Genomic DNA, 144,179 nt, shown 5'->3' on the forward strand with positions numbered 1-144,179 from the left:
AACATGAGTGAGATGTGACCTAAACACTATTGTATGGAACTGGTATGCAAAATGCATCAACAAATAGCACTGTGTCCAATGAGACTTCAAACCTACACTTTGAGTTTGGAATTTCAATTAGTCAAACTCTAATAAGGGGGAGGAATAACCGCCATTTCTACTTTGATACCAGTGTGCAAATTTCAAAGCATGTGCTCCTTCCTACTAGGAACAAAATACATTTACTTTCAAATATTCTTACCAATATATATTTTTTGAAAACAGTTTCAGCTCAAAGTGTTTCTCTTAAATAATCTAAAAAGGAATGCTTCCACTGACACTTCACACTCCAGCTTATGTGTTGTTTCCATGAAATGAAATATATCAAGTTTTTCAAAAGCTAAATATTCCGTTTGGACAAGGTGGTTTTATTTGTTTTTAATTGGAGCTCTTTCCCCTCAAGTATACCCTCATTAAAAGGAACACAATCTTAGAGAAAACATTTTAAAATTTCCACAAAAATATTTTTCAGTAGTGAACCTTCGCCAGATGTTTTCTATTCATCTACACCGAGATCATAGAACGAGCTCAGTCGGAAGGGACCTTAAAGACCTCCTGCCATTGCCAGGGTTGCCTCCCTCCAGATCAGGCCACCTAGAGACATCCACCCTGGCCTTGAATGATTCCAAGGATGGGGGCATCCACAACCTCTCCGGGTAGCCTGTACCAGCACCTCATCACCTCCCAAGTAAAAAATTTCCACCTAACATCCAACCTAAATCTCCCCTCTTTTAGCTTAAAACCATCTCCTCTTGTCCCATCACTATATACCTGCATTTAAAAAAAGAAAAAAAAAAAAAAAAAAAAAAAAATCGGTTGCCCTTCAGGTACTGGAAGACCACAGTGCTTCTCAGAGCCTTCTCTTCTCCAGGCTGAACAAGCCCAGATTCCTCAGTCCATTTTCACAGGAGGGGTTCTCCAGCCCTCTGATCATCCATCTTCACAGCCCTCCTCTGGACCTGCTGCAGCAGCTCCACATCTTTTTCATGCTGGGGGCCCTGAACCTAGATGGCTCCAGGTGGGGCCGCAAAGGGCAGAAGGGAACAATCCCCTCACGGTCCTGCTGCCAACCCCTCTTTTGATGGGGCCCAGGTTACCATTGGCATTCTGGGCTGCAGCTGGAAGTTCATGTTGCTGGCTCATGTCACTAGTAAAACATCGTTTTGCACCAAAAAAATACCTGATGTAAGCAACTGAAATCTTCTCTTAATTACATAAGAAGGTATAATTAGATGTGGAGCCATGACAAGTCCTCCCAGCTTTGGAAGACAGCGGTCTGATTCTGTCTGAAAGCAAAAGCAAGAATCAAGACAGGAGGCATGGTCCTCTAAATTCCTTTTTGGCACGTAAGTAACAATTTTACTGCATGTCTTTTAAACAGTGACTCAGTAAGAATGATAGGCTGAACATTTTTTTAGTATTCTTAGTATTTTAGTAGCAGGTTTGGTTGTTTTCATTTTATTTGGAAGGTATTCGTTCACTATGGTTCTGTGCACAAATCTCAATAGCTTTCATAGAAATTGGAAAATGCTGGCAGCCAGGTGCACAACTGAGGTGTTAACAGTAGTCAGAAGAACAAAGAGTAACAGAATGGGATGATCTCATTATTGTAAACTTGTCAAAAGAAATGGCACACTGTACAGAAAATCAGCATCCAAATCATGCCATTCAGCTATAAAACCTTCTTTCACTGGTCTCTCCAAACAATACTCCTGCATGAAATAATTCCATGTTAAAAACTTTTTCATGTGTCCATTTTTCAGTAGCTGCCATGTCAGTTAAGTGATATTAGTGCCCACTCCTGCAAGCTGTCAATATTTCCTAGTAACAACATCTAGCACTTTGCTAACCATCAGCTGTAGAGCATCCTGGCCAACCTGAAAGCAAAGACTCCAAAGTCACTGAGCCTATGAGTGCCTGGAATGAGAAACTGATTTTAACCAGAGGGTCCCCTAATACATTTTCCATTTAAAGCTTCTCATTTTTGACAGTGCTACAAAAAGCATGCAAGGACACCAGAGAACAACCATAGTTCAAGACTTATACAGAATTGGTTTGGGTTTTTTTTTTTGTTTTTTGTTTTTTTTTTTGTTTTTTTAAAGAAATATACAGACTCAAATTTAATATATGCACAAAATACTCCAAAAACCTGAGAAGGCATATTACACACCCTGTATTTCAATAAAATTCCATAGCTTAAATATTACTATGACCTATCAATTCTGAATTTCATGCAGTTCCTAATTTCATGTCCTTTTAAAGACTAAATGAATACTTGAATGAATACACCTTTTGAGGTGAAGTACTGAATGACAATGAACGCAGATTTATTCACATTATCCCTTATCACTGTTTAAAACACGCAATTTTGATGAGCATTCTTGCTACTTAATTTATTTTCCAAAAAAGGACCAAACAAAAGATCTCAGGGTCAAGTGCCATGAGACCTCTAAATTCACACAAGGAACACTGGGTTCCTAATAGTTTCCACATCAGTACAGAAATCTGTATGTAGCTTGAAAGACGTAGATGCTGTCATGCCATTTTATTAATATTGTTTGACTCGGATTTTTCCATCAGCAAAGCAGAATTACTGTATTTTATGTCAACTTGATAATCTTAGCTTTGTTTTTTATAATTACACTAACAGAGCACTAACAGGAATTGCTTTTACCCTTCAACATCACAAGCTATTCAGATGAGAACTTTGTATTGCATAATACATGATGCCCAGTTTTACATGCAATATGCTTTACAAAAATCTTAGTCTAATTGTGAAAGACTACTGTTACAAAACATTCTCATCTCTGGCATGTTTAATTGAGCTCCTGAGAGGCAGTATCAGTAAGACTTAGGGATAAATAACCAGAGTCCCATTGGTCTCACCAAGAATCCATTGATGTTTCATAAATCCTAGTCAGTACAAATCTAATTGAGTTACCATGCTGAATTAGCTTACATCTAAATGGCATTCATGTCTACAAATGGAATAATTAGAGTCTAGAAAATGGGATATATCAAGTGCTATCCCAAGTGACAACAGCAAGACATTTGTATTCATTCAATCAACTGCTTTAAAAAAGCAGATGTAATACTTGATTTGGGCTTGATGACGAGACAGTGTTATTGAGTCTAGCAATGATACTAGACAGAGAATGTTAACTATTTCTTCATATCTATCTATTTATATTTATTCTAAGAGACTTTCCACTTTGATTTTCAGATTTTGCTTTAGGATACAAAGTCATTATATGACTACATAATCCTTATTTTATATCTAGGGTAATGAAATCAGCTATACTCATTAGCACTCTTTCATTGCTAGAATTCTAAGATGAATAGCAAACAAGTCAGCAAATAACAGGGTTTGCAAAAGAGCTTTCAAAGCTACTATTTTTAGCCATTCAGGCAGAATAGAGTGAACAGGACCATTCATTTTGTCATCTTGCTTAACCACTTTCTTCTATGTGCTGAATTAAATAAGGTACCATTGCACTCTTGCTAGAATCCAGTGTCATCCTGCCTGTGGCATCATCCTGCCCCACAGACTGACAGCCACCAGATGCCACTACCTGGCTGGCTGGTTTAGTTAAATACCAGCTGCTTTTTTCAGAACGAATGTGAAACATCACCATCTCAAACCATATATAAAACCAGTATTAAATTGGAATGAACATTTTCAATGCTGGGTGACAGATTCCTTTAATTCAGAAAGTAGTCCAATTTGCATGCATATTTTATTTATTACACCAATTAAGTTTTGCAAATAGTTTGCAATGAGGTCCCTATGACCTAATAATTCACAATTACTCCAGGGATATCCTGCCCACTTTAGCACGTATTGAATAATATTGCTATCTCCTCAAGAAAAATAATGCATTTTTTACATGATGGATTTATTAAGAGCGTGCACATCTCTTCCTTAACCGATTTTACTCTAGTCAGGGTGTTACAGGAACTACTTCATAGGCCTTTGTTGTGTTGATTAACAAATGCTTTTCCTCAGCTTCCTGTCTTTTCAGAGACTTGGTTTCTAAGATCTGGTGGAAATCCCAGGAACATTCAGTCTAGATGAGCACTCTGGGTGGTAGCACAATATAAATGAATAATAACCATTTAAAACTGCCAGGATGAAATGTTTCTGCCATAACAGTAAATAATGGAGCACGGTTGAAAATGGACGTGGTGAAACAAACATTTCAGGCAAACCTACTCAAGTCTGCCAAACTTGCTGCTGATTTACTGTACAGAATTTAACTTTCATAGAGCCAAACTGAAAAAGTGTAATTTGAGAGTCACTGGGATACATTCAAATAATAAATTGTATTAATATATTTCAAAAGAATAAACAACCATATAGTTTGCTCTGCTTTCTTCAGAAATTCTTTATGAAGAATTTCAGATGATCTTAGAGTGTGGAAAAGAGCTTCATTTTGGTACACTGTTCAAACAAAACTGGCATTCTCTTGTATTTCACATTGTACTTTCCTCCCTCAAGGCAGCCAGCTAATCAACTGCATTTTTAAACTATATCTTACTTCCGCTACGAACAACAAACAGAATTCCCTGTTTACACGAATGAAAATTCCTCACTTGTGAAAGCAGTTAGGGAAAACATTTGCTAGAAATAATAATGAAAATACTGGAGAAAAAAAAAAAATCATCAAACATTTTGCATGACTTTCACACACAGACTCACAGACTTTAATTACCTGCCTATCTTTTTGGAGATAACTCTCATTTTGCAAATAGTAATTAAAACTAGAAGTGCTTACAATATTCCTAAGTACAATATGAAATAGTTATAAATTAAATTGTATTCCAGCTCTGTTTTAATACTGTGCAATTTATTAACCCCTTTGCAAGGAGACACACTTTAAAGAAGCCTATAGCATAGGTCATCATTAGCAGTTGCTTGTACACCACCATTAACTGGGATGCCCAGGACCCGTCCTGCAGGGAGCAGCTCGCACTGATAGCAAAGTGAGTTGGCCGCAAACCACTTTCTTTTCTAAAATCTGTTGGTGGCTCTACATTTCCAAGTAGGAGCACGAAACAGCAGATCACAAAATAAAACACACTCTGCTGTAGAGACAGCTAAGTGCCGTGCAGGGAAACCAAACCAGTCCTTCATTTCTGCTGCTCACCAAGCTCACAGTTGAAGGAGCTTAATACAGACAAAGACGTCAGTGTGGAAAATGCTGTAGTAACCATATGAAATAACCTTTTGTTATAATGGGGATAGGTCTAATCAGACTACATTTCCCACCATGCAACGTGCAGGAACCTGACTGACAGTTTTAGTAACTACATTTTCCTGACAAGACAGAACTGTGACTGGGGCTACAAGAAAAAAATGCTGTGTGAAATTGCTTGGCATTATTTAAAAGGACACCGACTAAATGATTGTTTATCAGTATACAAAATACTGAGTGAAATTTTCCCACAGGAGTAGCAGCCTGAATAGTATTAACAGTGCTTTAAACTGTAATGAATTCCCAGTCTAATTCACTATGAGGTTTCAATTTATACCACATTTAGAGTACTCCAGGTTCAAGTAATCACTGCAGTAATTAGCTTACTTCCAGTCCTCCAAAATAAACCCACTAATTTTTGCAATCAGCCTTCATTTGGTTAATCACCAGTTTAATTGATTTAATTAGTTTGATCTGCAAAATTAGTCAAGTGTAAATACTGTTTTGTAAACAGAGTTTAGCTCCAAGCTGTAACATAGGGAATTCTAATTCAAAGCTGGAGTTAATAATAAAACCAACACACATGATTTTGTTGCAGTATCCAGCGGTTCTAAGTCTGCAAGACACAAATTTACACTTTCAGAGATAATGCTATTTTATGTCAGTGACAAAACTAAGGACATTGCCTCTCAGTTTTATTCTTGAATAATGATTTTTCTACTATGAAAAGAGCAGTGGTTTTGCTTTCCTCTCAGTTCACAGCAGCTATTTTCCTACATGATTTTGCTTCTGTTTCGAAAGCTAACAGATATGTATTAATGAGTTATAATGAAGGGGGAAAAATATATAAAGAGAACTTTGATTACACTGGTTTACAAGGCACAAGATTAAAAGAAAGGCAAGATACAAATCTTGGCAGCAACGTGCAAGGCAGGGGGGATGTCTAAACAGAATGGATGCCCTGCAATTACAAGATGAAGAAAATTTGAAGTAGCATTAAAATCAAAGGTGATATTCTTGCACAGATTGTTTCTGTCTTCATCAGTTATTGATCAGTACAAACATACATGTGATACTCTGAAAACTGCTCAGTATCTCATAACAAATACTCAAATTCATCATGTATGCATTAAACTCCTCAAAGTAATCCCAACAGATACAGAGCACGTGTTCTTAAAGAAACATCTTCCTGGAGGACGGGCAACAAATACCCATGATGCCAGAAAAACAGGCAAACTGAAACCAACCTTCAAATGAATAGCATTCAGAGAAAGGAAATTACTAGGACTTATCGTGAAAACAAGAAAGACAACAAGAGTTTATGTGATAATAAGAAAAAGAGGGGGGAAAAAAAGAAAAATAATTGTCCAAAACTGTATGGAAAATCTCTTTGCAGAGAATGCAATTTAGTAAAAGGACAAGTCTAGGATGCAGGTGAGGGATCTGATCTTAGCTCTGCTGGGCCACTTTAAATCATGACCACATCATTTAGATTCTCTGAACATCAATTCAAACTGTAAATGTGAACAGCTCTTATTCCTATCTCATGCAGAGATTGCATTAATTCCTTACCAGGAACGTGAGGATGAGCCCACCACCTTTCTACTGAAGAATAAGATTCCACTGACAAAACATCAGGAAGTTCTCAGATTATTTTTCTCCCCACAAAAATAATAGTTTTCTATTACTTTAAACATAATTTGAGTTTTATTTTAGTCTAAGAGATTTTCCTTTTTTTAATGGTTTTGATATCTCCTACCTTTCTCTTGTCCCGGAATGCAAAAGTACAATTTCCTACTCCTTTCCCTTTTCCATTTTTCTTGCTTTTTCTCCTGCTTTTCCCCATCTGAGAGCCATTCTGCTCTCAGATCTCCCCAGAGCCTTCAGTTGCCATGACCCTGATGCAAGACCTTGCACTTGGCTTTGCTGAACTTCACGAGGCTCTTCTGGGCCCACTGCTTGAGCCTGTCCAGGTAACTCTGACTGGCATGCAGTCCCTTCAGATGTGTTGATCTCACCACACAGCCTGTCATCATCTGCAAACTTGCTGAAGGTGCTCACTGTCCCACCATCAATGTCACTGATGAAGATGTTAAAGAACACAGTCCCAGCACCATTGGGACACCACTTGTCACTCATCCCCATCCAGACAATGAGCCATTGACCACACTCTCTGGATGAAACCTCGCAAGCAGTTCCTCATCCTTCAAATAGTCCACCCATCAAATCCATATCCTTCCAATTTGGAGAGAAGAATTTTATGGGGGACTGTGCCAAAGGCCTTATTCAAGTCCATGAGTGGCTCTTCCCTTGTCCACTGATGCAGTTACATCATCATAAAAAGCAACAAGGTTTGTCAGGCAGGACCTGCCTTTGGTGAAGCCACGCTGGTCATCCTCTATCACCTCCCTCTCTTCCACATGCATAGCTTCCAGGAAGATCTGCTTCATGATATCTCCTGGCACTGAGATGAAGTTGAAAGGCCAGAAGTTCCCCAAGTCATCCTTTCTACCTTTTTTAAAAATAGGTGCTATGTTGCTTTTTCAGTCACCAGGGACTTCATCTGACTGCCATGGTTTCTCACATATCAAGAGTAGCTTGGCAACTACATCAGACAATTCCCTCAGAACACTGGATAAATCCCATTGGGACCCATAGAATTACAGGTGTTCAGGTTCCTCAAGCACTCACAAACCTGATCTTTGCTTACAGTGAGAGAGGCATCACTCCCCTAGTTCCCACCTTCCATGCCATCCACTCAAGGACCGTGTGCAGAGCAGTTGCTAGAGAAGACTGAAGCAAAGTTGTTGTTGAATACCTCAGCCTTCTCCTTTGTCCATTGTTCTCCAGTGCTCCATGTCTGGTCTCTACACAGGAGCAGCACAGCCCACCTGTGCCCCTCCACCTGAACTAATAGAGCGTTTAAATCTCTCATTCTCTCTGCAGGACTTGAACATGAATGAATAACATTTGCTGCCTAAAAATAAAACCTCTAGCCAGCGAGCACTAGAAGAGCCATGCACTGTGGAACAGATTACAGTATTTTGGCACTAGTTTTCACTAGTTCTCTTTTAACAATGCAACAAACTGCACATTGGTTACTCGTTAAACTGCACAGGAGAGAGTAGGATATCATGTAAATGGGCACTAAACTTCCTTCACTACATGCTGTGCCTGAGCTGAGGCATAAGCACATATACTTGAGAGCAATAGTTGGGGTGTATTCCTGGCATGCTGCCACTGTCAATGAAATATGTCCTTCTTACAGATGTTTCCTTATGCTACTGGGAACAAATTGCTCATTCACATACACAAAGACCTACATGTATAGACATAAGGTACTATGAAGCAAAAATTTATGTTTATTTAGCAAGGTGAAAATGAGCTTAAATTCAGTTTGGAGAGTACTAAACATGTACATCTTAATGCAATGAACAGCCTTCAGTTTTTATTAAACATGAGTCAAAGATTAGAAAAGCATGTCACATCACATAGGCGGCCTCAGAAATACAGAAGATAAGCAAACTAGATGCAAAGCATAATTTAAACTCACTAGCTTTGTTGGTAAACGTGAGCAATGTATTAACCAGCTTTACTGGTCAATAAACTGCAGTTTGTGTTTTTTGTATTGTACTGCTTCAAAATAGAACTGTGTCACAGAGTGACCTGAAGTGCTACGTATGCACGATACCTGACCTGGAAGAAGTGTTACTAGAACAGGGTGCATCATGAATGTCTTTAACAAATTCAAACCAGTAGAACGATTTTATTGGTTAAGCAATGAGCACCATGAAGAAGCAAAGTTTTTGCTTGCAATTAGAAGCCCTAGAAGCGTTTACTGTATCATTAAACTGTGGGCCAAGAAAACCATATACACACCTGTCACATTTTAGCTGTTTGCATACCTCAAGCAATTCCTATATTAAATAGGAACACCTCTTAGCTTTACTATCATAGGAACAAGAAAACAAGGGTCTGAAATATGTCCATTATTTTTATTCCTGTGCATCCAATTCATGTTTTGTTAGAGACCAATGGATAATTTATTTTCTGATTTATAAGATCTCTTAGGCAACCAAGAATAATGCTGAAACAACAACAAATGGATAATGGCCACACTTGCTATGTTTGATTTCATGCTTTTGTCTAGGATTAGCCTGTTTTTTTTTTTTTCTTTTGACCATATATAATGAAAGTTCCATCAAGATGAATATTCCTGCAAAGCATGCTACAAATTCTCACACAGCGTTTAGATCACGTCATTTCCTGTTTTGAAGGAGCAAACAACCTCAGGAGAAGCTTTAAAGCTTGTCTCACTCCTACCGCATTAGTTACGTGACATCTCTGCCCACAAATGCTCTGAGAACTATTCAAGATCCATCCATAAACACAATAATATTTTTTAAAAATGTATTTGAACAGGAATAACAGAGCTAAACTTAGTAAAAGTAAGTAATTACTTTTAAAGTTAGAGCAGATATCTTTTTCTCCCTCAATACTGGTTGCTCCCCCCCCACGCAGCACATGGCTTGCAATCAGAGGAAACAAGAACAAATTGCAGAAAACGCACAGCATTGTATGTCACACCTGTAAGAGAATAAAGCAAAAAGCATCAGTTACCTCACTAGTACTCTGTCAGTCCTTGGGATTCCTGGCAGCATCACCAGAATTTAAGTCACTGCAGGCACAACATATAAAACTGCACAGCAACAACTAAAATACATACCACTACTGCAGGCTTACTCTCAGATAAACGTACACTGCTTTGTCACATTAAATCCAAAATGAAGTTATGCACTCTCTGCCTCTGAGCAGAGCCTCTCAACTTCGCCCAACCAGAAGCCTCTCCTCAGAGATCAGGACGGTACCAACACAACACCTCCTTGTAGAGGCAAACTTCCTCACAAGCCTGGTTTATTTTGTTCCCAAACCACATGCGCCCTGTTGGTCAGACAGAGGCCTTCCCCAAGGAAGCCAGCAAACTGCCCATACTGCACACTGATTCAGAGCACGCAGACTCACAGCTGCCACTCAAACTGAGGTAGCCTCCCATCAGCTGCAGCCTACAGAGGTGACTGCACATTAAGACAATCTCCTTTTTCCCCCCTTATCACCATCATTAAATAGAAGGGCATTCCAAATCTTTCCACCAGTCAAGCAAGATAGCTCTAAGGTTTGTTTTCCTTTTTAAAAAAAAAGCTAATAAATAAAAAGTGGGAAGAAGAATACTGAAAAGAGAACAACTTATAAGAGAACAACTGGGGTCTGCTGGGCCCCAGAATGCTTTGGAATGACTGCTAATTAAGGCCGCCTTCCTCTTCTGAGTGCCTCACACAATACCATCACAGGTGCTGACAGTTTCTTACAGATGTGGTCTGCAGCCCTCTCTGTGGGCATTCTCTTGAGCATCCTGAGCATCCTTGTTTTTAAAATACTAAGGGCACAGCAGAAATTAGCATAGAACTTCTTAGCATGTAGATATATTTTTAACAAGTGTCTCTCACCTGACTTTGTAAGATCACCAGAACAGCTGTAGCACTTGTACATAACTGTCCTGATTTATTCCTTATATGTCATGTTTAACTGATCCATTTCTGTGGATAAAAGACTGTTAATGTGCTGTACAGCACATGGCTATATGGTGTAACAAAACAGCCAAATTAACAAAGAAATAATTCTGATGGTATTGGATGAGCCTTTGTATTATAGACTTTAGCAAAACGTAGATTCTAATGATGAATTTATTCCTGAGTGTTTCCCCTTAGGTTGTTTTGTTTTATTTTTCAATATCTCATGATTATCACAATCTTCAACTGGAGATCATTATGCTGAGGCCAACAAACTGCCAAGAGCAAACATTGATATTTTAAGGTAAATAATGGAATCAAGACCTGAAAGTTACAAAAGTTAGTTGTTCACACGGGGGCTTATGCAACTACATCTGCATATAGCCAGTGCTTGTGGAGAAAAACTTTGTCAGAATAAATCTATAAAAAGAAATAAGAATATTCCACTGAGATTGAGAAAGTAGAGTTCCATAAACTCCCAGACTTCATTTCCTTATTTTCCTTGAGTTCCCTTGCTTCCCTTCTGAGAAAACCAAAAACCAACCACTGAATGTGACTGATGATCAACAGAAAGCTGAAGTGCCCTGATGTCACCCTCGTTTTCTAACTGTTCAGAACTGAGCAATTAATCCCCAGGAAAAACTGTAAGAAACTCCATTATCGTTTCCGTACTGGGAGTCACCAGTTTGCCTCTACTTTCACTGCACAGAGGTGACACGCAGCAGGTGCCATAACTTTGTGATGGCCTGTCCACACCTCAGCATTTAGAAACCTGAGTCCTACTTTCAAAAATGACTTAAGTCTCTGCAATCTGAGCTGCAGATCGAGGCCGCAGGTATGGACCTGACAAAGAAAAAGACAGCCAATAGTTCATCCTTCTAGGTAAGCACAAAACTGTCCATCACAGTTGAGATGCTAAGTCCTAGTGAAACCAAAGGCACCAGGCCCCCAAGTGCAGTAAAAATCTTTCTGGAAGCATATGAACATTTTGAAGAGTTGCTGTGGCACTAAAACTAGACCAAAAACATCAGATGCAGATTCTACAAACAGCAGCCTGTTTAAGGAGAGACAATCTGGTTCTCCACGTAACACAATGAGCACGTATTCACACAGATACCTACAAGCACAGTACGCTGGTCACACATAAAAGAAGCTGTAAGAGCTTTCATGGATCCTGGCCCTCCCCATCAATCCTTCCTTGCCCTGCAGCAGAGTCCCAGGGTAACCAGGCAGATGCTGTCACTCACTTCCAACAGCTGCAGCTTTCAACCACCTATAAGCCCTGCTGTGGAGAGTGTGGTCAGCCCAGAAATGAGAAATACCATTAAACTGATCACAGATCACTGTGATCATGCCCCATTTGCACACACAGCAGTAAAACATTCATCACTCCGTGGCTTAGTGACTACTGCGCTTTTGCTGCTGCTTAACCCGCAGGAGCCTTCCTGACCACAGCAGCCTTCGTCGTCTCTGGAACAGCCCATTCTACAGCTCCAGCTCCTTAATCCCCCTAGTAAGCAGCTATCTCAAATGAGCGTGTTTTACAAAAACTGGTGTTCATTTAGGTACCACAACCGCTCCCAATACTAAACTCCAGTCAACCTTTATAATGCCTTTTCTTCCTTCCTTCTTTTTTTTTCCCCCTAGCAACATTAAGCATCCTCGTATAGCTACTGTGAATATTCAAATACTGTAATTGGAGATGATTTACTTTGTTTTGAATTAACTAAAATTCCTTTGTTAAGCACAAATACTGCTTCACTAAATCATCAAGCTTTTAATAGGTCCACATGAGCAGGTTACTGAGCGTGTTAGGATTTATAATGCTCCTGGGGAGCTGACCACTGTATTATGCTTCCTGCTGCTAGGTAATATGCATGACACATTTCTGGACACTAATTCATTTATTTAATAGTAACAGTATGCAAAAACAGAGTTCAAAATGAGGCTGACAAAGAAGGTATAAAAGTTTTATTAATCCATAGCTAATCAAAGGCCAGTGGAAGGCATATAATGGTGGCATTTACAGACCATATCGAATGTGAATAAATTAAATTTTTGTTTCCTAAAATCTTACTAATAGGATGCATTCGTCTTGAAACATTTATACTTTTAATTACAGCAGCAGCCAATTTACAGCAGGTATATGGTTGCACTGTACTTAAAACTTTGCATCAAGGATCTTTACAAATCCTCTCATCAGCTATTTTTTGATTCTGATTTGTTACTGTGTGCACTGTGTCCATGCTCAGAAATAATAACATTATTTACTTTCTCATTTAATTACACAGTGACTGATTACTTGTAGGGGAAAAGGGCACTGAAGGAAAGTAGCCTTTTTCTGTCAGAGAAATTCCCCCTCAAAGGCTTGGCATCATGTCCATGCAATATAACTTTATGGCTCCATCTTTCAGCTGCCTGTATACAGGAGTAAATCAGTAGACCTACTCATATGAAAACAGTCATTTCTCTGGGCAAAAGTTTTCACTTGTCCTCTCATTTCTAACAAGTTATCAATCACTCAGCTTACATGGAAAGTTCTGTTTGAACATCATCTAACAGTTACTTACTAATAAACACAGTAATAGCTGACCAGAATAGAAATATGAAGATGAAGGAAACTGAAGTAATTTGACATGCATTTTGAAGTACTCCTAAAACTCTGGATTTCACTTCCATCCTAACCATCCAGAAAAGAATCCAGAGAGATCATTCTCTCATTTAGAAAGGACTAAAAAATGGGTTTTTTCTTAAATCACAATGCTTCTACATAAAATCTTTTACACACCAGGACCAATTTCACCAATGCTGTCAGCAGCTTTCTTCCTGCCTCTTGCCACTCCTACCTGGAGTTGGGGAAAGATGTTATCTTGCTCTAAACACAAAATTATCTTATTTTCTTTAGTTGGGAGGCAAATACTCATGAGATGCTTGTACCTGTATTCCACTGACAAGTCCTTATCCAGCAAGGACCTCAAGCATTTCCAAAACAACAAAACAATTCTGCAGAAACCAAGGAAGCTATTTGGTGCTTAAGTGCTCTCCAGAATCATACACAGACTTGGAGTTTTCAGCCCACAGCAACCCTATTGCAGAGCCGGAAACTGAACTCACAGCCTTTAGTCATCGTCTTTACACTTGAGATGTGCCTCTTCTTTAGGACTTAAAGCTTTCCAGAGAAATAAGCCTCTACAAAATTATGACGTTTATTTTCTACTAGGAGCACCAAAGTGCATTTGGTTACTGCAGCAGAATAAGCACAACATACCGAGCATGATGGATAAGCTAGAGCCTAGCACAGCATGCAGATTTCTGTGGGTTCTGCATGGCCTGCAGTTCAGGCAGAAGAGCATGAATGTGCAGAACATGGCCTACACCATTCTACAGACCAGCTTCAAAGGACACACCTAAGGGATGGACGGATGGATGATCAGCCCATCTAATTAGGGCTAGAATCACAAAGCTGTCTGAATGCCTGAATCCCCGTTATTCTCCTTCAATACATTTGTCAGTCTGCATCCTGTTTCTTTCCCTGGTCAAGTCACATTCATTTGATACTATGTGTCATACCACAAATTTCTTCCTTTGCTCTACCTCACAGCTTCTACTTGTTATCAGGTTTTGATCCTTTAAGACGCCTCTCTCACTATGAGTAATTTGATCACACTTCAATAACAAAGTTATACAATGGCTAGGGACATCAAGTATGTGCAATAAAGAACTGAAACTGAGAAGACACCAAACTCAGGTGGCTGAACTTCCTGCAAGCTTTGCGCAGCTCCAAAGGAGTAAGAGGACAAGTAGATTCACACTTACCCACGGGCCAGCTCAGGTTCAGCCTTAAGATGGTCATTTATATTAGCCAGATCAGCTCTTCTTCAGTATCTGCACCAGCTGAAAAAAGACCTAGTAGACATGCATATTCTCCATCTCTAGATGACAGACACATTCACATATACTCCCCACTCCTGTCTTCCCCTAGTAGGAGTGGAAGCTGCTGGATAGGAACATAGCACACATCCAACAGTAAGAACACAAAACTGAAAAACACAGTGATGTTTGAAGAAGACTCTAGGCTTGTCTGTTTCTATTCTTAAGACTCTGGTTCATAGATCCTCAAATATGAGATGCTCTACTCCAGATGTAATCTTTTACTGACTTTTTTTTATAATGTTTGTCCCAAGGTGACGAAGGAATGACTGCTCTGTCTGTGATGATGGCTGACAGGTACTGTAACTTAAAAAGCAGCAGCTTGGAAAACAACACAAAAAGATTTCAGACATCATGCGGCAGGGGGGAAATAATCATTTGCTAAAACAATGGAAATATTTGCCTTGGATTTGCCTTTTAAAAAATAACCTAAAACAGAAAAAAAAACCCCTAAAAACATTGATAAGGGTATCAAAGAGCATTCCACAGTATCAAGAAAACACAGAAGTAAGACAACTTAATGCCTACACAAGACTTACTTTACTAAAAACAGACAACTTAAGCCTGCAGAAGTGTATTTTAGAAGCATATTCTAGATGGGTTAATGTGAAACGTGCAAATCACTTGAGCTTTGTTCTCATGACTTACAGTGCTCTAGAAGTCTAGAATGCAAATACTCTTACCCCAGCATAAAAAACTGCACCCACTAGAAATTCTATATGTCAATATGAGCCACATGAGCTCTGCATCACCAAGGATACTGGCTGAGCCCTGACATACTCAAAGAAAATGTTGATTTCTTTTTATATGTGTGCATATCATGTCCTGTACCAAAACTAGAGACAGCCCATGCTGCATGCGCCTACTGTAACTAACTGGCTGCATCACCTTCTTTCTCCACTGCCCATGAACAGGACAATTAAAGGCCGGGGATACATTTCTGCGAAGTTCTCAAGAAGGATTGTAGGGCAAGTGCTCCGGAGTGACAGTTCTTAAGGAAAGGCTTCAGCTCTACATCAGTTTCAGCTCTACATCAGTTTAATGAACTTGAAAGACTTAGGGTAATTGAGCATGTTAGTGTTCTTAGCCTGTGGTGACAGCAAGATAAGCTCTGTCACAGAAATATTAATTACAATTTAAGCAAACTAGTTTTACTTTGCATTAGAAACAGATGAAAAGAGTAAAAAACTAGTTACCTCAGCTCAGAGAACAGCTGTTTGTGGAACTGTGGTAATGCAGCTGGGGTTTATGTCCCAGAGCAGTAAAGCCCACATATGTCACGGAGGAGAGGGGAGGAGGAGTGCAGAGGATGCTCACTATTTGCTGCTGTGATAGAGGATGAGTGCTCTTAATTCTCCCACACTTCAACTCCTGTAATTTCAAGACGCAGTAACAAGAAGGATAAATTTGTCTGCTGAGCCTCCTCTCCTGAAGCAAAATCTAAAACGAAATCAGCTTTGAAGAATTTTGTTTTAGACTACTGCACTTTGTGTACTTACCTTCTGCAGACAAGTAAGAACCAACAATCAGAATGCCAGGGACATGCTAAGTTAGGGCATACCCTGAATTTATGCCGCTGATACTCTGGGATAACAGGACAGGTATAATCTTTCTGGATAAAATCAGATTACATTTTTTAGCCCACTTCAGAGGGACCGTCATTCTTTGAACTGGGACACATTTCTCATCCGCATACCAAAGCTGAATAAAAGTCAGATTTTAGCTTTCGTGAATGAAATTGCCAATTAAAAGGCTTAATTTCACTTCAGTGTCTATTATGGATCATTTTGTAGAAATTTTTAGTTTTCTCTTGTCTGAGGGACATGCTTGTTTCTAAAGGAAGCCATCTTCATTTTTATTTTGTTCTTTAAACTTAATAATCATTATTTGCAGCGTCAAAAAGAGCAGAATTCTGCTGACCAAGTAACCAGACACATATTAAGGTAAATACACCGGGCTAAAGGCCAAAATATTTGGATTTTAACACCATAACAATGGAGAAAGTGTAAAACTAGAATAAAAGAGCGATTTTAGTGTTCACATCACAAATGCAGCCGACTCGCATTCTGAGCAGCTTGGCAATGTATGACAAACAGCAGTCGCTGCAGGCTGTGCTGGGAAAACCTAGGCAGTATTCACAATGGATTTGTTCAACGTTTATGTGCAACAGCAGTGCATGTTTGAGAGATCAAGTTATCACTGCCTTAAATCCCCAATCATGTTAACATACACTCCATAAACCAACTGGACAAGCAGACAACATGGAAAGCCTAAAGGTTAAGTACACATTATTGACCTCAAGGAAGCTGTGTTCTACAGATCATTAAATATGTTGTGTGCTTCTGTTTCAGCTGGTCACGCTGAAAAGTGCCCTGGGAACATTAAATAATGCTTAGATGTTCTACCTACATTCATGTGACACAAAATCAATACCTTTCCCCTAACCTCACTTGCTGAGATTATTCTCAGCTATCAGCTGCTTTTTTAAACCATAATGAGATGAATCATTTGCATGCATGCGTAGGTGTCCACTCATACATTTTCATGACACATCAACATAGGGAACTCATTTTTACATACACTCTGTCTACACTGGGGTACAGACTATTTAACACATGAAGCAGTGTTGGGACAAGGTGGGTTGTTGTTGTTTGTCACTTCTTTGTTTTCTTCTTTATCACGCAGCAGCACTGATGCATTTTAGTATCAGTGGGCATCCCCCACAGCGAGGGCCTCCACGCAGGAGCAGCAAACCTCCTGGCCTGGCTGTGCTCCCTGCCCTGTGCCGTGGCAGCACTGGATTCCGTGCTAATACATGCACACACCATCCCTGTTTATTACAGCTGAGAAGCAAGACTCAGAACAAGAAGGCTGTGAAGTTCTGCTGAGTTGGACCTGAGGGCCCCACTGTTTGCTGCACCTCTGCCTATCTCCTAATGGATGCACTGAGACCCCAGAGAGCAGATCTCTCACAGGGGAAGGTGAAGAGCAGCCCTCCCTCAACCACACTCTCACAGGGCTTCTCAGATCCCTTATCCCACAAGGCTGGGATTTATCCTGTGACACCCACTGAATTCTTAGGAAGAACAGCTCATCTCCAACAATCTCAATTTTTGTCACATTTCATGTACATAACAGATTTGGAAATAACCAGAGGAAATGTACACACACCTCTGAAGTACTGGCATCCTCTAAGCTCAAAATCCCAAGCACTAAAAGATGCACGTGCTAGAAGGTTGGGTTTGCCCATTGAAATCTGAACATTTCTGATACTGCATCTATCCAGTAATCACACTTGTACAGTGTAGCACTCATATTGTACAGAATGGAAAACAAGTCCAGGTAAATGAGGGAAAGCAGTGATTTTGGCTTTACTGATCAGCTAACATCAACCAGTGGCCTGGGAAGCCCAAGAATATCAGGGTAAGCTTAGCACTAGCACAGTATTTACTACACTTAAATGTCCAATGACAGAGTATTTCAAGTCTAATTCTACCCCCATGAAAGTAATTCTGCTTTTCCTTGAGATGTATTATTTTGATGTCTTCAGAGTCTCTAAATAGGGAGATTTTCATTGATATTTGAAAAAAATATGCTGAAGCTGCTTATTTCTCAAATCCCTTCAGTTTCTCACTGTAAGAACATCACGTGGAAAATGGAGAACACTGATTTGATAACAAAAACAGGGATACATTGAGATTAGGACAGAAACTACTGTGTCATTTCATTGCTCTGGAGATTAACATACAAAATCAAAAGCTCCAGGTACAACTAACAGTGTGAATGGCATCACTTGAATTCACACTCTCAGATATATACAGCTGCCTTTGGTCTCCTCTTGAATGTAGGGCACAAAGGGAGGAGATGTGAAAGCAAAGCACACCTGAACAGCACCCAGCGAATGGGATTCCTGACTGTTGAAAACCTCTGTGAACAGGTTAGCCCTTATTACCATTTCCACTTCTCAAATGAAGAGCTGTAACTGCTATTTATTTATGGATTCCTCAGAACACCAGCAAAGCTCGGCCTTACTTTGAGTCCTAACTTGTGTTAACTCTCACTTGTTTGTAGATATTCTTCTGTTCACAGCGTCACATCAGATCTTGGCACAATAGGTGGACCCTAAACAGCAGTATTTTCAAACACATGAGCACATTTCAAAGTACAGACCTTATCTTAGATCTCCAGAGAGGATCAAGGTGATTGATAAATGTGCACTTGAAGCATCTGTCAGGTTCTAATGACCCAGGTTTGAACTGGAGCAAAGCTACTGTTGTAGCACTCAAGTAGAGGTGTTGAAAAGATTGTTTTCTATGTAACAGTTCCTCTTAAGGAAACTGCGTGTAACACAGCAAGTTTCAGGCTGATCCATGAAAGTCAAGCACCGTTACTGCAGCACCATACTACCAACCAGTATTGAGGGCACCATGGCAGATCTTTTCATACGTTGACTCAAAAGACTGCACTCCAAATGAAATAAAAGTGCATTACTTTACCATATACTAAGCTGCATTGCACAGCTGCAGTGAACCTATTCTAGGTAGCCAGAATAATTTAAAGTTCCAAAAGAACACGAAAATGATTTCTTTTGCCTACTGAGAGATTCTTGACTTTCATTAGTGTTAGAGGACATAGTGTTACCAGATACACCATTCCAGATCCTGCTTTGTTCCAGAGAACTTGAAAATCACATATATTTTGCAACAAACAAACCAGTATGGCTGTATCTGTTGCTATCTAATAGATTCAGAATGTCTATACTTAGTATTTCAATATCAGATGCCAGCAACAATTACAGGAAATACATTACCAAATGCAACAATCTCTAAACGACGAATATCCTACTTCAAATGGACTTAGATATTTGAAATAGCTCCAGTAGAGAGATTTGTGAAATAACAGTAATGGCCAAGACTCTACACATATCCATTTACATTGACAGATACACATACACACCTGTGCACAAACATAAATGCTTATATTAATTTATCACCAGCAGATCTGGTAAATAACTCTTCTATCTAGGTTGCCTAATACTTGCAATATTAAACAGTGCTTGTGATCTCGCTTTTGAAAAGTTCTCACACCTCTATTGTGTGCAGGAAGCATTTGATATTCAGCCCTCCAGGTGGTGGAGTGCCTTTTCTTTGTCTCACGAAATCCCACTCAGATTTGGCAGAGATATAAAGCGCAGAATCACAGTTTCCCCCTTTCCCCTTGCTTCTGCAAGTGAGTCTGTCAGCTTGCCCAAGCCCCTGCAGCTCCCAGCACAGGCCGCTTTTCACCACCAACAGAACTGCAGCAGTTGATACTGCATTAAATATACCTCCAAGCCTCAAAAAGCAGAAAGAAATGAGCATGCCCTATTCCCTAAACACAGCATTGACTTCTAGCAACCACTGCTTCCCTACTCGAGGCAGCACACAGGGCAGTAGAATCAAAGCTTGGGGGAAGAAGAAAGAACTAAGGTTTCTCTGCTTACCTTCTATCACCTCACCTCCCTAAGTAACCATCACTCCTCTTCCACTGCCATACACTGCTTCTTTCCAACTTTGTGTTCTCCTTTCATCTTTTCTGCTTTCTAGGCCTAGCTGCACCAGGAGGAATAGTTTGCTGGATCTCAGCTTGCTAGTAGAAGCACCAAAAGCAGGTGAAGTTCTGTTTAGCCCTGTGCCCATCTCACACACTCAGGGAAATAACCCAAGTTTCCACATTGTTTCTAGATTTGTTGTGCAATAATTTCAAGTAGGTGGCCAGCTCAAGAAAGCACGGACAAATCAGAAGGCCACCTTGGGAAATCTACAAGGTGAAAACAATGACATATCCAGGGAAGCCCAGAGGCCCACCAGCACAAGAGCCTGATGTCTTTGGAGAACATCTTCGCACAGCATCTGCATGCAGCTCAGAAAGAGTCCTCAGCCTCCACTTTCCTTTGCTGCACACAATTGCAATGTCTAAGGACAGTAATAATAAAGCATCTCTGTACAACAGGTTTTCTCATGTGGAAGATAAAGGACAACCACCCTTTTGCTAATATGAAAAATCAAGGTGTGCAGGTCCATTCAACACATTTCAAGGAATTGTTACTAACCAGATGAGTATCAGCTTAGTTTCACGCTATTTTTTTATTTTGACTTATTCTGATTTTTAATTGGGCAATGGCTTTAAAATCTTCAGAACAACTTAATTACAAAGTTAAGCACAGATAACCTGTCAGGATAACGTAATTCAGCCCCTTGTGGCTATGCACTGTGATGTAAAGAAACATGAGAGAGAAGCACAGAAATCACAACTGTATTTCAATGCTGAAACTTTGATTTCAGTAGATGTAACACCAGTGACAAGAAAGCAAAATAAAAATCAAATGAGTTGCCTTTTCTCAACCAAACTCCAGACATACTGTCTGCACCCACAAATATATCTGATCTACTTTGTCAGGGCTGCTTAAATTAGATCTGTAACTTCAGGAGCATCCCTGCTGTCCTACCTGGGGCCGAGTCAGGGGTGAGGAACAGCACATCCTCAGAACTTTGTGCAGAAGGTGAGGCTGCTGGAGCATTTGTACCTGGAGGTGAGAAGCCTTCATCTTCCTTTATCTTCCTTCTATCACAAGTAACAACATCACTCAAGTGTAAGGTTATTGCATACGCTTTTGTGGACTGATTTCTGTAGCATAGCAAGCTTTAGCTACTGAGGATGAAAAACAAAGTATATTAATATCTTAACATTTTTCATGTTGCAGTGGCACCAAAACAAAACAAAAAAGGCAGGCACCATTTCAGCCATAACCTACACAGATACTTAAATTTTCTCGTTACTTGACTCTGTGGATTTAACTCCAGGCACCTTCCTAAGAGCCTTTTAGTGAAGAGATTTTACATGTTTTTCGAACGGAGACCATGGAGAATGATGATAATATCGCCCCTTGAATAAAGGCTACAGTTTAATCACATGAAACATTTCTGGGGAAAAAAAAAATCGTTCATACCACAGCTTGTACATTACAGAATCACAAAAGAAAAGGAAACAAATATCAATCCACACCTCTTTGCTTCAGAAGGACTCAGGATCAGTCTGATCCTCAACGAATTCTGTAAAGACATTATCTAATTTCTTTATAGCCAGATGGAGTGGTGAGGGATAAGCAGATAGCTGAAACAGTTGCACACATACTGCAGAATAAACACAGACAAATGCCAATTACGGGGGTCTGTCATGGACTCCTGCTAAAATCCTTCTTTTTGCTTTTCTTCTCAGTTCTTCTTTTTCTTTTCTCAGTGTCTTCCCGTGGATATTCCTGACCTTTCAAAGAGCTGCCTTTTGTCGTCTTATGGACATAATCATCTGCTTCTAATCATCTCCCTCTCTGTGAGCGGTACCTTCGGTACTTTTGGCTGCTGCCTGCAGAAGTAAAGCAAAGTCTGCTGAGGACTCTTTGTGGAGTTTGGGGAAGGTGGTTAGTAGGGCAGGCAGTCCTTCACAGAGACATCACCCAACCACCATTTTGAAACAGCTGTCAATAAAAACATACCAGGATGTCCTGGTATCAGCTGGGACAGAGTTGCTTTTCTCTTCATAGTGCCGGGTATGATGCTAGGCTTTAGCTTTAGGAGAAAACCAGTGCTGATAACACTCTGATGTTTCAGCTGTTGCTGAGCAGAGCTGCACAGAGCCAAGGATGTTTCGGCTCCTCATACTGTACTGCCTAACCAGGCCAGGGGGCACAAGGAGCTGCGAGGAGACAGAGCCAGGACAGCTGACCTAACTAGCCAAGGGGACGTCCTATGCCATGGGACATCATGCAGAGAAAATACTGAAAAACCGTGGGGCAGCCACTGCTCAGGGACTGGCTGGGTATCCATCAGCAGGTGGGGAGCAACTGTAATACGCATCACTTGTTTGTGAGTATACATTATTATCATTACTGTTATTGTTTTCATTTGCTATTCCTTTTCTGTCTTAGTAAATAGTTTTTATCTCAACCCACCCCCAAGCTCAACTTGTTTTTTTTCCTCCAATTCTCACCCCCCATCCCACAAGGAAGGGGCAATGAGTAACTGAGTGGTGCTGAGCTGCTGCTGGATGAAACCACAAGGCAGGCAATGTCTGGATGAAGAACATCCCCAGAAGCATTGACACTATGTTGAAAACACTGTTATGGTAACCAGGCTTTCCTAAGGCATCCTTCCTTTTCTGGGAGAACTCCATGAAGGGTAGGCTGGGCAAGGTCACCAGAACAATTTGCCTGGCTAAACTAATGGGGCCACTGATGCAGTATTGGTTCCACAGCACCAGATTGAAATCTGTGCCCCCAGCACAATACCTGGACAATTCCAAGATCCACAACGCATGGATCTCCACAAAAGACCATAACCTCTAAACTGTAATTTTAAACCAGCTTTTTCTCCACCTGTTTTCTGTTTGTGCTGAAATTTCTCTCCATCAGCTATAGGCAGTGAATCTTCCTTTAGAACATGGCAATATTTATTGACTGTATTCTTCGTTCACATCTGTCAGACATGGGAAGTCACCACTGCTTTACAAGACTATCAGTTTTAAGTAACGCCATTCATCACAAAATGGAATAGTGTGAGCAACATTTCCTCAACTGCAATGAATTATACAAGGGTCAGCAAGCTGGAGTCGCGGTTGGCAACACAAACATTGGCCTCAGGTAGCAAACCCATCTTTCCAGCTGTTCTCATCCATATGGGCTCAATGAACTGCAGAGAGTACAGGCCTCTGCTTATTGAGAATATCTGCTGGAACTATTTCATCTAACCAGCATCATAAAACAACTATGAGGTAAGGTGAATGCCATTCATCTAAAGCTCATCTGGTAGCCAACTGCTGACAGAGGGAAAAATAGAGACGGCAAAGAAGCAGACAGATGTGACCAGGAAATGCAGGTGTTCCTGAATTTCAAATCCCAAAGATTAAAACCACAAGGAACAATACACCTGCAGTTCACAAACATCTGGTCACCCCAACAGTAGCTATACTTCCTGACAAACAGTTTTCAGGATTCCTCACTGTGTTCCCTCACTAACATAATGCCCTTTAATGCACGTGCTGTCAAGTGGATTTGTTTGGCAGCAACACAATTGCCCCCAGTTTTTTTTTTTTTGCCCATTTATGTACTTGGTCTTGTGCACAAAACTATTCCATGAATAAATAGATATTTCACCAGAGCCCTTACTGTCTGTACATGGCACACAGAAGGCTCTACAATTCTGCCTTTTGATACATGTCAGCACTCCAAGATTTTATTTCTACCAATGGGTTCTGAGATAGATTAGATTTAAAAATACATTTATCTAGACAGCATTGTTAACACCACAAGCCTTGCTTTCCTCCTCACTTTTGTTACTGTAATCAGACTCTTAGCAAAGTTTTCTATATAAAATAGTAATTGTGCAAACAATCAACCAAAAATGCCCGAAGTCCTACTGAATTGACAGATGCTGTCTACAAAAATGCTACAGATCTGGCACTCTCCCCCCTTTCCAACCCCCCAACCTTACCTCCGCCTCCCCCCTCACCCCTCTCCCCCCCCCCCCCAAAAAAAAGCCTGGCAATACAAATGTCAAAGCCTCAAAAGTCACTTGATCACAGTGATCATTTTTGAGCAACACTACTGACCCAGTTTGCTTTGCCCACCTGTAACACCATGAATTATTCAAAGATGGATCTTCCAGAGCCCTTATCCTTCCAGTTCAGGACTGGACTAAATAATGGAGCTAGGCAACTGTTCCATCTAATCACATTTCATTTGGAAACTAAATTACCTTGTTATTACATAAATCACACAAATACCCCCAAATACAAAGACACTGTACCAATAGATTTTAGCACAGAAACAAAAAATAAGATGCTGGTTTCACAACTGTAGATATATAATATTTCATTCCTTAAGATGTTTCCTAGGATGAATTAAAATATGTAAATATATGTTAACAATAACTCATAATATTTTAATAAAGTCTTTTTATTTCTCTTGCCTTCTTAGAAGTGCAGTCCCAGGTGTCCTTAGGGTTGTGGGTGTTTTGTTTTTACACTTTAAGGACACACAAGGTTATACACTTGATAAGCAAGGAAGCACAACTATTGATATATAATGCAGATAATGATGCCAGGCATCCTTTGTCTGGTATCATTCCCAGTTTTTGCTGGGAGCACTGTTCATCAACAAAGTGACTTGGTATCAAGAAGGGGATTCACATTTTTCAAGTTTTCTGCCAGCCAGCTATTCTGGGAAAGAAAAAAAGTATTTTGATTTTTTCTCTAGTGGAAGATTAAACAGCGAAGGAGTTCTTACTGTTGTCAAATTCTGCATTAGTAAATGGAATCGAATCACTCTACCCAAGACTCACGTCTCAAGTGAACATTCTCACTGAAAATGCATCCCCAGAGACATTTTCCTCCACATGGTCCTTATGCCTGTTCAGGCTGTGAAAGTTTGTCAAGCTTAAGGTGACCCTCTTTTGAAAATAAAGAACAGGGATACTTTTGTGATTGAAGTTCTATAGTGGTACTTCATAGTAGCTATATAAGAGGCATTTTTCAATGCTGCCAGTTTCATGAGGGGCAGGATTCTGGCACAGGTGGGAGGCAATCCTCCTTCCTGGAACAGAAAAAGCTTTCCCACAGCAAAGCAGCACAATGAAGTCACCACACATCCAGTGCTTCACATTTAGCTTTTAACCTGAGCAGATGTTTGCTACTCTCCCTACACAGTAGCTCACCCCATTACACTGCACAAAAAGTTCTGCCCTTTCTGCTCCTATTCAGGTGTCTCAAATGGTATCCTGAAGAGGCAGTGAGAAGGACAGAATAGCAGACATTAGAAGGTTGTGGATGCCCCATCTCTGGAGGCATTCAAGGCCAGGCTGGATGTGGCTCTGGGCAGCCTGGTCTGGTGGTTGGTGACCCTGCACACAGCAGGGGGGTTGAAACCAGATGAGCATTGTGGTGCTTTGCAACCCAGGCCATTCTGTGATTCTATGAAAACAAAAAAAATACCACGGTCACAAAGGCTAAGAGCTAGGTGGTAAGCACAACAAGCTCCGGGGTTGTGCTACACATCTCTTTCCCTTCCTTGGCTCCACACCCTGCAAACAGAAGCAGACAACTAAGGTTCAGTCTTTGACAGGCTCTGCCCAATCACCTGAACGTGGAGAGATGGACCCAAACATCATATTTGTTTTCTTTTTTGCTTCAAATCTCTCACTTTACTCCGTCAGAATCCCAAACCATACATTCTGAAATAACATAACAATGTTTTTCTACCCCTCCACCCTCTCTCTTTTTTTTTTTTTTTTTTTTTTTTTTTAAAGGATCCATCCCACAGTGGAAAATATTTACACTTAAACATAAGTGAGAGCATGTGAAAGATGCTATTACTGAACAGTGACATTTCATGCTTCCCCACCTTACAATTAAGCAAAAGTTTCAAAATGGTAGCATCTGTAGTAAGCACAACAAAACCCAGGAAAACTTTAAATAGGCATTCTAAGATTTGGTTTTCTTAAGCATGCCTATTACAATCATTATATGTGTATTTTGGTTTTGTTTTTACAAAATTCCCATAGATTAGTGTTCAGTGTGCCACATTCAATATGTATTCACAGTATGCATGCACCTACTGAACCTGCACAGCAGGATCAGGGTCCAAACCATAACTAGATTGGCTGCACGTTCATTGAAAAAACACCTAAAGCACAAAACACATACACATTTCCCCAAGCCACACTGTGTCACAGACTTCAAGGGCCATTCTACCTTTACTTTCTACAAGGAGCTTTCATTGAAGTCAGTAGGAGTGCTGCACACAGTGCTGCTGTCAGACCTGTGCCTGAACAGAAATAATGCCTTGAAAATATGCCCTGAAGTTGAACTCCAAGCTCCATGAGACAAATAGGTAGGGAATTAATCCCAGAGCCAAGCATTCCTTTCCTCACTGCAGTGTCTTGTCCCCAGCCTCCTTTCAGTAAGAGGGGTGGCAGTCAGCTGCACTGCCTGCTGCTATGCCATTTGAAACCATAGACTGGTTTAGGTTGAAGGGGACCTTAAAGCCCATCCAGTTGCAGCCCCCCTGCCGTGGCCAGGTTCCACCCACCAGATCAGCTGCCCAGGGCCCCATCCAGCCTGGCTTTGAATGCCTCCAGAGACAGGGCGTTCACAGCTTCTCTGGACAATCTATTCCAGTGCCTGCCTCACCACTTTCTGAATAAAGAATTTCTTCCTAACATCTCACCTGAACACAGGGAGAGTCACTGAATCCTATACGGTACCAAACATCTCCCAAGTCTGACTAACTGGCAAACACTGGTAGCCCAAAAGCCTTTACGTGAGCTGAGAGCATCATTGTTTAAGGCATGCAGGATCAGCTTGAATGAGGAAACAATACTGCTTTTTCTCCTATCTTCAAAGGATCTGGAGCTCTTTGGAGCAGTTACCTGTTTTAGACGAACTGACTCTTCCTCAACATACATGCTTTTTAAAGTTCTGGTAACATGCAAAATATTTTCCAACTATGCTGACAGTTGGGTAAGAATACTTTTGCTAATGAACAAAGTACAAAAAAAAAAAAATCACAAAAGAAGGACATAACATTTATGGAGGAATTCTTTCTGAGGTAAGCTTGTCTGATTTGTCCATTGGTACCAGATAGCCTGATTAAGCTACTACCCCGCCTACAAACCTTGTCTTCCCACAGCGCTCAGCTCACCACACTTACAGCTAAACTCCTGTATCCAATTTTATTTTTCTTGTTTTTCCCTTAGTGCAAAGGAAGCAAAACTCCTAAACAAAGTGAAAACGTACAAAGGCCAATTGGGAACATTACACCATTTAAGACAATGCTAACCAAACGTTTTCATCACTGGGATTAAATTTAAGCAAGTCATTTATCAGATGAACTGATCAAGAACAAGTCAAGTTGCCTTCATGACTTGGGGCTCAAATAAGCACTTCATGAAAATCTGTTTGTGTATTTCCATTCCTCCCTTTCTGTGGCCAACTTGGGTTACTTCTCTTGCAAATAGGGGTGACCTGCATGTGGCAGCCTGACAAATGCCAAGATAAAGGCCATCCAAGCGATGGGTTTGTAAAACAACCAAAGCTGTGCAGATGTGCAGGGATCCCTTCCTGAACACATCAGACTAGTTCTGCCTCACGCTCTCAGCACAGCGCAGATTTTGAGAGGTGCATTGATGCACAGGATCCATCATAACCTAGATATTTTGTCTGCATTCAGAAGCATTACTATAACACCAGACTGAAGTGCCTACATTTAATTAACAAAATGATCCTTTAAGCACCACAGAAGGCCTCGGAGATCAGTTTAAATAGCTTCATTCTACTTTCAGTCCCTCGGCTTTTTAGGGCTACATTATATCCTTGTCAACACGACGGTGGTCCCCCTTGCCGGATGAAGAAGGCATGTGCTGAAGCCCAGCCTGGCAGCTCTGTATAATAGGAACAGAATGTAGATGGCTGAGGTGAAGGCTGGAGGAGGAGGACAGGCAGCTTTTAATGTGCCGTGAAGCCCAGGCCACACATGCAGGTCTAGACAATGCCAGTGGGAAGACTGCAGCCTCTTCAGCCCTCTCAGCTAATCAGCTCCTGCCATTCAGGCCCTCCGGACTGCGCTGCCAATATAAAGGGGGCTGAGGATTGAAGGATTCAGGATTACTGAACAAGCCCAGCAGCCACAAAGCCTCGCCCAGCACAATCCTCAGACGGCTGCTTCCACACCCCAAAATGAAAAATCGCAGTGCTCAAAAACCTGACAATGAAGAAAATACGCTCAACTAGCATAATTCATTAATATCAAAACATGCTTAACAAAACTCATTTTAGTGCTGCTAAATGTTAATATCTCCCAAGGTCCTTTCTTTCCCTATTTACTTGCTCCTTTTCTCTTTTGCAGGAGGTTCTCACGGAAAAGCACTTTTCACTCTAACAAGGTCTCTCTTTGGAACAGCATCTTTAAATTATTTAAATACCCATCTGGTAAACAATGTGGTATTTTTAACAATAAGGTGAAAATCTTGTCACTTTCTGAACTAATCCCTAAGGAATTGTTGAAATCTGCAGTTGGGTTTATTGTTTAATTGATAACAAGGAGTGCTTGAGGAACTCTGTGCATTGCGACTCGATGATTAAAAACAAACTGGTAAGTATCAAATCCTACAGGGAAAATAAGGCCTGCATACTCCCCCCCTCCCCCCCCCCACTCACAGAGTAACTGTTAAATATACACAAAAGTGCTTTTTCCATTGACTAAATGTGAAAGGGGAAGAAAAAAAAAAAAGCTCATGTCAGAAATAAGACCACACCTGCATTTTAATAGTATCTGCATAATATTCCTTCACATTACAAAAACAAAACAAAAACAAACAAAAGAAAACCACTCACTCTTCACAAGAGCCACCCATAACAACCACCATTTTAACCATGTCTGTCAAGGCAAAACCTGGGAATATTCACACACACCCGTATCAATAGCTGAGTGCTCTTCCTGGAGCTCCTGGGATGCTGCAGCTTAGCATCCCACAAAGCAGTGATGGTGAAGAAGCACCTCCACCATAAATAATCCCCCTATGTAGATATATCTGCCAAAGGACTGCGCTCACAAATTATTGACACCCTTCAGCAGTGACCTCCTGGCAATGAGGCAATCTCTCTAGCAGTGGAGTGTTTCACTCCAGGTGAGACAGCTGTCTCTGCCATGCAGCAAGGAACTGCAGCTCCCTGCCCAACTGCTCTTACGATGCCCAGCACTGCCTGCATCTGCACATCCATAAGCAATCCATAAGCATCCCCTCCCTACCCTACTGAAGCCTGCAGCAACCTTTCGAAAGATGAAGAATCATTTTGCCCTCCCTTCCCAACAATATCTTTTAACTAGAAACACAGGTTGCCATAGAAGGCACAGAAATTTGACAAGAGACAGCAGGAAGAGCTGCAGAGACAGAATGGCTGTTTGCCAGCTTGGGTACCGCAATCACAAAGATGACAGCAACTTATTTCTGTAGGAAAGATGTCGGTTAGAGCTCTCAGAGACAATAGCTTTGCTCCTTCTCTGCGCAGGCATATGTTCACTTCTGACAGACCTGATTTAAAACTTCTCGCTGTCATGGCAGTGTTGGTAAAAGCCTTAACCATAGTTTTTATGACGCTATTAAGTTTTCGTCATTTGTGGGTTTTGCAGTATATGAATACTATAGATGCCACCTTAATTAAAAGGTCTTGTCATCCTGTGCAATTAAAAAGAGAAAATGTACTCTCCTATGAATAGCCAGGAACAAATTGAGCGAGCTGCATTATACATGCTAAATACACAGCAATTTTGTGCCTCTTCCTGTACCACATATATCCTCCAACATTTAGTACTTCCTAATAACCCTGTTACAATGTTTTATGTATAATTGACTTGCAGAGTACTAGTGCCACGACATCTCTGGCCATTAATGACAACTAACTTAAAGTTCTACTTTGCAAATACCTACAAACTTGACATACACAGAGCGCACAAGGAAAACTGTTTTCTCTTAAGATTTTCCATGTACAAATGCTTGGTAAAAAGGCTGGCCATTCTGTCTTGGTGGAAAGAATCTTTTAAAGACAGTCTCTTCCCACACGAAGGACACATAAGATGAAAACCACTAAAATCAACTTTAATACCAGGGCATCTATTTAATTGGAGAGCATATGCATATAAAGTAGACTGCATAGAGCACTCACAGTCTGTATGTAAAAATGTACTTGACCAGCTCACTGCAGTGAGTTCCAGCAGATGGTTATCAGCAGGTGTCCCCACTTGTGAAGGTGAATGTGTTTGCAGTCCACAAGTCTGGCTCATTCTTTCCATCTTGACTCCACCTCAAGGTCTTTCAGGACAACCAGGCAGCAGGTGACTGGCTGTCTGGGGGTCTGTGCCCAGAGAAGGACCGCCGTCAGGAGCCACTATCAACTTCCAACAGTGAGAAAAGGGTATCCTGCATCTGCTTTCCACTTATACCCTCAGTTCTCAGGGCTTTATATTGACAGGCAGCAAGAAAGTCAGACACAGCTCCTCAGGCCAGTTGGACTGCAGCACCCAGTTCAAGCTATCTTATCCACGCAAGTGGCATGTAGCCACTGACCAGTGCTGTGTGAAGTAGAAGGGCAACGGATCACGTTATCTTCTTCAGTGAAACCCACACTTCACTTAGACCTTTTTGCCATCCCTGCAATATAATCACAGGATAATTTGTATTTCTTGAGATGACAGAGACGAAACTTGCAGGAATTTTGATAGACACTGCTGTAGGTCTGAGAAGCACAGCTATTGTCCCTGGGTCATAAAGATCTGAACATATACCCACGCAGAGGTCCCATACAATTCATCAGTGAGTGACACAGACCATTACCATTTATAAAATATACCCGTCCCACTGATGTCAACAGCAGAACCTTCTGCTTTGGGACTTTCATTTAAGTGATAAATCTTCATTTGCACAGAGATCTTATTCACTGAAGTGCTGGGTAAATTAGGCTCATGGGTACAGGCAAGACATTTTATCTCAGAAGTCTTTCCCATCTGCAAAGGTGACAAAAGCATGGAAAACACTTTTTTCCCTTTGCCTTGCAGATAAATATAACCATCTGTTCAGAGAGCTGACACCCACCACCATCTAAACAAGTACCACGATGGATTTGAGGGTAGCATAAGACAGCCTGAGCTTGGGGGTTGGAAAGATTACCAGCAGCAGAACACACGATGCTCTCATCTCTCTGTCAGGGGATGTTTTTTTCCTTCCTTCCTTGGTGCTGTGACTCACCCAGGAGTTCCCCACACAGCTGCTCTAGCTTCTGGGGAGATCTTCACAACCTGCACAGAGGCTCCTGGCTTGCTGCCTTGTCCCTGAAGTGCCCAGTGCTCCCCTGCAGAAGGAAAATCTAAAGCTGCTCCTTGAAAGAAGCTTTTCCTCTTACATCCATGCCAGCAGCCGCCTTTGGGGCCTAGAGGACCCCAAGCACCTGTTTTCTGGCTTCGATGAGCCTGCAGCATCTGCTTTGAAGTGATGCAGGTTTGGGGAGTGTCCTGGGGCACTTCTAAGCTACACAGACAAGTAACAACTGCTGCAGCTTAGACAAGCATATGCTCCAGAGAAAGAGACACATTCCAGACAAGGAACAGGCCCAGCAAAGCAAAGGGGAAAGGTTTTGGAAGGAACTGAAGGAATGCTGAGGATGTGGAAAGCTACATAGCAAAAAGAAACAGTCGTAATGTCAGTGATAGCATTAACTATCCAACAGCAAGCTAATTAACATTCCTATTAACAAACTATTGGCCAATTAGAGTAAATATCATGAGACATGACTCTGAGACCCAGGGTCCTGCTTGAACCCAGCAGCCAGCAAGCAGCTGGAGCAATGCGGGGAGTGTCAGACCACTGCGTATGGGTGATGGATCCCCACTGCTGCCAGCACATGCCTGCTCCCCTGCACGCACTTTGTGTTACCCCTCCCTGGACACGCCTGCAGAAATCACCACCTCAGAATCGTTGCACATAACAGCAGAGCCCTCAGTGCCGCTGATAGCCTTGGACGGAAGGCTGATGGCATCACTGGTCCTCTGAATGCAAAGTAGTACTTTGTACATCTATCTTTTCAACATGCATCACCATGTAACTTCTTAGAAATCCCTGTCTGTCTTCCCCCCTTACAAAGCAGATAAGGCAGTAACACACCAGTAATGCCCAGCCACCCTCCAAAGATCCGTTGTAACACAGCCACCAGGTGCTACATCGTTATAAGCTGCGGGTCTGAGACTGAAAGCTGCTCTCAGATAGGTTTTCCCTGAGAGCTGGCCTTGAACTACTGTCAGCAGACTCTTTTCCCTCAAAGTCACTGGTAACAGATTAGAGTTAGTACAAAATAATAATAATCGCTGTATGCTGCAGTATCTTGTCCTGATCAGAAATACACAACAGTCATTGATAAGGGAACTGATCTCTCATTCAGCAGTGACAGAACTGCACATCCTTTGCATAGGCTGCTGGCACCTGTGATCCACTTGGAGTCACCCTAACGCTCAGTGGCCACAGGTACACACGTGGATGTGCCATTCTTAAATAATGCATCACCCAAGGACAGAGCTGAAGCAGAAAGTCTGAGCACTGATAAACAGGCTCACAGCTTTGCTGAGAGATGTGCTACACACCAGGAGGCCAAGCAGGCAGCTACCATTCTTAGCAGGGCTCCCATCCATGAAAGCAAGAATAATTCATAGGAAGTGGCTTCAGAGTAGATCAAAGTACACCAGAGAGAGGGGGAATCATATTTTGGGGAAATATATGCATAAACAGCACATTTGGGCAACTCTGCATTGGTAAAATGCTATTTCTTCCCTCCCTCCAGTTAAGCCGTAGCATCTGTCTGGTCTGAGCAGCTGAAGTATCACTCAGATACGAACTATGCCACCTTCTGTACAACTCTGGGTAAACATACACTGCTTCAGAAGTCAAATAAAAGCATACCTCAGATAACAAAAAAAAAAAAAAAAAAAAAAAAAAAAAAGAAGAAAAGGATCACTGCAGCCACACACTGGTTTACTGACCACCATCAGCACTAAGCTGTGCTGTTCACTGCAGTTACAAGGTACAATATACTTCCTAACAACAGTAGGTTTCAACACAGGAAGGAAAAAATGACTGAGTCACTCTGTATTTGACTGCTCATAGAGTATCTCAGATCACTGCTACACGCGCACACCCCCATTTGGCAACACCTTGATTGCTTCCAGCATTCAGGGCACAACTTTACTTTCTAAAATTAATCAGTGACCAGTGACACTCGGCATTCCACCCGTGACCCAGAATGCAAGCAAGAAAAAAACAAAACAGAGAAGAGAGGCTAAGCAAGCAGGAGGCCATGGAGCTCAGAACCTTGGGGCACCCGCACAGCCCCCCCTGAGCTCAGCCATCAGCCTCTACACAGGGCTCTCCCGTGGCAGCACAGGGGGCTCGGGTCCCCCTCACAACCTGCACAGCTGAGAGTTTCTGAACAGTGCCACGGTTTTATTTACTCTCAATTAATCATGCTCAACTGTAAACAAAGTGCCTGTTTTAGTTCTGCTGACAATTATCCACTTGTCAACATCTCCCTCAAGTACCTTCAGCATCTGGCAACGCCACGGCACCGCTACATCAAAACGAGCATTTTGCCTCCATAAAAACGCAGGCACGCGGCAGGTTTTCAGCTGTTTCCCGGCCATCAGCCGCCAGACCGCACTGCTCCTGGTGCCAACCAGGGTGCAGAGCGTGCGTTTCCTGGGGGGGGGGGGTGGAAGGAGTGCCAGCGGAGTACCGAGCCGCGAGGAGGTGCCGCGGGGTTGTGGGAGCTCCCCGCCCCGTGCCGGTCTCCACAAGAGGGCTGGTGCTCGTGCTCTGCAGCCTGAGTGCCAGCCACCGACACATCCCTACCTGCACGCTTCCAGAACACCGTGAAAACCCTTCCACTCTTTGTTCTAGGGCCTGCGCTCTCCTCACACCCCCGGAGTTCCCTTTCCGATTGAAGTTTTTAAGACATAATTAATCCCACCGGCTCAAAATGCTTCCTGTACCTTAACGCAGCCACCCCGTCCTCACGTGGCAGCGGCACAGCCCGCCCGGCACCTGGAGCCCCTGGAACCCAGCCGGAGCACCGCCCGGCCCGGAGGGGCCGCAGCCGCTCCCCCACCCAACCCCGCAGCTCACTAGAGCTTCCACGTGTTGGCACCGCGTGAAGCCCACGCTGTTTCCTCAGACGGAGCGGGCAAGGCTCGAAGCTGAGGGGGCGCACCTCGGACTGTGCCCTTCCTCGGGCCGTGCCCCAGGCTCGAGCAGCAGCGCGCTCCGGCTGGCCGGGCTCGAGCTGTGCGGATGGGAGCAGCAACCCAGGCCGAAGCTTTGCCCCACGCTTTCGCCTTTAACCCCCGCCGCCGCGTGCAATTAATTGAGATATCTTTTATACTTGATGTGTTGCAAAATTAACGCCTAATTTATGTAATTAGTCAATTAGCTCTAATTCTAGCATATGGTTCCCAATGCCCAGAAGGTGTTCTCGTTTCCCAGGTACTTATTTAGATGTCACGAAACGCAGCCAATTAACGCTACACGGCCGTAGTCCCGGCCCTGTTCTGCTCCCGCTGAGCGTGCGGCCTCTCCCGGCTGGGCGGGCTACGGCCCGTCGCGTCCGGCGGAGGGGTTTTGTGCCATTAATATTTGACGGCAAGTGCTTCCGAGGGAACGTTTGTTTGCTTTTGCGAAGTGCAATATCGCACGGACGGCTTTCTCAAATCGCTGCTCTCGGTACGAGGCGTCCTGGAAAGCCGAATCGCGCTCACGCCCGGCCCCGCCCGGCCCCCCGGCTCCGAGCGCGGTCGAACCGCGGCGATGACGGCCGCAGCCCCACGCGGGCGGGCGTCGGGCAGCGCGTGTCCCTCTTCCGGATAAATTAATGAGCGATTTAATTAATAAAACTAGAGAGCGGCGTAAATGCTATGATAATGAAGTTAAATGAGCGCGCAGTAAAATATTCACTAATCCGGCACATTGGCAAATGCCCCCTTAATTCTGCTGAGCACTAAAAGGGTTTTGAGCACCATAATGAGATTCCTCTGTCTGCTAATTAATTGACACCCTCCTGAATATTCATATGCGCCGGCACCGCGACGTTCCTAATTGCGGTACGGAATGGATCTCAGAGGAAAGTAAATCGCCATAGACTTAATTAAAATAATGTATGCCGGCTCCAGCCCGCTGCCGATGAGGCATTTGGCACCGCGCGGCCCGAGGAGGCGGCACCCGGACCGCGGCACAAACGGGCGGCGGAGCCGCGGCCCCGCACAGCCCGCAGGGCCCCCCCGCACCGCCGCGGGGCCCGGAGCCGTTCGGAGCGAGGAGAGGCGGCGGGGAGGAGGGGGTGCTGCTCTGCGGAGGCGTGCGGAAGAGCGGTGGGGGGATGATGGGGGGGGGAGGAGCAGCCACGTTTGTAAACTTTTCCTCGAGGGGAATCCGCTGCCTTTGAAGCTCGCGATCCGAACGCGCTGTTCTCTGCACCTCCACACCAACACGGCGAGCCGATGTCGGACACGGAGCCACGGAGCTCAGAAGCTCAAAGCGTGCCCAGCTGCACCCAGAGCGGAGCGCCCACCTCGGCCCCGCACCGCGGCTGCATCCGCCGGGCCCGGGACGGCCGAGGGGCGGGGCTGGGGGTGCCGCACCCCCCGGTGGGCAGCGGGGCGCTCGGCCTCCTCCCGCCCTACCGCTCAACAGAGGAAAAGGAAAATCGGTCTGTAGCAAAAGGAGGCTGTTAAACAAAAATCACCACAGGTTAGAAACTAAAAAGAGTTTATTTGAAGACATACAAATGCATATTTATTATACACATGTAGGCATTAACAATGTAAATTACACCGCCAGCGCTTGCTGGTTGTTTATTCATTAGATCTTTAGAAAATCTACATTGCCTGCAGACAGCGGGAGGATAATGCGACATACGCGCGCAGAGCCGCAGCCCGCGCCGTCCCGCCCGGCCCGGCGGCTCCCCGCTCCCGGGACAGCGGCCGTCCCGCAGCGCGGCGGAAGGGGGCGGGCGGCAGCCCGGGCGGACGAGGCTCTGCGGGCGCTGCCTCTCGGCTGCTGCGCGGCCGCGTCCGGGCCGAAGGGCAGCGCCTGTCGTTCCCATCTCCGTTCGCCAAAAGAAAATGAGACCGCTAAGTTCTTTCCCCTTCAGCTGATTAAACGTCGTACGGTTAGAGCGTCGCTCGGTAATAAAGACAGAGTGAAAAACAGGAGCGAAGAAATCGCTGCGGGTAAAGCTTTCCTAAACTTAGATCCGAAGAACCTCTCCCAGGAATAAAATATTAAAGCGGGTTAATGTGTTTTTTTGCTGCGGAGCTGCGGAGCTGAGGCTGACGGGAAGACGCGAGCAGCTCTGGCCTCGTGGCGGTGGCACCGGGGAAATGAGGCCGGCGGAGGGACGGAAGGGCTCCGGGAGCTCCGCGGCCTCAGCAACCGCGGCCGGTGCCCGGCCTCGCCGCAGGGCCGGCTGTGCCCCGCCCCGCCCGTCTCTTCCCCGCCTGGCTCTACCCTGCCCTTCCCGAGCGTGCGGCGGTGCGGTCGCAGCCCTCGGGCAGCCCCGGCGCTTCTCTGGGAACGCGCTGCAGCCAAGGCGCTGCCCCCCCCCTCTCCCCCGCCCCTACGTCCCTGCTCGGCCCGGCCGCGTGGGAGGGAGCTGCCGCACGGGAGATGCCGTGCCCTCGCGGGGCGGCTCCGTGGGTGGCGGTCGAGCGGGCGGCTCGGAGACGGAGGAAGGCAGGGAGAGAGGGAAGGGAGGGGGGCGGCGGGAGGCCGGGCGGAGCACCGCCCCCAGCCCGGGGCGGCCTTCCCGGCCGTGCCTGCACGGACGCGCTCGCAGCCGCGCCCCGCTGTCGTCGTGGCCCTCCGGAAAACGTAGCTCTGAAAGTTTGAGCGGGTTTGAGCTCCGCAAATGGTTATTGCCTTCGGTAATAGGGGAAGAGGGCAGTTCACTCTTGTGGCTGTGCAGTATTAAAGTCATTGTCAGTTGTCAGCTCAAAATGTTTGGCCGAGTCACATTGCAGGCGCTCACAGGTGTCTGTGCAGGAAGCCCAGCACGGTAGGCACTGTGTAGGTCCGCACAGCCCGGTACAGCACTGTGTAGGTCCGCACGGCGCTGCTCGGCACGCAGCCCCGGAACCGCATTCACCGCCTGCAGCGACACAGGAGCTCAGCCCCGGCTTTATCCTCCCCTCCCGGTTGTGTAAGGGACGGCAGCACAGGAGTAGACTGTGGGAGAAAGTGTAAGCGAGAGGCAGTCTGATAATTTAAATTAAGTTTATGAAACGGACCGAATTGGAAAGAAGAGCACATTAATTAAAAAGAAAAAAAAAAAAAAAAAGGCAAGAAAGGAAAAAAAAAAAAAAAAAAGGAAAAAGAAAGGAAAATCAAGTTTGCTCCACCCAGCTATTAACCAAAACACAATACCTTTTTCTGGGTGGTACTGCACAGAAGTTGATTCAGTTTTGACAATGTTGTTTAGCTATCATTTGCTATTTTGAATGAATGGGAGCAATCCCCCTTTTTACAACAGTTGTTTCCTATTATGGAGAGGTGCAGCAGTTGAGGGCAGACATGTGAAAGTGGCTGTTTGATTCCCTTTTTCATCCCCCTGACCCTGCCTTTGTCCCTCCTCACCCTGGGAATGTCACGCCTCACTACTTCACTTTGAGATGCTCTAGAAAGTGGCTTTGTTATTCCCTTTTAGACATACACGAAATTGTTCTCATTCCCCCTGCTGTAAAAGATACTTCAAATTGGGACTCGGTTCACAAGTGCAATGCAATTTGGCTTAGCTCAACCTTTGTTCTGCTTGTACAAATGACCAAACAGTGCACACATTATACAGTTGATCTACTGCTCCCTTTACACCAGAGTTAGGGGCTGGGAGAAAAGCAAGTTAATCCCTTCAATACTAAGGTGGCATTTTCAATATTTCCTACAATGCGAAAAAGAGAAGAGAGGGCAGCTTAAAATGCGACATTTATCTAAAAGAGAAGATTAAAAAAAAAAAAAAAAAAAAAAAGTTTTCGAGGCCTCCTCTGGTACTTCTCCAGAAACATAAATAAATAAACCATCACAATCCAAACGTGGAAATACTCCAGGGGGAAGGGAATGGAAAGGGAAAAAGAAGGCTAGGCTCTCAGGGCAATAACGGGGAGAAGCAAGTGGGACCCACTTAAAAAAAATCTGGTAAAATTTGGTGCTTGGCAAACGCCGGGGTGGAAAGAGGCGCTTGGAGAGATCTTGGCACACAGGCGGTGGCCCGGGGGAACGAGAGGGCCAGGCACTCCAGCAGGGCCCGGGCAGGGGCAATGTACCCGGCCACAAAAGGGGTGGCACGGCCGCCGGCGTGGAGAGGTCAGGCACCCGCTCTGTCTGCCCCCTAAAACCCTGGCATCCCTCAGAGTTATGCCAGGGAAGTCCCGGCGGGTCTGGGGGAGCGAAGCCCTGTGGGAAACGGGCTCCGGTCGGGGGCTTGTTGTCCCGGATCAGCACGGAACGAGTGCCTTGTCCCCGGCCTAGGGAAGCCGCAGCCGGGAGCGGGACCGACCCCTGCGCGGGGCCTGGAGCAGCCATCGGGGCTTTGGAGTTTAGGGAAAGTCCGCGTCGGACTTCCTTCGGGCCCACGTGGACACAAGAGGACGGCTCCCGGGCCGGGGAGCTCGGACCGCCGTGGCCGCCCCCCTCGGAGTTGGGTCGCGGTAGATCCCGGGAGGAGGAGGCCAAGCGGTGCCAGGGCATCCCTCCCGGCACAAAAGCCGAGAAGGGAGAGTGTTCTGGGACACGGGCACGGCCCGGCCCCAGCGGAGGAGCTCGCGGCGCCGACACCGCACCGGGAGGGCCGAGCCCCGCGTCCGCCCCTTCGCACAAAGCGCAGCGCAGATCCTCGGCGCGGTTACGTGGCGGCTCGGACGTGGGTTCGGGGAGACGCTCTCGGCTCAGCGCTGACAAGCGGGGGGAGTTTGTTTAGCGCTGAATGCGAAAGGAACAAAATCCTTTTGAAAGGGCGCTAAGTAGTTTCACGCCAAAGTGGCAGATTTGGTAAAGAATGTGCGGGGGGACAAAGCCCCGCCGCGCTCACTCGGCCGCAGTTCCCAGCGCGGCCGCAGCGCTCCGGGCCGCCTCCCCGGGAGCCGAAGCGGGCGGAGCAGCGGCACAGCCCCGCGCCCTTCGTTCCGCTCCCTCCTGGCCCCCCGGGCGGCACGGAGCAGAACCATTAAAAAAAAAAAAAAAAAAAAAAAAAAAAAAAAAGTAGCCCACAGAAAAGCCGTCGAGGCTTAGCCGAAGCGCAGCCTCAGCCCGCAGTTCTGCAGTTGACTTTCCAAAACGAGGAAAGCTTGCTCGGAGCCTGGCATTGTGTTCCGCAGCCTAGGAAACCCTAAGAAGCTGGTGCTTCCCCCTCCCCTCTCTTTCTCCCGACCGGTTTGTAAATATTAACAAGGTTGTGTGAGCCATTCTCTCACACAGAGTGGATTTCTTTTTTTCTTTTTTTATCCTCGGAAAAGTTCTCGGCTCCCCCCAGCCCCGCTCCCACCCCTCCCCTCCGCCGAGCACCGCACCTGCCCGCAGCCACAGGATTCAAAACCAATATTGTATTTGTCACTTCGCTGTCCCCTTTTCCTCTCCCAACAGCCCCGCTTGCCACTGAAGCGAATTGTGGATTTATGGAGGAAAATTAGCATAAATTATTACCAAATCGGTAACCGTGTGTGGTCCCGCTTGTGGGAAAGGGGCTGCCGCGAGCCCTCCGTGCGGGAAGGTGTCCGCGTGGGCTCCGTTCGGGGCTGAGCGGCTGCTGCACGAAATACCTTTCCGCCGGCTTTGCACGCCGACGTAATTGACTTACGCGTATTTTATACGGTTTTCCCAACGCTTCCCCTGAGCTGCCGGTCTGATTAGGCTACAGAAATACGTCGATTTGTTTTGGTGTTCCGCATAACGGACTTGGCTTCGCTTTCCTCGCACCCACACTTGCCCCTTTCCCCCCTCCCTATCTTCGGTTTTCAAAGGGAAAGGCGAACGCTTCGAGTTCCGCTGAAGTCCCGCACTGCGCGACTCCGACATTTGTTGCGCTCCGGGTGGCGGTTAGCGGCTCTGCGCGCCGACCCTCCGTGCCCACATCCATCGCACACATTCCTTCGCATTGGGAAAGCGGTCGTGCCGCTCCCGGCCGTACCTCATTTGCACTCGGAGCAGCAAATGACAACGGAAGTCGACTTTTCTTTAACTTTACAGCTTGCGGGCTCCCATTTGCGCCAGCGTTGTTTTTTTTTTTTTTTCCCTCCTTCGAAAATAAAAGGCACCGGCAACAACAATAAGAAAAGAATTTGTCAACCTGCGAATTTTATTTACTCTCGCGCTACTTGCGAGCTCTCTGTTTGACACCTCGGGAGCGATCTGGGGCTGAAACATCAGCTCGGCCCGGGATGTGGAAGCGCGGGGCTGGGGGCGGCGGGGCCCTCCCTGCGAAGCCGCGGATTTTGGACTCTCCGTTCTATGGCACGGCCTCCTGCCCCGTGCTAGGGCACGTCGGGAGGAATCTGCGCCGGCCGCACAGCGCTACCTCCCCCTTTCTTCCCCCCAGCCCCCCCGCCGCACCCCGCGGCAGGGCAGCCCCAAGCCCTCTGTGCGGGGCCGTGCGGAAGGTGTCCCCTCTATGCTCGGCTTCTCGCTTTCTTAAAAACGCGATTATTTGCCCATTACTCCCTAAACCACGTCCTGCACCGCGAGCTCGGGATCGGCCGGGCTCGAGGGTGGCGAGTTGGGACGACGGAGCCTGACCGCAGCCCCCGGCCCGGCCCGGCCCCACTGCAGGGCGAGGAGCTGAGTGCTGGCGCTCACACCTCCCCTGCCCTTCTTTCCACCCCTCCTCCCCCCGTTATTTTTGCTGAATTAAGAAGGTGACATTATTCTTTTCTTCAAGTACTTCTGTTAATATTGAAAAACGTGCGCTTGCATTTCAAGCGGCCGCTCTCAGCCTCAGCGGCCATTTCAATATTAATGAAATTGTTTAATCTCCTAAATTCATCGTGTTTAAGTTACGTTTTGGTGATTTATTGACCGACTCCGAAAACGCTGGTAATGGAGTGGATGTGCATTCACCGCAAAGCATCTCCCTCCCGGGGCTCGCAGCCCCCTCGCTCCCGCCGCGGGATGACGGCACGCAGCGCCCCGCACCATCCCGCACCGCGGGGGCTGCCCGGGGTGCCCGCACGGAGCAGAGGCGCGGAGCTCCCGGGCAGAGAGCGGCGGGGTGCGGGGACCCCACTGCGCCCCGCACCCCCGTAGGCCGAGCACCAACAGGTTCGCGAGCTGGGAGCCGGTGGGCCGGCTGGGGGAGGCACCTCCCCGGGACGGGCGCGGGGGGATCCCCCGCCTCCTCTGCCCCGCACGAAGCCCCCGGAACGGGGCAGAGCCCGCCTGGGCTCGGCGAGGGAAAGTCCCTCGTTCCGGGCAGAAAGCCTCGCCTTCGTTAGCCAACAGCACAAATCAGATAACAATGCAGAACAAACAGAATACCACCGCCAAGCGATTTCCATGTCAAACATCGCACCGCTCAGCAGCTCCATTTGTAAGTGTGAATTGCGGACCGAGCTTCCTGCAAAGTCCACAGAAAGGTTGGCGCGTACCTCCCCTCCCCACCCCCCCGCTACTGAGGACCATCACACCGCAATTCCGCTGGCGGAGCCTTTTCACCCCTCGCCTCGTCTTCAAATGGAAATGATTCCCATTGGCCCAAGGTGTCCATGTAAATAGGTGTAAATGAAACCAGATTATGCCTTTCTCTCCAACCCCCTCCTCCCGCCGCCCTCCCCCTCCTCCCAAGGCGATTGTCATATGATAGCGAAGAAGTGGCACATTAATGAAGCGCCTCTACAGGGGTCTTTTCTGCTCATGTCACCACATAAAACTATCAGATGCTTGGAGGAAGGACATGGAGGCAACTACTTAGCTCACCGCGGCTGCAGAGAAGCGGGCGAGCCGCTGCCGCAACCCAGCTGCCGCCAGTGTAAAAGGAGCTGATTCAGCCCGCGGAGGAGAAGGGAAGGCTACGCAAAAGGATTCCCCGAAGCGAGCCGGGACTACAGCGGAGAGGAGCGGTCGGGCAGGGGGGCGAGAAAGGCGCCGCGGCACCGCCCTGGGGAGCAGCCCCGACTCCCGGCAGCGTCCCGGATGCGGACTGTCAACTTCCAGCAACTTTAAGGTGGGCACGCTCGGGGCTGCCGGGGCGGGGGGACGGGAGACGAGGGGAGAGGAGGGGACGCGAGCGAGCGGGAGGAAGTCCCGTCCCCCGGCAGAGGCTGGAACGCACAGCGGCCGCCGCAGAAGTCGGGCGGGCTCGGGGCCGGAGCGGGAAGGCCGGTGCGGGGAGCAGGGCGCTGCGCTGCTCTCCGCCAGCCCCCGCCGGCGCCGCGCGGCTCTGGGCTGATCCCCCCGCCCGCATCGCCCCGAGGGCCGCGGTCCCCGCGCCCCTTGCCCGCTCTTCCCAGCCTCTCGGACTCACCCCTCCGCCCCCCCCCGCCCCCCATCCCTGTCGCTGCCCTTCCGCAGATCTCCGCGGGTCCCCAAGCGAAGATGCCTCGCCCGGGCAGAAACACTTACAGCGACCAGAAGCCCCCCTACTCCTACATCTCCCTGACCGCCATGGCGATCCAGAGCTCTCCCGAGAAGATGCTGCCCCTGAGCGAGATCTACAAGTTCATCATGGACCGCTTCCCCTACTATCGGGAGAACACGCAGCGCTGGCAGAACTCCCTGCGGCACAACCTCTCCTTCAACGACTGCTTCATCAAGATCCCGCGCCGGCCCGACCAACCGGGCAAGGGCAGCTTCTGGGCGCTGCATCCCAGCTGCGGGGACATGTTTGAGAACGGCAGCTTCCTGCGGCGACGCAAGCGCTTCAAAGTGCTGAAGTCGGAGCACCTGGCGCCCAGCAAGCCGGCCGACGCGGCGCAGTACCTGCAGCAGCAGGCAAAGCTGCGTCTCAGCGCGCTGGCGGCCACGGGCACGCACCTGCCCCAGATGTCCACCTACAATCTCGGCGTGTCGCAGCCGTCCAGCTTCAAGCACCCCTTCGCCATCGAGAACATAATCGCCCGAGAATACAAGATGCCCGGCGGGCTCGCCTTCTCCACCATGCAGCCCGTGCCGGCCGCCTACCCGCTCCCCAACCAGCTCACCACGGTGGGCAGCTCCATCGGCACGGGCTGGCCCCACGTGTACGGCTCCGGCGTGATCGACACGGCCACCCCCATCTCCATGGCCGGCGGCGAGTACGGCGCCTACGGCGTGCCCATCAAGCCGCTGTGCCACGGCGGGCAAACTTTGCCGGCCATCCCCGTGCCCATCAAGCCGACCCCCGCCGCCGTGCCGGCCCTCCCCGCGCTGCCCGCGCCCATCCCCACCATCCTCTCGAACTCGCCGCCCTCTCTCAGCCCCACGTCTTCGCAGACGGCCACCAGCCAGAGCAGCCCGGCCACCCCCAGCGAGACTCTGACGAGCCCGGCGCCCGCTCTGCACTCGGTGGCGGTGCACTGACCCCACGGTCCCTCCGCTCCGTCCCGCCGCACCTCCCTTCCCGCTCTCCGCTGTCGGCCGAGCGCACGGCGCAGAGCCGCCCCGCCGCGCTCCCCGTCTCGCCCTCGCCGCTCCTTAACTTTGTTTATCCGCTCCTCGGAGGCAAAGCGGAGCGGAGCCCCCCGCCCTCCCACCCGCCGCGCCCCGAAGCGCTCCGGATACCCTCGGCGTGCCGGGCACCGGACGAGCCTCGCCTCTTTCTTTTCCTTTGTCTGGGGAAAAGCAGGGTGTTACCTAGGACAGACCTTTAAAACCATAAACGGCACAAAACGGCCGCAGTCTCACCGCACGAAAGCGGCGGCGTCGCCGGTCTCCGAGCGGCAAACGCTCCGATTCCGGAAGCCCGGAACGCGCCCGTTCCCTCCGCGCGGTGCGAGTGCGGGTGCGCGGCTCAGGCGGCGGGGTCGGAGCCGCGCTGGGCGGGGTGCGGGGACACGGCGGAGCCGCCCGAGAAGAACCGGAGCGCCGCGGGGCGGAGGCGGCGGCGGCGGGCGGCCCGGGAGCGAAGAGCGGGGCGTCGGGAGCGGGGCCCGGTGCTGCGGGGAAGCAGCAGCTCCGCCCCCGCGCCCGCACTGTTTACAAAGCGCGTGTTTCCCTGTAAATAGCGGGCTCGTATCTGTACTGTACATCACACGAGGTCCCCCTCGCAGTACATGTTGTAAAGTGGATGTTGACCGTAGTTTTCCGGTGGAAGAGAAATCGAAGTTGATTTGTCTGATAACTTCCGATTCAGACGGAGGTTCGGGGTTTCTTTATTTTTTTAATTCTGTAGCTATTTCACGGCTCACAAACGAACCAAACCAGCCCTGCGCAGGCTCGGCGCCGGCGGAGCTGTGCCCCGGGTACGGCACGGCACAGGCAGGGGCTGGGGAAGCTGTACATGGTTGTGAATAGGAATGGTTATAAATGTGTAAAACGCACTTTTGTTTGAAACATTTTCTAGTTTTTAGGTAGTTTGCTGGAAACCGAACTGTTGTTCTGTCGTGAACTGCTTAAGTTAAGGAAAAAGAAAAAGCAAACCTCTACGAACAGCATTAGTGTCTATTGATACTGCAAAGAAATTTCTTTTTAACTCTTTTCTTCCTGTACAGAATGAGCATGGCATTTGAAATATCGGTGTTCTCATTCCCAGCATGTGTGTTTTAAAACAAAGGTTAAAAAAAAAAAAGTGTCTACGTTAAATTATGAACCTAGTCGTCCAAATAATATTTTCTCATTAAAATATGTAAATACAGACACAGCTTATTTGTCTTTTTGAAGAGTTTCCATACGAACAAGGGATGACATTCCCATCTCTGGATGCTCTTTCTCGGGAGATCGCTGCAAATGCAGTTATTATATCACGCCAGTGTTGGGGAAAAGTGGGGAAAATCGTCCTTACCGATGACTAAGTGAAGAGACAACACAGTGCGCGTGGTGTGTGTGTGTGTGTGTCTGTCTGTCTGTCTGCACACCAACCCACGCACACACTGACACGCAGAGCCACAAACGCCGCACTTACGGCCGCGTCCGTGTCCGTGTGTGTGCCATCCTCATAGCCGCAGCTAGTTTTTCTCTGCTAAGCAGAGATGTGTGAGCGTCCACAAGACAGCGAACATAAAAGAGTATTAAAACTCTTACAGGATTAATTAGTCTTTAAGTCAGCATACTGAATTGTGGCAGTTGCAGTGTTTCCTACAAAAGGGACAGCCGCATCTGTTCCGAGTAAAAGTAGAATATGGAAGCCTTTCACTTGGTAATTTCCTAAAGCTCTGTAACTACTTTCCATCCCCGCTAAGCACGCTGTGCAAGAAGCAAAGCCCGAAGCTCACAGCCCCCACCCCGCTGTCAGCGCGGTGCCCCTCAGACCGGGGCTTCAGCGGCCGCTGTGAGCGCCGTCCGGCACCGCCCGGCCGGGCCGGTCAGCCCTATGGGCATTTCGCAAGGATTCTGCAACTGTTGAACGTGACAGAAGTAATATGGAGAAATTAGGCAGTAGGTGTCTCGGGGAAGAGCCGGGTCCGCCAAGAACGCAGGTACACACAACTGAGTACTTCAACGCTTATAAATGACATTGTATTCTAATAAGCCGCCGGGATTCTTTGACTCCCCGTCCCCGATCTTATCGAGGTGAATCCCTGCCAGTGGTGCAGCCCTGAATTTCTGCACCAGGAGCAGCGTAAGTTCCCCAGTACCTACAACACGGTACTGCCGAACTTTTAAGATTAATACAAAGGGCATTTAATCCTGGTGCTACTTTTTTTCTTTCTTGCTTTCTTCTTTTTTTTTTTTCTTTTTTCTTTTTTTCCCCTCCAAGAGAACGGATCCCCCACACAGAAAAAGGTGGAAAATACATGAATCATTGGGCTGATTAAAATGCATGAAGCCGCTAAAGCTTGTCAGATGGGGGACAACTGAACTCATTCATCAAGTGCAGCCCACGATTATATCAACACGATCAGTAAAGAAAGCATTCAAAACTTATCACCAGATCAATGGACACAGAACTCGACAAACTTTTCCTAAACAAGCGCTGACCCACATTTTTAAACGACGAGGACTCTCTCTCTCTTTTTTTTTTTTTTCCGTCTCATTTTATGACCCAGCACTCACAGCAAATCCTCAGAGATCCTCAAAGACGAAATCCGAGCCGAGCTCAGAAGACGAGGATGCACTTTCAGGGTCCTTTTTAACCCACACTCTGAGCGGGCAGAGCCCCGTAGCCCGGCCCCGCAGCCCGGCGCTGCCCGGAGGCAGGTCGCAAACAAACACGCCGCTCGGTGCGTCGCTCGAATTTACTGCTTTGACTTGGTAAATCTCCCTAATGGCTCAAGTCCAATGTCAATAAACACAGATCTGAAGCACAGCAGTGAGAGACAACGGCGGGGAGGGAAGGGGCGAAGGGGGTGCGAATAATCAGCTCCGACCGAGCTCAGCAGCGTGCTCGGAGACCACGGTAGGGTCGCGGGGGAAGAGAGTGCTATCAAGTTCTTTTTTGGTTTATTTGCCGGTGAGACGCTACCGGCCAAGCGTTCTCGCTGCACAGACCGCTCCCCCCAGCCAGAAGGCTCTCCAGCGTCGGAAAGCTGCCGGGTGCACGAGGCAAGCGGCAGAGCCGGCCGCGCTCGGCGGCTCGGGCTTTCGCTGTGGGTCAGTGCACGGTACGTGAACCCTTTCTCGTCCGGACGGTTCTTTTTTTTTCCTTTCCAACCGCCCCCCTCGCTCCCTCGCCGTGTGACGGGACACCGCCCGCAGCACCGCGTGCTCTACTGAAGCGAGCCCGCAGGCAGCAGCTCTCGCTCGCCCCTTCGCTGCCCCTCGGCACGGCTCTCGGGGCCGGCCCGGGCCAGGTGCGGGGTCCCGGTGCGGGGTCCCGGTGCGTCCCGGCCCCGCCGCGCTCCTTGGGAAGAGGCACCGACCGCGGCGCTTCGGTGGCAGCAGGGCCGACTGATCTGCAGATCCTAATATAAATGTCACTCTGTGGGTTTTTGTTTTTGGTTTTGTTTTTATTAACAAAAAGAAACCGAGGCTGTGAAGCCTCGGAGGGGCTTTATTTGTTTCTTTTAAACTAACAACAAATTATCTAATTAATATGTTTCAATTACAGCATGAAAAAGAGAGGCTTTGGACCGCCTGCAGTGGGCTTACAATAGCCCCAGAGCCCACTATAAGAATTTACAATAACTTCACATCTGTTTCTTTATTTCCCACTTTTCGAGTCTAAAACTCCTCTCGAAATCACTTCAAACCGTGGCCCGAGTTATGAAATATGGTCTCCGTGCCAAGAAAAAAAACGGTGGAAAGAAGAAAAGGACAAAACTTTGCAGATCGAGGCTTCATTTGCAAGCTAGAAAGTGAAAGCCCCATTGAAGAGCATTAAACAAATATATTAGAATTCTGTCACTTTATGCAATTGAGTAGATCAAATAAAGGGTCCCAGGCCACTTCATTCACTCTCATTCACTTGAATAGAAAATGCAAAGAATAGCAAACCTAGACTGGGCCACCGATGTAGATTTAGCCCTTTTTTTCTAAGAGACAAAAAGGCTGAATTTTCACAAACACATTGCTGACTCGGGGACTAGGAAACCAGCGCTGAAACTCCTTTGGAATTTAAATTCATTTTATCTTCCTCTCTCCTTCTGGGTCCGTTTGCGCTAGGACGCGGGCTGCACCGGCACCCCCGTTTGCAAGAAACACAATATCGTACAACGCGACCCGCGGGTTCCACGTTTATCCCGCCGGGCCCCGCCGCGGTTCGGAAGATAACGTTTTTATTTAGCAGGGTGAGAGAAAAAGCAGAAAAGGCCGCCCGCAGCCCCTCCGTGGGAAGAGCGGGCAAAGGCCCCCGCCCGCCCCCCGCGCCCGCCGAACCGCGCCGTGCCGCCTCTCTCCGCGCCGGGCTGCCAGGGGAGACCTCGAAGCGGCGCCCCGGCCGTTGCAGCGAGAGCGAGGGGCGAGGGCCGAGGGCTGCGGCGTGCGGCGGAGCAGCGCTCGGAGCGACGCGGCCCCCGGGCGGCCCGGTCCCGGCGCAGCTCCCCTCCCGCCGTCCGCGGCCCCGTGCGGCTTCACCGCAGCCGAGCCCAGCGGCACCCGCCCCTGCCGCTGCCGGGAGCGGCTCGTGCCCCTTCTGCGGCCGCCGCCGCATAAAGGCCCTTCATTCTGCGCTATTTAGGAGGGCCTCGGCGTTTATTAAGTAGTAACTCGAGTGTTTTGCATTCATTAGCGCGGCTCCTCAGAGAGGCATTACGGCCAAGAATAATCTCACGCCACGGGAAAACTGCTTTTCCACTCCCTCAGCCTACGCGGCACTAACCACCCGCACGCACCAGGCTTATTTGTAAATATTTTTCCCAACGATGAAACCAGAGCACGCAGGGGCAGCACTTCCCCAGTGCTCGGGCCGTCCAGCTGGGCTGTGGCTGCGCCCCGAGCTGTGCCCTGCTGCCCAGCCTCATGTCACGAGTGGCTTCAGCTCCAGTCTTGGGGGCAGACTGGTGCCCGTTGGAGCATTCGGGACCTCTTGGTTCCAGCGCTGCTCCCATGAGCAGACCCACACATCTGCTCTAACAGCCCAGGCCAATAACCGCAGGGCCAATTTATTCCTACTACCGGCAGTGCCAATGGATCTCCAACCGAACACGGAACAAACGTGAGCTCAGCTGAAATAACCACAAAGGCTCCAAAGCCTCTGTTCAGAAATGTCCGGACATTGCCGCACACTCTTCCCAACCCTGGCCAAAAATATGTGCTGGAAATATCAGGTCAGCACTAGGCCAGATGGAAACACCCTTACATGCCCTGCAGTCTGCTGCAGGACATCAGGTTGGGAGCAAGGGAAGCAACCTCCACAGCCAGCCACACGCAGAGGACAACCATCTCTTCAAAAAACACAGCTCGTGGGCTTCCAAAGCACAGATCCGCATTTTCTATTCAGCAGAGCAATAGCTGCATCCCATTCCTTCCCACGTCTTCCTGTGTTTCTCTCCTGTTGTAGCCTTTGTGGATCTGATAGAAATTGCCAGATTTCTATCAGATTGCAACTCCTCAGCTCCACGATGAGATGCAGAGTGCTGGGGAGCTGAAAGGCGCAGTCAGCACTGTGTGCCTTCATGCAACACTCCTGCTAGGACCGGAGCTCACGGGGCTGCACAGTCACAGCCCTCCAGCCAGAGCCCTGGCCCGCTCCACTCGGGGCTCTGTGCTCTCCTTAGCTTTCTGCCATGTGGGGTTATTTACACCAGGAAAGACTGCTCAGAAGGATAGGATTAGGCTGATGTGGGCCTGCTGAGACAGCCCACAAACACACAGAAACACAAACAATTTGTATTTTCTCTTGGTTTGTGCTTGATGTACTTGAGCCCTGGCTGAAGACAGTTTCATAATTACATCTTTATATTTCTAGGCTAAGGAAGTTCTCTGGAGAATAGGGAAGATAATCAAGAGACTGATCCCTATCACATGTAAATGGGCTCCAAATTTACATTACATTGGTGGCAAGGAGAACGTTCTAACAGATTCTAATGGAGAACACTCTAATGAGACACTAACAAATACCAATTCATTCATTGAGCTGCAGCTTCCTCATCCTTCACCGATGTAGAAGGGCCAGATCTATCTGAAGGCTCTGAGAAACAGATCTACTCTCAGAAGTGGATGCATGCAGGCTGAACACCATGGAGGTGCTTCCCCTGATACCCAAAGGCACGTTTTCCAAGTCAGGCAATTTCAATCATTTGCGATTCGCACGACTGGTGCGGGTACGTTCTCTGAAATCGACACAACCCCTGTGATAAACAATTCTGCAGGGAGGGAAGAGCTTGTGCCTTGCTGCTTTCTTTATGCTCTGAGTTTTCACACCTCACCAGTCAGCCCGCTCCCACAGCAGAGCTCACCTGAGCCATATTTGTGAGCACTTTGTACATTAATAGGGGATTTCAGAGAACAATTTTAATTCCATTAAAATCAATTGAAACCATAAAGTAAATTAAATGGGGCCAGGATGTCACCCTCAAGTATTTTTTTTCAAAACATTCAAACACTTTTTTAAGTTGGCAAATATTCTGCCTTTCTCTCATTTGGGGTCACCATCAGCCAGCAGACAGGGTAGGTCAGGTAGAGTGCGACACAGGCACCGTAATGCTGCATAGTTATGGGTGCCTGAAAACTGTAAAACAAGTAAGTTCTTTTTCTGTTCTTCCTCAAATGTTAGCCTAGTGCTTTCGGACCATATGCCAGAAATGTTCTGTTGTTGTTTTTAGTCACATCTAGAGCACACACCAACAGAACTGCCCAAAGAAGGTTCAAACTCAGAATACTGGGTTCTAAGTTCCTCTTTTCTTTTACCAAAGTGCATTTGTTTTTTGAGTGTTTGGAGAAAAGAAGAGCAGCTCAGAATCCCCCTTTTTAATTGGATAGGATAACTTTCAGGCTGTGGACTAAGCATTCTGTGCATTAACAAAATCACAGTCCTAAATACTTAGAGATAAAACAAGAAAAACATGAGAGACTCTGTCTTTTCTGTGCTTGGGTTAAAACCACATTATCTGCTTTTTTGTATCCCTCAGTAAGATCTCAAATGTACTTCCTCCGTCTTTTTCAAATGACAAAACAGACATTTGAGACACTCTAATATTCAGTTCTCCAGGATTGCTAAGGAAAGCCACCAGGCGCTGTGAGACGTAACCATCAGAGCTACTCACACCGGATTTTCTTCGGAAATCATCACTGAAAGAGTGGGTGGATGAATTCCTGTGATGGAATTTCACTAATGACATTAAACCTGACAGTATTAGGCCATGTCTCCACTGTAGAAACGTTGGTTGGATTTGATCTAACAGGGTGAAGGACCCATTAATTTTCTGTAGCATTTCTATACTGGCAAACTCCTTAGTAAGTTTAGTTATGCTGGTATTAAAGCTGTTGGTGTTTTCTGGGAGAACTTAAGGCATAAGTCACATCAGTGAATGCACATTTGTCAGTGTAATCTATTTCCATAGGATGAGGCTTGCTGGCCCTGCTGCCATGGCAGACATCTACACAGCCACATTTCTTCCAATTGCTGCCCTGGTGATGGTGTAGGCATTCACTCATGGGTGCCAGCAGCCCCAGGCAATGCAGACAGGGATTAGCTCCATCAGACCATATGGCTGGTTATGCTCCCACAGGACAGACAGCAAGTCCAGAGACAGGCAGCAGTGCACAAGAGGGCTGAAAGTGCTGCTGTGCCCACACAGCTACAGTCTGCAAACCCAGAGGGGGGACACCTCCAACTGCAATCAAGCAAGGGTTGACTACTCCAGAAATTACCTTATTCTCTTCACCCACTGAGTGAACCCAGTGAGGGGCAATTAGCAATAAACTCCACTGTCTGTATATAGTTACAAGCCCTGTTACTGTTTCTATAGAGCTGCATATTATAAATCCCATTACTGTCTAAGACGGCTTGGGCCATGCCTTCCAAATCCACTTGCTTATCAAGCTCTGCTTCCAGAGCCTGGCTTTTGAGAGTTCTCCCTGACGCTTTTCTTTTTCCTTCTCTTTCTGAGGATATACAAGATATGCTGTCTTTTATTTTTGAGCCTGGAATTGTTCTGAAATGTTTCCATCAAGATCAGGCTGTTTTGAAGTCATCAAGCAGGAATCACCAGGGGCACCTCCTGCACATTCACATGAAGGTTCACCATTGGAAAACAAGCCCCATTCTGCCTGTAGCACTCAAATTCTATCCAACTGGTCAGCTCTTTCTACCTGCAATTGCTGTGTTGGAGTTGTGCATTGGAGAACAAGCTTTTTTTTTCCCTCACTGGTCACAGGCATGAATTATAAAACAAAGTGTATTTCAAAAACAACTTAAAAGCTTTGTCAGACCACAAAGTCCCTGACAGAACCGTCAGATCATACAACCAGCCAGAGCACCAGAAAAGGAAAAAAAACATGAGATATCAAATACTCTTGACCACTCACTAGCCTTTGCAGTAAGGGCTGTATATACATCCTAGTGCCACTGTTTCACTGTTTGTCCAAAATACTAAAAGTCTCTCAAAAATAGTCTCTGGTCCTGATCAGTCTGCATCGTCGGTTCCTACAACCAAAGAAAACAACCAAAATACTCAAACTGTTTCTCCATGACCAAGCTCTAGATGATCTTTTTTTTTCTTCTAAAGTAAAGAGACACTGCTTAAAAGGACAGTTTTGGGGTCAAATGCCGTTGCAAAGAAACTCAATGGGATGAATCTGAGTCATTAACAATGCGTCCTTATTTCTCAGTGCAAGTCAGGGAGGTTATGGTTCTGTGAATATGGATGTGGCACAGTTGGGTAGGAGGTCAGCAGCACAGAGTTAAATACTATTTTCAGCATTGTCTTCTCCTTCAGCTTCTGAGGATACAAAGCAGAAGCTGTCACTATTCATCCACTTTAGCTCTGAAAATACCTCTTATGAAGGCCAAGAACTATCTTATAGAGAACCAGCAAGCTTCACTATATAAGCCTGGATCCTTGGAGCATCCTGACATGAAGAATTCCCTAAACCTCTCAGCACAGCAATGGTAAAAGCCTTTCTCCTCTGAGGAGTGGGGGGATGTGAACCATGCCTGCATTCACAGCGACGGCTGAGAGGAAAGCCTCTGGCTCAGCAGAACTTGGGGCAGGAGTTTTGGTTATTTGTTTTTGTTAGCACAGGTAATTCATACATCTGAAAAGCTTGTGCCATAGCATCAGGACTTAAATTTGCCTAGCAGAAGCTCCACCACCCGGCCTCTCTGTGGGCCTTAGGAAACGTTTCACTCTTCCAAGCATGCTATATTCACTGTTCCTTTCTCTGCGATAGTAAATAGTGACTGTACATTTTAGGAGAGAAAACTTCTCTTATAAATATTTACCTATTCTGCATGGACTCTCTTTCTACATAGCCTTTGACTCTGAAGGCATTATGACTGATTCTTATTGTCTATATGGAAGGGAAAAACCTACTAAATTATTGTTTTAGCTGTACTAACTACAATGAGTTGCCTGAGCAAATCTAAATCTCTTCCAGAACTTCCTGATACCTCTTTTGCAGACTCCTTATTTCAAGCCAGCAGAACTGGTCTAATTTCAGTCACACAGAGAAAGACAGAAGTTTATATACAAAGTTCCTACGCTGCTGAACAATGTATGCAATTGTCTGCTATGTGCACAGAAGTCACCGTGCAAGTTACGATTAAGCTAACTGGCATGAAAAGGTGATGGACTTTGTTTTTTTTTTTCACAATATAAGCACATTTCTGAGTCTCTACAACAATTCAAAACCCTAGGCAATAAGGTTCCATCTACTCATCAATTCCCTGGGAGTCACCAAACTACTGACAATGAGAAGCAACATATTCAACTCTCTGAAACAAATGATTCAGACTACCCTTGGACGTTTCCATTTCTTCATTCACTTGCTGAAACTGTATGATTAACACACAATCACTGGAAAAATCAATAGCCAGAGAAAGAGCTGCAAAAGTATTGCTATTAAGTGTTTTCTCAAATACAATAACATCCAGGCCCCGACACAACAAAAACTTCAATCTGTTCTCATAAGCTGTCTCCCTGACCTTGGCAGGAGCAATACTAGGATTTCATTCTGTAAGTTCTGTAAGGAGCCATTAGTGAGAGCATTCAGGGAGCTCTCTCTGGACACAGAGGCTTTTCAAGATTGTATATCACTGTCCTTATGCTGTTATCCTTTCAACCCACAATACAACTCCCGTTGATATCAGTGGGGATGGCTAACACAGAACAGAACTGAAAAGCATATTGTAGTGTAAGCACCAGAATAGATTTACTTGGTTCCCTACAGATAATGTCCTTTGTTCCCTATACCATACCTGCTTTAGGAGCCCTCCCTTCCTATTTCCTAAGTGAGAGCTGTTTGCTGACTTGTCAGAGGATGCACCTGCTGACTGGTTCACAGCTGCCAACCAAAATGAAATAGTGATTGAATTCAGACTGTCTTTCCCACAAGAAGGGGTTAATTTGAACCTGGGTTTTCTATCCAGACAATGTTTTAGGAAAATATTTAAGAAAACACTATAAGAAATTAGAAACTCAGTAGAAAGAGAGCTTTAACTCCTCTCAGTTTCGACCCGGTACTGAAAAATGCTTCTACCCAGAAGCAGCCACTCATGTGCTTGCTGTCCAAAGCAGCGTGAGTGGCTAGCTGGAGATCTAAGCTGCATCCTCCAGTGCCACGAGTGCACAATGTGAAGGGGGAGAACTGCAAGGAAAACGGAGGTCTTTGTAGGAGATCACAGGGAACCTGGAGCCAGAGAAGAAACATGGCAGGGTTAATATATGTAGTCATCAGAGGTCTGACTGCACAGACAGCACGGCAGTCCTCTATAGGAATAGGAAGGACTTTTCCTTATATTCCTGTATTTATTCCTATAGCAATAGGAAGGACTGGGTTATAAGAACTAAGGTTGTGCTCCATCGTTTCTATACATCTTAGAAAAACAACTGGAATATGTCACCAGTAGAGTCTGTAACACAGCAACTGCGTTTTACTGCAGCAATAGTCAGCAAGCCATTGCCGAGCTTATTAAGAGCGAAGACTCAAAGGCAAAGGCAGAGCGAAATGTTGGTTTTGCACAGATTTTTTTTCTATAAACTTATTTACATGAAAGAAAGAAGTCCCCCAGAAACAAACATGCACAAATACACTGAGCAAGTTGTAATTCTTGAAAGAACAACTGTTTTCCTCACACTGGCACATTCCCTATTTATATTTAACACTCCTCAGGCAAAGAATCCTCTCTCCTTAGCACATGTATGGATCTTTTAACTTGGGTCCCAACCACAATATTAAAAACAGGTACGGCAATGTTACCTCTGGGAGACTCTGCTCTCTGCATCAAGAATTGTTCTACTGGTAATATTGGTCATTACTTACCAGACATCAAAAGAGTTTGTGATCTAAACAGGAGACTATACAGTCAAGGGAAGATATGGAGACATTCAGCTCAGAAAGAGGCATTTCCTATTTTTAAGGAAGACCAACACAGGGTTACTGAAACCACTCCTATTTGGAAATGCCAAGTTCTGTTCAGTACCTGTAGAGAAGTGCCCAAGAGATTGCATGCCAAGTGAGTGGCTGTGCGGTGCTGGTCCACAGACAGTGTGCTCTGTTCTGCTCTGGGAATCCCCACGTCAGCCCAGACAGCCAAACTGCTGGCTATCATACACTCATTTCTGATGCATGACCCTAGTGGTTGACTTTGCTGGGGTACAGATTAGCCACACGCTGCAAAGCACTCTGAACAAATCTTATTTCAAATAGTTTAAAAAGAGGTTTCAAAAGATGGAATCAGGCCTGCAGAACTTGATGGATTTTTTCACAGAGAAATGGAGGAAAATTCCTTCCAGTAGTTCAGTGTGAAAAAATAAATAACAGAGAATAATAAAAAAAAAATGTTTGGAATTGATTCTAAAGTATCTAAAGACATGTAAGCTATTAATATTTATGACATCAAATATTAGTTATATTTGATGTCTAACGAAGACTTGTCTGCTTCATCAGAAATAGCTTTCTTATTTTGTCATGCATATAGAGCCAGCCTTATTAATAAAACAAAATACCACAAAGGAAAACAAGTGGAGACTAAAGGTTCTGGTAGATTTGAAGGGTTTGTATACATGTTATGTACTTATTTTTGATGGTTTTCCCTGTAAACTACAAGCTTGGGGAAAAAGAAGATAACTTGAGTGTAAAGTTTAAACTGCTTACAAATAAGAGAGAGATGTTTGAAGCTGAACTGCCTTGTCTGGGAAAAAAAAGAGCTGCTACACAGCACACTTGAGAATTGTACATCAGCCTGCATTCGCAAGTGCCCAAGTCAACAAGTGGAGCAATGCCCAGTGTGGGCACAGGGCTGCACATGGCACCCACACAGAGCCAGACCCCGAAGCAGGATGGGCTGCATGGGTGCCTCATCCCCTCCTGGCCAGGACGCTGCCTGCCCTCTGCTCCCCTGTCTGACTGGCAGTTAAGAGACAGCATCGTTCAAGCAGCAGTGGGTATGCCTACAGCTTAGGAAAAAGAGGTTCATTTGCCAGCTCACTCACATACCCATATTGTGTCCTCAGAATCTTACAAAAGATGGAATTGCAGGCAAACATACAACCATTTTCCTGCACCCAGACCATATGACACAGGCCTCAACTGCCTTGAAAGCTTATGTATACCCTCCCCTCTAAAACTTGCATAGGCTTTCATAACAACCCACATTACCTGCTTCAGCCTCTGAGTATCTTTACAGTTAGTAGTCCTGACACATTAGTTACATACTCTTTGCCACAATAATTACATATAGAGCTCCTTTGTGCCCATAAAGAAACCAACAACACTTCCCAAAGTCAACACTTCCCAAAGCAGCACACAAGTGCTTGTGAAGAATTCAAATGTTATGGTAGGAGGTATTACAAGAGTACCTATGATTGAGAAAATAACTGCTGGGAAATATGAAGCTCAGCTGAAAGAAGCCTGTGCATCAGAAAAACAGCACAGCTGATAAGCTTTGGAGGGAATTAGCTTACTGCTGTGTGTCTGTGCAAAGCCAAGTGTCTGAAAAGTCCAGCAAGAGGCCAGACTCTCACACTGAGTACCTGACTGTACCTTAGAAAGATGAGCTTCAGAAGCTGTTAGTGTAGACAGTATAAAATCCCTGCACAGATGGTTTCAGTTCCTCAGTTCCATACTTAACCAGTGCAACCTCATAAAATGAGAAGATAAGCAAACTCAGTAGAACAACTCACTTCAGTTCAGTCTTTATGACCAGTGCTTACAGAGAACACCCAATACCAGGCTCCAAGCTACAGCACTACTGCCCTCACCAACCAGGACTGTTCTTTCCATGCTTCAGTTGACATTTAGGCTTATCTTTATGTCTTTTGTCTGTGTGAGTAGAGGTTTTGGGATGAGTTGGTACTCTGTGTGTTAGAATATGTGAAAAAACTGGAAAGCTTATGTAATTATCCATGGACAAAGGATGCATGACAGTTGTTTTGAACAGAAAAATCACTCTGTGAATGAAACAAATTCCAGTAAGAAAAGATGTCACACCCACAGTACAGTTAGTCTGATGACTTCACAAAGACAGCTAACCATTATCCACATTCTAATCTTTAAAATGTAATTAACTGGCATTACATAATTCTGGCAGCACAGTAAGAGCAAAAGAGGTCGAATGCAGTAAGTTCTAATTTCACCAGGCAGGGAATGCCACGCTGCCCAATGAAAGCAGTCCGTGTTGTAAAGCTTGAACTTGCATCTATGCTTCATAAACATGGGGTGGACCTGCATCACTGAGGAAGAATCCACAGAAGGCCTTTTTATCTGCTAGGCATTATGACAGGCATGTCCAGCCCGCAGTGCGTGGCCCACACACAGCCCCACAGCTTGCATTGCATCCTGCCTCCTGCCCCGTGCCATCATGTGTGGCTCTTCCCCACCAAACAGCCCAGCCCAGGCCTGTCATACAGCAACAACCAAACCATCGGTGTGCTATTAACAATGCTCAGCTGGAACCAGGACACAGGGAGAGCACAGTGCAGTGCCAACTCAAGTTATGGCAAATAATTTTATGTATTTTGATACACTAACTAAACACAAGCCTACAAACTGAAAAAATTCCAACCATGCTTTAGTTTTAATAGAGGAACTTGAGAACAAGTTTTCATCACTGCTGAAAAAATTAACAATCTTTTGGTGCATTTGCAACTCCATTTTCAGTCAGTATAGACAGATCATCTGTGAATTTTCAAATGGGATATACAGAGTTGCAATCACATATTCAGTCAAAAATTTGATCATGTCTCTTTATCAGTCTTCTGTAATATCTATCTTTTCAAGGAAAAATACCCCTAGCTTCACAATCACACCTGAACTCATGTCATAATTTTTTGACAGTACGTATATTTGTGAACGACAGCTTTCGAGGATTAAGTATAGGAAGAGTAAAATTTCATCAAAAATCTCTGGCAAACATATTGAGAACTCACTAAGAATTTCAACCACTTCCATTAAACCAAACTGATGCAACAGTTTCACAAGAAATGAACGCCAAATATCCCACTAGTTTTATGTCTTTGTTGGGTTGCCAGAAGTTTGGACAGCCATGCCTTAAGGGATTATGAAGAACTGAATTGGAACATAGCCCAGATGTAATGTCTCAGCGCAGGACCTTTTGCCTGCAGGTGAGTAACTAGGCTAGAATCTGTCCCACTTCTTTTTGTGGTGAAATGGCTTCTGGATACAACACTGATGGTCGTGCATGAGAGCACTTATTTTGTTGGTCCTGATGGAAATCCTGACGGGTACTTCAATCTCTTGGAAAATCCTGCACTACTTTTCCCTGTTGAAGCATGAATGTTCCCTGTTGAAGAAACAGGACCTCAATTCTACTGCTATATAAATCTGATATGGAGGAACCATTAGGATACATGTCCTTCCCTAACATAAATAATATGTGCATTATTAGAGATGTAATACATTAGCTATGAAAGATTCTGTAATTCAGCAACAGTCTTCATCTCTGTTTTGCTGAGGAGAGCAGATGGCTGTGAATGATTTCATTATTTCAGGACACATCTAAGTTATGTCTGCAGTGTTTATTATTTCTTTACTATTTCTTTGACTGTGTAGATCTCTTACCTGGTGCACATGCACACGTACACACAAAGGAAAAAAGAAAGCAGAGATGATTCGGCTCCTCAGCTTAGCCAACAGATGTTGCATTCAGTTGTTTCCCATTCAGTTTCTAGCGCTCAGCAGGTCTGAAACTGGGCCCTGAGTGAGAATTTTTCATTTGTTTGCACAACAAAATCTGCTGTTGCATTCACCAGTGGGGCAAGGTGAAGGAAATACATCCTTGACCTCCTGAAACTGGGAGGAAGCAACCATCTGTGGGAAAACTTGCAGAAGACAGGAAGACAGAGAGATGTAAGAACATAGCAAAAAGCAAAAAGCAACAACAAGATGACATCACTAGGATTTAGAGGGCTTGGACAAAACAACAAAAGGAGCAGGATACTTGTGTATTAGAAGGAACTAATCTTGAAGACTGGACTAACAAACCTCTTTCAGATTATATGATTACATGGTCAAAGGCACAAAACAGTTAACTATGTTCAAATAAAACAAAATGTAGCACTTTTTTTCTTCTTTTTTTCTTCTTTTTTTCTTTTTTTTTTCTTCTCTCCTAGAAAGAAAACACAACTCTAATTCCATCTTGATCCTTTCTTTTAAAATTTCAAAGCAAACAGGCCTGGAATGAATTAAGAGAAAGTATTAATTTAACTGTGACAACCAGCTTTCTAACTGAGGACAAGCTATGACCTGTACATTGCTACTGGCAATTCTGCTAGACATCTTCTAGCAATGGTAACAGTGACAGACATGCCCTTATGTGCACGGCACAGCTATAAGAAATCTGTCAGTGAATTCAGTAGGAGCAGCATCTTTCCCCTATGAAATCGCACCAAAGTGGTTCTAGATTACAGATTTATTTGAAGATTCATTACAGATTCACTGTGGGTTAATATCTTGTCCATAAGGATAAGTACAGCTAAATTTTTGGATTTGTTTCTACTCAGAATGCAGTTAGAGTTCACCTATCCACCCCACCATTCAAGACTGACCCTGAAGCCCCCCTTGCATTGCCCTGTTGTGGTAATGACAAGGCCCAGCTATGAGGTGAAAGGCTCCCTTGCATGTGTTTCTTTGAACCTTCTGAGCAGCAAGAAAGGACAGAATTGAATATGATCCTAAATCTACCCCAACTGGCATGAGAAAGGGCTTGCAGTTTGCACATGATGTTTCTGCTGCATGTAATTAATTGTGAAACCAGGTACTGGCTATATATTGTGTGCTAGTGTGTGCATATGCATGCAAGTGAATGCTGATGGGATTATGTATGTGGACATATTCCTGGATTTGGTTTTGTTTTTAGAATGTTCTGCAAATCTAACTAAACTGAATCAATTTACAATAAAAGACTCTGCGTGGCTCTATTTATATATCTTTCTTATGCATTTGTCCAATCAAAATGATAATATAGACAAACTGTGGACTGCAAAGTGCATTATCCAGCAATATCTCATTATTATGCAAAAAATCAGATATTCACAGCAACTGTCTCATCTATTTATTGTTTGGTTACTCATCTGGAAATTTTAATACTTTCTTCAGGGGCAGGGGCTGGCAATAAAAAAATAGATCTATATATCAAACCTTTAACTTCCAGCCATCATTGTGTGCCATAATACAGATGGAGTAGCTATCAGCTCTCTTTACTTTGTTGGTTTATTTACTTCAAGTAAGAATAAAGATTTAAAGAGAATAAAGTCACAAAATCCACTGTGACCTAAATTTCAATGTTCCAAAGTAGAAAAAAAAATCTTGACACACACAATAAAAAACTGAATGTAGTAATTAATATGCAGCTACAAGACTAATTAATTTATTAAAACTATGCACCCAATCTTAATCTTTGAACTCTTTTTTTTTTTTTTTTTTTTTTTCAAGCACGTGAGTGGTTCTATTGAAACACATCAACTCCCCCTTGCCAGGCTTGCATCTCTCTACATGTGGGTCACATCACAGCTAACAACACTGTAATCCAGAGATGCTGCCCCTTAGTCTAACAGAGCACTTCATTACAATGCTCTCTTCAAGCATTTCACTGGTCCTGCTGAACTTTATCTCTAAAAGGGACAGTGGCACCACGACTGAGTTTGATATGTAAGAAGACAAAACTCTTGGGAAATTTCTGTATAGCTTCCATTCTTCTAACCAAATTCAGCATCAGCAATCAGCATCAGTAAAGAAGTGGCTTACATAGAATGAGCTTGTGAAATTTTAACTGCCACTGTGCCATCACAGTTTCATCTACCACTTCCTAATAATACCAGGAGAAGATTCCATTTTCTCAAAATTAATAGAGCTTGATTTAACAGGCTCAGCAGCTCTCTTTCCAGCCACATACTTGTCTCCTGTCACATCTAAATTCTCCCCTATTACAATATTAACATCTTGCTACTGCCATTGGCACTTTTCAGAGCACACAGTGGAACTCAGAAGCTCCAGGTTCTATCTCTATGCATGTTCTAAATCTGATGACTCTCCCAGTGCATTAGCCAAATATCTTTGTTATACCATTCTGCACGTTCCTTAACTTCACGCCTCCCTCCCATGTTTAGTATCTCAATACTGCATGTGGCTCTGTGGGGACTGAGCCCTCTCATTCAAACTGAACTGATTCCTGCAGGAGCTCCATGCACTTGGAGCTCTTTTCAAGACCTTGATTTTGCTGGAAAAATAAAAAATACATCCCACGACCAGTTGTGTGCTTGGACAAGACAGTTTCACACAGCTCTGTGTGGTTTCTGCTCTCAATCTGCAGCCATAGTGAGGAGACAAGCCAGTTCTGTGCAGATCCCACTGGCCCCTGGTTCCTCGGTTGTCACCCAGTCCTCAGCAGGTTCTGGATGCCAGCCCCCGTCACGCACTCAGCTAGAGCAACTGCTTCTGGTTTCTCACTTTGATAGCAAGTCAGCCAAGCCAAGGTGCAGACAATTTCCTCACTAAAGGCCACCCGCAGGAAATCATCGCCATTTGCTACCCAACCACACCGACCAAAAAGCTGTTACAGATAGACAATAATCCCTTACGTGAGTCTAGAAAGGAGAATTTATCTCCTGGGTAACATACGCTCAGATAAGATTTTCATACTTTGTTTCAAATTTTAATTACATGAATTATAACTTAATCATTAAAAAAAAATATTGAGAAAAAGAAAAAAAAAGACTACAAGAACTGCATTATTCAGAAAGAACAGACAGATTAAAACAATGTGAGATGGGAAATTGCTACCACACACATTGCTTTTTAGCCACCTTGCCACAGATGCTCTCACCTGCAGTGGGACAAGCCTGAAGGAAAGCAAGAACACTTTCCAGTTGTTCCCCTAGCTACATGCACGCCGTTAAGATGACTGCGATTTAGCATCCACGTACCAGCCATTGCACATGCTGCCTTTATTATGCTGGCTGACTTGGAATGGCCAAACATCTACAGAAGATTAGGAATTCCAGGCAGAAGCGTGGAAGGATTTCAGGAAATAATTCCAGTGCAATTCAGATTTTTCCTGTTTACTCGCTGAAAAAGAAAATTTAGCTTCTACTGTTTTGTTATGTAAGTTACTGCAGAATTCAGAACCTGAATAAGTCAAAGTGAGCATTTAGCGCTCGCTCCCTGCACTTTGAGTAGTAGTAAATGAAGTGACCCAGGGCCTGTGCAGATCCCCGGTGAAATCAAACTGCTCTTTGCTACAGGCATTTGAACAAGTATAATAACTGGTAGGCTCCCAACTTACTAAAATCAGGCATGCTCCATATGTTCCTTTCTGTTTGGAAAGCTGCTAATAAATTTGGCAGGCTAGTACAACCTAAACAAAGCATACAATGTCACAGTCTTTGTTAACACCACTGATTGCAGACATGCTCATAGTTGCCAAGCACTGCTTTTTAAAAAACTTCCATTTTCTGTAGATTGTAATAAAAAATCAGCAGAGCTTTATTTTCCATGAACTACTTTTGGTTGGAACGTGAAAACAACAATCACTGAAATTGAGCAATTAAAAGTCGGTCCTTCCAGGATATTTCACAGCTATTTTGTTCATTCTTGACACTCTTCTACAGAAGTAATCAGGAAAGAGTGAACTAACCTGTCTTAGGAGTTACTTAGCTTGTCAGCTGAGGCTCTGGAAAAGTTGCTGTATGTCTTTAAAAAGAATCTAATGGCATTGCTTGAAATTGGTTGAGAAGTGATTGATGGGGTTATTATCATCTTCTGCTTCTGTTTACCCCAAATTAATCTAAAGCAGAGTTGTAAATTATTTAGGTGTTAATATTCACTACCCTTCGTCTCCATAGACTAAACTGAAATTGAGAATAAGTAGACCTCCTTTAGCCCACCTCCAAATAGGAAAAGTTGAATGTTCATGCAATAGATAACTGCTTCCTGCCTAGCTCATCACATCTGAATCACCAGACTTAGCCTATCCTTGGAGTATTACCTTTTATGAAAGAAGAGGTGCTGTTCAATTCAAACTAACGTTACATTATCTCACTTGTAGTGTCTTTCAATAGCAATTCTTGACCTTTAAATAAAGAATCTAGATGAATTTGAGAATAATTTGGTCCTCATTCAAACAAGCGTGTAAGCATTTTGTTAAATCAGTCCTGTAATTAGGAAACCACTATCACATTGTATTTTCAGCATTGATAAAAGATGCAAAAGGAGAAGTATAATTATTTGGGGGATTGCAGGTGCCCATTGTGCATACATATTTCTACCAGTGTCAGAAAGCTTGGGATAATTCTTTTCAATGCTGCAGACTTGTCAGAAGGCAGGCTGTATACTTCAGTTTGTGTTTGTTCTCATGACAAAGGAGAGAGAGTTTACAAGCACAGAGTTTGTAACCTCTTTTATGCAGATGAGATTACTTCTGGAGAATTCTTCAAATAACTCCTTTATCCACTGAGACTAAAAAGAGGAATCCTTTGATTTATAATCTGAATCCAAGATAGTAATCTCACAGCAAACTGCCCAGTTTCAAGTGATGGTAGCCAAATTATTCTTGAATTTTGCCACTGTAATGCCAATAAACCAAGAAAGAAACATTTTCTGCAGGAATCTGAGACTGAGCTTCCAGAGCAAATAAACCTTGAGAATCTGACACCTGAACAAGCCAGGTTTTAAAGCATCCAGTGTGCCAATTATTTTCAGTGAATTTACTGTCTGAAACAAGAGGCATAAAGCTATTACCAATATATCCTGGTAGATAAAAACTGTCAAACTAATTAACTAAAAAAATACAATAAATTATTTCTATATAGAATCCTAATTCTTATGTAACATTTGAACTGTAACTTCCAAGATAATTCTGAAGCTTTAATCTTTGGTTTTATTTCCTGCACAGGTAATTCCTGTTCTCAGATTCTCTCCAAAAAGGCATCCTGTTACAGGCTTTGACTGTCTCCCAGTTGCAGCTGTAATTATACTGCAGTTTCAGAGTTGAGGTTTATAAACAAATGGATGGATGACTCCTTTGCTCCTCAGTTAGGATTTCAAGGTCTGTATTAGAATTACTAGTATGACTGTTCTCAAAGCTGGAAAGACCATCAAGAAAGTGCAGGGAGCTGCTCTTTAGCATCACAGAACTAGAAAATGATCTGTTCAGAAGCCAAAGCATTAGGTTTGGCTACAGTATTCTCTGTTGTCATTTTATGAATCATAGAATGGCTTGGATTGGAAGCAGCCTTAAGGATTATCAAGTTCCAATCCCCCTGTCACAAGCAGGGCTGCCAGCTGCTAGATCAAGTACCAGATCAGGCTGCCCAGGGTCCCATCCAACTTGGCCTTAAACTCCTCCAGGGATGAGGCATCCACAACTGCTCTGGGCAGCCTGTTCCAGCACCTCACCACTCTTTCAGTAAAAAACTTGCCCCTGACATCTAATCTAAATCTCTGCTCCTTTAGTTTAAAACCAATCCCCCTTATCCTATCACTGTCTACCCTTTAAATACCGGAAGGTCACAATGAGGTCTCCCCACAGCTTTCTCTTTTCCAGGCTAAACAAGCCCAGCTCCTTCAGCCCTTTTTCATAGGAGAGGTGCTCCACCCATCGGATCATCTTAGTGGCCCTCTCTGGGCCCTCTCCAAAAGCTCCACATCTTTCCTGTGTTGGGAACCCCAGATGTGGTCACAGTACTCTAGATGGGGCCTCACGAGGGCAGAGTGGAGGGGAATAATTTTACCCCTCTGTCCCTGCTAGCCACCCCTCTTCTCATGGAACCCAGGACACCATTGGCTTTCCGAGCTGCAAGCACACTCTGCTGGCTTATGTTAAGTACTTCAGTACTTGAGTACTTGAGTACTGAGTACTTCAGCCTTCTCTGTATCTGTTGAAGCCAGTTCTCCTTTTTCATTATCAAAGGGGGTACCCACCCTTTGGTCTGTCTCTTCTGGTCTATGTACCTATAGAATACCTTCTTCTTGTTTTTAACATCCCTTGCCAAGTTCAGTTTCATCTGCACCTTGGCTTTTCTAATCCCATCTCTGTAAGTCTGGATAGCATTCCCATATTCTTCCCAGGTGATGTGCCCTTGCCTCCACTGTCTGTACATGCACTTTTTTTCCCTCAGTTTGCCCATCAGGTCATTGCCAAGCCACACTGGTTTCCTGCCTCCCTTGCCTGCATTCTTATTCTGAGGGATAGACAGCTCCTGCACTCTCAGAAAGGCATCCTTAAAGAGCAGCCAGTTTTGCTCAACTCCTTTGTCTCTAAGAACTTCTTCCCAGGAGATCTTGTCCAACAATTCTGTAAACAGCCTGAAGCTAGCTCTCCTGAAGTTCAGGGTCCTGACTGCACTCTTTGCCAGGTATGCATTCCTTGAAATCACAAACGCAACCAGAGCACAGTTGCTGCAGCCCAGGCTGCCTCCAGTCTTCATATCTTTAATGATCTCCTCCATATTGGTGAGCACCAGGTCCAGCAATGCTTCATCTCTGCTCGGTCTGTCGAATACTTGAACCTGAAAGTTATCATCAGTGGACTCCAGGAATCTCATGGATCCCTTCCAGCTTGTCACCCCTAATTTTAACTCACAGACTCTCTGTCTGTTTTTTCCTGGCTGTTTCTCAGAGGGAGCTGCTTGCAGTCAATCCACTCCTTAACATAGAGGGCAACTCCCCCATCCCTCCTGCTTGCCTATCCCTTCAAAAAAGCTTATAACCTCAATTGTATTGTCCCAGTAATGTGAATCACCTCACGTTTCTGTGATGGCAATATGATCAAAGTTTTCTGAGTGCACTATGGCTTATAACTCCCCTTGCTTATTTCCCATGCTGCGCATCTCAGTATAGAGGCACTTCAGCTGGGCTTTCAGACACGCTGCCTTCCTAGAGGAGCCCTCCCACAAACCCCTTGGGGCAAACCCGAGGATTTCCCCCACCACTGCCTAGAGTGACAGCATTCCCTGGCTCTTCTCTGTCACTTTCCCTCAGCAGCTTCCAGAAGTTGGAGTAACTTCTGAAGCTAACACTGGTACTATTTTTCTGCTGTGGATTTGGCAAAGCAGAAGTCATTTGTTCAATATGGAAGTTGGTCTCAGATTCACATTCATTTAATCACTGCATGTCAAAGGATAGGTCAAGTAATTTCTGGACAGCAGAAATTTAGAAATTGAAGAGTTTGAAAGAGAAAAAATGCACATGCACCTTTCCTAACCAGATGATAAGCTCAAGCGCATATTCAATTTCTGGGGTTTTGGAATACACTAAAGCTGGGAATTATGCCTATTTGGACAGGCAGTAATTTTATGTTAGATTTCTACTAGCTCACAAGTACCCCAAATAATCAAATTTTACAACATGATGGAGAAAGCAGAGAGAATTCTCTCTGTTCTATTCTCCAATCCAAAATGTTAAAGACATGCAATAATCACTGAAATTAGTCTTTCATTGCCACTAAGGAAATTAGTTCGTGAAAGTGTTTTGTTGTTGTTTATCATTTCTGCCTAAAGATGCTGATCTTTGTATTGGTTACTACCTGTTTTGTCACCTAACATGACAACCTTCGGGCTGATTCTCCATGGCGGCCTGAAGAAAGGATTTGGTTGCAATCCTTGCTCTGCTGCATGTGTTTTATGGGGGTTAAAAAAGCTACAGGAGTCACGACCAACTTCTTTGGCTATTAGATGTACAAGTGTAAGAAACAGAGCTGTTGAATCAGCTGAGTTCCATTCACCTGTGTCTGACATGGGCCCTCACAGAAACTGCACTGACTTCTTCAGTTTTAGTCCCATCCCTACACCAATAACGTTCCATAGGTTTTCTAACCTACTTTGTTCTTTACCACATTAACTCTTCCATCTGGAGATTCCAAGAATCTCTGACCCATGGAGAAAGCTAGACAGAGGGTTTGTGGGCATCTATGTCTGCCAATACGACAGGCTGTAAGATAGCAGACACTTGGGAAACCCAATAAAGCCAGATGGTTTGTTAAAACATATGTTATATAAGAGCACAGCCTGTAGGCACCCTGAAGAAGACAAGCCTATGGCTAATACTGGCATCAAGGAACAACTGAAATCACATAGGAATCACTTCAACTAAGAGCAAAACCTAACCTGCAGATTCACGCAGGGAAGTGCAGATGAGATTAAATCTGTTCGAAAGCACAAATTAAAATTAATTCCCTAAATCAGAGACAGAGATGCAAAATTTGCATGCCAGCAACTGTTTTCCAGCTTCCTAAAATCTGTCTCTCTACATGGAGTAATACGGATCACATATTATGAACACAACCTGCTTTTAACTCCTTTCAGTGACTGAAGTCCAGACTTTTGCTTCTGCTTACAAAGTGCTCAACTCTGTTGTTGCTAGCAGAAGTCCTCAGAGAACCTAAATATTTATGAGGCCTAAATATTTACACAAATCTTGAAAGCTAGATTGATACTACATATTTTCTGTATTAACCATTTATCTTTGTATCACATTTCAGATTAAATATAATTAAGTATACAAAAATAGTTTGGATGTACTGAGCACATAGGAGCATGATTGTTCCTTTCTTGTATGGCCTTCCACCAGGCAGCGTTCCACACGTTACTAAAAGTGCTCTCTGTGGTAGGAGGTAACTACATGAATGTAAATACATGAACTGTATGGGGCAGGTATTCCTTTCTAGAGGAAGCAAAAACGTATGAAACACTTTAATAAAGAGTACTGATAGGAGCAAAGGACAAGCATGAGAGTGAATCTAAAATAACAAATTCCCATTTGCTTCCACAGCTTTACACCTTGGCTGCTGCACAAATAGCAAAGCACCAAACTGAGACCCCAAAGGAAAGGACACAGTTCTGCACTAGATCTATGAGCAAAGAGGACGTGAATGTGTCAGCAGAATCGATCAAAAATACACCTTACCATTGTGGTTTATATGCACCCTAGAGCCAGGTGACCTGGACAGTCTGAACAGAATAGATGTCAAGACAGGCAGCCTTTACTGCTTTTCCTTATAAATGGACTACTAACAGCTACCACATTTCTCTTTAATTGAGCAAGCAGCTTGTTTGTCAGCTGATGTACATCTGCTGATCATTTTTATTCCTAGGACTCCGGGAAGCCACAGAAGTTCCAAAATTGCCAACAGCAGGTAAATAACAAGAACAAAATAAGGAACTCCAGCAGAAGGTAAAGAAAAGGCATTTTAAATTTCTGAATTTCACTGGATAAAATAACCGAGAGTGGGCAATTATGGTGTTTCTGCTGCTATTCCTGCTAGCAGGTTATTGGCATTGTCAATGGGAACAAATTCTTTCCGGGTAATAGCATAACTTTTACATTGAGTTGTTATGGCTCGATCATTTTCAAGAAAGCAAAGAACATACTAGGGACCAAGGCAATTTTGCTGGTTTATCACTAACATGAACAGTAAGTGGGAAGTCGTGTGAAATGACCTCTGTGTGTTTGTTTTGAAAGTTACAAATATTACACTATTCCTTAACTCAATTCCTTCAAGACTCCCTTCTTTTCCTGTGCCCTTCCTGTCCGAATCCTAACTTTTCATCAAGGAAGCTGATTTCTTAGCACTGCTATGGAACACAAACCGTTTCAAATTTCCTAGTGATAGCGAGGCTAGGATGCTCTTTGTATATGCTACTTAAATGAATTAAATCAACTCAAATGTGTGATCTCTCCAGACAAAGATGAAGGTTACATAGTTTAAGGATGAAATATAGACCATCCTCTACAAAAGCACTGTGTTGCAGTTTAATTAAAAGAATTCATTAAAGTCGTGCTCCATCCTAGGTAATTAGTATGCATAATTTATGCTTTGCCTAATACACAAGGGCAGTAGCCTGAATAATAAACTCAAGTTAACCTTAAGTGGAAGAAATTGAATGGTCAGATGTTTATTTAGCTCAGGTTTGCTCAAGAGCTAAGGTTAAAGAGGTGAAATTCTGTTATAGTTAATTAATTTCTTCAATTTTCTTCATAAAATGCTGCCTACCAAGTGGGATGAAAGGTTTTTTTCTTTTCTTAATGAAGGATATCTCTCGCCCACATCAGTTACCAGCTCTGTTGCACAGAATCTGTGATGATGTAGATGCAGTTTCTAGTAAGGACTTAACCTGAAAGTAGGTAGCCCTGGAAATTTTCAGTGAGACCCAAGTATAGCAAAAGGCTCCAACACCAACCCTCAAAGGAAGGGCTTTGTAATCTGAAGTCATTGGCTTTCACAGCACCCTGATCTACTGCCCTTCCTACCTCATCTTCCAGCTCCCGCCTCTCTTTGGATTGATGTAACTTCAGTCGCATTGCCTCACTGCAAACCAAACCAGGACACTGATGTGACCAACCAAAAGCAAAGTGATACAACACATTTTATTTTGATGAACTATTTTCCATAGGATTCAGTTCACAATATGCTTAAATATGCCATCACGTCATTTCTGAGTGCCCACAAAAGGATCAGCAGTGACTCGAGTTGGAACTGCTGCTGAATACCTTAGCAACCTTACATCCATCGAGCACTAAGCATCTGTTCCATAAAGCAGAGAATGATTACATACAAACTGTTGAAGTGCAGCTATACTACTGCTCTCCTTCATGAGCCCTCAGGCATCCTTCTAAGTTCTGCTCTCATACAAGTCTGTGAAAGCCAGGCCTATGACTTGCAGATCCTGTGAAAAGCTACAAGGATGTCAGGCAGATTTGTAATAGACAGATGGAAAGAAGGCCAGAAAGAGTTACATGTCTCAGAACAGATTTGTTGCTTTCCTAGAGGAATTCTGAAGTTCAGTGACAGAAGAGAAATCTTCCCCAAAGCCTTCTGGTAACAACACAGATCAGAAGACAGTTCTCTCCATCCTGTCAAAACTTTTGCCTTGTGCACTCTCACATTTCTCCCTATTTTATACCCACATTAGGAATTCACCATATTTCCAATCTTTAAAAAAGAAAATCTACGGTTGATTTGTTTTTTTCCTCTGTTGCCTGTGAGTAGGGAAACCCCCTGCAGTGTGTGGGGTTTGGATTAGGCCTAATGGAAGATGCTGAATGGGTTTTATCTTTCCTTCAAATTATTTGATTGCTGCTTCCTATTATTCTTTCATGTTCCAGCAACAGCATAAAAACTGGAGGCATTTGGTAACATGGGGAATCCACAGCCAGAAGCCAGGTCTTTGTGCATCCTCCTCCTGTGACAGTTGCTCTCCTAAGCAGACATGTGACACTTTGTAACTCTCAAATACAGAAGAAAGACTATCTAACCATCTCTGTACTTCTTTCGTTTGTCTGTTTTGTTTCAGCTGGAGAACAAAGTCATTCTGAGGTATTATCTGCAATAATTTTAGGAGTTTTGCTCCAAAATACATAGATGATGCTAAATCAAATGAGGTCTATTCCAAGATGCATCACTAAGGAGCCTTTCTTTGCTTTCTATTGTATTTAGGGTTGTGCAATGGCCAATAAGGAAACTTCTTCTAAGGGTTAGCTATCATTACTCCACAGCTTTCACTGATGATCCTGGTGTTGGCTTGAACATCTCCCACTACCACATTCACAGTAGAAAGAGATGAACAAATGAGAGTCATCCTGCAGAACCAATTGATACCGTATGGAGGGCCAGGACTCAATCTTACTGAAACTGATGGCAAAATGTGGGCTATATTTTGCTTTAAAGGAAGCTGAATTTATGCTGATTGAAATGGATTCAGCAGTCCCAACACAAATCTGCCTTTCTTTGGATAGGAATGCTTTGTTTGTATGGGCGTCCTTTGGCTTCAGCTGGTAGCACTCAGCTAAGGCTTGACCCCAGAACCTCTGAAGTCTGCACAAGTCTGCGAGTACACAGATTTGGTCGTGCCTCCTGGAATACATAGCAAGAGAGCAGTGCCAGCCATAGAAGCACAGTAACTTTAAAAACTAAGTGTTATTTGTGCTACACATTACTGGCTTTCTATGCTCTTTTCTAGGAACATTCAGATAACTCAGATTAAATTTTAATAAGTCAAAGTGGTGGATGAAAATCATTTTCAGTCACATGTGCACATGCTTTCAAAAATTCATGTGTATGAATTTTAACCATCCAAACATGAAACATAAATAACAGAAGTGTCCAATTTTAAGACCAGCTACAAACTTCTAACAAAACTCACATTTCTAGTACTAAGCAATGACTAGCAGATACAAATGTCTCTTATAATAATTAAACTGTATTTCTTTTTCCAAAATATAAATATTCTCTCGTTTTGAACAAGTATATTTGTGGAAACTCTTACTGACAAAGAAAACAGTGGGAGGACAAGCAAGTTTTACAAAGCAGAATCCACTCTTCCGCTCTTGAACTGGAGTCTCACTCAGAACATCCAAACATACACAAAGCTCGCTGCATTACAAAGAGAAACTCATTTTACTACAGCTAAGGTACGAAACACGGTCACTCAATTTCATACAGTTTCACAAAATGCTATTACAACTACTGCTAAATTTGAATATTTTTTCTCTTTTTTCCATATAATACCATAAAGTAAATTAGACCTTTTCATCATCTGTTACCCAGCAATATGTAAATGCAGAGTTACATTGTAATTACGGTCCAAATGATCAGGCAGTTCTAGACCTTGGAGAAGCAACTGAATTGGTCAACAAAATTATTTAACTGGAGAACAGAAGCAGAGCAATAGATTTTCTGAAATTAATCAGAATGAATTTCATAGTTATTATTAACTGTAGGACATAATACTGTGACAGATTTATTAATTTTATTATTAAGGCTTTTGAAATTGTTTCTAGATGCATGGCTAGATGCACTCCTGAGAAAATTGGACCAATTCCATTAACCTATCAGTTTTCCTATCTTTAAGCTATTTTTTGCTGGCACAGTTTCCCTGAGGTGTCTATGCCCTGTGGGAGCAGCAGGCTTCTTGCCACAGTTGGACCCCCTCCTCCCCATAATGCTACCATCTAGCTTGCTCCATTACTTTTCATAGTGTGGCATGTGTCCAAAGCTCTAACAGCATCACTTCACTGGGCACCTCAAAAGGTGTCAAAGGGTGTTCAGCATATTAAGCCAGATATTTATTTCTCTTGGAGTCTATTTTTAGGTTTATTGAAAATAAAATTTAAAAAAAAATTAAAAAAAAAAATTAAAAAAGAGGCACAAACAGAAGCCACTCTTAATACAACAAGTACTCAACAGCTACCTGCAAGGCTGAGGTGTAACACCAGCTACAGATTCATTATGCTCACTAAATTACACTCATCATTTGAGTTTCAGAACTCCAGCACTTACTTGAGTAACATCAAATAAGTATCAGAGCAAGTGAGTGTAATGCTCAGAGTGGAAGTGCTCTGTGTGGAATCTGGAGCAGCGTTATTTACGAATTCCATCCAGTGTGAATATGCAAGACATGGACATCAATCTTTATCCATTCCAATTACAAACAAAGGTAATCCCATAGTCAAGCATACATTTAGCATTAGATGGTGCATATTTGGGCAGACCTGAGAACCTGAAGGATAAATATTGATATATTGAAACAGAGTCTATTACTCACCTTCTGAATAAACCACTGATTTTAATTTACTTACAATTCTGCAGTAGCATATTTCCAAAGAGGAAATTAGATTTCTGCGTATCATAGCAAATCACAAAGCCAAAATGTCAACTTCATATATCAAGCAATTACTTGTAATGTTTATTTTTGGGGGAAAATTTTTACATATATTTACTTAGAAAGCCACATGGGTCCCTCCAAAATAAATAGGGGCTATAATTCTTGCCAAAAAAATCCACAGTTCCAGAGATCTAGTCATCAATTTCCTGCAGCATTAATGAGGAAAGGCGCTGAGACAGTCATTCATACTGTCTTTATGATAAGACTAACCTACAGGGCAAATCAAGATTAAGGACAAAGGGAAGACAAATGAATAGAATAAAGAAGTAGGTTTTTTAAATTCACCTCCTGATTTTTCTAAACATCTTAAATTTGTAAGTATTACACTCAAAGATCACATTAAAAATTATAAATGTTCTCCAGACAAGAAACTGCCTAAAAGATGAGGTAAAGAGGTTTGTTTTGGTTTTTTTTTCGCTTTTGCATTAAGCATTAAACTTACAGATTTATTAGGCTGGAAGTGGGTGGGAAAGCCAGTTCTTAAAAGTTCTGGAAATTGCTACAGGTCATCTTTCCAAGAAGAAAACAGTTGAAATTGAGACAGACAAGGTCAGAAGGCCACGGTAACTCGGTTCTTTAAGGCCGTACTTCAGCACTTCCACATCTCAGCTTTCACACCAACATATTTTTGTTTGGATATTTGCTTTTTTGGCTTCCACACTACTTGGCCAGGAATCAGGAACTTAGTCCACTTTAACCCACAGATAAGTCTGGAGGTGTCTTATCTTACGTACTCAAGAATAATGGATTAGAAAGGGTGGAGAAGCTCACCCCCAAGTATCCAAGACAGACACTCCCCTCATAAGCCATGAGCTGCTCAAGGTGGCCATGCCTAAAATAGTGTGTGATCATACTGTCATAAAGGACAGCATTAAATACAAGCCTCTGTCACACACCTGCTCTTTCTCTGCCATAACCAACACACCCATCATCCTGGTATCTGGACATCACTTGCTCAAACTTTGTGACACTTCAATGTTTGTAACACTACCTTTCTGCTTTTGCCAGGCTGAGCACTTCCATTTCTAACAGACATGTACTGTCATTATGAAATGACAACTTAATGGACGTGGGCTACAGACACTGGAGCTGATTCTGCCAGTGCCAGCCCCAAACCAGAAGTCTGGGGGTCACTCCACACTCAGCCTGGCTGCGCGGAACTCAGATGAAACCCAGAAATAGCACAGCAGTGTTGGTGCTGGCCAAGCCACAAGCCTGCCAAGGCTGCTTTCCATCACTGTGAATGTGTCCTCAGCAGCACGCAACTTTGCAATACATATAATATTCCTGCAAACAAGGCTTAGCTTCCATTAGCTAACAGGAGAGCTGTGCAGCTGCAGCTTTTCACTCACAGCACAACCTTTCCAGACAACAGCACACCCAGCAAGCCACTGAGACAGGTGATTATATTCTTACCCAGATTGTAAAAAAACAATGGAGGCAAATAGGTGTCATTCACACTGCTTTCATGAAGGATGAGCAAATACCATCAGCATATCCATTTATTCTCAGGTGTGTATTTCAACCCTCTCAGCCACCTTTTTTTCAGTACTTTCTGCTGCCTATCTCCTCCTCTATTTCACAGAGACCATCTCTGTTTCTCTCACAGTAGCTAGTGTGACTGCAATAGAAATCACAGACAAATTTACCACTAAGCCCCTTTAAATGTGCTACTAAGCCCTTCAACTCCTAATTGATTTAGGAGGTTGGCCCAGCTGATAATATTCTCTAATCCAGACACTGTATGTGTGACCTGATGGAATCCCATCAGCTCTCAGGTTATACTCACTGTTTCAAGGGCACTCTCTCAGGCAGGAATACAACACCTCAGTGCTCCACAGCCCACTGCAGGCTGCTCTATGTGAGCTCTTTTAGTGAGCTGCCCACTTGTGCTAACTCAGCACCATGCCTATGTGGCACAGTATTTTATCCCTTCTGTCCCTGTTTGCCTTATCTAAACATGCAGAAATGCTCCATGTTATGGCTTGGATTTATGAAAGAAATTTTCCTGTTTAAGTTCAGTATCTAAGCCTCACTCCTCACTGTTTTGGTTGCAGTTTGGTAAGACAGCAGCCTGCAGCAGGAACTTTCCTGCAGATTGCCAGCTGGTAAGGCTTCTTCTTGGGAGATGTTCATATAACCTCCCTGCCAGGTTTTCGTTGTTCAGAAACATCCAAACCAAGAAATCATCCCTTCTAGCCCTCTCCTTCTGGTCTAACCAGATGGACAAAAGCAACCCAGTAAATGAATAAAGCAGTGAGAAAGAAAAACAAAACAAAAATAATTTCTGATTAGTTTTTGCTTTGCAAAACATTGACGAGATCTCCTGCAAAGCAGGAGCAAGGTTAGGCACAGCCACCAGGACCTCCTGCCAGCCCTGATGGGCAAGAGAAGTGCAGCTCATCAGCATCCTCAGGAGTCCTGCCCACAGCTATGCCAGGGCAGAGGAGTGTGTCTTCTCCATAGCTTGTTTCTTTAGCTGGGAAAAGAAAGGCCCAAAGGCAAGCCAGAGAGCTGATTCAGAGCACGGAAGAGACGATGGGGAGCCTGAAAGAAAAATATCAATGTCTCTTGGGAGAAATGCAAATGTATTGGCACAGATGAAGCATGGCAGGCAGGTATGAGCAAATACAAGGGAAGTTTTAGGGTGCCACAAAAGCATTCCAGCAAGTGCAGAGCATGAAATAGAATAACTGAGCTATCAAATAATAAAACCCATCAGCCAGACCCACCGCACCAGCCCCCGTTAGCTTCCTTTTCCTGTCAAACAATAATTTTCTTCTAATTACTCATATTGAATATTGCCAGATTCTTGAAGCTCACTCAGAACAGGATCTGCTCAGAGCTTTAAGTGCTACAGAAGTTAAATAGTAGTACCCCATATAGTGCTTCTTGACTGCTTGATGATGCAAATGAGGAACTGAGCCCAGTTTAGGTAACCACAGCTGGGCAGAAACTGCATCACTGTGCACACTTAAAAACAAGCTCTCAAATGCCCTGCATGTTGATTATGTTGATGTAAAAGGAGAGAAGTTGTCATACAAATTAAGACAAAAAACAAGAACATTTTGCCTTGGAGTTTTAGTCCATAATTTTTTTACACAGAGACTTTTCTGCAGTATTGTGCAGTTACCCATAGATCTCAGACTGAGCCATATGAACATTAACAATGTAACTTGCAGAAGCTGTTCCCCACAAAAATGTCTGCATTTGGTGCCTTCCATTGAGTTTCCACTGATGGAAGGCAAAAATCTTTAGCTGAGGTTGGACCAAAGGAGCTCCGGGCATGCAAATAACATTCATCAAAATGAAGGAAAATAGACCTGTGAACTGCTGCAAAAACAGCGAAAGCAAAGCCAAGGCCTTCTGGCACACCGCTGCCTGAGCAGGAGCTGAGCTAAGAGCAGCTCTGCACATGAAGCTTCATTTGAAATCTTTGCACATCCTTGGAACAGCACATCTGATAGCAGCAGGGTTTACTCAGCGCTCCATCCTTCTGAGGGAGATAAATTCACTTCTGTAACAATTTACTGAGTGTCATTCTTTTGGACTGAAAAAAAAGAGATCATTTTTACTCTGAATGAACTTGAAAGATCTGGCATATCTCAAACACAAGCATCTTGATTAAAATCTATTCCCTTTCCACTCCTGCAGCACAGAACTGCATATGCCAGCTATATCCTGTCTTCCAGTCCAATGTAGAGAGCATTTCAGAGAGCTGCAGATATACTGTCTGAAGAAAACTGCCTGGAAGCTTTCCAGAGGACAGGCAAACTGTAAATGTATGTTACTACCTTTACACAGCTTGTGGCAGTCCTGCCTGATCCGTAGCTCAGTACCCTTCACTGACTAAGGGATGCTCAGGTGAAGCACCAGCCTTCAGCTACAGTCTGTTCTGGAGCACTGCAAACTGAAACTGCTGAGTTTCACATGGCTCAGACTGCCTGTTATTCCCAGCAGGATTCGATAACAACCCAGATTTTTCAGAGCTTCCAAACACACAAGTGGGAAACCAGCAAACAGATATTTTGATGTTTGACAGTTTGTGCTGTTCAGTGATCAGGTGCCACCAAGCCTCACTGCAACTGGCATCACTCTCAGTGATTCCACCACGAAGCTCTGGGAACGTTTCTGAGATGCAGCACTGTGGAGTGCCTCCAGATCTGTGAATAACTATTCAAAGCCATTCTTCTGGCTTTGCCGTGACTTTTGGGTGCCTTTCAGGAAAAACAAAAGACGTTCTCTAAAGCAAAATAAATCTCCTCTTCCACCACAAATAACTGCTCCTTTCAGAGAAATGGAAGAAAACCTCAAAACAGAGATGGAAAAATCCAAGGTTTTGGTGCTTGCAAGATTTTAACTGTATTTACAGTGGAAAAACTGCATTTCTGAGGCCACGATTATCCCATGAAAGGCTCAGAATTGTACTCGATACTTTCCAAAGTGGAAAGCAAGTCTTTTTGGAGCGAGCTGCAGGGAAAGCAAGCCATTCCCTGGCACAGCAGACAGCTAGGGCAGTCTCCAAGGCAGCCCACTGGCCATCCGAGAGCCCTGCGGAGCCAGGCTTTCTGCCGTGACAGAGGCGAGAGGCCACAGGAGGCAGCAGTCCTTGCCAGAAACGGCCGCTGCCTCCTCCACGCCCCAGCTCACCGCCAGCTCCCCAGCCCGGCTGCGCCTCTCCCTTTCCACAGCAAGGCGATACCGAACCCCGCCGGGTCACATCCTGTCCTCTTCACAACGGTCCTTGCACTGCTGCTGGGGACAGGGGCTAGCAGAGCAAAAAGACAACGGAGAAGAACGTTTAAACCCAGTTTCTGGAAGGTGGGAGTCAGAAGCTGGCTGCAGTTTTCTCCCTGCACAGAGTGCTCAGAGATAAGGTAAGGTGCACAGTGATCCTGAGCACTACTTCAGCCAGGCTGTGGCTCCTTGCAGTCAGAACTGAAGCACTGGGGTGAAACATCTTCAAAAACCATCATCAATGCCTTTGTCTCCTAGAGCAAAGCTGAGACAGCTTTTGCATTAAACCTACTTGGTTGGAAACAGTTACAAGAAAAAATTGCAAACAGTTTTGAGAATTAAATCATCGGTTCCACCCAGGAATTACAACAAACATCTACAGACACCAAATTAATTTATTTTATTTTAAGCAAAACTCTCTGTGTAAACGTGCCTGTCCTGGGGAAAAGAAAGGGCTGTCCAGCTTTTACCAGCCCTGCACTTTGCAAGAAGGTATCAACTTCCCTTCGGGTTGCCTTGAAAAGGCCTTGTCTCCCTGATTTACACAGGTATGGCGTGAATGGCTCAGCGGCTGAGGCCTGCTCAGCCAAACACCCATGTGTGCATGAAATTAGAATGTCAACATTTGATTCATGCTGCCAGGCTGTGACTGTGAAACAAATTATGTCAGTGGGTGGCAATTGCAATATTAGTCTAAGCAGATAACATTTAGCTAAAAGGAGGGGCTCAGTTCGCACTCTTCTCCTTACCATTTTAATATGTCAACATCATTAGAATTAGAAGGCCAGGAATTTTGTGAGAATGGAAAAAATACAGAGGCAAGCAAAGATATTAGAGGCTGAGAGCAAGTTTACGATAAAGCATAAGGTAGCACAACCCAAATAAAGGTTCGGCAAATTCCTTGCAGCTCCCCACTGCACACCTTCACTACACACAGTTCAGATTTATCAGCAATCTCCTGCCCTATTCGATGATTTTAAAATATCAAAGATCGATCGCCATGGAATGTAAGTGACAAACAGCATGTGACAAACCTACGGCATGCTGAAAGCTGCATCTTCAGGGCAGAAGTGCCATTTACTAATTAATTTTTTACAAATAAAGCCTTGGAAATGTTCGGCTTGAGCTATCAAACTTTAAAATGCATGGAAACAAGATCATAATCCAGCTTCTTCTCCATTAAAAAGAAATAAAATTAACTTTTAGAAGACTGAAAGAAAAACCAAGTTTTCCTAAGGTGCTCCTAGCATTTCTGAGTTGTTTCCCACGCGGTCAATCATTTTTGAGATGTGAAGTCAGTATTTTGTTGTACAGACTTTAAAAGAAAACACACTTGAAACGAACATACGATACTCAACGGTACCTATTTTTATTATAAAGAGTAAAGAAATAAATACACAAAACTAAATGTACTATAGAGATTTAAAAGACATAGTAAGACTAAGACACAGTATTGCTTTTTTTTCTTGCTTTCCCAATTAATTCCCAATAAGCCCTATGTACCACAAGGCAATTTTGCCACAGAATCCATCATACTTCTAGCTCCTTTTTATTTTCCCTCATTTTAACTAGCAAATGGCAAAACATCAATTTAAAGTTTTATTTCATAGCAAACACCCACGTTGTTAAAGTTAATGCTGTGAAAAATCCAACTTGTAACAGTGAAATGTTTATAGAAGCAACCATTCATTTAGTTGTAGAACTAGGCTTCAGCTATCAGCTTCATAGTTAATGCTCAGAAAGACAGAGTTTTTAGATGATTCCACTAAAAACTAATCTATCAACTTTATTTTCCAACATATAAAAACTAGCTTTAGCTGAAAGCCATTAAGAGGGAAACAGCTTGCATCCAACTCCTCTGCTCACCATGCTGTGCTGCCTGTATTCCAGGGTCATCCCACACCAGTAAGTTTGGCTCAACCCTTCCTCCTTTTGTTTAGTCACTATCAGTGAGCACATCATCAGGTTCAGCCTTACTCTCAAGTGAAGGCAACCAGAATTTCATCGTCAGGTCGAACTCTAACTGCCCTACTCACTAGAAAAATGTCATTGAAGTTAATGAGCCAAATTAATCACTGGCATAACTCCACTGACTTCACCAAGGATCAATGTGATTCAATAGGACTGCTCTGTAGACGGGGATCGGATACACAGACATCAATGGGATCAAGATGGGATACATAATGAGAAATCCAGATCATTTATTCTCCAGACTCCTCAAAGACTGATCTAAATTGACTTCAGAAAACACACATTGTAATAAGACATGTAATGCATGTGGCCGAGCTGCCATTTCACAAGCTCAAAATACTTCAAGTCTGCTGCCAAGATATCTACTACCAGTGACTTCCAAAGGTCTGGGACAGCTTCCGTCAAGCCACTCAAGTAGGTGATCTTTTAAAAAGTTATGTGAAAAGAGTATAAGAGTTTCAAAATATTTTGCTCCTTGGAAAACACCAAACAGAAGGCACAGATATAACTGACTCCCTTCTTGCAACTGCACTTGTTTTACCTATTGAGACAGATGCTACAGCGTGACTCTTCCTAATAATAATCAAAAAAACAAGGGAAAAAAATCACAGTAACAGATTGCAATTTTTCTGCTACTTCACCTACTTCAGGGTATGTGGTTTTGGAATCTTTTCAAAGAGAAGGATTTTTCATTCCAAATCTTCCAGAATTGTTCAAATAAGTACAAAAAAAAAAAAAAAAAAAGTTCAAAATTGCTTCTGCTTCTTTTTCTCTGCAACATAAACTACTAAACTCTTCCAATGAGTGCGTGTTAAAAGTTACTTCTTTGTCCAAAAACAAACTAACAAAGGAAATACCGTTTTCCATTCATTAACAAAATAATAAGAATATAAAAAGCAAATTAAAAGTAAAAAGAAGTGAGGAATTTAAAATAATTTGCATATTTGAACTACTTCATACTGAGGAAAAATGCCTGGGCAGAGCACTGTATCTAATTTTAAAGGCTCAGCTATCCACCCTGTGCACAAAAATAAGCATAAACCATCAAACTTCTCAGAAGGTAATTTGGTAACACTGCCTGCATAGAGGAAAGCAGAAAAGACAGCACTAAGACCGCAGGAAAGGTTCTTTATGGTGTAGTGACAGCCTTGTAACTTCTCCATTATGATGAGAACCACAGCATAAAGATTGCATTATCATCTGTGGTTAACTGTCAAATGCATTTTAATGCTTTATTTGGGAGAGCTAAGTAAAAAAAACAAAACAGTCCTCCTCTTCTTAATCTACCCATCTTTGAGAACGTAAACGCAGCTCATACTTGTGTGTCAGCGTGGGGAGTTAACTGTATTCTTTCAGCTTCATGTAAATTCCTGAAGATCAGAGAGCTGAGTAAACAATATTTTGATGTAAACAGATTATCAACATGAGAGGAATGACCGTCTGGTCACCCGTGGGGGTTTATTCACTTAACACTTCCACCCCATAAAGACAATTGTGTGCAATCAATGCATATAGGGCCTTTCACAGAGTTGCTAAGTGATACGTAGTGTCAACAGAAAAATGCGTGATGTACAGAAGGGCTGCTGAACAGCCAAGAGAAAACAACACACATGGATGATATTTTAAACTTAATTCAGTGCGTTATGAAGATTGTGACAGGCACAGTGGCTAAGCAGAAAGCACTGCAAAAATTTGACTTTATAAAGTTGGATCTCCCATGTGTGTAAAGAGTTTAATTTGGTAACAAGTGAATCACAGTGCAGAACAGTAGCTGGTTCAAATAGGAAAAGCCAACCCAGCAGGGAAGCACTGAATATTCATTCATTGGAAGGCACAGCAGTCATTTTACAATCCAGGCTTCAATATATGAGCAGATCGTTTGTCTAAGATTGTATATGCATTCTCTCATTTTCCTCATCTCTGGAAACTATCTTAGTAAAAGCCCAGAAGCTGTTTTCAACAGTTTCTTCAGAATTTCTAAAGAAAGGGAAGAAGGTTGAATGGCATCACATTGCCCCATACAACCATGAAAACCTGTTTTGTGGGACATTCTTGAAACCAACCCAGAAAGAAACCCTTAAGAGGTTTTGTATTTATTTACTCATTCTCTCCCACCACCCACTTGATAGGTTTTATATTCAAATGCAAAATATATCTGCCTTTGTTCTAAGGATTCAATCTGATTTTGGTTTGATTTACAGAACAATCCTGAGAAATCTGATCTTTTGCCAGATTTTATTTTCTAATAGCTGTGTGCAGTACGCAGAAAATTTACAATTCTCAAAAGCTTTTCTAAACTGCTTTCAGTACTTCAGCTTACTGCCATGTTCAAAGCACGCAGAGACAGTTCACCGTTTTGGCCAAATACATCCTTCACTGCATCTCTGATCTATTTTCTACAAAACAAATCTTCCAAACTTGCAAAATGGTTTTCTCACAAGCTGTTAGGGAATTCTGTGTTGCTCAGGTTGCTGCCGACAATAAACAGGCAGTGTGAGGCTCCTGGGTGACTGAGTGATTCTGAGTGGATTAAACATAGCTCAGTCAAATGCATCAAATGAGCCTCACTAAGCTCAGCCATTTCCAAAGTTTCAAAAAGCAATTTTAAAAGTTTGTTTTAAAAAGTTGTGTGTTTTTTTGTTGTTGTTCTTATTTGTTTGGTTTTTTTCCTTCTTCATAGGTGTTTAACAGTTAAAACACTTGGGGAGGACTTTAAGTGAAAAGATTCTTAGAGAAAATCATCTCCTGAATTGCTGCCTCGATTCAGTTGGATGAAACTGTTAGCAGAGTTCCTGAGCTACAGCTGACCAGCCGGCGTCCCACTCAAACACTCTCCAAATGTATTTGCAGACTTCGGCCCAGCACGCACAGATCAGTGCAACTCTAAATATGCACAAAGTTCATCTGAATGCAATGGGGTAAGTTGAGTTCACACAAAATTATTTGATGCGTTGTTGCTAAAAGTTGCTGATATTTATACATTTCCTATTGGAATAACACCTGGCAGGCAGGAGCGGGGTGTCTTTATTCTCTAAACAGCAAAAATCAGAAATGGTCTCTGCCCTGAAGAGACTGCAAAGTAATGATGGGTGCCAGGTGAGAAAAGGATGGGACAAGCAGAGGATCTGGACCCGAATCAGTGATCTTTAAAGAAAATACAGATAATTCCTTTAAGTGTAAGGCAGAAAAGTGCTGACAAGGAAGGAATCAACCTGTTCGAGAAAAGAGGATAATGAGGTTTGGGATCATCTCAGTAAATCAACTCATACATTGATTAGGCTGCTGGATTTCTAAATTGAAAATATAACAAGCCAATAAAGATAAACTTGGAAATCTCTCTCTGGAAAGGTAGCTGGGTACATAATAGTTTTGAGGATGTGAAAAATTAAGTTCTTTAAGCAATCAGTTTGTAGCTGAATTTTAATTAATAGGTTGAATCTGACCTTTAATGAAATAAACTCATTGATTATTATTTGTTCTAACCATAAACCTCAAAATGATCTAATAATTTATCAATAATAACAAAATTCAACTCTAAAGAACTGACTTTCATTTTCAGCCTTGATGAATTGACATTGCCTGGAAACTAAGTATAAAAAGAGGTGCTTTCCACGTGAGGAATCTCTCATTCTGGTCAGATAAGCTCTATACAAATGCTGAGATTAGAATATTCTTCTCATGCACTGCAAAAAAAAAAAAAAATTCCCCAACCAACCCCTAAGCACTACCCATATACTGTCTTATTTTTTCAGACAACAAATTTTGAAGGGTGAACAGAGGAAAAGAGGAAAAAAGGAACAATCACAAATGGAGCTTGGCTTTCATGGCATCCCAGCAGCCACCTCAGTGCAGCAAACACAGCACTGCTCCCCAGAAAGAGTAAATAGGAACGAATGCAGATGTGGCTGATACAGTTGCACGCAGCAGGTGCATGAGGAGGTCTCAAACTGGCAGGAAAGTAAATACTTCCAAGGCACTGATCAGTTCTCGTGCTGCCTGGAGTTTTGTAAGCAGCAACACCAGGCCGGATTTTGCTGCTCCGATCTTGCTCGGGCTGTTTAGCAGGAAGACAACCGTGGAATCCTAACTCTTTATGTCAACTCCCTTACAGTAACAAGTTGTTAATCAGAGTTACCAGAGGAGACTGTTCTGGGTTACATTAGGACTGCAATAATTTGGGAATAAATTCGCTATACAGTTAGCTTGTAATAGCTTAGGATAAAATATTTTTCCTTGGTGAAGCACAGTACTCTTTCTAATTTTAGAAAAAAAATAGAAATCTCTATTTACTTATCCCTGCCACTTTTTCTACCAAACATCCTTCTGGTGGGAATTTTGCATGTCAGGTTTGCCTTGCTGGACATCCACTTTTGTCTTGAATCACAGTATGTAAAGATACACGCACACACACTCTACTCGGTAACAGTTTATAATGCATGGAGTGAGTGGCAGGCTCTGCTGCAGCTTCATTCCTGAGCCCTCACCTTTTTTTTTTTTTAACATTCTGTTTATTGTAAATATTTCCATCCTTCTACATGCTGCGTTAGAGGGCAACTCAAACAATAGGAGGGAAGGGCTCTCATCTTGCACTAAGCCTTGAAACAGTGCAGAGAAGGCAGGCAGTGCATTTGCAGTGTGTGTGCTGGGAGGGGAGGACTCAGCACACATCCCTGAGCGGCAAGGACAGAGGTGGTTTGGAGAGAAAACATTGTGCCACAGAGATGTCGTGTGAAACCACAAAAGCTAGAAAAAGAAAATCTGTTTCTGGTGTTATGAATTAATGACCCCCAAATGGAATAAACATTGTTCAGTTAAAAACGTTCTTTTTTCTTATTCTTTTTTTTTTCCCCCTAGAATGTTTAATTTCTTTAAACCACATCTGAAAATACTCAACTATCCCTTTTCTTTAGTTTATCCTGTTTTGTCACTGTAAAGGAAGAGGAAATGAAAAACAGAACAGGAAAGAAATTTGAAATATAGTCTTTGCTTTGATTTTTTATTTTTTTTTTAAAGGGCACCTGAGGAATTCTATTAACTAAACATATTTCTTGGTATTCAGTAAGTTTCAAACAGTCCAAATGCAATATTCGCATTTAATTTTTACATAAGCAAACTTGCTTTATTCTAGCACTAGACAGAATAATGTTTTAAATATGAAAGTAGAGACTCAGCAGCACTTGGACAAGATACATTCAACTTTCATGAATTTTTGTTTGCTGGAAAAGAAGCATATGGTCCTGAGAGTAGCCTTAATGCACACCAACTATTAGTTCAATCTTCCTTTCCTTAACCGAAAAATGAGCTCCCAAACGTGTATTTTATGTTATCCAGCAAACTAAGGACTTGATTCTGCCTTTATCAGCAGATGCTTTGCTTTTAGCTAAAACAAAACTAAAATGGCTCCAAATGGATCCAAAGTTAGAAATTCATTTAGTCTTTTATTTCTTGAGGTCAGCATGATGCTACTCTGAGCATGCAAGCATGGGTAATTGCATACTGAGATAGCAATTTGCACAGGCCTTAAGTGTGAAACTGCAGTATATTATTCCAAGTTGACCTCAGGAATATCAATTACACCCCCCCCCCCCCCCACTCCTTAACAGAACATGAAGAAAGAATGAGAAATATTCATAAAATAATGTTCTCCAGAGGCTCATTCCTTGCAGCTCATTCCTTCTGACACAGAGCTCCTCTGACAGGATCCTTAGGATCCCAACGACTCGAAGAGCGAAAGCTAAGCTGTGGGTCCCCAAGGACTTGCTCACCTGGAGAGCTCTGAAAACAGCCTGCCCACTGCTTGTGCTGCAGCAGCGCCTCTGCCCCTGCACTGTAACACACACAAGGTCTCACTACCATTGGGACCGCTGCTCTTCCACTCAGTTTATAAACAAGCTCAGACAAAGGGATAAGGGATTTTATCTACTTCCACTGAAGAAGAATTCAGCAGTGAAAGCTTGAAGCAATTAAGTTCAGACTAGCTGGAATACCAGGGCAAACTCAACAACACCGTTAGACAAGAGCCAAGACTTAAATTGACTTAAGCAGGTAGTTTGAAAAGCTGAGCCAAGTGCAATCTCAGACACTGTAACTACCACAAGGACTGTGTGCAGCTTGGGACCAGTGGAAGCTAAGCAGCAACTGCAGTCACTGCTGTGTGGAGCTGTGTCAGAGGAGCACGTGGTCAGCAGCAGATTACAGCAACCTGTCCTGGCAATATCTGCCCTCAAAACATTTCCAAACTCTGTCATTTGGAGACAAAGGAAATGTTTGTTACTAATTTCCGAGTCTACGGACAAATGAAAGAACTGTACAAGTGTGTTTCAACATACTGAAAAGCTTTTTCATATAAAGTGGCCAATTTACTGTTATGGTTACACTTAAGTCAATTAAAATGTTTTATTTGCAAGGATTTGAATCTCTTACCTTCATTAACATTTAGCAGTAAATGGGAGAAAAAAGGTAAATAAAATATTATCTGGCTTTTTAAAGGTCACTCCAGCTTGATCACTATAAAAAGCAAGCTAGGAACACAGAATATGCTCCTTTGTATGGATTCAATACAAATAACCAGAGCAGAACAGTACCAGAAAAAGATGGCAAAAAGAAAAAGTCAGCACTGGGTGTTTAATACATTCTAATGCTGGTGTTTAATACATTCTTAATTACAGCCAGCTTTTGTTCATCTGGCTTGCAATAATTTTCTTTTTTTTCCCTTAAACCTCCCATCATAAATCACCCTCATCACAAAGCATTCAACTGATGCACCTATTCTTAGCACCTGCTTTTAAACAACCTTAGGCTAGCAATCCAAACTGACAAAATTACATACCTAATACTTTGCATGCCTTTCCCAAAGGAACAGTTGGCCACATGCTGGAGTCTGGGTCCTATGCAGGCTGGAGGGTGCCCAGAAGGGCAGTCCCTCCATTGCAATTAGGGAGTTACTGCAGAGCCCTACTTCATGAGCTTTCATATTGCTGTTTATTAAAAAGAATAATGTGGTATTTAAAATTCATTGTCACAAATTTCTTTTAAACAAACATTTTTAATATTTGTAAAGAGATGTAACATCAGTGATGCAGGAAGACAATGTGTTTTTTATATAAACAGACAACAGTGAAAAAGTAAAAATCATTTGTGCTCCTATCGGCAAAGATTTACTCAAATGCACAGCTCATATTAAGCACACTTTTGTTTTCCATTTTACTATGTACATCTCTGACTGCTGACACTAAAACAGAAATTCCCTATCCATAGAATTACCATAGCAAAATGTTACTCAGTAGAATATATTATCTTCCATCAAATCAATGTCCTTGGTAAACAGATGACATTCGATTCAAAACCACAGACAGAAGCCCACACCAAAGCAAATTTTCTCTAAAAATGGTTCAAATGCAGTGTAGTAACAAATCCCAATTCTGCCCATATCCATCCTAAAATACATCAAAAATTCATCTCACTGCTAAGGCCACAGAAAGGTACTAACTTATGAACCTGAAAACTACATCATCTGAGAGACTTTCATGGTGAATTGACACAATCAGTAACGAATCCTACCAGCTGCCAGATGTCCCAGATCCCATCACATGAATCAAGGCACCTAAGTTGAAATTAAATCCCTAGCGACCCAAGGAAGGTGCAGACTAACTGAATTTAAGTATAAGTGTATACTGAAGTTGTAGTGAGTATTTGGCTAAGGACAGATTGTTCAGTCCAAATTACACTTCCATAATCACAAAATATTGAACATAATCTCCTGTTCAAAAGGGTTAAAGATCACCTGTTGGAAGCAAATAATAACTGTACAAGTGGTGACACAAAACAATATGCTGAGTTAAAGCTAAAACAGACAATCAGTTATCACAATTGAGATCAAGTTTTCTAGTTCTACAGATACAGCAAACACTGGAACTAAGCAACATGAGACTGAGGACGAGCAAGGCAGGAAAGCTCTTTGCTAATTCCAAAGAAAGTCACTCTAACACTGTATTTCACAAGCAGCTGGCTAGAAAACAGTTATCCAAGAAGACTGCTTTGGGCAAGGCTGGCCATTATCTTGAATCCACTGTGTTGGCACAACAGGGAGCACAAAGAAGCTTTCTCCTTCCTACTGCTACTTATGGAATGTAAAACATAGAAAATCTGAAGAGGAGGTTGTAATCCCTGATTTAGGAACAGGAGCAGTAGCTGGTAATTAAATTACATTCTCTTCAGAATATGATTTTCTATACGATGCTGTAAATCAAGTAGCAGGAAGAGCAATAACACAAAAGTGTGATAATCAAGTCCTTCTGTTTTTTGATATAGAAATAATCAGGCTAATCATTATTTCCTTTCTGCGTATAAATTCATTTCTGTCTAACCATGGGAAAGCCTGGACCAAGAAAGGAAATATAGCTAACATAAATAAATGAAATAGTTGGAAGCAGCATTATAACACATCTGAAAACTCATCCTGCTGTTCAGTACTCAGAGACAAAACCGTGAGCATGCCCCAGATGTGGGTAGGAGGATTGCTGCTCCTCCTGCTATTGCTGTGTATTCCAGCCAGCAGCGCCTTGCGCGCAGAGAGGTGAAAACCTCAGAGCTCTATTGCTCCTTCTGTCACCCAGATAACCACAAGGAAGTGCTGACAAGTTCTGAATCCAAATCATACTCACTAATAGAGACTTAAGGGACGAGTATGTATAGAAATATTTTTCGCTGTAGCTATTAAGATTCATGGTGTAGAATAAGAAGCTCACCCTTCCCCTGCACGAGCGTGCAGAGTACACACAGTCATCTTATCTTTACAACACAGGGAGATGTGTTTAAGTTGACTCAGAAAGCAAGTTTTCTAAAGTGAAATCCAAAATTCTGAACACTACTCAAAAATCAGTGAAGAAGGACCATTTTGACACAGAAACATCTGCAAACACGTTTCATATTGAATGTGGAAAGCTTACACAGCCCTTAGGAACTTTGCTCTACTTTTTAATTTGAGAAACTTTTTCTCAAGAGCTTCGCTATCAGAGGAACCAATTCCCAGCTTTCATGTGCTATGTCTTTAACAAGATGGGCCTAATCAAGTCTTCAAACATAAGAAAGATCAAAGACTATCTGTAATAAACCAAACGATATGTGTCTGGCATGTATTGACAAGGTTGCATGGCTTCAGTTGCTCAGTTTCATTATTACTAACATTTATCACACAACACTCTGGATCTCATACTAGAAGTTCCCTAACTTTCTAGCAAAAATATTGTCAAAAGGTAATAACACTTGACCTCAGTTTTACCTTCTTAATACCTGCAGTGATCTGCAAGCTCAAACAACGCAGCAACACTTAGGAAAAAAATTTAAGCCTGTCATTAGCACACAGTAAATTTGAAGAACAATGATTTTACTGAAAAAAATTCAACTATCTATCGCCAAAAATGCAATGTAGGAGGGCTCTCCAGCTTCCCTGATGAAGCCTCTCAAGCGCCTCCCGACTGTCAGCTGAGCGTGCCTCCCTTCCCCAGGGGGATGCCAGAGATATTGCAGCCACTGCACAGATAGTTCTGGCATGGGCCTGAACTTAATTGTTAATTGAGCAGAATATTAGCCTAGAGATCTGGTTCCTCTGCTCTAACCGATCAACAAAGCCGCTTCCCAATTAAAGGAGTTTCACAATATCTTGCTTTGCCTGGCAAATACAGTTTCAATAACTTTATTATTTCCTTCTCTTCTAGTACTTGCCCTATCTGTGCCTGTGAAACACTTCTGTGGCCTTGCAGCACACAGAGCACAGGTACCAATGATGAATTCTGCTTATATTTTAGAGAATGCCTATAAGGTAGGTTAGATTTAAAAATCCTTCCTCAGATTGATGACTACTAACATCCATGTTTATTTACCAAAAATAAGCCCTTTTAAATGTAGTAAGGAAAGGCAGGGAAGGAAAAGGAAATAAATTACAGTTTATTACCACAATTATTTGCAGAATTCGAGTCTAGATTTGGTACAATTGTATTTTAAGGTCATCCTAGAAGACCTAGATAATTTCCAGAATTCTTGCACTGAATATATGCCCCCATTTTCTTCCTAACAAAATACAATCCAATATCAACTACATTTGTGTGGCTACTAGTGTTAACAGGACAGCCTGCTTTGTGAATCCAGGCCTTCTTTGAAAACAGGAGGAATGCTGAGGAAAACTGAAACCTCTTACACTCACTGCTGTGTCACCCTCATATTTTGAGAGGATAAAATGCTGAAAACCAGGACCATACCAGCAGATTTTAACTACTCCTTGGTCAGCAGTGGCTGTCATCTTCCTATTTAACGCTAGTGAGAGACTCTAGAGGCAGGGTTTCTAGATTCAAGAATTAAGAATCAGGCCATAGCATGCATCCAGTTCTTGGTTTGTGATCTGTAGTTTATGTATCATAGATCACAACATCAAGTCAGACAACTAAACTGTACAATTAAGAAAGTGCATCCAAGTTAAAAACTGATAGCAAATGATGCCAGAGTTCCAGCATTTAAGGATCATTTGAACCTTTGCAAAAGGAAATAAAAATTTCTGTATGAAGTTTAGTAGTATCTTCACGTTTCAACTGAGCTACTATTCTGACTGTTCTAATGATAATGGTCTCATGTACTGTTCCAGAATAGTAAGCCTTGGATAAAATAACCTTACTGCTTCATCCCACATACTGTACAACTGCACAGCCATTTGTTAGGTCCTGCCTTAAAGCCAATTCAAACCTTTCCTGTGATCTCTCTTCAAAAGTGTCAAAGTCCTAGCAATCTAACTTTCCACAGTTTCTTTTAACGCTGTATTCTGCTTTCTATGGCAAACTAACTGTCCACAGGTTACAAGAGCCTTTGCTCCCTGCAAATGTACTGCATCTGACCTGCTAATTATCCGACAAAAGTATGGATCAGACGGAAATCAAACTGTCAAAGGGAATTGATCTAATCTCTTATTTTCTATTCTTACTGTGGCTGTCACGTACATCAAGACATATCCTACTCCTCGACATCACACAATGTCGGCACATAGGAGCAATTGAATGCAACGCCTCAGAAAGACTTTGAAAGTTTTTTATTCTGGATAGCCACCTATTATCCAGTGAATGAGAATAATTCAATAGACATTTGCTGAAGCAGACATACACAGTATTTTCACAGATGTCCTGGTATGTCCATACCAGCGATTATTCCATTATTTGTCTATTTGCTTTTCCTTTCAAACTGTGGTTCCTTTTCAACCCTCAGCCAAGAACAAGCCCAGACATTTCTTTTTACTTACTTACTCATAGCACGTAAAGACAGGAGCCAGAAATGGAGTTCAACAGCCTTCAGAACAGTGCTGTCACCATTTCCAGAGGGCTTACAGTCTGTAATAAAGGTGACAGAATTGCAAAAATTGCAAATGCAGCAGTGAAAATGAGCATGTATTTTATCATGGATCTTCTGAGGACTTGAGGACAGAGAGGGAAGTGGAAATAAAGAAACACAGCACTGCAAGATAGTCAAAAATCTGCACACAAAATCTTCTCCAGCACTTTCTAAGCAGACAATGCAGTTTAATTTTCTTCAGAAGAAATCGCTGTGTAACGTTATGGACAAGTGCATCTAAAGATATTTAATATTTAATTTAGAACCACAACTGTCCTGGGGAGCTCAGTCTGTGTTGACAGTGAATGAGCAAGTATGAAATACAAAGACTCAGAAGGGCAGAGATCTGCCTCATTTGGAACTGTAGGATACTTCAGTGAACAAGCTAGAAGTCAGATTTCTGTTAAGGTGTTTAGCTGATAAAAACAGTTATTCATCTAACAAACTCTCCAAAATGTCTACTTGGCAAATTTGAAATCAACACAATGTCGTCCTTACTGCATGTTCAATGCAATTTTACATTACCCCAACACTCCCCACCCCCCCAAGCTCTCTCAGGAGTCTCCCTGTGGTAAATCACTGGGATGAGGTTTTCCTGAGGAACCTGGCTAACAGGTCAGGAGCCCAAGGCAGACATGCACAAGGCACGATGATGCTTTTGGTTTCCTGTTGTCCCTCAACAACAACAGCAACAAATCCAACAAACCAAATCAAATCATAAAGCAAACTAAAAAACCAACCAACAAAACAAGAAACATTTCAAAAGGAAAGCAATAATTTGTTACTACTGAAACTTTAATATGACAACCAAACATATACCACAAACTATTTCAAGCATATCTCCTTACTACAAAATCAAAAGAACCCAACCCACCTGCTATCCAGCTAAATGCAAACTTACTTTTACTTGAGATCAGTAAAGCAGTAAGAGTATCAAGGATAGTTATGAGCTTTGAACACAGACACCTTGCTTTAGAGATACCTGAGCAGCAGATTATCTCTCCCTAAAGCAGGTCATCTTCAGGATCTATTCCATTCATAGCCAAGATACACGTATACTCATTCTTCTGCATGTTTTTGCTCTTTACTTACACTGTGAGAAGGCCTGAAACGGACCTTTAGTATTTAAAAATGCTTTTCTTATTAAAAAGAAACAGTGGTAAATTAAACAGATGTTTCAAGCAGATAAAGATCCTAGCTGTCTTTAGCTTCAGAAAATTAACAGTATTAACAATCATTTGCAGTTACTTCAAGATTCATTTTAAGAGTGAAAATGGGAATGTACTAGAGCTACATAGCGCGCTCTTCTTGGTAGAAGAGATTACACAAACAATTTTAAAGCTCGCTTGGAGAGCCAGCCAGCATATCATTCAGGTCAATTATTTGCAATGCTACAAACACATCAGGATAACAACACAGTGAGGGATTGTAAGGCAATATTGTTTCCCCAGAAGCCTTTGTCTTGCAAGGTAATTTATGACCTGTTCTGGAATCCAGTCTTTACAAAACCATAAATTCACACTTGCACTCAACTTCAAAGGGACCATTATCAGTAAAGGTGGCAGAAGGCATCAGACTGCTGCAAGCTAGATAAACAGATAAGTGAGACTTTCATGGCTTTCTCCTCTGGGTCTGCTAACAGGACAAAGGCACCTAAAGGTACAGCTGCTCCCCAGCATTTGGCCCTGCTATTTGCAAACTTCACCACTTAATGTGCTACTTCCCTTTTACAATGTGAAGGAAGTCTTACTCACTCAGGTGCAAAAACTCGCAGTACTAACTGAGCTTTGAAAGCTCTCTCAGTACCCCATCAATGCTTACCTAGCAGCTAATGCTCTGCCATGAACACAGTCACATGTAAAGCAAACACCGAGAAGAAATAACAAATCAACGAGGAGTCAATGCTTGGCATCCCAAAGTAAAATAAAATGCAAGCTCTGCAGAGCAGTTGGCTTTAACTGACATATGGGGCTGGCAATCAGAAAGCTTTTCAGGGCTTTTGCAGTGTTACCTGCTCTCTAGAACTGGATAAGAAGAGCTTATGTTGGCACCAGTACTGCTAACTTGGGCCGAGCCCCCTTGCTGCAGGTAGTGGATCAGGGGCCTGCAGGGAGGGCTGTGTACAGAAATATGCTCAGACTCATGCTCACACTCACTGCCTTTCAAACTAAAGCCTGCCAATTTTGAGACAGTCATTTTAGACATGCTGAGAATTCACAGCCCCACAACTTGAAAACAATACTCCAATAGTTCCACTTTGCTGGTGCAATGAAGGAGTGCTAGGAAAAGCAGGCAGCTGTCCCAGGTGATTAACCACTGTGGTTACCAGCAATCTGCCTGATTAGCCACCCAGACAGCCTGGGCTAGAGCAGTAGCTGCTGACAGAGAGCAGTGCCTAAGAAGCACTCCCTTGCTGACATTTAAAACTCCCACCTACCCTTCCATTGCTTCTAGATTAATTAGCTAATGTTTGCACAGCGTTATGAAGATACAAAGAGCTGAGCCCAATCATGGCTGTTGTCCAGAATTACTTCTAATTACTGCATTGAAAGTGAACACGGTATTGCTATGGAAAGATGTGAAGGCATAGAGCAAATGTCTTCTTTTTCCAGTGCAACTGTCCAGCAGCAACTGGGTTCTCTAGCAGAGGAACAGAGACTCAGAGACACAGACTCAATGGAAACTGGACAGTGCTGGCAGAGAAATGAAGACACTCTTGTGGAGGGCCATCAGTCTGCTAACCATGGTTTTCATTTCAGATCCATACAGAATTGTCTTCTGGCTGAACTTCAGTTCTTTCTGGGATAGACTAGAGAATGTGTGCTTACTTCAGTTCTCTGCACTAAGAGAAACGTTGGGTCACAAGATTTGTAGTAGTAAAAACATTCTGTGCGCTAAGATTATTGAGGGAACCTTACTGAAGGGCTGGATGGCAGGTTCAATAACAGCAGTGTTTGCTAAACTCCTTGCTCTGGAAGCCGGCCCTTACTACAACTGTTGTCCATGCTATGGCTTTGTCATTGAAGCTATTAAGACATCAGTGGCAAAATCAGTTGGTGTTCCTTAGATACTTTTTTGGCCTGGGTAAGTGAAGGAGGTTGTGCTGTCTCCATTCACAAACAAACATTCTTCCATACATCAGATCACAGTAGAAACATCCAAGTAACTTTAAGGCCAGTGAAAGTTTTGCTAGGAACTTGATATGCAGGTATCCAATTCCCTTAATTTCTGCAGTTATTTTGATGCACTGAAAAGAAGTACTATCACGCTTCCTTGAAACTCTAGTAAGAATTACCAGCATTTAACTTACAGTACTCTACCCCACCAGAAAAGACATTGGACTTCATGGAGAGGCACACTGCCGTCTCGTGGGGAACTCCTGCTTGTCACAGGAACATTGCTCCCCAGGATAAGACACTGCCTTGAGGGGCCAGAGTTTGCTGCAACAGAATAATTGCTCAAATGTTTTATACTACTGTTGAACAAAAAGAATACCTGAAGAATTTGCATGCTCTGCAGACTGGCAGGACCCGGTATTTTAGTCACAGTCCATCACCAGTCAGCTGCGTCTGCAGCTGCTTTCCCAGAACTCCGTCACAAATTTCCCACTTTACAGTTTATTAAATAAAAGCAATCGTACTTTAAGAGACCCAAGAAATTGCTTGCATATGAAAAAAGTCTAACTTGTGGGCAGCTGTGAATGGTGTTGAGTACAAGTATTCCAGTAACAGTAACCAACTGGGAAACCTCAGTTTCCCTCCATGACTTCTACCTGTGCTTAAAATATATCCTATTCAGGAGGAAATGGCTGCTCTTGTTAGCAGCATACAAGAAATTGTAATATGTGCTGGATAGCCATACTAAGCAAGATATGGTGATTTGCCCCCTTAATTTTCAAATAATAGCAAAAACTCTTGAATCACTCATGCAGGAACAGTTAATTAACTCTGGGGGGTGAAGGGGGGAGGAAGCAAACACAAAGCTAGGTAAGGAATAAAGCCACATCCTCAGGATAAGGAATAACGAGGAGAGAAATTCCCCGGATTCCCTCAAAGACCATTTTCAGACCCTCTTCAGCTTCTGTGTGTCTCAGACTGCTCTTTGTTCAAAGACAAACTCCACAGCCAAGCCAAAACTGACCTAGTAGGACACCTCAACATCTGAAGGAGAAGGCGGCTCATAAGTAACAGTAACAGCAACCCCTGCTCTGCTTTGGAACCACGTTTGAACTGATCTTCCTTTTCGTCCGCTCCACTTTCTCCATGCCAGAACCCAAAGAACAGAGCGATCTTGGCAATCGCTAGGCTGAGTGCATTGCTACGTACTCTCAGCTGCCACTCCAACAGTGCACAACACAGACTGTAATGTCACACAAATTAGTTTGGTCACATACCTCTAACACAAACAGATTAACTAGAAGATTATGTGTGTGTGTGCATGTTTGTGTTGGGTTTAGTGAACACACCTAAATCTGTTCAATCCTGTCGTACATTTTATGTCCTGCAAATATGAAAATATGTATTGCTATCTGCAATAATAATATGAATATTCATAATATGAATACTGAGTATTAAACCTGGTCAAAACAACAGAAGAATTGTAATTTTTCCACAACATTTTTAAATTAAGACATCAAGTTTTCGGTTTACGACATATGAAGAAAGAAAGTGCAATTTAAAAAAAATCCTTTGTATTTATGATTTTTTCTTCATTTCTTTAAATGGCTGTTAATAAATATTTTACTTCCAAAAAGATGGTGATCTCTCTGGTAACAGCTATCAGGCCAAGGGAGCGTCGGGCTGGTATCAGGAAAAGGTTCTTCACCAGAGGATGGTGGGCATGGAAGAGGCTGCCCTGGGCAGGGAGCACAGCTGCAAGCTGCTGGAGTTGAGGGGCATTTGAGCACCATTCTCAGACACAGGGTTTGTCTTTGTGAGGAGCCAAGAGCTGTGTGCTATGATCCTTGGCAGCTCCTTCCAATGTGGGAGATTCTATGATTCTATGAATATGTGAGCTTATAGGTCTCTGTATCCAGGCACTGAACATCTGTTTCAAGTGGTGACAGTACTAATTATCATCCCAAAGCACAGTGATACTCTATGCCTTTTGTAAAGCTACCACATATGCTGACATTTTTGCTGCTATTTTCCAGGCTGTATTTTGGGACACTTGTTTTCCTTACTCCTTTACTCTCAGGAGAATAAAGAACAAAAGCAAGACCTGCAAGCTTTCCCTCCACGTTTCCTCTCAATCTCTGAAATCTTACAGAAAAAGAAGCAGCATAATCAACACTCATCAAGCAAACAAGAAGCCTTGAAAATTGAGAAGTGACAAAATATTACATTCTGTTTATTTATTGTTTGCCACTTGCCAGCAGTGTAAGCTTATGATATAAACACAAGTGACTTTTACTAGGCTTGCATTTCAAAATGAAAATCTTGTTGCAGGATATCCATTTCAAGTGGTGTGAGTACAGTTATTCTCAGATAGAAAGACAACTTGATGCCAGTGTAACAGTACCAAATGTGTTTTAGTAGGTTTTAGAGACACACACACACACTCCACACCCATCACTTCTCACGCTATGGGCTGTGTGTGTGCGTCCCTCTTCATTCCTGATGTGCTCCAGTGTAAAACCTTGGGTTTGTATGTAGGTTCTACTTTAAATACATGAGAAATTTCTATTTGTACCAGTAAACAAGACATTCCATACTGGAATATACTTCTCCTCATAAACACACACCTATGAGATTCACTCTGAACTGAAACACATATATTGAGTGCTGATGTGATAACCAAAGACTCCAGCTATACTCCCACAGTATTCTTTGGAAAAAATGTTAAATGTATTTTAGTACATATTAGTCCTTCCTGAGCGATATTTAGGTACCACACTGACATCCCATTCCTGTATTTCTCAGTCAGCTTCTTATACTGCACTCAAAACTTCCCTTGAACAGAGCTTAAATGATTAAAACTCCCTGGAGAAACATTTCAGTCTGAAGGCTCACGAGCAGCTACCAGGGGGTGACTGGCAGCTCCTGGGAACACACAGCTGGGAGGTTGAGGTGGACTCTGCCTGCGTATGGAGCAGATAAACCTCGGCTGCTTTAGAGCAAGGAGTAAGAAATCTCACAAAAGGGAGATAAGGGATAATAGTCCATCCTGCCAATGGGGTCTCACCCCGTCTGCTCTCAAACACTGACACTGCTGTGCTGCTGAAGGTGCCGTGGCTACACCCAGCGTATTTAAGGTCAGGCAAGCTGACATGCGTTGACAGCCCCCTCAACCCATGCGAGCCCTGCTGCAGAGGGACGGACTCCAGGCACGCACAGTTTGCTTCCTTAGCCTGCAACTCACTAATCCCTGCCTTTGAAAACTCTCAGTGAATGCTCAATCCCATGAGCAGAAAGACTGAGCAAGTCAATACAGCTCCTCGTCCTCATACTGTGCTGCATTCAGAAAGAAACTCCATAAACTACAGTTTAGTTCACTTGGAGAGATAAAATGTCATTAATCGGTTCTGCAGCAAAAGTAATAGATGATTTCATTAACTGGTGCAAAGTTTTACTTTTAGTAACACATCTGGTATGACTCTTGTAGAGATCAAAGCTTTTAAAAGACATCAAACCCCAGGAAAGTTCAATGACAGTATTGCATCACAATTCTATTTATTTCTTAGTTTAACAAAGTCAAGAATAAATGTGAAAGTTTTCTTCTGCAGTTCAGTATGCAGACCTTTATTTAAGTGACACAGGTTCTCACCTTCACCAAACAAAAAAGCTTCTAATAGGATGCAGCACTTTGCACTGTTTTGCATGAAGATTAAAGCCGTTAATGATAATTACAACAAAAATTAACAAAGCACTGAAAGGAAAAGCCTGTCAAATGCTCTCCAAACAGCTGATTTATGAGCACAGAAAGGAAAAAAATAAACCTTACAAACTCACTAAGTGCAAGTTCTAAATGTGAACAACCAGCATTTAACTGGCACTACTAAATAAACAAATAAATAAATAAATAAGAATCCCCTGTGAGCAGCACAGTCCTCCTGAAAGGAGGCTGGAAGTTAAGTCTGTTTTGCATGGTTAAAGGAAGAAAGTTAGGCCTTCTCCTGGGAGCAGCTGTGACCTGCTCACCACCAACAGTTATAATACCAACATCCACAGAACTCCCATTAACAAGCCAATGCATCACTGCTTCCCACATCTTGTCTGTTAGCTTACTGAGCACAGGGGTTGCACTCTAAGTGCCTGAGTGCCACAAATCACGGGCTAAAATGGTCCTGCCTCTTCAAAGGGGAAGGAAGAAGATAGGGGGGAGGGGGAGAAAGAGGGTGCACAAGAGGGAGGAGAGATGCTTAAAGTGATTTATGACCCCCCTTCGAGAACAAGCCAGACGTAGGCAAAGATTTTTTTGCACCTGGACCATTATGAAGCAAGAAGGATGATCTCTCTAGGAGCAGAAGACATTCAAATGTACAAGTCAGAGATTAGGATGATTCAGTCTTCCCTAGGATCAGCCCAGCTTAAAGAAAAGAAAAATTCTGGGCAAAAATATACATGTCCTCTCTTTCACAGTAAAAGGGAAAGGAGATTAGTAAACAGGAGGCCTTGTGTATTCAAAGTACTAATTCAGAACTTCTCTCTCTAAGGCACTCTAGAAACATTTTAATTGTCTGACTTTGCATTCAAAAACCTTGTTTGCAACTCTTAATTGCAGGCAGCTTTGAACAAATAATTGAAATGCATGACTTGTGAGGCCTGCTTAAACAATTATAATGTGCTTTGCCAATAGGTGCTTTGTCCCATTCTCCTCCCCCCATCTTTTCCATAATGAAAATGAGCTTACATGATATTTGGAGCAAAGTTAAAAGTGTGCTAATTTGCAGCGCTGAGATCTGGGACTGTGACAGTGGCTGTACCTGGATGACTGCTGATATCAGCAAAAAATGCACTAATAGTTCAACTGAATGCAAAGAAGACCTTTTCATTTTCTGCTGAGAGCAACCCACTGGGAGATCCTTTTCTAAATACAAATCCTTCACGTCTGTTAGTTTTGCATTTCCTAAGATTTATGGAGATATTTTCCAGAAAATTCCCCTTGTATGTATTCAGCAGCATCTCTAATATATATATATATTATATATATATCTCTCTCTATATATATCTCTAATATATATATATATCTAATATATATATATTAGAGATGCTGCTGAATATATATATATATATATGCTGAATGTATACATATATATATACACACACATATATATATACACACACATATATATACACACACACACACATATAAAATCTTTCCAAGTCAGATTTATAAACGTAGGCAAAGTCATATCATTTTCACAAGGCTCAAATTACTTTGGCACGGTGCAGTCCAAACTGTTCCAGTTACTGTGTTCCTAAAGCCATAACAATCTACAAAATGGAGTGTATCAGTGGCTATTTCACATTTGTCCTTCTCCAGAAAACATACATGTCCTCATGCCTACCCTGAAGTTAATTGTGCGTTTGTGATCAAGTTGAAATTTGTTGGGAAATATTTTACATATGGTTCCCATTTTGATGTCTGAATGTATGGAGGTCTAATCCATGCTTGGGAATGATTCAAGCACATTTAAAAGAACTTCTTACCTCAAATGCTTTTTAGTGATGAGCGCGGCCAGGTCACGTTCTAAAATGGTTCCTAGAGTATTATTTTCACTTCAGGATGCTGAATTCCTAATGTGCAAGCAAGCAGTGCCCAGTAATGCACTTTGCAATTGGGACTACCTACAATTGCCAGAATCAGGAATGTATGTATTTCAGGGAGGGAGGAGAGCAACTGATGAAGGAGTAATCCTTCTTCACTCCCTTTCAGGCCCTTTCCCCTCTGCATTAAGGCTTTCAGCTGGTTACAGCCACTCACTGCAGCCACACAGCACCTCCAGCAAACATGTCTGAAAACTCATAGTCTTAGGTTAAGAACACCAAATGCAATTTAATCAAATTGTATGTAAGCAAATCTACTCTACTCTAATTAGACTATTTAGAGCTCCTCAGGTTGAACTCCAGAAGCTAGAAAAGCTGCAAAAATTTTACACAATAGAGAAATAGGTGACATCCAAGCATCTGCTATGACAAAACAAAGACATCCTTCCTGCTACCGCTATTAACTAGCATATGCTAAGAAAACTGGAAAAGTTTTCTGTAGGTCCAGTTTTGTGTCTCATTAGATACCACTGTATCTTGCTTTCCCACTGGCATTGAAAAGCACACAAAGGATTCGGATCCCCCGAGGATTCGGCAACTACCATTTTCACGGGCAATTTTTTCTAAGAATTCAGAAATGTGAATAAGCTCCCTTATCCACAGTGCCATGATTCCAGTCTACATTAGTAACTTCTGAATATCCTGAATAAAGATCCCACCCCATCCATGGTACTCACAGGTGCAACTTCCCACAAGGAAAGAAAAAAAAAAAAAAAAAAAAATCACACTTAATACATGAACAAAATTTAAGACTAAGTTTATAAATCATCATGGTAGTTTATGGGGCCACATAAAGGTTTTGTGATAATTATAAGGGATGCAAGCTCTGGTAGGAGTTTAATAACTCATTCTGAAAACGCTTCCCATGTTCACTACCCATTTCATTGGCTACTCCCATCAGTAACCCCACCAACATAAAAACAAGGTCAGCCAAGCAACCAAAAGAGTGGAAAAATGATGTTGAGAAGATGAAGTTCTTACAAGCACATTCAGGCCTGATAATTCAGATTTAGAGTGCAGACAACAACATCAGAAAATGGCACAACTGGAACCCATTCGCCTAATAAAGTGTCAGTAATGGCACAAAACTAACCCACACTTACTCACTCCTGTGATTCTCACAGTGTGCCATGCAATATGGGCTTGTCAATGCTGCATTTCATTTGTGCTTTAATCAGTCGACATAGGGCACTCCGTGAACAAAGCAGCAATCGTCCCCCTCCCCACTAAATGCTTGCATCATTTTCGTAACAAACTCATCCTTCACCCCCATGGGATCTGTACGTGTGAGTTCTCTCTCAAATACACAGCCAGTTCACAGAGCCAGCTAGATGAACGTGGCACTCTGTAGCAAGTCAAGAGAAATATTTTCATAACATTTTGCTGTTAGTCACTAGACAAAGGACTACAAACACTAAACTGAGAGCTTTACTGTAACGCAGTTTGGATTAGTCAGTGAAAGCCGTCAGGCAGAAACAAAGTAAGACTTAACAGATACTTCAGCAGAGAATCTGGTTTGTATTCCTGGGCAGCACAGATCTATTGAAAGATACCTTTAATAGCAGCAGAAGTAGTTGATAACAGAATCTTTCTCTCTATCATCTCATTTTTTTAATAGAGTGCATTTAGACAGGTGTACTAAAATGGGACTTTCTAAGTCCCAAGGCAGCAGAACAGTCACACCAAAGACAAAGCCTAGAACATACGTTTTCATGGTAGTTGAAGTAGTGGCCACTGTAAACTGGGCAAACAATGGATAATCATAGAATCTTTCAAGTTGGAACAGACACCTGAAGGCCATCTAGTCCAACTCCCCTGTAACGAACAGGGACACCAGAGCTAGATCAGGTTGCCGAGGGCCTTATCCTGCCTCATCTCGACAGTCTCCAGGGACAGGGCATCCATCACAGCACTGGGTAACACGTTCCAGCACTCCACCACTCTCATTGTATAGACCTTTTCCTTACATCTAACCTAAATCTTCTCTCTCCAATCTTGAAGCCAGTTTCCCTTGTTCTGTCACTGCAGACCCTGCTGAAGAGCCTGTCCTCACCTTTTCTGTAGCTGCCCTTTAGATATTGAAGGTCACTATCAGGTCACTTCACTGTCTTCTCCTCTCCAGCCTGAAGAGCCCCAGCTCTCTCAGCCTGTCCTCACAAAAAGAGGTGTTCCATCTCAGATACAGTTGGATTTCTGGGCTGCAAGGGCACATTGCTGGCTCGTGTCCAGCCTGCCATCCACCCATACCCTCAGATCTTTTTCGGCAAAGCCATGCTTAATCCTTTCATCCCCCAGTTTGTATCGGTAGTGGGGACTGCCTTGACCCAGGTGCAAAACCTTGCATTTGAATTTGTTGAACCTTATGAGGTTCACCTGGGTCCACTGCTCAAGTCTGTGTATGTCCCTCTGAATGGCATCCTGTCCCTCCAGTGTGTCAACCACACCATACAGTTTGGTGTCGTCAGCAAACTTGCTGAGGGTGCACTTGACTCCACTATCGATGTCACAGGGGAAATCCTTGCTGGCATTTGGAGCATTCAGATTGCACAGACTGTAAGCCTGCATGAACTGAGAGTTTTCTCACTTCAGAGAAAGCATTGTTGAAATCTGTTGTAAGCTGGCTAAAGATGTTAAGGTGAATATGTTAAAGGATTTACTACATGGATTGCTTGCTACAGACTTACATTTTGAAAATTACTCAGCATACAATCTCCCATGCTGTTCTACACAGGTAATTTGCTCTTAGTCTGTGCATACCATTTTAACCTCCTCCAATCATCACTGAAGCATCTCACTGCAAAAATACTGGCGCAAAAAATGTGAATGAGAGGGCCATGTCTGGCTAGTCTTTCCTAGCTTATTTTATAGAGAAAAAATGAATCAAAAGAAAAGTTGGGGGCAGAAGGAGTGGAGAAGAAGCAAATGAACAACAAGACACAATGCGTGGCTGAAAGAAGCAGAGCAACAAGAGCGAATCTGTGAACAGCAGAGCTAACAAATCTTGCCCCAAAATGAATCTCTCTCTCAAGATTTGAGCATCTCTATGGAGCGACTACTGTCTATTACCACTTGGAACACACTCCACAGTCTATTTCTTAGTGAAAGTACTATTAGGATTTCCCTACTTCATATAGACAGAAAGCTTAAAGGACTTCAGTATCTTTAGGAACGCTTCAAATCTGGCTGCTGCTGACACAGACTGAAAACACACAAGATAAGTTCACCATGCCGACAAATGGGGAGAGAAAAACACACATTCACAGACCAAATAATCCTTGTTTCCTTAAGAGGACAGATTAAAAGATGGAGAGTAGATTGAGTTCAACCTGAGAATTGTATAGCTGAAAAGTAACTACGAACAAAGTCAATAAAAGAAAAAATTATGCTACGTCTTCAATGCACATGAAAAATTCATGTCTTGATTATTGCTTGTAATGGGATACAATATGTATTTTCCAAAGCATCTTTCTAAAACGTACTTAATGCATGCACCTGATTAAAAAAAAAAACAAAAAACACCACCCTGTACCTAGCAAAAAATACTTCAACAGAGCGGAAAAGGCAGGCAAGATGACAAGTGTAAGCAGCAAACAGGCAGTGGTCAGCTGACTGGCCTAATTACCAGCTGTCTGCCCCATTCATGCATTTGTCAGTTATTTCAAAATAGCATGAATTGACAGTGCTTTTTAAAACTTCTCAAAAATAGGTTTGCAATGAAAATGCCAATAGTTGTTACAGCACAAGTGCCTGAAGCGACAAAATTATTGCTGAGGTGTTCGAGCAGCATGTGAGTTTCTGTTTTATTTTTATAAAGTATGATTTGAGAAGTATGATTTTTGAAGTACCTACCGCGATTGATGTGCAAATTCTGACACATTTTGTATGACAAGTGAGTAGCCCAGTGGTACATCTGCAGATCAATAATAGCACATCTCAGCGACTAAACTAGTGGGTGTTTGGAAGGAGAAGAAAAAGGGTTGCAACCATGCCCGGCAGCAAAATGAATCCCAGAGGCTTCTGTTCTCTACATTGTTGAACACCTGAAATGTTTTTACCGAACAAACTCAGATAGTATTGGAAATCCCCTGATGTGAAAGAGTTGGGTGCAAAAAAGTACAAGTCAGAAAAATGTGGCTCACTGATTAGGTTGTATAGATGACCTAATAGCTTCCACATTCCTGTAGGACATGAATTTCAAGCTAATTTAATATGCAAACCTAACCATACCAACCAAAGTGTGACCTCAGTTCCTCTGAAATTCTCTGAGATGTGAAGGCACTCCCCTCAAACCGATTTTTTAAAGAACTGGCTAATTCTAAAGAAAGTCAGATACCTCATGGGTTCTTGGGAGTTTGTGGGAACTGCTGGCAAATAAGTGGTGAAGTTGTGAGAGACACAGTTATGTGGTGCTACAGCCAGGGTTATGGAAAAATAGAGTCCAGCGACCTCCGTCTTCAGCACTACAGTGCTCGTTCACTTCTTAGAGATAAGGAACAGAAGCACAGATGAATTGTTCCTTTGTAATTTACCACTACACCTCTGAAACACCACAGGCAGGGACAGAGCTGAGCTGAAGGACAACAGGAAGAACTTAAATGTAAAAAGTCACAATTTATTTATCCCTAATTATTAGTTCTATCCTAGCTAGGAGCAGCACAGTAAATTCTCTTACTTTCCACTTAATAAAGTGCTTTGAAGCAGGGTTTTATAACATCATTTTCCTAGCCTGTTCATCTTTGTTGTGCCCCTTTCCAACCTTTCTAACATGCAGCAATTTATTAGGAAACAATTTATGGTATTACCATCCATAATTCTTTATGTGCCACTGTAAATATGCACAAAGGTTTACCAAACTGATAAGGCAAGTTCCCACCCTGAAGGCTTGCATTACTTAATGAAGTCTTTATACTTATTATACTAACATACTTAAATGCAGATTTTTAAAATGAAAAACAGTGTAACCAAACAAAGAAAAACAAATGATAATGAAATATCTACTTATACCCTAAATAAGAGACTGGCTTGTTCTGACAATAGTAGACAAAAATGCTCAGCTTTCAAGTAATATCATAAGCATTACTACCTTTAGTTCAGTTGTAACTTTCTGACCTTAAAGTTCATGGCATATGAACCAAGATCTACAGTCAAGACAACTAAAACAAAGAGTTTCAAACTACCTATGCAGAAAACCATAATTCTATCTTCTGATTACTGAAAAAAAGCCTAAAAAAAGAAATAACTCTTCTCAAACCCATTGCTGTGAATAAGAGTCTCTCCTCACCTCATCTCCTTGAATGTTGGCAGGGTGCTAGGCCAACACAAAAAACAACGGGCTGGCATATCTTTCACACGAGCTCCTTGTACTTTACAACTTACCATTTTGTTCAGAAACAAAGTCATGGCTAGTTGATGTGACAGCCTTGAAAACAAGAGCCAAGCGCAGAAGATGAGAAGATCTGCCAACTTTTGTCAAAGCCTAAAACATGGCTCTAGAGGAGCGGCCCGTACAGCTTGTTTTAAAAGAAAACTCCATAGAAGAGCGGGAGCAAATGTAAGCAAGCTGCCAGCGTGCAGTTCACCCAGTTGACCAGTATGTGCAGGGGTGGTGTTTCTTGTAGAAGGAAATCTTGGGGTGGGGTAAGGATGTAGTGATATGAGAATTGAACAGATCGGAGGTCAGAACAGAGGCAGAGATTCACAGGAAGGACACAAAAGAAATACCTACAGAGCCCGGCACTTCTTGGGGATTGAACATTCCTCACACCTCACCACTGCCTGCTTCACAGTTGGCAACAGCACCTCTCACTCACCTGAAGCAGAGAGAGAATTTACTACTGCCACTATTTACTGTGCTAACACTGATAGCAGATATGATGAACACAATGAGCAGACTGCAGAATGACCGAGGGTGATGCAGTTAAAAAAAAAAATCCTGTTCCTTTGAATGCATTTCAAAAACCAAAGTAGAAACATCAGAACTGACATGACATGTCAAGAAGACATGATGCACAAAAGGTGATGCTGGTGAATTGTTTCTGGCTTACAAAACCAAGCATTCTGAGGTCATGAAGCATTAGGATAAAGATTGCCCACGCAAAATCCATTTAGTTTTTCTTACGCATATGCATTTGATTACTATTACTTTTAAACTAGAAGTTTATATTTCTCTTCCTTAAAAGCATCTGGCTTTGATATTGCTCACTAAACTAGCCACAGTAGTTACAACTTAATTTCTTGCTGAAGCTGAAAAAAATATTGAAAAAAGGATACTAGAAAAAAATTAAACAGCTACTGATTAATGAATCTGAATTTGCTTAGGAAAACTGGATTACATTCCCGCCCACTAAGCACCTTAACAACATAGAAACACACTTTACAGAGATCCTTTCTCATAGCACATCCTTCATTCATAGATTCACTACTTGAGATCCCAAAGTCTTTGTTGAAATCTTCATTTGTGCCCAAAATTAGTTGGAGTTATGTCTGAATAAAAACATAGCAGTTAAAGTTAAATAGAATTTTAAAAAATAATAATAATTACAGAACGAATCATAGAATGAATCACAGAACTGCTTAAGTTGGAAGGAACATTAAAGACCATCCAATCCCGACCCCCCATGCCACGGGCAGGGTTGCTAACACCTGGATCAGGCTGCCCAGGATTTCCTACAACCCAGCCTTGAATGCCTCCAAAGATGGGGCATCCACATCCAACCCGGGTAACCTGCACCAGCGCCTCACCATCCTCTGAGTAAAAAAATTCTGCCTAATATCTAACCTAAATCTCCCCACTTTTAGTTTAAAGTCACTCCCCTTTGTCCTATCCTTTTCAGACCGTATAAAAAGTTGGTTCTCTTCCTGCTTAGAAGCTCCCTTCAAGTACTGAAAGGCTGCAATGAGGTCTCCTTAGAGCCTTCTCTTCTCCAATCTAAAACCCAGCCCAGCTCCGTCAACCTTTCTTCATAGGAGAAGTGCTCAAGACCCCTGATCATATTCGTAGACCGCCTCTGGTCTCACTCCAACAGCCCTGCGTGCTTCCTGTACTGGGGGCCCCAGCCCTGGACGCAGTACTCAGAAGGGGCCACACAAGCACAGGGTAGAAGCAGTCAATCCGCCTCCCTCTCACTGCTGGCCACACCTTTTTTAATGCAGGCCAGGATACTGTTGGCCTTCTATGCTGCAAGAGCACACTGCTGGCTCATGTCCAGCTTTTCATTCACTGGGATCCCCAAAAAATAAGGTCTTCACAATTTGAATTGTACATGCAAACTTAGAGATTGCTTTTTAACACTCTGTACCTCAGCTAGTAATCTCTATAATGGGGATAATCCTACTCATTCACTTCATAAAGGTAAAAGCAATTTCATTAATGTTTGAAAAGCTGAATAGCCCCCTGGGTGAATCAGTCATTCTCTCTACAAAGCAAAATTTGAAAAGCACTGCTAAATAAATGTGTCATATCTGAATAAGAAAAATAAGCTACTAAAGTGTAAACACCATATACTGTGGGCCCTGAGAATGGCCAAGATCTTGTGGAAAAATAAATACTAAATACTGTCTACCATTAGGGCAAGGAAAGTCAGCATTTAGGGTTTGACTGAGCAAATTTAATCAAGGACATTAATGTAACTTTCTGCAAGTAGATCCAAACAAATGAAAGACCTACACCTCGCTAGTCACCCTGTTCTACAAGTTCTCTTTCTGTATTCCCAGAAATAGAAAAGCCACCTTTCATAGAGGTGACATGCCATGCTGTTAGAAAATGGAGTAATGGCTTATAAGACAGGAAGCCCCAGTTGGCATGGCAAATCTCTTTCTTCTATGTCTGTTTTGGTTAGCGTACTTTAACCTCATCCTTTGTGCGTATCTTTAAAATGCTGTTGTACCTCAGTTTCAATTAAAACTGCTCCTTACCTGACTTTGCCTCTTAACTCCTTGCTAGCATTTAATACTCTTTGCATTAGACAGCTCTGTCTGAATCCTCCCTATATAATTATGTCAGCTTTTCTGGTACACTTAACCTTGAATATCTTGACAGCAGGAGCACTACCTTACCTTTCCTCGTACTTCATGTTTGATAGCTCTAGCCAAAATCCTACCACATAGCCAAAGGTTACTGAAAATCCTAATCTACAACCAAGGAAAAGAAACAGGTGACTTGGAGGTGTCAGCAAAACCCTTAGAGGGTAGTCTTTTTTTTTTTTTTTTCCTGAAATGCAAGATAAAAAAAAAAAAAAAAAGAACCAGGAGAAAGATCAAATGAGGGAGAGACTAGCTACTTATCACCTGGACAAGCTCATTCTATAGGTGAAAGAAAGCTTTCTCTCCTGACTTAACTTCCTGCTGTCATACTAACCGACACCCACAATGGCAAAAGTCAAAGCACACAGGGTGGCAACACAGCCCATATTCTATCTCTGTTTCCCACCAACAACCAACTTCCTTCTCAAGAACAGGAGTTTTTCCTGTTATTGTTAGGAGCAGGCTGAAATGGACGTCGTCAATACAAAATGGGATAATGACAGTATGTTGCTCAATAATCGTACTTGCTAAGCTTACTAGGTCAGCAAAATGAAAAGGCATGTAAAGTCTCCAGAATGGGAGCAAACAAAACAAACAGTAAAGGAATGTTGTAAGCTCGAGCAAGGACAGCTGAGTCTTCATAACAGAAATTTGCATTCGCGATCACTGAATTGAGGGTGTGCAACCACCAACTCAAATTCAGTTGGAATAAGGAAACCATATAAGGAGAGAAAACAGGAGGAGACTCAGCTCTTAGAAAAGAATGGACGTTTGGGGAAAAGTATAAATATATATTAGGCAAATAATGAATGTTCATGTTGTGATTGTACGGTCATGTACACTAAAAGGTAGAGAACTGCTTTAGGTGCTAACCTCCGTTCTCTCACACACCACAATAAAAGATACCGACTGATAACAATTGCAATTTGATTGTTAGCAGTTACTGGATGTTTGGCTCTGTGAAACAATAGGAGCTAACACAATATGGCAGAGATAATAATGATTTCCAGGGCATACTTATAACTATCACATATGAACTCCTAAGAACTTTAATAAATAGACTGCAATTTCACTTCACTTCCCTACATTCTACAAGGAGGCAAAAGAGCAGCCATGGTGCTAGTGGTAAATGAGGAGACTGGGATGGTTTGTAAATGCCAGTGCCCAGGAGGGAATAGTACAACTGCAGCAGGGTTCGTTGGTATCAAACACCTCCCCGCTCACACCTACAAAGATGGGAAGAATGAACAGTATCTAATGACTGTAGCAATAAGGACCCAGTAGGCATCAAGAAAATACTCACTTCAGCTACTGATGTTGAGATAAACATTGAAGCTCTCATTGAAAGCAACCATGAATCTTACTGAAGATTTCAGAAAGCTTCAGCTTTTACTTATTAGAGTAATTCCCAAGCTCTGGCCCTGGTGACCAGCTTCAAAGGTCCTGCCTTCTTTTTATCCCTTGTGTAGATTCCCATCTGAAAAACTCTGCATTCACAGGGACACAGAACGTGACTAATTTAGTGCAATATGCACTGTACAAGCCAAAAGTTATAACAGTCACACTTACTACTGTGTAAGCCATTTCATTTAAAAACGAGCATAGAACCAAGTGCAGACAAGAATAGCTTTTGTATCAGAAGACAAATATCGCTGGTAAAATAATAATGTAAAATTAAAATATTAGAATCAGCTAAACTTAGAAGATAGATAGCAAAATGAATAATATATGCAAGTACAATCCAGAGTTCTGTTTTATGCATACAAGGGGAATAATTAACTGATCTGGAAACATGTAAATGAGGGCTTAAAAGCATTTTCAAAACAGCACATCCAATTTCAGTTACACACGCAGAAGTTGCTACATTATAATAATTAGATTTTTTTCACAAAAGATTTATTTATTTTGAATAGGAGTATTAAATATTATACTAATTACTAGTTATTTTACTTTGTACCCAGGGAAAAGGAATGAATATTCATTAATTCCTCAAGCTAAGAAACCCCAACAGACCAGATAGACTCCAGCATAACTACTGTTACACACGGAAAATATCTGGTACAAAACCGGGCTTCTTCCATAAATCATAGGTGTCTTTTTTCACGTGTTAAATGCACGACAAGAAGCAACAGAACAACAATTAAACCAGAATGCATCAGTGTTGTTCCTTTTACTTTTTTAAATGCCTTTTTGTATAATGCCCTCAAGAAAGGTTTCTAGTAGTATTACTTTGGGAATACAACAGCCATTTTGCTGTGGCAGCAACAGCAAAACTCAACATATTCTAGAGATAAATAATAACCAAAATATTTTGCACTTTTTCTTCCAGTTCATTGTTTTTGTTTTGTTTTGTTTTTGTTTGTTGTTGTTGTTGTTATTGTTGTTGTTGTTGTTGTTTAAACACAAAAACCTTCTGGCTTACTAATTTCATCACAGCAACATCAGAAAAGACACTTGCTCATCAGTTACAGACCAGTATATAATGATCAGCATAGAATCTCAAACTTCTCAGCAGCATTTCCAGTTGACTGTAAAGTTTAAAGATGAGAAGCTCGTTCCGATTCCATGCCTTATTTTCATTTGTTAAATTAAATCCAGAACTTTTCAGTGATGAATGACAAGCAGATTTGTTACTTTCACAATGCCTAGTGGAGATACGTTACAGGGGCTTTGTTTTTCAGAGTTTGGACACTTGTGTTTTCTGAAACAGGATCATTTCAGGGATTTCTGAATTGCTGTCCAACTCAAGTTCAGGAAGTTCTGTGAAAAGTAATGGATTTCCAGCTTGTCAAATGGCCAAGTGAGACAAGTAGAATCTATCAGTCAGATTTGTACCAAACATTTGCTAAATCACTACAGAGCTTGCTGTTTACTGTCATCAGTGCTTGGAATCTCTCTGTATATCTGTGGCTCTCAATCCAGGTTCCTCTAACAGCCATGTCCACCACAGAGTGATACCATCTGCCTACAAGCTCACTTGATAGTTATGTTGTGGTTCCCATGCGTGTCATGTTAATGAAAACTATGAATTCTTCCCTATTAGTTTGGATGCTTTCTGTTACTCTAACAACAACTACTTCATTTCTTTAAAATTTTGTGCTTACATAGAGTAGTAGATGAATCCTAACAAGCAATAGTTCAGAATCTAATCATGTTTGGCATAAAAGAATTGCCAATCCATTACTTGATATATTTTGTTTATTAAAACAACACAGAAGATTAAAACATCATTGCAAAAAGATCCTCCCAAAATTCAAGAGTGTCTCTGTTTCCAAGAGGCCAACATTTAAAAAGGAAATAAAAAAAGGCCCTGACAGAATTTCTAATTTAACCAAAATGAAAGTTGCATTCCTTTGCACTTGGGAATCAGTCTACAATTTCACATTTTGATGCTCAAAAGGAGCATCAAAATCTCTCACTCGGACATTCAGCTTGATAAAAACAGACTTCAAAAAACTGATGTATACACAGGATCCACATGAGCTAATCTGGTGATGCAGAAACAATACTGGCACACTTTTGAAGTGTTTAATAATTTACCTTTACTGAGGAACACAAATCTACTGAATCTCCCGTTTTATAATCACCCAAACTGTGCTCTTTCACAAAGATCCCCGGATCATTTACTCCCTTATAATCACAGTGCAGTACAGCTGTTTCCTACTGACCACTAACATACTGCATTTATTGTACCTCCATGAAGTGCTCTCTCTCACATTTAACAAATAAACACCAAATGACCAGTTGAGAAATTAATTCGTATTATTGCATGTTTCACCACAAAACCACACTAAAAAAAAAAAGTTCATATTAGAACAAAAACATACGACTGCATTGAAGCTAAAATTACATCCACTCCCCTTACAGCTACTGTGAAGGAAATATGCCTATTTTGGGCCCAGAACTGTACCAAATCTTATTGCAATGAGAACATGTTTTTTTCCCCATTTTTCTTGTCTGAATTAATATCTAGAAATATAAATACACTGAATCTCAGGCATTAATTTCGCTTTTCACATGCAGTTGGCAACACATTTGAACCAACTCTTGTTCAGAGCACAGCATGAAAGTATACAACATAGTGTCCAGAAATGTACTGGTGCCTGACATCAGTTTAATTTTAATGCATGTGTAATCAAGTTCTTTACAACTCAGTTGTACAGTCTCAAAGGCTAACACTCTAATTCAGGCAACACATCCTGTTCCTAAACATTTAAAACGCATGCTGAACTCATTTCCTCAACCAAAGGATAAATGAAGAATTATATCATGGAGTTAACAAACTACTTCAATTAGGCTACATATATACTTTTTAACTTGGTTCTTTTATAAGCATGGGGTCGATTTATGGCATGTCATTATAGGTAGGAAATAATACTATGACATAAAATGCATCATTAATACTAAAAGAACTTGTGTGATATATTTGTATGGATAAATAATATAAAAGAAACCAATTAAGCCAAAGTCACTGAAGTATAAATAACACAAAAACGTATCATTCAGTAAGCTACTGAAACAAACTAATAATTAAGGTATTCCCTATCAGTCTAAAACAATGGAGTCAGGATTGTGTTAAGCAAGCTGTGTGCAAGTGGGGCACGGAACAGAATTATGCTCTACTAGTTTGAGATAGTACTCTAAAACACGCAGTGATGTATTTTTCAAAAAGTTATTATATTAAATGTTACCTTTCTGTGCTACTCAATTAATTATTTTAACTTTTATGAGAGAGACTAGATTCACATACTCTCAATGACGAGGAAGATATTTAAAATTCATAACAGTACATTAAACTTGCACTGAATAGTTAGCATCACTGCAAAATAAATAAATAATCAGTTTGCTTTGATCAGCAGAAATTCTGATAAAATCAGCAAAACACCAATTAAAATGTGAAAAATATCACCTACTGTCATTCTTCTAATTGAACCAAGACATATAGAAGAAACTGATTCAATGTTTATTTTCCTATCAGCTGTGTCTTCAAACTGTAAATCATTAGAGCTTTTACTTGCATACCTCTCTCACAACCCCAGAATTAATTCTGCAGATGGATTTACTATGGACTGCATAGTACTAGGATAGGACCTCCAGTCATAAACAGAATAATAAGGTCTTGCTGCACTTCTGTGAACTCCTATTGGGAGGGGCAGCGAGGGGTAGTAATCCATTCGGAAATACGTGAACAGAAATGAAATCTGACAAGTGATTTTTGCCTTTGTTCTTTGGAAACAGGTGGGATAGAATGAAATAATTAAGCTGAATTTACATTTGCATCAATTTCTGATTCATCAAGTTTCTCAGCGTTGAGGCCTTTATCTTGTGAATAATCACATCCTTGCATGAAAGTTAGAATACTTGAAAGACATAAAGGCAAAATCTCAGAAACTAGTCTGGAATTTTGAGGCACTCTTTTTCAATCAAAACAGGATATTTTACACAAACAACAATTCTCATACACTCATAAACTCCTGGCAATCGAAAATGAAAAGTTTATTTTGCATATCTAATCTTCAGCTTATCATTGTTAGCTACCCTATTAGGATAACCTGGCTCAGTCACTTGGGGTCCTGACTGTTTCAGGTGAACTTTCTGAATATGGCTATACATCACTTTGAACAACTATATATTTCCTACAGACTTGGATGTCTTGATGTCACTCAGAAAAGAGAACCACAAGCACCCACCTACCGGTTGCCAGTAACAGAGCATAGGGAACACAAACAGAAACAGTGTGGGCTACTAGAGATAAGAGAAGACTAGTGTTTATACTCTGGGAGATCACAGTGATAAGACACTCTCTGAGTGAGCCAGCTGCTGCTGGCTTCCTTGTGCACACATCAATTCCTCAGTGGTCTGCCTTTTGGAATTTTTAACTGTGAAATTTTCTAACACCTGCAATTGAAAAGTAGCATTTCAGTACTTGATCCACGGTCATCGCTCAGCCCCTCACTGACTATTGTCTGTGACGTGTGGCACTTGCGTAGCGATGGATCATGACTTGACACCTGAGGATGACGTAGCTCTGGAATAAAACATCAGCTGACAGCTAATCAACCACAAATACACGCTTCCCTTGGAGTACAATTCCTTTGAGAGACTGACTGCAACTATCCATGCAAAAGAGGATGCCCATACTGGAGGTCCCACAATAAAGGGATATCATAGGTATCATAAAGCTAGCACAAAGATAAGAAGAGTTGGTGTTGCAGCTTAAGAGACATGAAGAGAGACAAATTTGTTTGTGTACAAATGCAAAAGAAGGCAGAGTGCACGGCATCATGAAGAGCAAGATGAGAAAACTAACCTTCGAGTCAGTGAAGGAATTCAACAGCAATCACCTGTCAGTTACATGGCAGAGCTCTTGAAACTATCTCACAATGTACTTGCTCTTTTCCCAGCCCTCATTACCTTTCCCAAGTTGACAAAATTTTCTCATATGACACAGAAGGAAAAAAACCCACCACAGTACTTCCTTATGTGAAAGCACAAGGACTTTGGCCCAAAGTCTGCTTTCTCTCAATAACTGTGACAAGCAAAAACGTGAGCCAACTAAATCGGTGACCAAACATAGTATGGACACAATACTCTGCTCCAGTCAGTATAACATTCCCTGAGCCCTGAAAATGTATTAACTTTTTCAGTAAGGAGAAAAAAAAAAAAAAAAAAACAACACAAAAAAACAGATAGAGCATACTCACACTGCTAAACTCTGATTTTAATTTAAAAAATAGGAATAAACTTGGTGTTTCTGCTTCCTTTTCAAGCAACGGAAGGGACGTTTCCTTGTATAAATGCTTATTATCCATCACATCACAATATTTGAACTAATTCCTCATGGTGACCCAGGTCTATTTGAGCATAACACGCACATAAACGTCAAAAAGAAAACTTGAATATATATTCATCTCTCTTTTTTTTTTTTTTTTCCAGTTGTCAACATTCTAGTGTTTCTAGTCATCAAAAGGCAGGGAAAGTGCAATCATGGGATACAAATCATGTGCTTTAAAAAGCACCACCAGGACAAAATGCAGAACAAAAGCCTACTCATCATTAAGAAGTTTGGGGTACAGGCAGAAAAAGAGGGAAAGATTACACATTTCCCACTATGTACTTTTTCTGTGTCCAGCATCTGTAAGGCTTATGACATAAGCATTTTCTGCCACCAGTCCACGCTACTATGAAATTTTGTTAACCATTGTGTCAATAGCAAGACAAGAACTCTGCATTTAGTCTCAACAATCAGAAAAAATAATATTCCCTAAATGGACAAAATTTCATGCCAGATGCACAAGTTAGGTAAGCAAAATTCACATATGTGAGTAACTGCCCTTACAGCTCTTACCGTGCTTGCAGTTATGATGTGAAAGGGGCATTAAAGCCAATTGTTCTAGGAGTTCCAAAAATCCTCCACTGCCTGTATACTGCTGCCACTCAGAGAATGCACAGAAGGATGAAAGATGCCTCACATATTCTCAGTTACAATACTGAATGTCCTTAAGTTCTGTAACACCGCTTAGACTCAAGACTTGTAAATTAAAATGTTCTATGATAACATTGTTTATGAAACCTGCATCTTCCAAAACATTTTTCTTGACTATTTTAGCATTTTCTAACACAGAGGAAAAATAGATACTCAAAAAGAAATATTACACTAAAGTTCAATAATTTGGGTGTAAAGTTACAGATACGCTGATAGTTGTAAATGGTCTGAGATTTGAATCATTTTCCACTCCAGTTAAATATATTGAAAAGTATATTCAAATAATTAAAAAGTGCTGGAAATAAGCAGTATTTGAAATTAATAGAAGACATATATTCACCCTGTTGCATTCATTATTTTTAAATTATAGATCCCATAGATTGAGAAATGCAGCGAAGTTAAAATGAAGCAATTTTGTTGCTAAATATTGTCATTTAGATTAAAATGTATGCGTCTGCTGAATCCAAAAGCCAAACACTACTAGTACTGCTCGCTTATATTATTTGTAAAATCTAAAACAAACTGTCAACAACCAATGGGGAACAACTAGAAAAACATTAAATATGAGAAACTGAAGACCCAATTTCCTTGTCTCCCAGGGGAACTATTTTCTTACATGGTACAGGTTGCCAAGCAAAAGACGAACATTTCAAGAAAATAACATCATATTAATCGAACAATTCCAAATAGCTTAATAAAGGGTCCATACATAATAGATCTGTGACAAGTGGTTGTAAGTCTAAAAGGCTAAGAAGTTGCTTATAACCTTCTTTTATCCGTTGGTTATGGGTGAACATCCCTTAGTTCAAATACACAATCCTTTAACACGTTGGTAACATGGTTAATAATATAAAAACTTTCATAAGATTATTTTAAGGGATGAGAGACGAGTTTCAAACAATCCGGATCATGCAAAAGGCACAGGTCTAAAAACCCAAATGCTGTTTTGTCAGATCTCCACATCAGTACGATTTCTGATCATTTCAAATTCCACCTTTTAGTTTGGAAAAAATTACTTGAAGTGACCTGGGCAATTTTACATATCATCTTGCATAGGATATTTAGTAACATATGAATGCTAGCAACTTTTGTTCACTGACCAAAGAATAACAGATCTTCAAAACCAGAGTGGAAAACTTCTGCATTAAATACAGCATCACCACCAACCAACATACAAATGAAAGCGCCTGACTGAATTTTTACTTACACTTGTAAAGATACTAGTTTCCTTGGGGGACTGCACACAATTTCTTCCCAGCAACTCAAGACAGATGGTGAAATTTAATTGTTGCCAATTTTCTGTTTCAACTTCAGTACATTTTGAAGGCAAACATTTAAAATACATTTTGTATTTATTTTCCATCAGACTTGCATATCATTTATACGAATGTCAACAACCAGGTCTTATCACGTCTCTACTGATCCACATATTTTATCAGTACGGCTTTTTTTATTCCACTCAACACTACCATACTTTGTAACAAATTTGAACAAATCAGCCAAGGAAAATGCTTGTATTTGTGGAGAAGGATGTCTCTTAAATAATTCACCATTTTCCTATATCATCTTCCTAAGGCCTAATTCCTGATTAGCAGCAGCAGAAGGAACGCAATAACACTTCAGAATAAAACCTCTTCTATAATGTTTTCTTGGTCACTTTTAACATTAAGTTCCAGAAAGTCCTCAAGAATGCCCATCTCCAGGACCTCGTCAGTGGCAAAATACAAAATGACATACGAAGAGTTCAACTACAGAGAATTGAGGTGCTTACCTGGATCAAGACTTCTGAATTGTAATTGCAGTATTTTCCTTTAGTTCACAGTCATCATTCCCCTCTCAACAGCTCCAAAGCCAATATTGGTGTTAGCTAAAGGTGGAGGGGAAAAAAAAAAAAAAAAAAAAAAAAAAAAAAAATCAACCCAAATTTAATTTAAAGAGAGAAAAGAAAGAAGAGAAAATCTGAATGTTTTACAGATGCTAAGAATTTGCTAAAGCATTTATAATAAAGGGATCAATTTCACTAAGCATACATTCAATACACTGAAATCTTTAAGAGGTAGATATGTACCTAACAAGTCACAGAAACAAGTTTTCTTTTCATGATACTTGGTTATCCTATTTATTTCCTAATAGTCCTACAGCCATAAAAGGCCAAAGAACTCTGACCTTGGCAAACTAACTAAGCAAGAAAAGGCAATCATGTGTACAAGGTTGTCACCTACACCACAAATTATGATAAAATATATCTCAGTATTGGAAAAAATAGCTGTATGTCTTCAGTGACATCCACTGTAGTACGTTTAAGGATTTGAATAGGACAGCAATTTATTTTGCACTAAAATGTTTTATGGTTATCATAAACCATTATGTCTTCAGAGACTGAAAGGTGATGTTTTTATGGACTGTCGCTTCTTGTTGCATTATCTTCACAGCTTGGAAACTAACCTGCTTTTTTTTTTTTTTCCTCCAAAGTGCTCCCCTGCCCCACTAATAAAAGGAGGCACACAATGGTTCGGTTTGATCGAAAGGAAACTGAATTAAGGAAACTGTACAAGAAGCATATTTCTGACACAGAAGAATTTCACAATGAATTATTATCCAGCTAATTAGAGAAATAAATAATAATAATTGCCTTTCCCTCCTCATTAGAGTCTTAGAAAACAGACTCCCAAAGCATAGTTCTTGTCTTTGATTTGAAAAATTTGGACACCGTTGGTTTTAGCATCACTTTGCCAAAAAGCCAGTCCTATTGTGCAATGACTGAATGAAGGACAGGCAGACAGATAGGTTAATGTGTGTCCTCCCTTTTTTAGCTTAAGAATAGTTTTGAGATAGTAAATTGAGTAATCTGATGTGGTTAGTTTGCTCTTGATTTATCTCTTCCAGAGAGCCTGAACTGCCAGCGAGGCTTAGGTGGAACAAATGTACAGCATGTCCCTTTGACATGTTAATCTGAGGGATTTCAAGCTCATCTATGCCTATGTAAATTGCAGATAGCGTGAAAATTGATTATGAATCAATATTATGAATATATCAAAGCCCCTTCCCCTTCATCATGTTCTCTAGCATTTGACAAATATCACACTTCCACATGGCCAGCAGTGGTCCATGCTTCTGTCACCTCTGGATTTTAAGGTACTGTTTGCCAGGTGCACCTTAAAAGGTTACATTTTGAACAGACTGCCTGCCAAAGCCAGCACATTTTAAGCACATTACTTGATGTTGAAGGAATTTTACTGGCTTCTAATGAGGCAGCGAATTAGCCTTAAGGGGTCTAGTCTCAATTTGACACGTGCATTAAACGGAGTTATGCACGTCACATAACTAATCAGTTTATCTAGGCCTTAATATAGGTCTCACCGTGGTTTCCAAGCCAATCAAGGCCTTTAGAAAATTACCAGAGAGAACAGGCCCACAAGAACCTTTTTTCCCCACTGATGTTATATGGGGCTGTTCTGAAAGTAAAGCATCCTATTTATTTTGTTGGCCTACAACATCGGAGGTGGATGTTGGTGGTAGTATGGCAATAGAGGATGAATCTTCCCACTAACATTCTGTTCCATTTTGTTACCATGCAACAGATGGCAGCAGTGGGGCAGTTTGACAGAATGGTGTCTGACATCGAAGTGTGGATGGAGCAAGTGTGCCACTGAATTCCTCTGCATGGAAAATATTGCACCCAGTGACATTCATCAATGGTTGCTGAACATCAATGGAGACCAAACAGTGGGAGTGAGCAGTGATGTGGTGAGCAGTACATTTCAGCAGTGGTGACAGCACCTCCACTGGTGCAGATCTGTATGAGCACAGCATGACTAACATGTGGCAACAGTGCTGAAAAATAGCGTTTTGTAGCTGACAATTTGCTCAATCAGTTTGTGCTACTATGCTCTTTGTACCTGCTAAGGTTTCCATCAAACTACATAGGGAGCATTGCATGTAGATTGCTTCAGAAGTTTTTCCCATCCTCCCCCCCAGATATGAACAGTAGCACCTTTGAGGCTCTCGAGCACTGCTTTATAAGACAGCGAAATAAAGACAGGGCACACAGATTCAAAAAGATGAGACTAAAATATGGATAAACCTAGAAGAATAAACACAGAATTTCCGTCTGCTCCAGCCTCTCCTTACTCTGATAAGACTGTAACAGAGCAATTTCAGTTTCATTTTATTTTTTTTAACCTAGTGGCATAAAATTGGTGACAATTAACAAATCACTAAAGTAGCCTGAACGTTAACACATTCACTTATCAGAAATAAACCTAAATGTCAGTTTACGGAAGAGGCTCTTTGCCATAAGCAACACAGTTGATGCCCAGACTTCACAGAGTATGTTCCCTCAGGCAGCAGTGCTGTAGCATCTCTTGAACTACTCAATATTATTTCTTTGTATTGCTTTATTAATTTAGTTCTGTTCAGAGAAGAAACTTCAATTTCAGGTGTAAAAAGGAACAACACTGACAACCAAGAACACAAGATTTTCTCCTCAGAGAACAGAAGTCTGGCAGTTGACCTGATAGCAGCTTGGAGTATCTAAGGGGCAGCTGCAGGAAAGAAGGGAAAGACTCTTCAGCAGGGTCTGTGGTGACATAACAAGGGGAAATGGTTTCAAGCCCAAAGAGGGTAGATTTAGGTTAGATACAAGAATCGTTCACAGTGCGGATGGTTGGGCACTGGAACATGTTGCCCAGTGATGTGATTGATGCCCTGTCCCTGGAGACTGTCAAGGTGAGGCAGCATAAGGCCCTCAGAAACCTGATCTAGCTGTGGTGTCCCTGTTCATTACAGGAGAGCTGGACTAGATGGCCTTCAGAAGTCCTTTCCAAGCTATTCTATGATTTGATAATTTTAAGTTTTCTATCCCTTGATTATTTTTACATGAAAATACAACACAACGCTGCAAGCTTTCAGATGTGCTAGATAAGGAAAATAACTCCCTAACCTCTTAGGTATTGCTAAGTCCTTCCTACCTAAGGTAATAAATGGCTAATTCCAGTGAACACAGGAAAGCACCACTGCTGATGAAACTGACAATTTCAAGAGAAATTTGAATTTCTCTTCAGTATCACTTCATCTTCAGCTATGCTTCTCAGTCAAATAAGGATTCATCATTTTTTTGGTATTGCACATTGGCACATTTTTGGTATTGCACATTGGCTTAGTTTCAGATGGGATAGAATTGTTTTCTTCAGAGTGTCTGGTATGATGCAGTGTTTTGGTTCTAGGATAAAAACAATGTGGATAATGCATAGCTGTCCATAGTTGCTGCTAAGTGGTGGTGTACAGAGCCACGGCCATTCTCAGCAAAGGGCCCAAGGAGCTGAGAGAGCATGGAATCAAGACAAACTGGCCAAAGAGACATTCCATACTATTTAACATCGTGTCAAATCATAGAATTGCTCAGGTTGGAAAAGACCTTAAAGAGCATCAAGTCCAACCATAACCTAATCACACTACCATAACTCAACCCTCCGCTAAATCATGTCCCTGAGCACCACATCAAAACGGTTTTTAAACACTTACAGGGATGGTGACCACCCCCTTGGGAAGCCTATTCCAGTGCTTAACAACCCTTTCTGCAAAGAAGTTTTCCTGATACCCAACCTATGCCTCCCCTGGCACAATTTGAGGCCATTTCCCCTCGTCCTGTCACCTGTTATCAGTGAGAAGAGACCAACCCTGCTTTCTTCACAATCACCTTTCAGGTGTTTGAAGAGAGCTATAAGGTCTGTCCCCTCAGCCTCCTCTTTCCAGACTAAACAACAGGAAGAAGTATCAGTGTTTCTTTGTTCCTACCACCCTGTAAATGCTGTAGCAATTAGACAGATCAGGACAAGAGGAAAGGCATTACAACAAAGGTGTGATGACAGAAGGATCAGCACAATAGAAAGGTGCTATAAAGGAAGGGAAGAAAATTGCTCACCCATACCAGAAGATTCCAGGTTCACAAGAGAAAGCTCCACCAAGGAGGGATCTCCAGGAAGAGATCCTTCCCCAGTGGCAGTCAGCCCTTCAATAGGGTCTAAGAGAGGTGCAGCCAGGCTCCACCCCTTCTGGTCACACAGCTGCACTGCCTTCACCTGTGCTCCCAGGGCTGACCGGGTCCTTCCCACAGGTGCTCCATCAGTGGGGCAGGCCGGGACTCAGCAGTTCTCATACAAATGCCCATCTAAGTCCTCACTAATGCCAGTGGCCATATCATTACCTCATTGTGAAGGAAAAGAAGAAAAAAGATCCTGACAAATACAGCGAAAAGGAGATGCTGGAAAAAACAAATTACAAAGCATAAAAGCTAACAACTCACTGCTCCTTAGCACTTATAACTTGTTCTGAAGTAAGAGACACATCCATAATTTAAACTATTCAAAATTCCTTGCAGAAGCCAGTGTGAGGTCCTTCCCATTAGTGAGAAAAGCCTGGTTACCAAGGCAAGCCAGCTCAGTGCCTGAAGTCCTCAGCACATGCTCAGGGTTACAAATGTGAATAACTGTCCCACATTCCTCAGCTACCTGGCAATTGCTGTATTCAGGTCAGGCAATGATGGGTATCTATTTATTGCACTGGGAGACCACACTAATTCTTGCTTTGTCACCACCCAAATTCTGCTAACTCACAATATAGTGTGAGGTTTCCTTCACTCAATCTCTACAAAGAAAGAATTGTTTTTAAAAAAAAAAAAAGTTTTTGCAATGCTATGTTACTAAATGGTGATCTAAAGCTCATTAAAGTCGATGGAAGTCTCCTCACTGCAATAAGAGAGAGGTACTTCCTTTCTACTCAGCATATGCAAAATATACCACAAAAAAGACATAAATAACAAGTAGAAAATTCTGCATCAATGCAATCAACCCGTAAAAAAGCAGACAGGTTCATTTTTAAGCATAGTTTTGAATGAAAATCCTACTGTGCACAGGTCCTTATTTGTTGTCTCAGCTGTAATCACACATCTAAAATAAGTATTTTTTAAGAGCACTTTTCAGACTGTTCAAATTGTGAGAAGCGCAGATATTTTCTCTGCATTTGAAATGGACTTCCTCCCCCCCCCAAAAAAAACCAACAAAAACCATTAACCATTTCAAAAGATCTCATTAAAAGGTTTCTCTGTTTTCACTGATTATTACATAGCATCTACAAGACTACCTATAAATTTGTTCGAATTAGGTTTTCAGACCTTTATTCCAGTCAATTTCTTTTCCCTGTGTGGACTTTCTCAGGAAATGAGATTTAATGAGTCATAGTTCTTAGAGATAATCACAGGAGAGCTCATTAGCTTTCTGTCAGATTTGTACCTACTATCTGCCCTCAATATGGTTGTAACTTACTTGAGCTAAAAAGCAGACACACTCAGATTTTGGATACTATAGCAATATATATTTCTCCACAATTTAAAAATCAATATTTATCCGTAATTTAAAAATCAATATACCTCCTTTCTTAACTTTTTTTCCCTATTGTGATGGCATCACAGGGAGAAACAACTCACACTACAGAAAATTAAGAATGACACAGGTACAGTATGCTCGCATGTAGATGCATACTAGCAGAAAACTAATCTAGTAAGGAAAAAAAGGCTCCAGTAACCAAAATACATTTCTTTTCTAGCATACAAAATTTTGTGTTTTATTGCAATCCTGCAAAATCTTTCAGACGTGCCCATTCCAAAATGAAGGCTCTGCATCTCCATTTCAAGTATTTCAGTTGGGTTCTGACCTCTTAGCTCACCACCTCCAAAGCAAACTGCCCCTTGGCTCTGGCTGGTGGGCATTTCTCTCAGCTGCTGTGCAGAGGAACCCTGGAGCAGCCCCGTGACTGTAGCACTTGGAAAGATGCTTCTAATCTCCACACAACACAACGTAGAACAGCAGCATTCTGATAGACAGCAAGATATGAATGGCCTTAGCTTTTTTCCTCCTGCAGCTCTTGTATTCCAAAATGAAACAGAAAAATGAATTGTGACTCTTAACCTCCTGTGTTGTTATTCAGCCTGACAAGATACTGTTTCTTACTAAGGGCCCACTGCAGTGTGCTGATCTAAGCCCACTTTTAGCAATTAGCCACTTTGGTAGTTTGCATTCCTCTCCCTGTAGCCTTCATGTAACATCTACTTCTATTTAGAAAGGAAAACTACTTCTATTTCCTAGAAAGCTGATGATCACACACACACTCACAATCTGCTTTCACAAAAACTTCCCTTTCCAACTACGTATTAAGGATGTTCCAAGAAGCAAGCAACAAACCCAGGGAGGTATTTTACCAGACTGCACTGTGACAGCTACGCACTTTTCTCAGGAAGTCATTCATACACAATACAAAAAGAAACTGCCCCAGTCTCACTCCAGAACTGTGGCCAATCTCTGAACAATGTTAAAGTTTACATGAATCATGGGCAAATAGTAAAAATGTGTTGGTTTAAATGCGTATTAAGTTTGTTGAGGAAAATAAATGATAGTAGCAAATGAACACCACTGCTACTTAGTGTTCTCATTTTAGTGCTCTCAACAACACTCCATGTCCAGCCAAAACATATTCCTTCAGTAGGAGAGGAAAGGCCCACAATGGGCCACAGCACTTTTGGCTTCTTAGTTTCCAATCTGTTTTAATGAGCTGCGTATTCTCTACAGAAGCAGAAACAAACTGTTCCATAGAATAGCTGCTTAAAGAAGTAACAAAAGCTATCAGGAAAAGAAAAACAACAACAGAAAAGATAAAACATTTGATCTCACTGATTTTTACCCATAACTAGCTACTCAGATTTATCTCTTTGCTTCACATTTGCACACTTCAGCACCTGCTCACTTTGCACCCACAGCACTCTCAGGAATACATTATCTTAATTTTCCATTAGGGAAATAAGCACATCTGTGATATTTTTGCTGCACGGGAAAGGAAAGCCAAATATACAGTACTGGCTGCTGGACCTGATCTATGTTAGGTTTTCATATGGCCTCCATTCCAATAATATCTGAGTACTTCCATTACCAAAGTGTTTGGTAGCAGTCTTCACAGTATTCCCATGAGATAGGAAAGATTTTTTTCTTTTCTTGCAGATGAGGAAGCAAGGCAGAGCAGTCTTCCCACGTTCACAAGGAAGTCTGTTAGGGAGCAGAAGGCCTTTTGTGTCTTTAGTGTCCCATGCTGGCTTTCTTTATCATGAACCCACTCTTCAAAGTGATCAGTTCATTTGAATGCAAACGCTACTGCAGCCACTTCTCCAACTAGCAGCATGAGTGAAAGCAAGGAGCTGAAATAATCCAGACCTCCCTATGCCTAATAAATTTAAATAAACTTTGAGGCTCTCCATACTTAAGTCTCACTGCTCTCCAGCTTGAATAAACTTTTGATGAAATTTAAGAATGAAATGTACTCCTACCTTTGGCTTTTCAAATTGAACCACATGGGACACCATGAACACTGATGGTCATAGCAGCTGACAGAAACCAGAAATAACAAATTCAGTCACTGCCCCAGGTCAGAGCTCTGAGTTAGTCTATTCAACTGTTTCATACTTTCCCCTGTGATAAATGAAGGGCAGGGAGAAACAACTTGTAAGAGACTGTGAGATCTTGCAGTGCAAACTCACACTGAAAAAGCTGTATCAGCTCTGCATTTTAGAAGTGTAACCTAGCTGTCTATTTCCAAGCTCAGCAGGTTTACGGGAAAAGCTGTAGCTTTGCAAATCCGTTCCTTTCTACACTGTGAACTCCCACCTCCTTGGCAACTCCCCACTTGCTGGCCTTTCTTGTCAACACCAGTCCTTCCTCTAGGGCCAACAGAAGCAACTGAAGCTGCAAGCTCCCAGGCACAGCAATTCCAGGTGACCAGAGAGCCATGCAGAACAGAGCAACACGTTTTGTTGACATCAACTATTTTTCTAACCAGACCGGCTGCACGTTTTTGTATCTTTTACTTGTTTTACTACCAACAAACACGAGAACTTTTTATAACAGTGTATAATTTATTTTTCTCATGAAGTCTGTAGTTTCAGTTTGAGATGATGCAAAAATAAGGATTGCAGGTGAAATTCCAGCTCAGTATGACTTCAGGGTTCCAGTATCAGTCATTAATCATTTGAGCTGAACTTCCTGGGTTTATGATTTTGACAAAATCCCTTTATTTGAATGATGGCCTTGTATTCAGCACTAGGCTATGCATTATTCTATATATAATTTTTAAATACAAAGAGAAACAGCATGGAAAAAATTAGGATCTATGACTTGAAAGTCTAGTCCTCTATGGCATAGGCAAACAGAATGCTCTTGACTTTAACCTATGGGTTCCACTTCATATGTGGTGTATTTTTCATACATCACAGGTTTTTATAAATTTGCTGTATAAAGCACCAGAGCTACTTTGCCAGCAAAATATAAGGAAAACAAATATGTCAGGGTAATGATGCCAAGACAATTCCTTATTGAAAAAAGCAGTTTATTAATACCTTATTGCTACAAGCTAGATCTTATTATCATCTTGGGTCATTTAGAATCTTATTAGGTATTCTGATGGTGGATGAATAATCCTGTGATAAATTCTTTGCCATGTCCTTCACAGTTGTCATAGCAGGATCATAAACAGCATTTATAACAATCTAGCCTGGAGGAAAAGGCTTACAATGGTCTGTTTAACATGCAGGAAATATTCAGATCGGCCGTGTCTGGTTAGATTTGAGACCCACAGGAGAGATACTGAAGTTAAATGTAGCATGGGTTTCTCTGAAGATTAGCTTTAAAAAAGGCTTTGGGTCAGGGACATGGAGACTAATGCCAATGATACGGCCACAAGCAGTCTTTCAAGACAGCTGGCTTGGACAAAAATGGTAGCTGCAAGTTACTTTCTTACTAAAAACCACATAAGGTCACTTGAGCCTGGTTGAAATTATTTGCAATTGAATGGCTTGCAGCTCAGCCACCTACTTCAGTGATCATTATACAAAAAAAAAAAAAAACCAGTGCATTTACTCACATAGTGAAATACACACAGGTTTTTCCAGAGCCATAGGATAACTTGCCCATACTATGCAACGTTTTGAATTCTTGGAGGCTCAGAACCTGATTCACAGAATCACACAAACTACTATAAAAGTAATATGCTTAAATACTTGAAAAAAAAATTTACCTTGCTTTGAGTGGATATTAAAAAATTAAATAAAATCATAGTCTACACATGTAAATGCCCACCACTGAACAAGTTGAATTACTCATACCTGTTACAATTTAGTGTCACGTTCCAAGGTAAAATAATAGATTCCCAAGTCTAAGCATAGCAAGTACATCTGAAACCACTAGAATCTACTATTAAACACTAACAATAGTATAAAATAAACATTAGCCAAAACTAACCGTGCAGGACCTGACAGACATATTTGCAAGTGGGTAATAACAGAAGTCAGTGGCTTACTGGATTGTAGTGACGGATTTGGGTAGAGATGTGTATATACAACCAACACTTTCACTGTAATATGTTGTGTTGCTTCTCTTGCCACAACCAACGGAGATTCTAAAAGGTGAACTGCAAAATTTAGTTTTCTTAGAAAAAGACAAATTACCTCTTGCTCTTGAACTTTAAACACACAAAATGAATGAGTTCTGCAGCCTTAGTCCCTGGAACTAAGCTCGACTGCTAGCATAAATATTCACAGCTGAGAAGGCTAAAAATTCCTTTTCAGGACTTTCACTGCTGTCGTCACTTGGACACCTCCAATTAGAGAAACACCATAATATCCTGGGGCTTGGCAATCACAACCACCACGTACAAGAACAGATTTTGCAGACATCTACGCACACATCTAATCTTGCTACCAAAATACAGCTACTCTGCTTCCAAGGACAACATATATGGCACTGTGCTGAGGGGGTGCATAATGATATATATAGTCATTATGCAAAGAGCTCAGAGTTTGTGCTACCAACTGCACATATAAATTGTAAATAAATACAACTCAAAAAAAGAAATGTTTAACCTAATCAAGCTCACTCAAGAGAAGAGGGGCTAAATTCACTATCAGTTAGTTTCTTTCATCCCCTTTAGTATCATTCCAGAAATGCCACGTGAAGATGATTACAATTGATGATGTATAGACCAATACTCAAGCAGACAGCAAGAAGAACAATGCAAAATGAATAGCTTTTAGAGTCCCAAATTAACTGAAAGTTTTTGGGGGTTTAAAATTGTTGGTCTCATCCTATAGATGCACTAAATCCATCCAAGGTAGTTCTCTTGATCTAATCACCTAATCATATTAATTTACACAAATTTCTGTTATTAATACACTTCATATTCTATATATTCTTATTGCTTTGCCTTACATTAAAAACTGCACTGTGAAAAAGGAAGCATTTGTTGCATAAATTAAATTTCTTTGTCTTAAAATTTAAAAGAGGTAAAATACGCTCATCTTAAGATCTCCTCTATGACTTCTGAGCGATTTTTTTCAACTGTTGTGGACTGAAGCAAAATCTCAGCACTATGCTTTCATTTTTCTCCCCATGCTCACATGCAGTCTCTTCCTGCTGCAATCAACTGGCAGAAGTCAGATCTGCCACTGATCTGTCCTTGTCCAAATTATATCAACCAATTTCAGACCAGTGTAACATTGCTTGTATTGCTAGTACGAGAGCACACCCTACCCAGTGTATTTTTACATCACCTAATTACCCAGTGAATTTTTACAGTGCTCTACAGTATACATCTAATGCAATTAAATACCCTGGTTTCAACAGGTTTTATGAGCTAAGGGTTTCATTTCCTTCCCAGTTGCTCACGAGGAGTGTGGGTCAGTAGCTGAGGGAGAGGAAGCAGGGCTGGCAGCCCATGTTCTATAGCATGCCTTACTGTGATATTTTCAAGTGCATTCAGTATACTTCTCTTAAGGTACACCAACCCAACCCTGAGCACCTATAAGTCAAATTATACCTTTAGCGGGCAAAATGTCTTAGAATTATAACTAGGATGGGAAAAACTTGTAGTGCTCCAACAGGGAACATGATGACAGAGTCAATCAGCTCAACCCTTCTGCAACACGTGTGTGAAGTATCAACCAGGAAGAATGCACACAACATACCTTTCTCCACATCTGCTGCTCTGTCAGAATATCATTGCAGATCTGTTTGACTGTGCTTCTGATCTAGAGTTTATATGCAGAAGTCTTTACAATGCAAAACATTTTATATAATGTACTAGCTCCAAGGTAACTCATAGTGAAAGATAAATGCTGTGCAAGTCTAGTTTCCAAATCACTGAGTGCAAAAGACAGAAATATCTGTTAAATACTACTGAAGAATGAACAAATAGCCAGTAATTCCAAAGGAAAAAAAAATTGCAGAATTTCCCTCTTACAATCTTCCTTTTCCCAAATATTCTACTCTTGGTTTCATTCCCTCTTGTTAATACTCAATGAATCATTCTCATTCCCTCCCCCGCAAACAGAAGTTTCCTAGGACTTGTCTTGGCACTCTCTGTGAAACACTTCTTTAATTTTCCTCTTTCACTGAGATTAATTTACAAAGCCACTTCCAACGAGAATGATTGATATATACTCCAAATAAAAAATGAGCCCATGGATATATTTTTCCCACTGAAACCAAGCAAGATGCCCAAATGGTACCTGTGCACTTTTGCACCTTCTCTGCCATCTCTGAATATCTAAAGCAGTTGTCCTTTGGAATCAGAGTTACTCAGCTGTGAATAGGTAATTGCTTCTGGTGTGCAAACCATTGATTAGATAGATCAATTGCCTTTGCAATTCCCCACGAGTGAATGCTATGTATGCTCACTAGCTGATTGTCTTAACTGCTGCCAATTAGAGCTTAAACGTCTAATTAACAATAAATAGACAGAGTTCTCTACTGTTGACTTTGGAGGACTATGACCATTAACTCTACCTGTACAATATAATTAGGTGATGAGACAGAGAAAACAGAAATTAGATTAGTGAAGAAATGCCTGGATAGCGTATAAAAATAAATAAATAAGAATACTGAATAGGTTTAGATTTGACTGGCTTATTCCTGACAGTTTCTCCTAGAATGTTCTATCACTAGTTTCTACTGATTTCTGCTTATTTAACTTAAAATATGCTAGAAACTACAGTCACTTCTAGAACACAGAGTAACTATACAATAAGAGCCTGTAATGCTTCTGAGCACAGTAATTTTGCTACAAAAACAGCGTAACTTTTAATAGCCCTGCTACGCAAGCACCTAAGAAAACAACATATGAAGCTAACTGGATTTATTAATAACAACATACTAAACATTACTGATATTTCTCTAACAATAAACAAGAATAAAAAAGCAGAATAACAACCTTTACAATGAAAACTTCTTGGATTAATTGCAACTGTACAGTTCATCAGTACAGATTATGAACTCGTAAGATGGATCTGAGAATCTGTGGCTAAACGCAGGTAGTAAATACCTTGCTCATGAACAACAGAAGCATCATTCTTCACTGTTCAAGGAAATTTTTCATTTCTTATCAGGGTTAGACTACGTAACTTCCCAGAGCTATACAAGAACTGCAGTTTGGTGCCAGCCAAAACAGAAATTTGCTGAAAAAGATGTATGAAATAGGGAACAGATGCAGGCATTGCAAGTGATTTTTCTGTGAAGAAGGATAATGCACCAGAGATTAGCTCTTATCACTAAAACTACAATAGCAGATGCCAGTGAAATAATATTTAGCGATGACATGGACATTCTACAAAAGTCAATGAGGAAAAAAAAAATCTTTTCAGGTACATGAGTATGTTGTTAATCATAATTAAGGCAACTATGACAGCTTCTTGGCAACAGACACTGAGTTCCCTTCCCTGACGAACAAATCCTGCAGGAATACTCTCTCTTTCATTATATCAAGCCTGCACTTCTTTACACGAATATCCTCCGCTTGGAGCACTGCAAGTCATAGGGAAACTTCTGTTTTCTCAGTTGCTTTTTGGTAGACAATCACATGATGACCTCTGCAAAAGACTGGAGCACGTTTCCCATTAATAAAGCAAAAACAGCTTTAAAAGCTATTATTATAAACAAATGGGTATACTGTTACAGACAGGGGCAGGAGAGCAGAGAAAAAAGAGAGAGTCACAGCATGCAAGATTGGAACCTAACACTATCCATATCTTCAAAGATTGTTCAGGGTGCCAATTGGAATAGCAAAGCATAACGTAACAGCAGCAATGAATGACAGTCTTTCTAAACCTTCATGTTTACAGTATCTCTAACACATAACAGTGGGCAGTTACATGGAAATATTTCCAGTAAAACAATTAGGTACTAGATATACCTATCACTGCCCTGTCTGTAATTTGGGGGTGTCCCATTCTTCATCAACAGCTAAAAGTTGATTATATGGAGGAAATGCAAGCATTTTCAGAGAATGTTTTATTTTTTTTTTATTAAACAAAACTTTTAGATGGTGAGGTTTTGCCCAGCTCTAAGTCTTCCATTGAGGTCAACTCACATGTTACCATGATTCATTAGTCGAAGAGTAGCAAATCATTTATAGGATACAGTGTAATAGTTGCAATAGCAAATAATAGCTGAAAAGAGTTGGAAAAAAAACATGATTTGGGGTCTAAAAGAAGATATAAATATCACAGAGAGAAAAGGAAATTCCTTACAGTATGAACAGTTACATTACTGACAATTACATCTCAGTATGTAGAGAATGAAGAAATAAAAGGGAGAACATCAGCAAAGACTCTCGCAATGAATTATACAAGTAAATGGAACGGTCTCTTAAGAGAAGTGCACAGAAGCTTCATATCTCATCTGGAACACATGAAACATGGGAGATGGAACACATGAAATGTGGGAGATGGAACACATTCACAATGCTGTGAAATGTCCCCAGTGCTGTGGGAACAATACTGATCAGGAAGAGAGAAAGATCAGTTGCTGTTTTTGGGTTTTTCTTCCTATTTCTAAATGCTATGCCATGAACCTGGGAGAGGATTTTAAAATCACCACCTCTGCTGACTTCTGGTTTTGTTGTCTCTTCTTGGCTGTATCTCATGTTAGTGAGATCCCATAGGGTTTAGCAATTAGCATGAGGAAAGCAGTATGATAATCAGAAGAAATTAATGGTTTAAAAACATAATCTCACATTTCCCCTGAGACTTGCTCCATGCAACCGGATTTTCAAAGAAAAGAAAAAAAGAAACAGGTAATTGATTCTTATTAAGAAAATTATCTGCCACAGAACGCTATTCATAGGGAAAATATGTTAATTTAAAATGAAAATGTTCGCAGAGGCAGTGTGAACCTAGTCCCTGCCTAGTTTTCTAAGGAAGAGGAGATAGGATCCTCTGTGCCATTCTTCTCTTTTGCACCTACACAGAAGAGCTGAGCACAATATGGGTCTTCATGTGCTAACGACCTGCATCTGGAAAAGAAAGTAGGATGTGACAAGGAAATTACAATCCCTAGGTTTCTGTCAGCAATTTCAGTGAGAAAGCTGGAGAAATGAGCATGCATTGCACGCTGTTCTCAGTCACTTGAGCAGAGGAGCTAAGTCAGCTACCAAATCATGGGTATTATCAACCTTCGTTCCACAGAAGCTACATATTGTGTTTAACTCTGTCCAATGCTGACTTTTAATACACTCCTTGGAAAAGACTGAGTTACAGACTTTATTCCTATGCTTAACGACTCTATAAAGCATGTATGTGTTATTTATTCTGGCTTAATTTCACCAATTTTTCACTAAGTGCATGCAGGAGGAACAAAACCTCTCAGTCTGGTCTCACTCCTATGAATGTGGGAACTAAGTGGATCTCTTAGGACCTTTAAAAAAAATTAAAGACAGAAAAGCTTAAACTACTTCTGTCCAAAATGATGTGACACAGATTCAGTAAGTCATCTAGCTCTTGTTTAACACGGAGGAAATATTAAGAATTCTATTGTGGAAAAAAAGATATTAACGTGCAGCACTTCGACAAGCTACTACTCATTTTCTTTATATGGTTTTAGCTCTACAATACAGGTGTGTATATGTGTAGACTTTTTTCTGTGAACTGGTTCACTGGTGTCTGCTCACACAGAGTGGCCCTGCTTTAAGCATGTATTCAAGTTCCCAAGACTTCATAGCAAAAAAAATGAACAATATGAAGTGTCTTCCCATAACTGAACATCAGCTCGCACAGTAGAGAAACACTTCGGATGTCTGTGTGTAACAGCGCCACCTGGTGATCTCTGATACAACGGCACCTCGTCTGTCCACGAGTAGCTGAAAATTTAAAATTTACATCAAGTATGAAAAAAGTCTAAACAGAATCTAAATCTCAAGCCCTCAGAATACTGGAAACAATCCTAAATAGGTAAGATTTAAGGTAAAAATACAACAAATCAGAGTTAACACTGCTGAAAGTTCTTCATTTTTCCCATTTTTGTTTTCTTTTGGCTAAAGCTTTGAAGCAGTGAAGTTAGCCATCTGCATCCATTAATTTTACAATGGATAGGGTTAATTCCACTAAGGTGTAAAAAAAAAAAAAAAATATTTGCATTACCTTATTATGAGCATAGTTGCATCTAAGAATCCTGAGAATCAGAGCTCCCGCCTCTCTGTGAAGGTCTCCACTTTGAACTCTTCCTTCTGAGTCTTTTCCTGCCCATAGAGAGCCTGTCTTTATTCAGACAAGATCTCCTCTTAACGTTATGTATATCCCTGCAAACAAAACACAGCCATCCACTCTTTCTCTCATCTGACCAAACCTCCCTTGCACATCAAGTCACTGCTTTATGACTGTTCTACAGGCAGCAAGCCACATTCCTTCTTGAAACATAATTGAAATAGATTAAATCAAGAACAAGTAAGATTCATGGCTTTTGTTTGTTTGTTTAAAAAAGAAAAAAGAAAAAAAAGCCTTGTATAGATGCAAGCACTAGTCACTTTTCAAAGGCATATCAGGAAGACAGAAGACAGGCTTCCACAAGAGAGAAATCAAACAACACTGAAATCAGCCACCATGGAATGATCAGTTTATCAATGGCCAGAAAGCCACCCTCTTCATAGCAGAAGGGCAAGAGTCAGCCATCCTTGAGAAAAGCTGGTTGTTTAGAGCTTCCTCAGGAGCCTCTACACTACCATTCCTTCTGCTGGCTAGGACACGAGGGCACGAATACAGTGCTAACACGAGCATATACCCACCTTACCTAGGACAGTTGAGCTGCAGAATATTACCCTTCAAATTGGGCCCCTTTAGGTTATCTCAGGTGTCACAAATCCATACACTGCTAATAAACAAATAATGTAAAACCTTGCTTTAAAATACCTAGCTTATGATTTTTGTGGATCTGGAGCCCCCCATACAGTCACTGGCTCGTATCACGCCCTCCACAGCACCAAACAAAGCATCTTTAGTATCCAATAGTGGAAAAAAAAAAACAACAGGATTCAGACAGATGTCAAAACAGTTTTGGTTTCTTTTATCCCCAGAGACAATATGCCTAACTGCCCTGCTGTTTTTTGTCATTCTGAGAGCTTGACACAATCCTATTAGGATAAATTTTGTAATAAGATAAATTGCATACTCAAAATGCCTCCTGAAGTTTCAAAATCCACAGTTAACAATTCCATATTCATAATGGTAAACATCAATATATCTTCCTCAGGGGAAAAAAAAAACAACACAAAACCCACCATCTGCATAAATGTAATGAATACTTTATTAATACAGTGGTATTGTCGTAGCACACTCATGCCTCTATCACTCTTGTGAAGTCTGATAACATTTGCTACAAGAATATTGATGAGATTGTGGGGTTTCTTTTATTATTTTTATGGGCTTAGAGGTTAGAGGAATTAACGGTTAGAGGAATGCATATCTAACTGTCCTAGAGCAGTAACAAAGACATTGCTCTTTTACAAGCCTGGACACTCAAGGCCAATGGAAGTTCATACCAATTTTCCACTCAGAACCACGAATTGTCTTGACTTTCTGTAATCTCTACAACAGAGTATTAACATGCAGAAGAGCTACTGAAGGAGCCAGTGTTTTTACACACACACACACTCAACTCAAGATATTTAAAAGGAAAAGCTACATCACAGGATGCAAGTTGTCAAATAGCTTTCCCCACTGCTTGGATAGAAATAAAGGTGACGGCCATGGAAAACTCAGAGAGTGCAAAAGGTAGGACTGATGTGTTGCTTTTGGGGTTTTTTTTCCAGAAACATTGCAAAAAGCATTTTGAAAGCAGGAACTAATAGGAAAATTCCACAGAGCTTTTCCTGAAATGAAGATGACCACTCTGACCACGGGCGATAAAGGTCCAAACGGAGCAGCCTAGCTGGCAGCTGCATAGCACACTTCTCTGATACCATGAAATAATTCCACGACTGGCAGTCTGGGAAGGTACCCAGTACTTCAGGCACCTCAAAGTGCAGAGAGCAGCCTACAAAAACAAACAAAATAACACCAAAAAATTTTTGCTCTTGGTTTTGTCGTAGAGCTAGAATTTCCAGACACTGAGAGAAACAAATGTAAAACTAAATTTTCCATAACTGTAGAAATAAAAAGCATCTATCCTCAAAAAGGCAACCTGCAGTCAGCTTCCAAGACTACTGATGTCTGCATTGTTGCCAAGGATTTTTTCTAAGTTGTGGCAACAGTAAGCAGCAATCATCAGACAAAAATTACAGACTTATACACTCGCTGTTCTCCAGCACTCTTCTACTTACCATCTCGTTTGTATTTTTATTAGGAATACAGCGTTCAACTTCTAATTTTCTAATCAACTGAAACTATAAAATGCTGATTAATCTAAATGATAACGTAATTATAGTGAAATCAGTTGCGCCACTAATTGAAGGCAGGGAAAATCAGAAGAGAGTGATTGGTGCCTTAAAAACAGAATTCTTGCAGTAACAACAGGGGATCCAAAGGAATTTTTAATGCTAATGTTACACTTGATAGTTAGATCCTGTGCTATATAGTTATTTAGAATAACACAGAGAAACAGTATTGAAATAGAACAGAACCTCTTTAATTCTTTGCCTAAGAAGTCTCATGGATGAAGGAAAACTAAGTCAGGAAAGGATTTGCACTATTAAAATGTTTTGTCTTCCTCTCCTTTCAAATCACTACAATAATGTGTTTTATCAAGACCACCTTAAATTCCTGGTAAATGAAATTTAGTTATTTATTCCCAATAGAAACCGTTTCTCTTTGCAAGAGAAACAAAAGCATCACAGGTAGCTCCTGACTGACAAGAATAAGTTAAAAATTTTGGGAGAGGCTTTTTAATACATTTATGTAATTTTTAACCAGGCTGATTAATTTGGGCTTCCACAGTTCCCAACATATCTCCTTATTCTGAATAATTAATTACTTTTTCTACTTTTTTTTTTTACCATTTTAAAAATGAATAATGACACACCCAAGCGACCATTCAAGAAGTTCTAGCTTCCTTTACAAAGGAAGCTTGTTTTCCTTCCAAACAAAGAAGAAAACCAAAAAGCTAGATGAGAACTACGTATCAGTAAGATCACTAAAACTACAGTGCAAACTTTCAAAGAAATCAACGTTTTTGTTTGTTTTATAAATTTGGCCCTCTGTAGGTCTAGTTTCCACGTTTAAAAAACGATATCAGCAACTGTACTTCTAAATTTTGTAACTGAAATTCTTTACAAGATTGTGCTTGATCGCATCACAAGTCCTTCTTTAAACTAGCAGGGAAATAAAAACTTACCCCAGAGTTGCTATTTTGAAAATGAGCAACAGAACACCATAAAATCAAATTCTAATGCCACAAAGCACCAAAATGCAATTTTCTATCCCATGTCCTGTTTTCATGTGACACTGAACACGATTCTCCCTTCTTACATCCTAAGCTGCTTTTGACCGAGATTGGGGACACTGAACATGGAAAATTAACTACCTCCACATAAACGAACATGCACAGAAGTACACACTTTAGTTTAATCAAAAAAAATAAAAAAAATAAAAAAAAAATCGAATGCAGGCAGTTTTGCAGGGAGCTCCACACCTCATTTATGCACTGCTTTCCTCCACCAGACCCAACATGAGTAATTTAAATTTCCACTTGCCTAAATTCCCAACTGCCTAAAATCCATTTTCTGTAGCTGAAAACAGCATCTCCACTACCTTACTTCAAAACACAGCCCAACTGTACTGTCATAGAAACGAGAAAAGGACCTCAATTACAGCTGTGAGCACTTGGATGTCGCAACAGGCTTCTAAGTCATTCATTACTCAAATTCCCTCAGGGTTTACACCTTCCCTCTCATCCCCTCCACTCTCACTTCCGTGCAGTTTTTCAATGAGGGGCACTCCTGCGTTTACACAGCATCAGCTCAGCTCAGATTCCAAGGTATCTTACCTGATTGTGTAAACAAAAGACTAAAGCAATTTTTCAGTTTTACTATTCTTCAAGTCCTATTATACGGAAGCCTATAAGAAGTATAGGTAGATCATTTTTCTAATACATTTGCTTCAAGTCAGCAAATAAAATGATGACAATTTGAATTGGCTGCTCAAGCACAAGTTATGCACCCTTTCTGATACTGGAAGGGCCAGAAGAACTTCAACCAGAGGGGTATACCTAAATAACTATTTTCAATCTGCCTACGTTATTTGCTTCAATAGCAAATACTTTCCAATTTAACATGTTTTGGAAGCTTCTGAATATTCACACACAGATTAAAATCAAGAAAGATCTACTTTGGTACCTCCTTTCTTCAGAACAATCATTATCTGTCTATTTGTCTATTACTATTTGTCATTTGCAGTTGGATTTCCACCCCACTCTTTCAGCTCACCCTCCTTTTTTTTTTTTTCTTCTTTCTTAAAGCTCCTGTTACCACTGTTAGAGCAATGGTTGATCAAAGATGGGATAAACACTGATAAAAAAGCACAACACTTAGAATTGCTTTATGAGAAGTCTGGGTTTTCCGAACGCACCCAGTGTCTCCTACAACATGGAACAATTAAATATGTGATGCATTAATTTCACTAATCTTTAATAAATTATAATTGGAATTAGGTCTCCAAAGGGAGAGTTTGTGTGTGTGTATATCACCAGAAGAATGACAGTGATCGATCAGAAGTGAAAACAGAATGTTTAATCTAATTACTTTATTAGTTATCTGAACATAACTCACATTTTATTTAAAATTGTTTATCTAGGAAAACAAGATTGCCACTGGAAACATGAAATCCCTTAGCTTTCTTCTTTCCACTGGCAATCTGCTAACAGCAGCAAATTACATTCAAATTACACATCAACTAGTATTAGTATTAATTGTAAACTAACCTCAGTTCACTTAATTGTGGGCATAATGAAGTATTACAATTAGCCATAATATATTATTTAAATAAGAAATATCAATATTATTTAGAGCAGGTGCCAATTACAGCAGGCAATGAAATATGCCAACAAAAAAAAAAAAAAAGGATCTCAATTAGAAATTCAATTTCAGCAAAGATAAAGATTGCTGTCACACTGGAAAAATGGTAAAGCAGCACAGATGTACATCACCTTCATGGTGGAAGGGAGGCTGATTTGAAACTTCCATTTTGCACTGCGGGTTTTACAGAAGTTCAGGAGAGCCATTTTAACAGACCAAACTGTAGGCTTTGGTAGAGTAAGTCTGTATAGAATGGTACAGGAGACAGAAATCCCTACATAAAGACACTAATTTCAAGATGCTGCTGTACTGTTATTTGAATTTGAAATACTTTGGGTGAAGGCCTACATTTCATATCAGTTTAGTTACTAATGTTTGAAATTCTTTTAAGAATATGCTATACACAACATAGTTATGGATATGAAAACTCTAGGGCTGAATGCCCCCATACTATTTTTCCAGTATTTTAAAACTTATAACATTAATTTCTGACAAATCAGTAAAGACTGAAGTTTTCACCCCCACTGACATAAGCTAGAACGAAGATGCTTAGCTCTCCTAAAAAGTTGATCTGCTTTGATGTTTCTGCCTGTAGTCCTGTACCGGGATAAGGCCATTCTCTCTGAATATCCACGTCAAACTAACTGTAAAGAAGTTAGCAACGCTTTTGCCAGAGTACACTCATCTTTCCAGGAAACAAATAACACCCAGAAGAACAGTAAATGTCAAAGTGGAAATAAGTTTCATGCATAAAGCAACGTAGGCTAATTTATCCCAGTTGAACTTCTTACTAAAAATGATTCATGTTAAAGCTGCCAAAAATTAAATTTTGAAGCTTTCACACATCCTCACTACTTCACATCTTTGTAAAACTGTGAAGTAAATGTAGCAACTAATGGGTGGAAAAAAAATGGGAAATCTCTGGAGAAAAAATTAAAACACCAGATACGTTGTCTGTCTTCTGTGCTCGCAGGAAAAGCTCGGTTCTTGGTTATATTGCACCCAAAAATTAGGGTCGTCTAACAGATGTCCCCAGCAACAAAACTTAGCATCAGTGACTTTTAATTTTCAAAGTACTTAAAGCATTGATCAGTTTCTGACACTCTGAAAGTAGAGAAAGATTTTGATTAGAGCTAGGAAAAGTTGAAGAGAAAACTGCAAGCTGGGATATATGGTGCAAGTCTGCTCAAGTTCCAGCCACAGGCCCACAGTGACAGAACTTTTCTTGCTGTACATTAAGATAATTTCAGCGCACTACAATTATGTGCCTAATTAAAATTAAGAAATTAGAACACAGTTAAAAGGAATGATATTTTGCTCACAGCTAATTTCATTAAAGTATTAATGAACAGGACTCATTTTATGGCTAGAGGGCAACTACTTTCTGCAAAGTACTTCCATGCTAGCTAATTTATTCATGCATGAAAAACAATCCAATGAGAAATGAGTGAGCCGGGAACTGCTGGTCCTAATTAAAATATTTAAAACACCATGTCTATTCCGTTCCATCCAGCCAAAGACCTAAGCAAGGAGCCAGCATGATACCAATTAACATGGAACAAGCAAACACACAACACCCACAGATTCTGATTAAAGTGCATATTATTGCGCCATACAATATATTGTCCTACACATGTATGTAAATGTTTAATTAACCCATGCCTAAATCTCTGCAATGTTCAGGAACCGATACTTTAAATCCTAACCGAGTGACAACAGGGCTGCATGGCACGTTCACTTTTAATTATAACAATGCTTTATTAGTGAACTCGTCGGAGCCATCATGCAATCCACACACTAAAGTATTTCTTAAGGAAGGGAGGGGAAGAAGGAGAGGGGGAAAAAAAGAACAAGAAAAACATTTTCTTCTCTGCATTAGACAGCAATGAGATTGCTGGTTGCCAAAGGCTTGGAAACGGAATGCAACGTTGGGTTAGCCTCAGGTAACACAATATTTTTCATTAATAATTGAAAGAAGAGCCTGAGACTAAACTCATATGTCAGTCTTGGACGGCAGCAACAAAAACAAAATAAAAATGCTTCCTTTATCAACCAAAGAACTGTTTGTGGGGGAAGAACTCAAGGGATGGTTCCCACTAGAGAAGAACACTATAAAGGCACAGAGAGAAGTTGGAGACTGGAAAACTTAGTAGAAAGCAGAATCGGAAAAGAAGAAAATTCTCTAAACTTCAGTTCACACATAGATGAGAAAAATCTGAGTTCAAGGAGACTCAAAAAAGAAGAAATTTGCCTCCGTTTGCACCAGTGTAGGTCTTCCTTTTTGAAAAGTTTCTAGTTTTTTCTCCCCCACCCTCAGTTTATCTTCAAGCATTTTGTGAGAAATCTAGCTTCCCACAGAGGTTTTGCTCCCTCTTTTCTATTTCATTCCCTTACAACGCACACATACATCAGTTTTTTTTCATTAAATGAAGCAAATGAAAGAAATTAAATAGCTTTCCCTTGTTTCTTCTGTCTGAGTAGACTTCCTTCCTTCCCTAACTTACAGGGTTTGTAACCTGTTGATGGAAGTGTCAAATAATGAAATTCAGAATTGCTCCAAGTCCCCCTGGAACAGCTCTTACAAAAGTTTTTCCATTAACAAACCATGGAAATCTGTTGGCAGGGCCAGTACACATTCCAATTCACGTGTGCTCAACTTAGTAAGACAAAGATAAGACAACTCACACACACACTTGCTCTTTTACACTGCAAGTATTTCGTACCCTGGACTTGTTCCTCACATTTTCCTGATAAAGTGAAGGCACTGAAAGTTCCAATCCTTCAGAGAACAGAAGAAAGAGACAAAGAACAAGGGCCGGATCAGCCAAGACCAATTCAAGTTACTAGCAGAGGGAATGAAGAAACCTGTCTGGAGGGAAAGCAAGCAGACAGAAGATTTGAGAAACAGGAAAACAGAAAGATTGCAGAGAAAACAGTTGCAGTGGAAGAAGACGTCCTTACACCCATTGCTGAGCAAGATACACAAGTAAGTCTTCCCCAGTTCAAGTGAACAATGAGAACAGAAATATTAATGAAACAGCAGCATGATCCCCCAGATCAAAGCACTGAAATGAGCCACACTCCAATTACAGCAATGAAGTACAACTCTGATACCTGCTAACACCAGCTTGCAGCCAGTGAGTTATAACTTCACATGAAATGCATTTGCACGAAAAGGAGAAGTAACAGCCAGCATTGCTGTGGCCGTTTACTGAAAGTGAAGTAGAGATGGTGGTCTCTTCAAGTAATGAGTCTTATATGGGATTTGTCAGTTTGTGTCCAGTTCAGTTACCAATCAAACCAAGTATTCCAGGCTCTGCCACAATGCAAATAATCACAGGTCATAATTGAATGTGATCAATAAATTGAGCTGTAATGCTCATATTACATAATAATGTAATATGTATATAATAATGTAATATGTATATGTAATGCTCATATTACCTAATAATGTAATAAATTGAGCTCTTGGAATGACTGCAAAATCAGGCTTTTCCAGGACTAGGAGAAAGTTTTCTCATCAAGAGGAACAAACTTCACTGAACGAGTTATCTAGAGGATTTTTCTTTTCCTCCCGAGTGGGTTTGCTCAAGTTTATATCAAAATGGATTTTAGATTTAACTGATAAGATTTACAAGTGTTTAATTCCATTTTTTCCCTAAACACTAAAGGCATGAGTTTGTTGGGAAGGGAGTAGGAAAGGAATAAACAAAAGAACAAAAGACACGGAGCAACCACCAAAAAGGTCCTCAAAAAGGACAAGAATCTGCCAATCACTACTAACATCCCTAGGAATCCTATCTCTTGCAATCTTTAAAATAAAAAAGGGAAGATCCACACCTTACTTTCTACCTGTTTATTTACGATTTTTACAAAGTAGCTCTAAAAAGAAAATAATTTACGTACTGTGTCACAAAACTTAGCAGCCATGCCAATCTCATCTACAACCTTCAATATGCTGGCATAAACTGGGTCAGATCCAAGCAGTGAATAGGAGAGCAGATAATGTAGGATATAGGTAGCAGTGTTTGCAGCCCTCAACTACAAGTACACATGCAAGGGTGTGGAAAAGTCAAGAATATTAAACAGGGAAGACAGATCAACAGAAGTACAAGGAAGAAAAGGGATGCCTGGTGGTAAAAATAAAGGAGATAAGGGTTGGGATAAACAGAACAGGGAAGGCTAAAGAGAGATCAGAAGAGGAATAAAGAAAAGATGGGCATACAGGAGGAACAAGGGGACTTAGGAAAGAAAAAGTAGACAAGTTTTGAAAAATAAAAAGAACTGTCAGTGAAAACAAGAAGAGTGCTTAAACAAACATAACAGCATATGCTGAAGCCAATAAAATTACTCATTTAACAACAGTAAGTAGCATTAATGGCAACTGAGAACTGAACAGAAATTGGCCTTTATGTCCAGATGCTAGAGGGCATTTATTTTAAGATGGTCCTGCCGTCCTGCATCATATAGCAGAAAAAACACAACCTCGGGTACTCATGGGTGGCATTTTAGAACATCTTTACAGAGTAAATGAAATCGTACTTTGTGCTTTCTAGCAATTCAAGAACACAGGTACTCTAGATGATATTATTCACTGTTTCACAAAACATTCTTCAGCCTGTAGGGTTATCTGTGGCAAAATATCCCCACAGCTTCCCAAAATGCTTTTATTCTCCATATGATATTCTGCTCTAGTCTATTAACTTAATCAGTGTCCACTCTAGGCTCCATCGTACGTCCAACCAATTCGCTGTCACAATAAAACAAGCAAAACAACCTCAGGATCTGCCTTGGCACACCAAACAAAAAGATGACGCAGTGCTACCTCAATCTATTTTATCTTCTGTTCTCGCACTCTGCAGTCTCTGGCCCAGTATCTCACCTGGTACCCATGAAGAATAATTTGCAGACATAACTGTTGTTAGAAGTTCATATCCAACTATTATTCTTTGTCAGTATTCTTAGTGATGAAATGGGAAAAAACATATGAATAGCTCTGCTAGTTCCATATGCTAAAGCCTGGAAAAACACCTTTACAGCCCACAGGAGACTGAGAGGGTTTCTTTTTCCTTTTTTCGTCTTTTTCCCCTGGACTCTTTAAAAAACATTAGCAGCGTATCACTGAGTAGCAATACATTTGGGATCCTCAGAACACTATACATTCAAGATAGAATCATGCCTGATGCTAAATAAATCTGCTGCCTGTCCTTTTATACTTCACAAGGGATCCACTTAAAAAGATCTTCTGCCCCGTGGTAATCACTGAGGGATTTCTAATGCAAGCTGCTCTACATGGAAACAACTCTGCTCACTCAGCATGACTGGCAAGATGAGGACAAAAGAGCTTTAGCTTTTTTTTTAAAAAAAAAAACAAAACAAAACACAACCACAACAAAACTCTTCCAATCACCCCATGTAAGCAAGAGTAGGTACAAAATCTCACAGTAAGTAATTGGCTTCAGTGTCGAAGAGCCACTCCAATGTAAATAGCCAATATACTGAGAGCCGTTGCTTTGCTTCAAACTCTGGTTGAAGTGAAGGAAGTTTTCCCAAGAATTCTGCTGATCTTTTGTCAGAAAGGTACAGTCTACCTTGAAAGACCTAACCCTTTCATTAGGGCTTGCAATGGAATTTGAATAGTAACCATACTATTTCACATACAGAAATAAATATTACCTTTCCAAATTAGTGGCAATAGATAATTCTCTACAGAATAGATACATTTTTTAAAGTTATTGATATTTTTAAAGAAATGACAAAAACAGTCTTCTGAGATACCCGATTTTAGTCTTCTCTAGAAGGAGACTGTGTTTTGTGTTCTAAAATAAGCAGCGTAGGTAAATTTCAACATTCATCAGTACCAAAAGAAAAGAGTCAACTTCAAAGAAGATACTTTTATGCATCTTTAGCCAGACAAACATTAGTCCTTTCTCCTAACTGAAGCAGCTAGTCTAAAGAATGTTAACTTACTGCTTTCTAAATATGCAGATGTTCTGTTGTCATAGTTCCACAAAGTAATGAACATCTTCTTAATATTTAATAAACCTTGCATGCTGTCCCCAGGCAGGGAGCTCAGACTGTTGATAGCCAGCTACTAAATGGCCATTAAAATACAGAACATCTCTTTAAAATGTGCTTAACAAACAAGTTATATCACCTGCAATGAAATGTGAATTATTTCAGCCATAAAACCACTCTCATCCTACAAGAAAGTTAGATACAGGGCGTGGAAACCTGCTACTTCCTGCCCCCTGTTCTCACTCAGATAAAATCTTCACTCTG

The 144,179-nt window shown here is 41.9% G+C and overlaps 1 protein-coding gene across 1 annotated transcript; it reads left to right on the forward strand.

The window, feature by feature from the left end:
* Positions 1-42,921: 42,921 nt before the first annotated feature.
* On the forward strand, positions 42,922-43,884 carry FOXB1 (forkhead box B1; the record flags this gene model as incomplete). Its single annotated transcript, XM_079540848.1, has 1 exon — positions 42,922-43,884. The coding sequence occupies one exon, from the start codon at positions 42,922-42,924 to the stop codon at positions 43,882-43,884; it is 963 nt and encodes a 320-aa protein (XP_079396974.1).
* Between the last annotated feature and the right edge of the window lie 100,295 nt (positions 43,885-144,179).

The sequence above is a fragment of the Tetrao urogallus genome (genome assembly GCF_951394365.1).
Source record: "Tetrao urogallus genome assembly, chromosome: 11".
In the NCBI taxonomy this organism is placed as follows: domain Eukaryota; kingdom Metazoa; phylum Chordata; class Aves; order Galliformes; family Phasianidae; genus Tetrao; species Tetrao urogallus.